The sequence below is a fragment of the Mytilus edulis genome, chromosome 4 (assembly GCF_963676685.1).
Source record: "Mytilus edulis chromosome 4, xbMytEdul2.2, whole genome shotgun sequence".
Classification (NCBI taxonomy): domain Eukaryota; kingdom Metazoa; phylum Mollusca; class Bivalvia; order Mytilida; family Mytilidae; genus Mytilus; species Mytilus edulis.
In genome coordinates this window covers 3,873,842-4,018,020 of record NC_092347.1, presented here as the reverse complement: position 1 = coordinate 4,018,020, position 144,179 = coordinate 3,873,842, and the positions used below count along the sequence as shown (strand labels likewise).

The 144,179-nt window shown below is 32.1% G+C and overlaps 5 protein-coding genes across 17 annotated transcripts in view; 2 read left to right on the top strand and 3 right to left on the bottom strand.

Annotated features, from left to right (window-relative positions):
• LOC139521660 (homer protein homolog 2-like) overlaps positions 1-31,740 on the bottom strand; it is a 52,327-nt gene extending 20,587 nt beyond the window's left edge. For 3 of the 7 annotated variants that reach the window (XM_071315157.1, XM_071315158.1, XM_071315162.1), the window contains exon 1: positions 31,625-31,740. In XM_071315157.1, coding sequence (XP_071171258.1) covers positions 31,625-31,635 — 11 coding nt within the window. In that variant the 5' untranslated portion in view covers positions 31,636-31,740. Of the gene's footprint in view, positions 1-5,476; positions 6,862-17,853; positions 17,910-20,482; positions 20,610-31,624 lie in introns of those variants that run through there. The other 4 variants (XM_071315154.1, XM_071315155.1, XM_071315156.1 and 1 more) reach the window with 3 other exon arrangements.
• A 12,506-nt stretch (positions 31,741-44,246) lies between these two features.
• Positions 44,247-82,474, top strand: LOC139521659 (aryl hydrocarbon receptor nuclear translocator homolog). Of its 5 annotated transcripts, none has more exons than XR_011664042.1 (16): positions 44,247-44,394; positions 60,344-60,395; positions 61,408-61,479; positions 62,207-62,367; positions 62,862-62,941; positions 64,699-64,791; positions 65,440-65,557; positions 71,410-71,439; positions 72,321-72,515; positions 72,866-73,049; positions 73,490-73,596; positions 75,312-75,462; positions 75,844-76,046; positions 76,719-77,155; positions 77,852-78,090; positions 78,697-79,379. XR_011664042.1 is itself a non-coding variant. In XM_071315153.1 (16 exons), exons 1-16 carry the CDS (start codon positions 44,355-44,357, stop codon positions 78,990-78,992), a joined length of 2,040 nt encoding a protein of 679 aa, XP_071171254.1. In that variant the 5' UTR covers positions 44,247-44,354; the 3' UTR covers positions 78,993-82,474. The 5 variants fall into 5 exon arrangements, 4 of the variants coding, with proteins under 4 accessions (XP_071171254.1, XP_071171253.1, XP_071171252.1 ...); XM_071315153.1 differs by having other exon boundaries at positions 62,210-62,367; positions 76,719-76,912; positions 78,024-78,090; positions 78,697-82,474; XM_071315152.1 differs by having other exon boundaries at positions 76,719-76,912; positions 78,024-78,090; positions 78,697-82,474.
• Positions 82,475-89,451: 6,977 nt separating this feature from the next.
• Positions 89,452-93,342, top strand: LOC139518767 (uncharacterized). 2 transcript variants are annotated; one of them, XM_071310323.1, is made up of 5 exons: positions 89,452-89,600; positions 90,092-90,328; positions 91,579-91,675; positions 92,014-92,198; positions 92,807-93,342. In XM_071310323.1, the coding sequence occupies exons 2-5, from the start codon at positions 90,098-90,100 to the stop codon at positions 92,954-92,956; spliced, it is 663 nt and encodes a 220-aa protein (XP_071166424.1). In that variant the 5' UTR covers positions 89,452-89,600; positions 90,092-90,097; the 3' UTR covers positions 92,957-93,342. The 2 variants fall into 2 exon arrangements, with proteins under 2 accessions (XP_071166424.1, XP_071166425.1); XM_071310324.1 differs by having other exon boundaries at positions 89,481-89,596; positions 90,089-90,328.
• A 9,390-nt stretch (positions 93,343-102,732) lies between these two features.
• On the bottom strand, positions 102,733-116,415 carry LOC139518766 (uncharacterized). The gene is made up of 6 exons (XM_071310322.1): positions 115,837-116,415; positions 112,366-112,797; positions 110,847-111,278; positions 110,098-110,271; positions 109,121-109,432; positions 102,733-107,533 (listed from the first exon to the last, which is right to left on the bottom strand). The coding sequence occupies exons 1-6, from the start codon at positions 116,365-116,367 to the stop codon at positions 105,395-105,397; spliced, it is 4,020 nt and encodes a 1,339-aa protein (XP_071166423.1). The 5' UTR covers positions 116,368-116,415; the 3' UTR covers positions 102,733-105,394.
• Positions 116,416-125,564: 9,149 nt separating this feature from the next.
• On the bottom strand, positions 125,565-134,072 carry LOC139518765 (mblk-1-related factor 1-like). 2 transcript variants are annotated; one of them, XM_071310320.1, is made up of 7 exons: positions 133,938-134,072; positions 130,832-131,055; positions 129,580-129,789; positions 128,898-129,167; positions 128,130-128,258; positions 127,140-127,232; positions 125,565-125,858 (listed from the first exon to the last, which is right to left on the bottom strand). In XM_071310320.1, exons 2-7 carry the CDS (start codon positions 131,048-131,050, stop codon positions 125,565-125,567), a joined length of 1,215 nt encoding a protein of 404 aa, XP_071166421.1. In that variant the 5' UTR covers positions 131,051-131,055; positions 133,938-134,072. The 2 variants fall into 2 exon arrangements, with proteins under 2 accessions (XP_071166421.1, XP_071166422.1); XM_071310321.1 differs by lacking the exon at positions 133,938-134,072 and adding an exon at positions 133,629-133,808.
• Positions 134,073-144,179: the final 10,107 nt, after the last annotated feature.

Here is a 144,179-nt window from a genome sequence, read left to right as displayed (position 1 = left end):
ACATTTATCTTCCTTAATTTAGCACACTAAAGTAAGTGTATCAGGATAGATGTAGAGGGCAATCAGTATACTGGCAGTTATCAGTAAACATATAAATTAATAAGAAAAAAATAAAAGAAAAGGAATTGTAGCAAGTCTAGGATAGATGTAACAGTTATCTCCCATCAATTTTACACACCAAAAGTGTACCAGAATAGATTTAACAGTTATCTCCCTGAATTTAGCACAAACAAAATAGAGTGAACCAGGATTGCTCTAACAGTTATCTCCTTTCATGCAAAAATGTAGGACAAACAAAACAAACTTCAAGTTAATGCATGTCTCTAAGTCACACAAGTGAGGGAATCAGGGTTGATTATTGCTCATTCCCCCCTCCCACGAGTGAGGGAATCAGAGTTGATTAGTGCTCATTCCCCCCTCCCACGAGTGAGGGAATCAGGGTTGATTAGTGCTCATTCCCCCCTCCCACGAGTGAGGGAATCAGGGTTGATTAGTGCTCATTCCCCCCTCCCACGAGTGAGGGAATCAGGGTTGATTAGTGCTCATTCCCCCCTCCCACGAGTGAGGGAATCAGGGTTGATTAGTGCTCATTCCCCCCTCCCACGAGTGAGGGAATCAGGGTTGATTAGTGCTCATTCCCCCCTCCCACAAGTGAGGGAATCAGGGTTGATTAGTGCTCATTCCCCCTCCCACAAGTCAGGGAATCAGGGTTGATTAGTGCTCATTCCCCCCTCCCACGAGTGAGGGAATCAGGGTTGATTAGTGCTCATTCCCCCCTCCCACAAGTGAGGGAATCAGGGTTGATTAGTGCTCATTCCCCCCTCCCACGAGTGAGGGAATCAGGGTTGATTAGTGCTCATTCCCCCCTCCCACGAGTGAGGGAATCAGGGTTGATTAGTGCTCATTCCCCCCTCCCACAAGTGAGGGAATCAGGGTTGATTAGTGCTCATTCCCCCTCCCACAAGTCAGGGAATCAGGGTTGATTAGTGCTCATTCCCTCCTCCCACGAGTGAGGGAATCAAGGTTGATTAGTGCTCATTCCCCCCTCCCACATCCAATCGCCTTAATGATGGCATGAATGACAATGCCTACTACCATTCTGGGATTTCTGGAACAATAAGTAATGCTGTCTGTATCACAAAACAAGATATTACACACTACACTGAGGCAAACAGGTGTCCAATGCACATCTTCATGTTTGTTTTACGATTTTCTTCAACATTAAATATATTCAAGGTGATATTTGGTTGCTTTTATAGAATATTATATAATTTATTTTTTGTACCTGCCTGTTCAAATGATTGGCATGAAACATGTGAAATGGTTTGAAATACATTAAAGTAAAGTAATTTGTGACTATTCATACATTAATACGTACTGACATTTAACCATAACAGCCCATGCAAAACTCTCTTGATGAAACAGATAAACAAACTTCCTTCAAACAATCATAAATCATTAAAATACACAACTTTTTTTGATCTGCAATCAGATGTAAACATTAGATACACCCATTATTTGTGATTCAGACCTGTAAAGCACAGCATGAGATTATTCTTTTACAAATTAATGCCAACATGTAACCATCGCCATCAGGGAGATCAAACACTACATGAATTATCAACAATATAAAACCTTAAAATATAGACTAATAAATTAAAACATACACATTTTCTGAACACTCCGCCATACTTCAACCAATTCCATAAAATTGATTCTCAGTTTTTGTTTTCAGATAAGACAAGATATTTTTATATCATTGATAAAAAGTCTAATAACTGAGGTTATTCTGGCACAGAAGAGAAATTGGCAGCAGCAACTTCTGATAGATATTAAATGTTAACATAGAAGGTTTAAATGACTGTTTTTATTAAGTTGTAAGATCTTGTCCTGTTAACAGCCAGAATACTATTGACTTTGATGTACTTCCTGTAACATACTATCTTTACTACAATAATTTTTTATTTTTTTCTGTGCAAGAATGAAGACTTTAACAGGATATTAAATGTAGATGGGATTGTAGGGATAAGTTATTTATAGGAAACTTTCCTGTGAGGAATGTGAAAAATATGTTTAATATATTATACTGTAAGCTAACTCAAGCATCAATCAATTTATAAATCATTTTATATACATGTAGTACAGTTCAAGACTAACAAATGAATGTTAAATATCTATTCCATGGGTACAGTTATCTTTTCATTGTTGCAATGATGAGAACATGCTGATGCAAAACTGATGTGAGGAAGCCGGAGTCCAAGAAGAAAACCACAGACCTTTGATAGGAGAACCTATAGTCAATTAAGATTGGAGTCTGGTCCAACCGCTCAAGCGGGGTTCAAACTCACAACTTAGGTGTTGACTGGCTAGTGATTACAGTAGTAATTACTTATACTTAAACCACTTGGCCACAGAGGACCATGTACTTTATCTATACACTGGCTGAGTTTTTAACTACAAAATGACAGTAAAGAAGAAAGTATATATAATAAACACCAAGGCTTTGAAATTAATCCTAAATATTGTGTGATGAAAAGAGAATCTGACCATACCTATTTATTTTGTTTGTTTGACAACATACATCAAAGCCATCATCTTCTACGATCAACAGATAATTAACAGCAGCCCATCAAACTACTTAGCAAAAATTGTTGGTTCTGTGACTGCTTGAGATCAGCACAATCTAGTCTGTTCAGGAGGCTTGCTTCCTAACAATGTTTGAAAAGTGGGTTAGTTTACCCTATTCTTGCAGTAATATCATGCAGGATTTGTATTGGTGGAAATTATATGCAAATTACAACATGTAATTCATTTGGTCTGTTGGATTTACACACACACTTTTGTCAGACAGCATATATATGGGTATTGTTTTGAAGTTGTCCTGGAATCATGATCTAGCTATCATTTATAACAAAAGTAGACATACATACAGCAACATCTACTACTGTAGTATTAATATCAATTAATATTCTCTGAAAAAACACATAAATGTTACTAAGAATATACAAATAAACTAATCATAGGTATACTAGGATTCAAATTTTGTATGCAAGATGCATGTTTCGTCTACAAAAGACCTATAAGTAACACTCAAATCAAAACAGTTAAAATGGCCACATAAAGCAAGAAGTTGAAGAGCAGTATTGAGGCTACTTAATTTCCAAAATGTTTTGCCAAATACAACTATGGTCAAACTTAATGGTGTAGCCCCTACATCATAGGAAAACAATATATTAAATCCTTTACAATTATATCAAAACATCCAAATATCTGATACCAACACTCAAGTCTACCGGTACATGGAAAATAGCAAAGCAATTTAATACATATATATTGTGTGGCAATCCTCCCTACTCTTTCATTTTATGTATGTGCAATGCATCATTATCACTCTGTAGGTTGGTAAATTATATAAGGGACCAATTTAGTGTTAAAATAGTCACCTTAGTTGACATTTGTCAGCAAAAAGGTCATGAATGAGGTCAGAGTCAGGTGAACCCTGTAAGATTGATATGTACAATTTATCACATTTCATTTATTCTTTAAACCAAACATAACTGACTTTAACTTATACCTCAGAAACTAATTAACCCAACACATTAACTTAATGTGCATCAATCAAAATAAGGTGAAGGTCAGTTCACCAATGACAAGGTACATGAATTCTTGATAAAATTGGAAATGGAAACTATAAAGGGCAATAACTCCTTAAGGGATAAACTGACAATTTTGGTCATGTTGACTTATTTGTAGATCTTACTTTGTTGAACATTATTGCTGTTTACAGTTTATCTCTATCTATTATAATATTAAAGATTATAACCAAAAACTGCAAAATTTCCTTAAAATTACTAACTGGGGCAGCAACCAAACAACAGATTGTCTGTTTTGTCTGAAAATTTTAGGGCAGATAGATCTTGACCTGATAAATAATTTTATCGGTCGTCCAATTGTCTATATCAATCTGCTCAACTCTTGATAAAACTCCATATCACGGCTTTGTGACGTCAAATACGTTGACCTGGCCTTAATAACTTTGACCCGGACATATCAGCGACGTCATAATGTTTGAACCGACGTTGATAAGTTTGACCCGAAATTATCAAGTCAACTTCCGGTTGCTGGTGAAACTAAGACAATACTTCCAAAAGACACAAATACAGCCCGATAAGTCGATTATCAGGTTATTGGCATATTAATATTGTAAAATATCAGCTGCTCGACATAATACGAAGGCTTTTTGATCTCGTTCGCTGCTCTTACTCGACAAAAAGCTTCATATTATGTCTCGCAGCTGATATTTTACGATATCAACATGCAGACAACCTGATAATCGGTACTTACCCCATGTCAGATTTGCTCTAATTAAATGCTTTGGTTTTTGAGTTACCCCTAAGCCAAAAACTGCATTTTACCCCTATGTTCTATTTTTAGCCATGGTGGCCATTTTAGATGGTTAGCCGGGTCACCGGACACATTTTTTAAACTAGATACCCCAATGATGATTGTGGCCAAGTTTGGTTTAATTTGGCCAAGTACTTTCAGAGGAGAAGATTTTTGTAAAAGTTAACGACGACGGACGCAGGACGCAAAGTGATGGGAAAAGCTCACTTGGCCCTTGGGGCAAGGTGAGCTCAAAAGTGTCAAACAGATTAAAACACAAAACAGGGTCTTTAACCTATAATATTACAAATCAGCATGTATGAAGGAGAGCTGCCAATACACAGTACTGACAGAAAATCTAATAAGTATTTTTGTATGGGGCATAACTGTTAAATAATAAAAATATGGAAAATAATACTTGCTACACTTATACAAAGTAAACTAGCATAAAGAATCCACAAATTTTAGCATTTTGAGACAATTAAAGCAGTTACTTTGAAAATTTGTTAATATAATTATATACAAAATTATTTAGCCATTAGTTATAAGTTAACTACATGCTTATTCTACTATATATACAAATGATATATATGCCATAGAAAACTGAAACCTTCAATTCTATTTATTTGAGACAACTGAAGGGAAATTCTTATTTTCAAATAATAATTTCACTAATGGTGAAAAGGGAGTATGGCAAACTGCTGCATGCAATGGTGGCCAGAATTATTGCAACCTCTTGAGTCTAAAAGGAAATAATGTTAAAGACATCATGTTGAAACTATTTATTTGGATAATCGGATATATCAAAAGAGAGATCACACAGCAAAGGCTCAATTTTTTCAGAGCATCAAATATGTTTGAATAGCCCTATATTTTTGGATAATAGAAGTAAGAAGTAGAAATGAGATAGATTAGCATGGTTGGACCATTTAGAAGTGGGGCCTTGGCAGGGAATACACAAATTAAGGCATATCATATGGAAAGATGTTTGCTATCAATGTATCTGAAATGGAGATGTCTCACAAACAATAAATACTATGTCAAGCCAAAGGTTATAAAACATGCTGTAGCACATGCCAAACAAATTTCTTGCCTTTCATTCCATATGATAAAATGTTGTAGCCATGACAAGTCCTGTACTACCGATTCATCTGGTGTGGGTGGTCTACCAGTACCTCTGCTAAGTTGTGGACTGTCCGGCATAACCTTGACCATACGTACAGTTCGTGGTGACGGAGGAACACTATGCATATGTGCTTGGTTTGGAACGGTTGGAATGGTTACAGGACTTGGGGCCCTGGCACGATCAGGTGTAGAAGATCTACCTCGGAATATACCAGCCCTATGACTTTTTGTTGGTGACCTTGGCATTGTCATTGTGCTGTTCTTTTTGGCCTCTATTTCCTGTTCATCAAAGTCTGAAGGTGAGACAGGAAATTCTGGAGTTGGAGGCCTCTTTCTGACATCTAATGGCGAAAAGGAAGATAACCATGACATCTTTACAACTTTTTGGGGGGCTAATCCTTAGTAAAGCGTGATATAAGTTCTCATCAACAGTGTGTTCATTTACAATAAGTATGCTGTCTTTCTCTCTCATTTGAATATTTCTTCAGAAAAGCAATTTTATATCATCACATTTGATTAATTCATTTACCTAGAACTTAAGAAATTTCATTGAAGACTTTCCTGCACAGCTGGTAAACTGTGTATATATTATCTGGTATCCATCTAAATCCCAAAAATATGTTATTAATTAATTCCCTTGATACACTGAATGTAAGAATGTACTGCACACACTACTGCACAACAAAGATATCTACACCATAAACAAATGAATGGATCTTAGAGTCATGATCATAGTCGTGTATAAATCCTTTCAAACACTTCCATATCTAATCAAAACAAAAGTATCCGCTAAGCAGCTTGATCAGGATTATACTAATTGTAACACAACATTGATCTCTGATCACCAAAAGATACTCATTAGCTCTCACAAACTCAGGCTAGTAATGAATTTATGGCCTTTATATAAGAATTTGTAGAATATAATGGTAGCTTGTAACTACTGTCTTAATCCTGAAAATCACAAAATAACAACTGCTGTTTAATTTATTCCTAAGCTTTTGTAATTTTTGCTTGGTTCACTATCTACATGAAATATTCAAATTCTTGTCATAGACTGATTAAAGTATAGGGTTAAACTGTCAACAATACAGCAAAAATCAATACAGTGTCCAATGGCATTCATCCATATGAATTAATACTAGGAGTAAAAAGTCATCAACTTCTACCAATCAGAGTCCTCCTAAAATACAGATTTTCTCATAGCTTCTGTACTATCCTCAATTACCAGAACAAAACCCTTCAAAAACCAATTTTGTTCTCCTTTTCTGTAATGGAACTTGTTTACAATCCAGACTTGAAGACCAATTATAACAAAGAGCACTTAAGATTTAACTGCATCATAAATTGGAATGCACTCATTCAGAATTATCAAGATAATGCGTTAAGAATTTGAGATTACGTAATACACTTTTACTATCACATCTGTATGGCACAAATATCAGGAGAATCTTCCATAGACTTTATAGAAACACAGGCGACCTCATCATAGAGAAATTATTCCTTGATCATGACATCAACATTATCATGATATTAAAATACCATCTGTTTTTGATATGTACATCTGATGTAAGTCTGAGTTAACAGGAACATCACACTACCATTGTATTAATAAGAAACATTCAGGTGATCAATATTAATGAAAAAAGTATTAAGTCAAATCTTGTAAACAATGTTTCAGACATACATTTATAAGATATTAGTAAAAACTTATCTGAGTGCAGCAATTTTTTTTTTCACTAGTCTAAGAGTTCTCAAAGAATCTCATACATTATTAGTCCTCAAATTATTGTACCTATACCATAAACATAAGCTATCCAAAACATCTATAAAACTGAACAATATCTTGTTATAACAAGCTATAGCTACTCTGGTTAGTAGTCTTAATACAAATTTATTTCAAGTCCTAACACTGAAATTTAGTTTATATTATAAGAAGGGTGTATTTAAACACTAGTTCTCTGTGGTTTTATAACAGGTGGGATTTTAATTATTAGGATGTATCTGATTCTGATAAACAATTTAACTACTGACTACTGAATGTATATATGAGGGTATGAATGGCCAGTATCAACTGTTAAATGCCCCTTTGTCGCTAGGGTTTGGCTAACAGTAATGTTAGCATCAAATCAACTAAAATAATTTACTGTTATTCATCACATTCATTAATATTGACATTGAATGTTTTTGAGTGCTGCTGTTGGCCTCAAACACAGAAAACAGTTAGCATTATTTTAAAACAGTTATAATTTCTAGTACAGCATATCTCATTTGCATTTTCAATTTTCCTTGTTCAGTGAACCAGGGAATCTAGGTCTATGCCCTAATTTGGCATATATTTCAAAAAGTTCACAACTTCAAGGTAAATTACTATGATCATGTGGCGAGCCCCATGACCACCCTCAATATGTGGCGAGCCCCATGACCACCCTCAATTATAACATTCCAATTTGTCTAATGTGATCTTCTTAGTTTTCTTACTTCAAGATAAATGAAGCTATCAGCTGATTAAAGCAATTCAATTTCAATCAGTTTCCTGTCAATCTTGTATGAATTCTCATTAAAGTGTAATAAGCTTTGAGTTAAAAATTGTTAGAAATGTAAATTTACAGAAAAGTCATCCAATTTTTTAAATTAGAAGCATAAAAAAATAATTCATTGGGGATTTTATGTTTAAAATAATAAGCATAAAAAGAGTTATTATTGTGAAAGTGTGACTCTAGCAGAAAATGTGATGTATATAAAAGTTTGCAAAAGAAAATACCAGGAGCTGTGGATTCAGTAATTATTGTGGATATCTATTTTTCACCGAGGAAACTTTGTAATTTTGTGAATATTTGATTTCGTGGTTTTACTTATAAAGGTTTTGATACAAGCCTACAGAAAATTTGTTCTTGTTTAACATTAAACTGTAATTATGAAATCAATGAGTCATTTATGACAATCATAATGAATCCACAGTACATAAAATCATTTCGTAGGTTGTTTTAGCATCACTGTCACACAATATTTTTTGAACTGGGATACTATAGAAACTAAAGAGATGCTATACAAATATGCAATAAATGTTTTAAACAAAATACTACACAAAGCACTTTTCCCTTTCATTGTAGATGTTGTGTAACAAAACAAACAAAGCCAAATTAAGATCTATGATCTGTAGTGAAATTAATCTGCTACATTCTTTTCTAATTTTATCACAAATCATTTTATAAATGAGTAAGAAGTATGTACATGTATTTGATAAGACAACTGATTTTAAACACTGATACAGAATTCTGCCAATATCTGATGTTAACTAACCCAGATTCTAATCAAACAATTATATAAACATATACAATTCTAATGTTTCTGCGTTTTGTGCACATGTCATGCTTCCATGGTAACCAATAATTTTTGATATTCCCCAAACTAATAATACAGTAAATGACTATGATGCTGACAACCATGTAATATTTCACCACTGTTTGATTATAGAGGCTATTAATGGAATGATATGTGGGAATATGTCAAGTACAGTGACAAACTACGGCGGGGGAATCTGGCAGTACCACAGGGGTATCTTGTCAGCTATCCCACTTCTCTATATTACTATACAGAATGAATGAATAATAAAACTCAATGTGACTAGTAGACAGATCATGCTTTCTAGTATTTTACAGAGGTCATTTAACTTTATCAATCATTGGGACATACCATAGCAGAAAATCTCACATTTAGTGTAAAATTGAGTAACAAGTGGTTTTGTTGTCATGCCAGTGATACTGCTTGTTTGCAATAGTAATTGGAGGGACCGATTTGGAAATATGATGTAGACACATTTTTGTCCCTTCTTAATAAGGATTTTTTACATTGAACAGTTCAAGCTTTATGTCCAGTGGCCAATATTACACAAGTTTAGAAGAATACTTTAAACTGACACTCTTGATCATTTAATTTAAGCACTTTAAACCTACTGGACCAAAGTTGGATTACAAATACATGACAATTCATGAAAGAATGGTATAAAAGATTTATAGATTGTCTATGATGTTTAATTTCTTTATTTATCATACAATATTAAAATTCAAATCAGTATTAATTTTGAAGGTCCAGTGAAATAAGCCCATTACAATGCTTATTTATCCTGAATAAGTCTGACATGAATATTTATATTTCATTTCATTAATACCAAATAATTCTATTGCTGCATTATAAAAGAATTTCTTAAAGAATATCATTTGTAATTCAATTATAGTTATGGCCCTGGGTCTCATAATTAAATCTCACAAACATGAAATTCATAATGCATAATGTGGCTCTGACCAATCTGAACACAAAATTAAGATGAATTTCAAATCATATTAATATTGTTGATAAATAATGAAGAAACATATTATGAAGCCATCACTTAAATCATCAATGTACCAATAAGAGGGGGGGGGGTCCAGGATTTGTAAATTTAAATCATGATTTAATAGGTAAATCAATAATTCAAGAAAGGTTATCCTATGATATATTAACCAAATATTAATCAAAATTATAAAATGCTGTGAACTATTGACTATTAATGAGAAAATACACTTAAACATTGTCCAAATTAAGAGGCAGGAAACAGTATGTTGATAAAAAATTAATCAAAAGAATACATCTAAATTGATAATTAAATAAATCATGTAACACATAAATAACGTTTTAAATGAGCACCTATTAACTGTTAATAATCAGGCGTGTGTTTAACGATGGATGTAAATAGTAATAGATTGACCTATCTTACACAGGTGACAACACACTGAAATAAGGTTTAAAATCTTTAACAGACATTTTATAGAAGTCTATTAGGCTTTACCTAATAAAGGTATTTCAGTCATGGGTTATTAAGTTATAATAAGTTTAGGACAAGTTGTTAAGTTCTATTTCAAGTTCAAAATCAGTACAAGCAGGCTTTAAATGCAGCAAATACATTGTAACATGCAAGCATAATTCCTAGTATAACGGCCGAGCTAAATACATTAATAATGCTATAGAAATATCGAAATATATCGAAAGATTGAACAAATAGTTCTATATGTATACAATGCCCTCAAAGGAACAGGGCCACATTCATGCAAAAAGATACTGTAATAAGCAAATAAATGTACAATACACTGAATTGGGATACAACTAAAACATCAACAAAGCCATCCAAAGATCCAGCCAAAACAATCAATCACCTAGCAAATACATTTACAAAGACCTCAAAGTCCTGCAAGGATCCAGCAAACAGATAAATAATACTCTGTAAGAATCCAGCAAATACATAAACAAAGCCCTGCAAGATTCCAGCAAATGCATAAACAGTACACTGCAAGGATCCAGCAAATACATAAACAGTACACTGCAAGGATCCAGCAAATACATAAACAGTACACTGAAAGGATCCAGCAAATACATAAACAGTACACTGCAAGGATCCAGCAAATACATAAACAGTACACTGCAGGGATCCAGCAAATACATAAACAGTACACTGCAAGGATCCAGCAAATTATTTTATACAAATACAGAGCCCTGCAAGGATTCAGCAAATAAAAACTTCAGAAGAAAAAAAAATATCAACATTTTAACAAATTTTTGACTGAATAATCTTTTAATTATGAACAATATCAAACTTATTTAATAAATAATAAAAAAGTAACAGAACATGATATATCAGTTTCTAATAATAAGGCTGGTTTTTAGTTTTTTGCATTCTAAGACACATGTCAGGCATGTATAGACATAGTTATAGAAGAGAATAGGTTTAACATATATGTTAAATGTCCTCTTTATAAAAAAAAAATGTATTTTAATTCAAGTTGTCTATAAATAATCAACACTAATTGGAACTTGAAAGACACTACTATAATTAATTGTTGAAATTTAAAAGACAATTGCAAACATAATATTTTTATAGTACAAAGATGTACAAAAATTCTGTGAACTTACGGAAGTTTTCTTGGTCCCATCTGAACCATCCTGAAGGCTTTAATACATCCCAATCAATACTATACAATAAGTATTTTATCGTTTCTTTGATCAGGTAAGTATCAAGTAACTTCAGTTCATTGAATCAAGGGATCAGTGAACCGAATACCAGTTTGACAATTATGATCCATGATAAAAGGTCCTGTCATCAATAGGTTGTTACATGCCTCTGTAGCTCATATATAAATGTGATTATGTCTATAATGGTCACCAAACTGACCAAACAGCTAACAAAATTTTATCCCAAGACAAAAAAAAATCTTACACAAAGCTAAATTAAATACTTGTGATAATAAAGAAAAGATTGTCACATTTTTATTGTATGAATGGAAAATGTTTGTTTTCTTTGTTCAGAATCAATTTGATATGAATTAGAAATGTAAACAGACTATTTACACCTGACCATGATATTGTCAGGATTAAGTCAGAGTTAAAATAAACATGATTATAGGCTATCCTTTCTTTGGACTAATAACACCATGTAAATGATTACAAACAATTATAGGTAAAAGTCAATGGCAAAACAAATGTTATAGGAGTAAAAGAGTAAATCAGAGGAAGTAACAGTATAATAGATCTAGGTCTATACAAATATTGTGTCATACTGTGAAAAGGTGTGCATAGAATGCATTGAAAGGGTCAAAACCATTATTTCAGAATCAAAAAGGGAGGGGGGAAGCCTTTTTTTTTTAAATGGCTGCATGGATCCCCATTTTAAAAAGGGGGGTCCCAACCCAGAGTAAAGGGGGGTTTCAACGATATGCTCCAATTCAAATGCATTGATCATCCAAAAAAAAGAGGGGGTTCCAACCCCCGGAAACCCCCCCCCCCCCCATAAATCTGCCCCTGAAAATCATACTTAACATGTGTATTTAACCACAAGGGAAGGACAGATAGAGACACAAATGCACAGATTGAAGAAAAAATACTTTTCTACAATAATAGGCTGGGGATAGAAATAACAGAATATATTAAATTCACAACAATGAAACAAAAAGTTCTTCTCCACAAGTTTAAATAAACACAACAGGAGGTACCCATATATAATTTAACAGCAAGAGTCCAAAGCAGATGTCAATAGCTGCTATAATACCTTTGAGAAAAAAAAAACCAAAAAGTTCGCAATTGCAAACCCCTTAATTAACTTAACTCCTGGTTCTTTATATAAGCATGCAATACATAGATTCTTTATATAAGCATGCAAAAAATAAACACATATAGACATGGATGACCACTATTATATAGCACTAACAAGGGACACAGGCCAGTAAATGCGGACAAATGTATAATTTGATAGTATTAATGCAGTATGTTATTTCTTTTCAACTTTTTGAAAACTGAGATAAAATTCATACAAATATCTTCAAATGACAATAAAACCTAGACTTATTCAGAGTAAATATGTATCAATTCTATGTAAGAATATCAATAGGCCAAGAGCTTAAAACATAATGGTGTATGAAGTAGACAAAATTAAGTGTATTCAAATAGATAACAAATAAAACAGGATGTGCATTAATAAAACGTAAGAAATATTCAATTAAGTGGGAATATGTTCAAATAATGAGAAAGCACTCAAACTTTTCAGTCTAAGTCCATTAAATTCACGAATACAAATAATGCACTATACCAGTGCTACCTTAGGATGTGTTTCCAAAATTAGACAAATTGTCAAAGTAATACAGACATGCATGGTCTATTGACTGTTGTGTTCACCCTAACACTGTTTAGTTTGATAAAGCATAAATAAAGCACCAATCCAGTTAATCTGCATATGAAAAGTTTCTTCATGATCTTCTCTATTGGGTAACCATGAGGACACTTGCAAGATAATTTTTCACAAGCTTTTAAAAAAATTTAAGACATTATTCCTATTTCTGGTTTTCAAACTCTGTTGAGATATTGTTTATACAAACTTTTCATACAAATTTTTAAAAAATATTATATAACATGAACTGGATTGTTAAAAGCAATATTTAAAAAGATCATTTCCACACACTTTACATTTCCAAGGGGCATAATTTCCATTGAAATTTATAACCAATATTGGTTTTCAAACATGCGGGTGTGGGAGTTTCTCCCTACATTGAAGACCCATTGGTGGCCTTCGGCTGTTGTCTGCTCTATGGTCGGGTTGTTGTCACTTTGTCACATTCCCCATTTCCTTTCTCAATTTTCTGATAAGTCCAATAACAACATGCACCTACATGTATTGATGCTTTTAACCTCTTCATTAAATTTTATCAAAGTCCTAAACAAACTTTTAGGGTGACCATGTTAAAAAGCAAATGCTTCAATGTCCACAATAAATACAACAACTCAACAAGAGTGCACACACTGAAATGTCTCGCCTTCTTTACTAATCATTGATATTATGTTGATTCTCCTAAATATAAAGCTTTATTACGACTGTCACATAAACTTAACATTAACCAAGAAAACTAAACATTGATCAATGAAACATGAAAATGAGGTCAAGGTCAAATGAACCATATGCCAGGCAGACATGTACAGCTAACAATGCTTCCATACAACAAATATAGTTGACCTATTGCTTATAGTTTAAGAAAATAGACCAAAACACAAAAACATAACACTGAGCAATGAACTTTGACAACCAGGTCAAGGTCAAATAAAACCTGCACGACTGACATATAGATCATAAAATATTTTCATACACCAAATATAGTTGACCTATGACATATAGTATTAGATAAAAAGACCAAAACTCAAAAACTTAACTTTGACCACTGAACCATGAAAATGAGGTCAAGGTCAGACGACATCTGCCCATTAGACATGTACACCTTACAATCATTCCATACAACAAATATAGTAAACCTATTGCATAAAGTATGAGAAAAACAGACCAAAACACAAAAACTTAACTATAACCACTGAACCAGGAAAATGAGGTCAAGGTAAGATGACACCTGCCAGTTGGACATGTACACCTTACAGTCCTTCCATACACCAAATATACTAGACCTATTGCTTATAGTATCTGAGATATGGACTTGACCACCAAAACTTAACCTTGTTCACTGATCCATGAAATGAGGTCAGGGTGAAGTGAAAACTGTCTGACAGGCATGAAGACCTTGCAAGGTATGCAAATACTAAATATAGTTATCCTATTACTTATAGTAAGAGAGAATTTACCATTACAATAAATTTTAACTTTTTTTCAAGTGGTCACTGAATCATGAAAATGAGGTCAAGGACAATGGACATACGACTGACGGAAACTTCGTAACATGAGGCATCTATATACAAAATATGAAGCATCCAGGTCTTCCACCTTCTAAAATACCGGTATATAGCTTTTAAGAAGTGAGCTAACACCGCCGCCGGATCACTATTCCTATGTCGAGCTTTCTGCAACAAAAGTTGCAGGCTCGACAAAAAGTAACAAAAAACAGACCAGTGATATAATTCATATAAAATAACGCTAACATCTTGGAATTAACCTCATTTACAATTTACTGTTAATAAGGAAAACCTCCTCACTTTGATCGTGGCTGTATTCAGCCAATTCAAATGTTATTGAATGTATAAATCATTAAGTACATGTATGTCTAAATAAGGCAATGTAGTTTGTACAACTGTATTTCTGTTATAGTCTTATACTTTTAGAAATTCAGAGTTTATATAAATATATTTAAGGGTATTGTTGGTTTTTTTTTTTAAAAGAACCAATAAAACAACTGATCTATTATTTAGCTTTCATGAAGATTGACCTCAAGTTTTTGGTTTGATTTAGATTTTAGCCAAATGCATTGCACTCATTGCTCTGAAAATGGCAAAACATTATTGCATCAACTAATAGCATTCCATATATTAATAACCTGTGAGATCTTATGAAACTATCAAATATAAAGATAAAACTATATATCAATACAACCGAAGAAGGTAAAGAACTACTACAAACCTTAAGTTCATCCCTTCATTGTAATTCATTTCCAAAAGGCTTACATTTCATTTCAATACGTATATAACATAACAATATATTTTTTTTTCAATATCAATGAAATATCAACTACACAATGAATTTTAAATTGCAGATTCTATTTCTATTTAAAAATAATCAGTTTAAAGGCACTTGAATTAAACAGTTGCTCTTTATACATTTTGTACCTACAATGTCATTAAAATTCAAAATTAGTATTTTATTACACTGAACAACAAATACTTCAATGTTTATTAGAACTTGAGCAAATTCAGGCTGGATTTATCTCCCTTACATTGAAATTCTAATTTAATATCAAGTTAAGCAGAGTTGTCTCAAGGGAATAACTTTTCATTGAGCATTTGTACCTAAAAACCGAAATAGTAATAATATAGAAAAAAAATATAGTAGAATTTTGAATGATTTTTACATTACTATAGAGTTTAAAAGTATTGGGCATATATATGGAAGTTCAAACTTTTAATAATGTGAGCCTAAATAAATGCATAGTGGCCCTGTATACATAAACCCTTTAATGAAAACCCAAATTATAGTCAATACTGTGGATTCATTAATATTCATTGGATACTGATTTTCCTGGATTTCATGGGTCCAGGGGAACCACAAATTCAAATGATCAATGAATTACAAATTGTCTACAGGAAAGTATGCAGATTTTGCCAAAACGACGAAATTATATTTCCACGAATATGCAAGTTTTACTCGATCCACGAAAATTGGAACCCACGAAAATAAATGAATCCACGGTAGTATAAAGTATGCAGAGCATGATTGGCTGAACATATTGCTACGATTGAATACCAGACTGTTATTCATATGCTGTTTCCACAACAAAATCACTGACTGAAATATTTGTCTGAATCTCTTTAACAGTTAATGTGAACACAGAAGTTTTCCCTGTCTGTCAAAGAGGAGTGACAGACAATTAGAGTAAAAATGTGTACATTTAATTTACCATAACTGATAATGCTGACAGCAAACAACAACATAACTTAATTTTAGAGCATAATTTAAGTAAATGGCCTTCTGCTGGCACATTAAGGTTTAGGATTGAAAATCTGAATTATATTAGTAAGAACACAATCAGCTAAAGTAAACAAGGCCATGCTATTAATCTATTTATTGAGAAGTTGTTATCAATTTCAAGTCAAATTTGTCCTCTTCAGTCCAACCTATTACTTAATTAGGTAAACATTTTAACTATGTACTTCAGAATTGTCCCATAAAACTAACAAATATTTTCTTCTTTAACCATCAGGCATCTTTCCTATTACCATAGCTTATATCATCCAGTTAAAACTACCCAAACAAGAGGATCAGGGTATTTTGACAAGTTAAAACTACCCAAACAAGAGGATGAGGGTATTTTGACAAGTTTAAAGTCATTCCTTGACAGTTGGGTAATATAGAGAAAACTGACAAGAGGAATAAGTTACTCTAAACACAACAGCTTCAACAGAACTTTCCTAAGTTAAAGTGTTTCAGCAGAAAATAATTAAATCAATTAAATGTAGATAATGTCAAAACACATTATAAGCAGAGCCCAGCAATGATTAAAAGCCTGATTGATTTCAGTTTTTCCCAGACCTTCTTTAGAGGACAGGATAGATTATTGATGGTATAAAAAAGAAGATGTGGTATGATTGCCAATGAGACAACTATCCACAAAAGACCAAAATGACACAGACATTAACAACTATAGGTCACTGTACGGCCTTCAACAATGAGCAAAGCCCATACCGCATAGTCAGCTATAATAGTCCCCGATAAGACAATGTAAAATAATTCAAATGAGAAAACTAACAGCCTTATTTATGTAAAAAAATGAACGAAAAACAAATATGTAACACATAAACAAACGACAACCACTGAATAAGAATTACAGGCTCCTGACAATTTATATATAGTGTCTGACAGCTATCAGTTACAGGATATTCATCCATAGGTGAAATATCATCAGTAATGGTAATCTTCATTCAAAAAACATTTCCTAATGAAGTCCTATTAACCAAATTTTTTTTCTCAATCTGAACAAATTATAAAAATTTAGTAAATATCAACAGTTGAAAATAAAAGTACAAATTAAATCATGCCTCTTGATTTTCAAGAATGGTAACTTTTACTGGGAATAAATTACAGTTTAAAATACATTAAACTATCTATCAACCAACCTCCAAAAAGGATAATAATACACAAAAGAAAATACAATTTAATAAATTCCAATTCCATTTAGTGAAGAACAAAGCCATTAATCCCATTAATTAAAGAACTTATACAACAAAATGGATATATATAGCTAAAAAAAATAACAAAAAATAAGATGCCAGTTAGAATGTTTAGCATAATTAAAAAAACAAAAGTTATTAAAATCCTACAAAAACAAATAAAAGTACCTCATTTGTTTGTCTACCTCTGCATTTTTATTGGATTTGATGAATTTTAACATTTCCTAAAACAATAAATAGCAATCAACGTCATTGGATTAAATACTAGAAAATTTATTTGTATTACCAAGTCTAGCTTGTCTCCTTATGAAATAAAGATCCCAAAATCCTAAGACTACAGGCAAGTTTTGGACACCTGTTCTAATAAAATGAGCTATATATATTCTAATATTACACGTCTGGATCTGAAAATTGGGGAAAAAAGTTTAATAAAACAGTGATGATTCATGTTTACAACTGATTCACATACATGCAACATGTTGGATCAATGAATTAAATTACTGCAACACATCACTTGCACATTATTATGCATTGTATTTCCTTATTTCCCTTTTCAACCATAAATAAGTACCTTAGGTATTCAAATTTGCTGAAGTTTCAAATCTAAAAAATAAAATGTGTCTCTTACTCTTCTCATGCCTAGGTTGACATTGCTTCACATTGAAGTATGATAAAGTAACTCATCACAGATTTCAACAAATATTCTGCTATCTATTAATTATTTTGACTAAAAGGTTTCATTTAAACGTTGGTAGAGCAATCAATGTGAGATTCGAAATTAACAATAGTAGGCAACAAGTTAACGAGTTTGAAACTAAATTAATTTTAGGGTGAATCCTGAACAGTCTGCGTATATATATATATTATTATAGTAATATAAGTTTTAGAGAGGAAAAAGACTAATATAGTCATTAGTGTTTGAATTTTATATAAATTATTGTCATAGTGAATTAATTAGATAATCCTTTCCACAGAAAACATGATAGACAGTTACACAGAATATTTTAACCAACAGGTATGTTACATCTCTGCTATGAAGCCAGCTTTTTAAAGCCTAAAACAAATGAAAAGTTCCCCAGGATCATTCTGTTTTTTGCTGACTTAAACACACTAGCTAGCTCATCATCCTCTTTATTTCAGGGAGGTTAAATAAGTGTGAATTTCAGAAGTAAAAAAAAACTGCTTGTTGGTCTGGAGTAACAAGTATGTAATTACCAGTATTAAAAAGGCATTTTTTTTGTGGACAATTATGAAATTCTCATTTTCAGCCCAGTACATACTTTTAAAAGTAGTAGTGCATATTCATTATATCTATTCCTGAATAAACATGAATTTTTTATCACTGAACAGTAAGAAGACACCAGTCTATATAAGATATTTTTTTGTACAAATGTTCATGTGTATTGAATTTAAAATAGAGAATTTGACTTATCGCAAAAGTGATGTAACTGTGAATCAATGGTTTTAAATTTGTACTGTAAACATGGTAAATGTGAATATTTTCTCAGATGATATAGTTTTGTAGATTTGTTCTCTAGGTTAAATAAGTCAGTGAGTGCATTGGGCGATAAGTGTGCCCTTTAATGTTATTGAATTGTTCAAAACTTTTATACCTCATGGATATTTTCTGACATTTTGAACACCAAATTAGCAAATAAATTAAACCCTCTTATAGTGAAACTTCCATGTTTAAAGCATGCATAAATATTATACATAACTTGCTGTGAATATTATAAAGAAGATAAAGTATGATTGCCAATGAGACAAATCTCCACAAAAAACAAAAGGACACAAACAATAACAACTATACATGATAGTTGTGTCTGGTACTATATATGCTCTCTGAGGTAGTATTGTTTTCATTTTTTTGCTAATGCATAATCCTCAATTAGGCATCAAAACACAATCTAAGAGATTAACATATATATATATGGCATATAAGTACAAGTAGAACATGCATGACTTATATGTTGATGTTTTAATAGACAATTTGTCTGAAGGAAAGAATGCAGAAGTAAATTAATAAATACACACAGAAAAATTTAAATCCTATCAGGATATTTGAATATGAATGCTCAGTTTTTAGGTATTTGGAATCCCTGTAGGCTCAGGTACAAATGAACATGGTGATACAACTTGAAAGATTTTTAGAATACACTGCATTGTATATATATACCAAATTTTGAGTTCACCAAATTAATTGAATGAGATAATCTTTTTTGGGGGTTTTTGATGAAGAAATCACCTGTAATAGCCTAATACAATGATTACATACCACTGGACATCGCTGTCCCAGCTCAAGCGAGAAAATCAATCTCGTTGAGATGATCAACGATAATCTATAAATATATGCTTGTGATTGAGTTTTATACAACTTGTTCTGTTCGAAAAATAAAGCATGCTGCACTAATATTCCACAGTTCTGAGCAATAGGAAAGATTGTTATTTGTATTATGATCATAGCACCATGCAACTAGTATCATTGTGTTACTAACAGGACCTTTAAAACACAGTAAGACAAGGCCAATCATATTACATGACATTCCAGATGCTCAAATGTTGGGTTCTCCCTCCCCCCCCCCAAAAAAAAACCCCTCACTTCAAGTAAAATGAACACTGCAATGTAATCATGCCTGTATTACTTGCTATTTCTTTTCCTTTAAACCATTACATCTATTATATCCTATTGCTCCTTTATTGTCTGAAATTCAAACTATAAATGGAAATTATCATAATATTGCCAGTAAACCCACAATATGCCTAGTTATATAAAAGAGAAGAGAAAGTTGTTATTTACCTGTGAATGATCACAGCAACAGGTGGTGTACTAAGTCCACTCACTTCTTTCATTTTTCACAAAGTCCTAATTAAATTTTCTTCTTCACAAATATAAAATGGCCAAGAATTTGAGTAAATATCTTTGGCAAACTAGTTAATAATTGATGTTTCTGTTTAAAACATCATTTCCACACCAGTAAGTATAGAAGCCTATTGGGTATGGATTGTGAATAGACAACAATAGGTGATGATCAAGATAGTCTATAGGCTAATATAACTTCATTTAAAAACAATTTATACTAAGGAACATTATATATTACAGTATCATACAGTGTCAGGTGATAGGGGAGATAACTCTGATGTCAAAATAGGACTGAAATCAATACAATAATTGGGTACATAGTATTTAAAAAATGCAATTATTTATTACATATATTTTAGTGTTCTTTTTCTTCATTTAAAGACCCTGGATTATCACAATTATGTAATTTGACAGTGAACTTTATTTAAATTATCAAATATGTTTTGAATATTAAGATGGAATGTTGTCTTGTGTTTATTTTAATAATACAATAAATACTTATCAAAGCAAGTCAAGACAGATTAGTAACACTTCTTAGTGACTCAATGGAATTCTATGCAAATATTGCAGCATTTTTAGCATTATACATTTTGTATTTTAGAGCTCCCAGGGACCTGTGTCAATCTTTAATATACAAATGTTTAAATACAATTTGAATACATTGTAATTGTAAATCATTTCTATTCATGAAATATAATAATTTGTTAAGGCAAACTTTCTTTTATCAGATAATTATATATATAATATATACATGTAAGTGCATGTACAATTTATGCTTTACTTTAAATAAATAGTCAGCATCAAAAAACATTTTTACTTTTAATGTTGATACAAAGTTTTAAAGCTTTTCAAAACATGCATATGCTTAAGCTTCAAACAATTTTATTCAACAGATCTTCATTAATAAAAATATTATTTCAGAAAATAGCCCTTTCATTCAAATATTAAATCTGTTGTCAATTGGTCTAGATTACAAAGTCTGTACCCAAAAAAACACTTAACAGTCATACTAATGTGTGTAACAATGTACTGTTATGGTAAAGTGCCGAATTGACCATGTAGTCCACCACTAGAGTAAGTTTACCTTTTATATTTGTGCTCATTTTTTATATCTTTGTGCATATTGTTGAATTTACGCATGACATGAAAAAATATTGCCGCTGTGAATTTACAGTACTGTTTGTATTTTTTATGTATGCATTTGCCCCTTAAATTCCATTCATTATTTGTCAATCCCACATATTAGGATTTATTTTTGTGTTTTATTGATGTAGACAAGGGTCACGTTCGAATTTTCTAGAAATACAGTACAGCAGTTTTAACGTGTGTAATATCGTGCACGATATGAAAAGTACAGTCAATGACAAATGCAACCTGTCATTTTTATTGCATATATAGATACTTGCATGTAACCTTTTTCTGATATATTGATGTTGTTTTTTCGAAGTTTAGTGTACAAGAGTTACTTGTATTGAACTATATAACCATTTTCTTTGTGAATGTACTACTTTTTGACATTTATTGTATAAGTGTTGACTTAATAGTATGCTTATGATTGTTATTTTGTACTTTCAGTTTTTCACCCTCTCCGGGGGTCTGTATACCAATAAACAGTTGATCTCTCAACGACTTATCAGTACAAACAACACTACAACAAGCAAATAAGTTATTCTCCTTTACACAAACCAGAACATATACATTGAGAGTCTGGGTTAGAAGCACTATATACTTTAAGACAAAAGAAGCATCAACAGGACCCATATGTACCTTCTCTTGAAACTATAGGTTTTAATTAAGAGGAAAACCATTAAATAGTATGGGGAGGAGAATTTTGAAATGAAAATTCTTGCCTTGCAAGAACTAAATATCCTTGCCCAAAACAATGAGAATGAATAATTTACCCAGCAAAATACATAAATTTTGAACAAAAGCGTAAAAAGATTTGCCCAAAATTAACAATATTCGCAAAATGTGAAAACAAACCTCTTGCACCTACCCTTGAAGCAAAATATAAAATGGTTATCTTCTTTACATACAATATGAACAAATAAACTTCTATACAAAACAAATAACACATAAAGTTTATATCAAACATATTACCTATAAATGTTGTGAATGTTTTGTTTTATAGACTTACATAAAATTCATAGATTTGAGCCTTATTTGACCGCAATCTGTCCTTAGTTAATCAATACTCAATTGATAGTGAGCCCTAGGGTGTTGCTTCCCCTACCCTTATCATATAATTTAATCTTAAAATTAGATGACCTTTTCATTTATTGTGAAGGTAAAAATGTAAACTTTTCCCATATTGGTTGGATTTCATGTAGTGTGTTGGAAAAGTGGAATATTTTAGGTTAATATTCCTAATTACATAATGTTAACTTACAGTGAGACTTTCTGATGTGGAAAAAAAATGATAGGGCTTTTCATATCAAAGGAAACTTTATCAACCTTACCATATATTTCTGATAGTTTTCCCCTATTCTCATATTTTCAAGCTAAAAAATGTGACTTGTTCTAGCCTCACATACTATCACCTTGCAGGGGCAGATACAACCATTTTCAAAATGGGGAGGGGGTCCACATTCAAGTGCATTGATCTTCAAAATAAAGGGGGGTTCCAACCCCCAGATCCCCTCTGAATCCACCACTGCCTATCATATATGAAATGGTCCCAACAGGAGTCACATTGTTTCATGAGTAAGGATTGGTGGAAGTGACACTGACATCCAACTTCAAGTGATATCAATCATGTCATTTTGCATGTATCAATGAACAATGAATTTTGTTTTTTCATGAAAAAAGTTTTAAATATTTTATAGAGCCCAATAGATATAGCCCATAATTATACATGATGTAAATACTGTAAAGACTGCCAAACAACCAATGACTATATGAATATTGGAATCTAAAACACATTTCTTCAAGTATTTCATACTGTGCAGTTTATAAAAAATGTTCATCAAAAAAGCATTCTTCTATTTCTAAGATGTTATAAGCTTAAGGAAACAATTGGCATATTACGGAAAATTTGTTACAAATAGATAATTGTTCAATCAAAAGTTGTTAGATAGTTATCAGTTATAGTACCTTGACAATTTAAAGTTAGCAGGTATTTGTCAATAAACAAAGGTATTTTAGATTTACAACATTTCATTAACTCTTGTTTTATATCAGTAGATAACAGGTTTATCTGACTTCTTTATTATTTCCTTTCTTTCCTTTAACATTTAGATCTATATGTGTCTCTTTTTCATAAATCGACTCTACTGCAGAACAAAATTCAATAATAAAAATTTAATACAAATTTTACAACCAAGTTTCATCAAACTGTTTATAATTTTACCCCCGCTTAACAAAGTGGAGGTCTTTAGAAATAAGGGTGTCTGTTTGAACGACCATCCCTTTGGTTCAATTTATTCAAAACCAAAAATTTCAATAACTTTTACATAATTAACTTGTCCATATTACTATTTTAATTTTTGATCCAAAAAAATTCGTGCATTTTCAATACTAAATGCTAAAATGTGGACAACTTTATTTTATATTATAGGGGTGTACACAGATCTTCTTAGACCAAGTAAAGGTTGAACAAATTGCTGTAGCATCAATTCAATTATGTCCCTCTATAATGTTATATGCAAGTTTGGGCATCATTTGTTAAAGAATTGAAACTAATTTGGGATGTATGGCTAAAGGACAAAGGTAACACTTAATGCCCCCTCTAGGCCTCTACTGCAGCGGGGGCATAACAAGGGTGACACTTTATGCCCACTCCAATGCGGCCAGGGCATAAAAACATTTATAGCAGACAGACACCTACAATTATCACTAGATTAAAGGCTCCTTGATTTGGAATAGACACAATAAGAATTAATGCATGAAATATGGCAGTGTCAAGATTATAAAGCATTATATTTACATGAACACCTCTTATTTTCTTTTTGAGCATTGAATAGACACTTGTCTATGGTTGAAGAACTAATATTGCCATTGTTGGCCTTAAGCATGTTAAATAGTGCTTTGGTTTTGTGTTGGGATACTGTCCCTTTTTATACACTACAAATCTCCTTCTATCAAACCAGTAAAATGTAGTCGTACTAACAACAAAATCAAGGGAGATAACAGGCTTATAACACTGTAATGGGTAATTCTGAATCAATAGAAACTACTGCACAAGAAGATTTCCAAAGTTTTGTTTCAATTGCAAATAGCACTCACTGCTCAGCAGTGTTCTCCCCAGGGCCTTTCAGCATCATGGTAATGTGATGGTTAATTTCTTGAATGTGGTGCTATCTGAATTAGTTTTCTTGTAGATTATGTCATGGATGTGATGCTATAATTTTTAAAAACAAGATGGTTTTTCAAATTTCTTTGATCAGGATGCTAAATGAAATGTCGGGGGAGAACACTAAGCAGAACATTAGTTTAACAGTGCATTTTAGTGCATGATTCAACCTTTTGAGCTAGACTCTATTCTTATTATTGATGGCACATGATTTAACATAGGCGGATCCATGGGGGGGGGGGGGGGCCTGGGGGGCCCGGGCCCCCCCTTTCGTGGGAAAAATTTGGTTGATTATATAGAGAATCACTGAAGCATGACTGGAGAGGGCCCCCCCTTAGGTCAGTCAGCGGGCCCCCCCTTAGGAAAAGTTCTGGATCCGCCACTGTTTAATACTACCAAATCATAATACCTCACAGGCGGATGCATATGAATTGTAAATACAAAAAAAAACAGCAGAAAAAATAATCCCTAGAATTTGACAGTTGTAGGAAATTTATCCTACATTGAATTGCAGTAAAAAAATATACGAGAAATTAACATGTATCTTGGGTGTTTCAAAGCACCATTCTTTTTTTATTTGGTGTTTCTATGCTAGAATATTTTGAATACTTGAAGAGTACAGTACTTTTGTTATCTTATTTTTTTAAATGTTTACTAAAGCTTGCACACATGAACATTTTATAGGTTAACTTCCAATAGTGATGGTTATTTTCTTATATGCAATGAAACTTCAAATGTTATGGGAAATTTTGTATGTTGTACTCCACAGGATAAATTTTTCCTCTGGCAAAGTGTTTCTTATTTCATTTTTTGAGACAAAGATAAATTCTGCACATTTTTTTCTTCAAATGGGAACAATGACTAATAGTGAAAAAACAATGGTGGTACAAAATGTATTTATCACCTACATTTATTATATATCAGTTTATATAATACATGTATCATTTTCTACAATGTACATGTATATAAATTAAGTACACAATACATGTATAATATTTTCATTATTTTTCAAATTGCAAGTGTTGAACTATTTGACAGGTCAATAGTTTCCAACTATTTGAAATTATTTGACTGCAATCGTCATAATATTTCACAAAATTTCAAATGCAGCTATGGTTTTGGAGGATTTTCAAAATACTGTGGGATTTATGACGTCCAGCTTTACCTATTTTATCCCAGGTTGATGCAGTGCAGGATGTAGCCTTAGCATTTCAGAATATTTATCAAGTAAACATTAAACAGTATGGTTGGGGTTCTGCTTTTTATATCACCATTGTTGATTTATCCCTGCCATTTATTGTCTGTTTATAAGATATTTATGGAATGTAACTTTATTTTATTGTCTCCTCAGATACAACTATTGCCCTTGGCTTTGCTTCGGGGCAATAGTTACACTTTGGGTGACAATAAACTTACTATTCCACTCACATCCAGTCAATATAATGTATACAATATGTATATATATAAGCTAGTTTGTCTGGCGAAATATTGCGTATTTCTAAATTCTATTTGAAATCTAATAGAACTTCTCAATTGCAGGGCTCACACTACTTCAGAATTATAGGGAGAAGTGACTTCTCTTTTTGAAACTGATAGGGAGAAGTGGTGAGATATGAAAGAGAAGTGCTCATTCGCGCAGTGCGCTACAATGTCTGGACTTTACTATAGTATAAAGGGTCATATGTAAATAATGTTCTTTTTATATTATTAAATTCATATCTGAGTATACAATTAAAGTAACATTTCAAATTAAAAGTTTTTTAAGTTTTACTAAGGTTCTTGTGAGAAACTACCAACTATGGATATTCAATATCTAGCACTAAAAAATGTTAAAAACTGTAAAGAAATTATAATATATCAGTTACAATTTAATTCAAATCTATCTTGTGTATGAAATTCAGTGTTTCTCATCAAAAAATATAAAAGTTATTAAGCTGGGCCATAATATAATTAATAGTCTCAGAGTTGAGCAACTTGTTGAAACAATCCATAAAAAATATAGGGAATTATATACACCAATCAGTTAGATGTAACCAAAAGTCTCTTAATGCGTGTGGAATACGTAATTTTCCCTTTGGGATCAGTATTCGTGTGTCAGCTGTTCCATACATGCGTCCGAAGTAGTTATTGTAAAAGTACGGATTTCGGTCATAGCTGGTCCGGTTCAGATCCGTGGTTTAAAAATCGGTCAATGGCGGACGAATGCAAGAAAATTTACAAAAATAAACGATGTTTGACAAGTTATTTGGAAAGGAACATGACGTTTTTAATGCAATAAATGGATTAAACATTTACTAGAGGCAACTTTTATCACGTTTAAATGAAGTAACAAAATTATTTTGCCGCCGAAATTTAGGTTGATGTACGTTTTGAAGTAACAAGCACCGGAACTTGCGGATGCACGAAGTGATAAAAAGTTGTATTTTTATCAAATAACCTGCAACACACTGCAAAGACAATGCTTCAACCTCTTTTCTTAAGATAATGAATCGTTTATGTCTAAATTTCTTTAAAGGGAAATTCCGCGATTTTTTACTTATCATCTAATTATGTTCATCTTAACATAAAAAACACATTTGCAAAGTTTTAAATTTATATTCCTTCTAATAACGGAGAAAATCAAGTATTTGAAACTTTTTTGGTTGAATTCTCGAGTGGGTCGTGACGTATTAGCCCGATTTATTGAATTCTGGGAAAAAATAAAATCTGTTTAACTCTTATAGCTTATCGACAATATACGTAATTAAAAGCGCACAGCTGACGAATGGTCGTAGTCATTAACCACAATACAAGAATGAACGAAAATGAATATGCATATACCGTTTTGTTTTGATGAATTAAACTCCTATTAAATTATCTCTAGTAAATGTTTTCGAATAAATTTCATTAATTATTGTTGAGAATTTTTTCATAAAATATTTATTGAACATTTTTACTGATATTGAACTGAAATTATTTCAGTTCTATTTACCGTTATTGTTTTGATAATCATTTCAATGCAACTAAAGTGTGAGCAGAGTGTGTATATTATTTTGTAAAGGTCACTGTATATTTCTCGGCTTGAGGTCAATTTGTTTACCTTGTAGCTATTTAGCCGCAGGTGTGAGTTCAAGCGTACATAGGTATAAATGTTGTTATTTGGAAAGGATAAACAGAAAGGGTTAGAAAGAGTATGCTGTCACGATTTTAATACACTAAGAGTTTAATACACGATGAGAATAAAGATACAATAATTAAATTGTGTAAATTAATTGAAAATAAAATTTCAGATTCGTAATTCAGAAAGTGTATAAAAATAAAAGGAAACAATTTTTGATTACTTTCTTGGCGGTAATTGGCGTAAATGAAGTAAAAAATGGTAGTTTTAATCTTTAATAAAAACTAAATGCAATATTACCCAATTTGTTATACCATTGCCAATCTGTTTGATATCATTGACTTTACTGGAATTTTTTAACTTGTATTCAAATCTGGCTGTGTTTAAATTCTTATAAAACTATAGCAATTTTAAAGTTTTTAATTGAAAAAAAAATACAACATACAAAATGCATGATTTTTTTGTTTTAGTTTCTTTTTAACATTTTATTCTTGCACAATTAAATTCATTTGACAATCATTTACACGAACTTTTTATGAAAAGAATACCAATTATCTAAGCTAAGGCATTATTTTTTTTGACAATTTTTTTTTTAAAATTCTATGATAATATTTTGTGCATGCAATGTTGAACATGATAGCCGTCATTAATCCAAATAAGTAATACAGTAGTTGTAATAAAACTTATATCTTAGTCATGCATAACTGATATTGACGAATTTAGAATAGTTTGTCCATACATCGTTGTTCTTGCAACAATCATTATTAGTATACATACATGTAAGTTTCCTGACGTATAAGCGCCACTGAGGATGAGATCCAGAGAAAGCAAAATAGTAGCGTTTCGTTCGTTTGTTTGTTGGGAAAGGAGAGGAAATGCAACCACTTGTACAGATAAACGACAGAATTACCATACAAGCATTTATAGTCAATACAAACAGAAAGAGTTCCCATCGTTGGACAGGGAATATGAAGGCTTCCAAGAATGAACTAGTGACATGTCTAACTCTGAACAGTTAGAAAACGGACTATCGACATCGACCGCTTGTTCTTGATATTTGAAACTGCATGCATATATACGTATACGTTTATGATTGTGATGAGTTCTTGCGACTGACAAAAACTAAATTCCTTCATGGTTATATCTTGCCATACTTTTATATTGGTTTGTAAGGTGATTACTCAAAATCATTATTTGAAAATCCTGTTTGTGAGATGTAGATTCATTTCAATACAGAAATTTCGTCTATGAATTAAGTTCCACAAGTGTATAACACGGAGAAGCTCTGAGGGTCCATTACTCCCATTTTGTTTGGGTGTGAACCATCGATGTTTACAGCAATATCAAAGAATAAGATGATGATGGTAGAAAGATCTATGGGCGTTATGTGGCAAATAGTACATGCATATCGGACCATGAGTTGTCAATTTGTATGAAAAGATTTCCGATACAACCATATTATTGAGAAGCAAGGTTTAAATGCTATACTCTCGTACTAGTATTACAGGGTTCTTGTCTTGTGGCGTTCACCTTAGACACACATCTTTTTAACGATGTTTAAAAAAACGACAGAACCAATTTAATGTCATATTTCCATATTTTTTTTAAATGTAACTAAAAGTCTTTTATCTGACAAGAATACCCCTATTTAGCGGACAAGTAATTTATTCTTTTTTCTGTTATTGAATACCAAGAGAGAAAATAAATCCCGAAATTAATTTGAAACTTTGATACTCAAAAGTTTGCCAGCAAAATATTCACATCCCTTGGGGATAATTAGTGTTCGTCCAGTGGCATATATTACAATTGTGATGACGAATTCCTTCCTTTGTTCGAGAACAATCTTATTGAAATATAAATCTGTGATTTTACTATTTCCCGTGACAACTTCAATGAACCAAAGCAAAAGTTATACATCGACCTGTATTTAAATCAAATTGGTTCTCTTCTTCTTCTGGTATACAATAGTCTATCGACATACGATGATTACCTTCTGTTGGCATACGTGGACTAGTCTATTTGCAAAACTTTTACCCCAATTTATTTAAAATATATGTTTTTTTTTCTTATGTTTAATGTATACATGTATATATTTTAAATTGCGCTTTAGTTCCATAACTTTCAACCCAGTCGTATAAACGAATCATCGGCAAGTGCGTACATTTTATAAATCAATATTTCTGGTATGTTCCAATCTGTCCTTCACCATTGACAATGAGTATATATTACATTTTCCCAAATTCACCCTTGGAAAAAATATTTAAATAGATTTTAATTCCATCAAATCTTATTTTTTGGGTATTATTTATATTTTTATGAATAATATTCTTTACACCAGAAATGTTATTTATAAACAAGCGTATGAGTTTAGTAATGACAAGTAAGACAGAGTTGTATATCATACATCTGATAGTTCAAAATGGAAAGTTATAAGTTATCAGCCGTGTACACTGATCAATACATGCAGAAGTGAAACGATGCATGAACTTGCAAGCCCGACAGGAAATCGCTTAAATACCTGGACGTGTCACCTCACACCCCTCCCAATACCTTTGAAAGTAATACCTGTAGCCATGCTGGTGATCAGATGAGGGAAGATTAAAAGTTATTTGAAAAAAGTTTATTACTTTAAAGAATTATGAACAAATTAGATTTTCGAAAACAATTTTCACGGATCACTTATTTATGATTTCAACTTTGACTTTTTACCTAATTCCAATATCAACAGTTTAAAGACCGTGGTAATTTAAAAATAATAAGAATATTTTCTGTATCAACTTGAAGTTAGTAAGTCGGATAAAACAACCGTACGATTGCCAAGATATCGACATGCAATTACGACTACATCGGTTACTGTAGTTTTGTTCCTTTTGGGTTTATAGACATATCGATTTTATTAACCGGGAACGAAGACAAAATGGCTGAACGGATGGAAATGATTCTCTAAATTTAAAATCGATGGTGATCGCTTGTCTAGCGGAATAAAACTATAATATCTATGAATTTGAGCATTTTTATGCCTAATGAACATAATATCAATTTTTGATTTTTTTGCGAAGTTTCCCTTTAATTATCAATAAAAAATTGATGTTTCATCAACTTGGTAATAAATTGAAAATGTCCGATGATTGAAGCGACTGAAAGCGAGTATCATCAAGAACAGGGCGACTTGTTTTCGCTTTTGGGGGTCGGGGAAAAGCGAAGTGACGGTCGGGAAAGCGACTTCTTCGCCCAAGTCGCCTGGTAGCGTGAGCCCTGAATTGACGTGTTTAAGTTGTATTCTTTAATTTTTTAGACATTTATAAATATATATATTTCGTCCAAATAACAGCCCTTTAATGTTAGGTTTGAGAAGCAAATGTTTGTTCTTCTCTTGCACGGATAATTAGAACTTGGGCTACCTGGCTACTGAGATGTTGTTGTAACAAAGTCCAAATTGCCTTGCATTATGCACAGTGGGCTAGACCACTCGACCACCAAGGTTGCATCTTCAATACCTACTCAAATATACTAACTTAGATTAGTGATTCATATATTTTATAGGACATCTTGTCTAGATCTCGTCCCTCATAGAATAAATTTATGAGTGATTCAGATAGATGACAATTCATGATTGCAAAATTCCACAAATTTTACAGAACTTTTAACGACCACCAATTAATTGAATTGAATGTTGCTTTAATCGGCTTACCCAAAACTCATTTTGCTCTTCGTATTAAAGCTACATTGTACATATCACTTCTTCTGTTCTGTTTACAATTTTTTTAACGTCCCAACTGTTAACCGGAAACGCACTAGGCAATCAAAGTGTTAAACAGTAGCTTGTCATCGTCTGCGTTTTGCCTGTAAAGAATCGGAGAAGCGTTCATATAATATTCGGCAAGCTCTTTTAAAAAATTGAACAGAATATAATACATTATATTCAGACCTTAAAGGTGTAACACTTAACAATTCAAGATATATAAAAAGTTTTCAAACTTTTTTTTTTTAAATTTGATCAAAGTTTTAAAATATCAACATTCTAAATTTTGGTGAAATCAAGCACATTTCACCAAATAATAAAAATTCTTAAATTTGTTTTAAAATCTTATAGTTTATATATTTATTCAAACTTTAAAAATTCTAAACGGCATAATGTGCAGTTTTTATCATTTCGTTCTTTGAACGTTTAATTTTTTCAAATTCAATTTTTAATTTAAATATAGGGAAAAGGAAAGGACCACTGTTTCAAGTGCAACACGGACTATTCTAATATGATATTGATCAGACAATATGCAGGAAAGAGAGAGAGAGTGTCACGCTCTCCCACGGTACGTTAACTTTAAGGCACTGGCTACGGTTACATGGAAATGTAACAATAATAAAAATATTATTGTTACATTGGAGACTAAATGCCGGAATGCATGGTTGGGTGAGGACCTGATTAATTACGAATGTAACAATAACTATTGAGGCTACGGTTACATAGCGTTATTGTTATATGAAAAACAGCAATGTACGATGGGGACTTGTAATATGTACTAAATAATAAAAGTTTAAGACATTTATTTTATATTTACAATACATACAATGTCTTTATTTTTTTTAATTTACAATGACATTTTATAAATATCCAGTAAGTGGTTTTTGGAGCATGTTTAAGTCCGACACATCATTTTGACGAATCCACTCCAAGCAGCCATCACACACCAGTAATAAGGGGGCAGGACCTTTTTCGGGATGCGGGATCGGGTGTTTTTTTAAGCTCGGGATATCGAGATTGATCTTTCGGGATGTCGGGATTTTTTTTTTTTAATTCGGGACCTCGGGACTTCATGTTTTTAAGCCCGGGATTTCGGGATCAGAACCCCTCCTACCCTCCGCTGTGAACGTCTGTATCGCATACCGTGCAATTCAATTCTGTGATATTCCTTTTAGAAGATAAGGAAATCTTTAATGTTACAAATGGAAGTTTTTAACGACCTTGACTGGCTTTACAGCCCTTGCACGGTCGGTCTTTAATGTTTGCCATGCTTTCGGTGAGAAATACTATTTTACTCTCGCAATGTTGATATTCTCATCCGATCTTTTGGTTGAAAGCATGTGGTGTAGTTTCATGTTGTCTTTCAATATGATTGCATTGCCGTCCATTACGGATGTTAGGTTTACCTCAGATTTCAGTATCCAACTTAGCAGTTAACAAACTTTGCTTCAGTTGATGTGTCAATTTTTTAGAGTTGCTTTTGTATAGAGCTATAGCTATAGAGCTGTATGAAATTTGTGTCTTGATATTGTTTCATTTTCGTTTCAAACGCATCCCAAGTTTTTCATCCAAAACTAAATTGGTAAAATAAATCTCTTCATCCATTGTTCAAAGTATATAATGACAGTAATAAGAGAAGGTGTGCAGTTAAATACTTCAAAAAGTGAACACTTTATCAGCCCCAGTTCTCAACAACAAACTATATTTTTCGCATTAATTTTGACATTGCTAATCTGAGGTATTTTTATTACCTTTAAGATTAATATGTAAAACTACTTAAACATCATTTGTATAATAATAATACTTATTAATTATCATTATTACAAGTATTAATTAGAACATATGAAAGATTAAGCAACACAGCTAAAGAAGATTTAAATTTAATAAATTTAGCGTACATTGCTGTTTTTCATGTAACAATAACACAATGTAACCGTAGCCTCAATAATTATTGTTACATTCGTAATTAATCGGTTCCTTGCCCAACTTTGCATTCCGGCAATTAGTCTCCGATGTAACAATAATATTTTTATTATTGTTACATTTCCATGTAACCGTAGCCAGTGCCTAACTTTAAAGGACAGGTCGGTTTTACAAAAAACATTTCAAGTCATGAACAATTTGAAGTATACTTAAGATCAATCTTGGTCGTAAGGTTTTTTTTTGTGAAACAGACTCCAGGTTATTCAAAACCAAGTTCTATCTTCCTTAGATATAACTTTAAAATCTACAGAAATGATAGAGGCACTCTTGGGGGCGGAGTATTCTTAGGAATACATGAAGATCTTATTTCAACTGAATTCATTGAACCCGTCACAGACCGCGAAATTGAATGGTCCGAAATTAAATTGAAAAACAGGCAAAGACCTTTTCATCGCATCATATTACATGTCTCATAGTCATAAAAAAATGAAACACATAACAAATCCCTCATAGAAACATGAAACACATTATAAATCTTAAACTATCACTAGAAAAAAACCTACATCAAAACCTTAACATATTTAATGAATGAATCTTTATTGCATTAGCAACAACATTGCTTTAGCATAATACATATATATACATATATGACAAATATGACAGAATACAGAGAACAATTAAACAAATTAAATAATGCAGAGATAACTTATAATAATATGAATAATATATTAACTGATAATTTGCAATCTTAGTTTCCATGCAGCTTTAAGATAATTACATAGGTTTTTAGTTAAGCTTTTTGACCCAGCTTGTAACAGAAAAATTAGCTTTCGTGTATTTGGCCATGAACAATAATACTTTGGCAAAAAATTACATCTAAGTGTTCTATATGCAGGACAAATCAACACAAAATGATATTCATCTTCAATATTATTCATTTTACAACATCTACAAATACGATTATCTCTAGGAATATTGTCATAGCGACCTGTTTCTAAATATAATTTCAAGCTTCCACTACGTAGTTTTGTAAGTATACTGGTATTAAAATCATATTGTAAATATTTCTCCAAACAAAAATCTAGTTTGAAACATTTATAGATAGACAGTTTTTCACAAGCATTAATATTAGCATACCAGCTTTGATAATATTGATCGTTGATACGTGATTTAATAAGGTCAAATGACACATTTATGTGATCCTGGTTAATCCATATATAATTCAAACCTAAACTAAACAAAAGGTCTCTTACATTGGATGCCCAATTTGTTATGCCATTATAGGCGAGTGATATGAAAGCCAAATTTACATTTTTAATGCACCTACCTAACACACGGCTAAATTATATATCATTGAAAAGCTAAGAATGTGTACTTTCTAAATATCCCGGTCGTCAAAAGAAATAATGGTGCATTTTTTTTTAAATCGAGGTCAAAGGTGATGGGTGCAATTTCAATTCACGGATACTTCCAGTCAAAACAAATGCAAAAACGAAACAATTTTACAGGAATGCTGTATTACTGTTGGGAAAATATATTTCTATCATAGTATTAATTATTTTTTGTTGATTTTAACGGTAACGCATGTTACGTAACGTTTTCTCTCGGAGTCTTTGAAAATCAACCATTAAGTCACACAAATGTATCTGTAGTCGCCCTTGCATTATCTAAATCTTATAATACCTCCATATCATTTGATTGCATGTATTTACAAACATATATCTGCAAATTTGATATAAATAATCCGAAACAAGGTATTTGAAGCAAGGGGGGAAACATAACATATGACGTAGTTTTAATTGTTTAGAAAAGTCCCATGATGAGCTGTACATTACAATTGAGGAATCGTATGGTCTCCTGTTAGTTTGAAAGCCTGCCAACCGCTTCAAGATCAGACAGTCATAGGACAGATTTTTTTTTATTATTGTAGTTCAATATGTTGAGTCTGGAGCATACCGCAATTTCATTTACATCACTAAATCAGATATGATAAGAGTACTTACTAAAATGAGTAGAGTGCTACTAGTATATTTATATCAACAATATTGTGACAATTTTAATATGAAACATCACTAGGAAAATATGATCACTCATTGTACGTCAAACTGTGTTTGATTTTACTTTAGTCGGCCGCCGTGTATCTTGAGATATCTAATTAATCAAACAACACTTGACAAAGAAGTTTGTACTTTTTTTAAATTACGCTAGTGATGACGTTCGGCTTCTTTGGCACTAAGTATTAATTTTTTATATCTTGTTTCACCGCTTCAAACGGAGGACAAGGTTATCCTAATATTGAACCTTTTATCTGGCTTTCTTATGTTAAAATCCCTTTAGCGTATAACCTAAATGATCGAAACGTCGGACCAATGGGATGTTGGACCATTTAGGTGTCGAAATATTGCGATATCAGAATACTTAGTATTATAGCTTCATTTTAACTTGTAATCTCATCATTCTTATCGGTCAACATATCCATACTAAGACAACTTCCTTGGCATGGGCATATATCAGTACAGCAGAGGTTTTGCTCAAAGCGGACACAAGATCTACCATATACAGATTGAATTAAAAATTGGGAATGGACATGAGGGATTTGTCAAAGAGACACCAACCCGTTCAAAAGCAGCAAGAAACTCCCAAACCCGGAGGCGTACTTCAGCTGGCCCCTAAACAAAAAAGTACTAGTTTGAAATGATAATGGACGTCATACTAAGCTTCGAAATATACTCAAGAAATTAAAATAAAAAATTATACAAAACTAAGAAAGGCCAGAGGCTCCTGATTTGGGACAGGCGCAAAATTGCGGCGGTGTTAAACACGTTTTTTGGAAATCTCAACCCTCCCCCTATACCTATACCTATACCAATGCGTGAACAGATCAAATCTTGTAGAAAGTTGGATGACATCATACCGGACCGATGTTGCCTTTTAGCAAACCGAAGTCATACGGAGAACTTTTATTGTTTCTGTAGTTAGGTCGACATTGTCCTGGATAAAATTTTGATCCCCAGAAAAAAAATAATGCCATGTAGAATGTATGCCCCATTTTCAATTTTTCTAATCTCTTGAGCAGTCAAACTTGTTAATAGTTATCAAAGGTGTGTCCATAAATACGGTGCATTTGTAATAATAAACCTAAATAAAAAAAAGAGTAAAAAAAAATATTTATAGATAATATAAATTCTACTAAAGCCATACATCTTAGACCTTTGTCAATAGGAATATCGTACGCTTTATAAACTGCCGCAGATGCGCCATCATCCAAAAGACAATACAGAAATGTTTATAAAGCAGGTGGCATAATTTCAATTGAATAATCTGGTGAAATGTTTTTAGATAATGGATATTCATCTGATTGGATTACAACTTTACCCTATATCTGCTTCCGTAAAATACTAGTGGCTGCATAAAGTGCTTGCAACCAGTTTCGCAGTCACTGCTCAGATCTTTAAATTTGACAGACTGTATATCACAATCATTTTAAACGAGTAAATTTCCGTCATTACGGCATAAGACAAAATTATAGAGCTACTGTATACAATATTGGATGTACCTTGGCCTTGTTGAATACATGTAACTATAAATTGACCATATATTTTTAGTTTTTGTTGAAGCTGATAATATGTTGTGTAGTTTTCTCGGCGGCGATCCTCGGGCAGAAATTAAGTTCGGTTAACGGATCAATTAATTAAAGTTGTTAACCAGGATACTTCCTTGTGTACAGGCACGTCATCTTTAATCGTCGAAATGTTAGTAAAAACTGTTTTATGTTCATAATTAAATAGCTCTTTACTATCTGATTTCAAATTTTGTAGCAAATATTTAGCGATGCAAGCTCGATGATATAAAGATTTAATAGTAAAATTATCATGAGTTATTTTGTAAAACAGATCATTGTAGGAGACATATGTATAGTAACACTTAATACAGCTTGAGTTTACTCCTTAGATGATACCTTATGAAGTTGTGTAACTTGCTTATAGGCTTTATACATTTGCAAAATATACAAACAGACAAATCAGAATGAGTTGTAGATTTACTGCCCTCGTTGATATATGAGAAGAGACTGGTCGGTAGAATTGGTACATGTAGTACAAAATCTTTGTACAGACAAAACAGAAGATGATACGTTGTGCTTACTTTTAAAATATTTATAGCAACTCTAATGATATTTTGTATTTTCAAATGGGATGTTTTCATTTTTTCATATTCATCGACCAGTCTTCTGTAAACTTCATCTTTTCGTTTTCCCACTGCGTCAATACAACTGTATCTTCTGTATCTGTATCTGTATCTGTATGGGTACGTCGTAGCTACCAATTCTGGCTTTTATACAACGGGAGTGAAGGCGCCGTCGATTTATTGACGTTTCGCGAGAGCAGATTTAAAGCTCTCTACACTAGTTGCGCGTACAATAGTGTCTTCTAGATGGTTCCAATTTACTATTGTGGACACAAAGAATGAATTTGAATGTTGCGGTGTTTTACTAGTAGGAATGTCAAAACACCTGGTATTGTTCCTCACTTGTTTTTCAACAATGTTTGTGGCTTGATAGTTGTCAAACTTTTTAGCTGTGATGTTTCGTCTTGGTCTCGCTGATTTGAGGAAGTCGTCTGGATCAATAGCAGGTACCAGCCCCTCAACCACCTTGTACATAAATATAAGCTTTTGGCTCGTGCGTCTCAATTGTAGTTCCTGTAGTTTTAATTTTGTAAGCATGTTTGTTATGCAGCCATCTTCTCTAGTTCTATAATCGCCTGTTATAAAGCGTGCTGCTTGTCTTTGTATTCTTTCTAGCTTGTTTGAGTCTGCAATACTGTAGGGGTCCCATATCTTCATTTAAGTGTTTAACTACATAGTTTCGATGTAGTAAATACATGACAGACTATGCATATCTGTGTCAATCAATGGATAGTGTTTGCTTTTTAGCATAGGAATGGTTTCATTGTGAACTGGACTGTGAAAATTTGACACGACTCGGAAGATTTTCTACAATTTTCCGATACGATTCCTTATTTAGAAAGGGGTGAATTCTACAGAGCTCAAAAACTATGTTTTACTTTGATTTTATCTTAATTTCGAACGATTTTATATCTATTTAAGCTACACTGAAGTTAAAGATAGAAATAGAACCGTTTAAATATGATTTATCGTACTCTAATAGCACTATTAAGTACACGGAAATCGACTAATATATTCAGTAAAAAAACGATAACGAAATAGACAAGGGATTCCGGAAACTATAGTGATTTTACCCAACATCATAAAATTACAGAAATTCGTGATTTTAAGAAATGTTGAGATAAAGTCTTGATCTTGAATGAAAAAATGATAACTGATGAGTAATTTGGTGTGTTATAAAACGGATAGAGTGCAAAAGCATTTAATAAAAAATTAATTGTAGATCCGAAAAGGTCAGGATTATGAAAAATTTCGTACAAAATGTCAAATATTTAGAAGGAATGCAAAAGCATGCGGACTCTCAGTTGTAAATATTGTTTTTCATTATTCTAAGAATCTAATTCACTTAATTATTCTGTCTAAAAGAAGAGATACGACTAATTTCCTTTGCTTGAAAAACATGTCGTAGTTTTATAATTTTCAACTAATTTCTGAAATAAACGTCAATTTTACAAAAACTGCACCGTACGATTTTGTGACGACCGGGCAAAAATCAAAGTTAAATCATTATTCTATCATTTAAAAAAAAAATTAGCCGTGTGTTAGGTGGGTGCATTAAAGTCCTTAACTAGACGTCTTTTTCAAATATTACACTCGCCTATTAGTATCATCAATACATAAAACTTTATATACATCATACACAATATTTGGTTGGTCCTTAATTAAATGCAACCAATATTTAACAATTCTATATTTTCTTGAAATACACATCGGAAAGTGTCCGAGTTCACCACATAAAAACAAAATTGGTACAGTTTTACCCAAGTTGAGTATATATCGACAAAAACGATTATGAACATATTCTACTTCGTTGGCCCGATGAAATCCCCACACTTCGGACGCATAGTTCAGAACGGATCCAACCATACTATTGAATAAAAAACACTGTTGACTTGGACCAATGAATACTCTTTTCATCGAGTTGATTAAAGATGATAGAGCTCTAGCTCCTTGTTGTGCCATTCTTTTTTGAGTTTGAACAAATTTACCATTGAAATGTAGCAGCATACCAAGATATATATATGATTTGACGATTTCAACTTCTTGGCCTTCGAAATAAAAATGGTCAGTTACGGGCTTCCAACCATTTCGAAATACGACAATTTTTGTTTTGTCCGTATTTACAGTTATATTCCATCTCCTACAGTAGAATGAAAGTTTATCTAATAAAATTTGCAATGCATCGGGAGACTTTGCTAGCAGAACTGTATCATCAGCAAATAAAATCAAATATATGAGATAACCATTAAGTTCGAATATGTCACCATTGTTATCAACTTGTATATCACTGATTATATCGTTAATGAAAAATAGGAACAAGAGAGGAGAGAGTGGTTCCCCTTGTTTCACTCCAAGAAAATTTATAAACGCATCAGATAAGCCGTCTTTCGTTCTAATTCGTAGACGCACGGTTTCATATACTGCTTTAATAATTGTTATAAATTTGCCACTGACACCATTTTGTAATAACTTGTACCAGAGAATTCTCCGAATTACCTTATCAAAGGCTTTGCGGGAATCGACAAAAGCACAATAAACTTTAGACTTCTGGTGTAATATGTGTGATATGATTCCATGTAAAATGAATATGACATCAACAGTTGACCGGCCTGGTCGAAATCCGAACTGATTGTCAATAAGCTTTTCTTCGTCATCGGCCCAATTGATCAATCTGTTAGTCAAAATAGATGTAAAAAATTTACACATCACACTTACTAGAATTATAGGACGGTAATTATTTGGGTCGGATAAGTCTCCACTTTTTGGAACTGTTATGAGTATTCCATCTGACCAAAAATCAGGAAAAATTCCCCTATTGAATATGAAATTAAAAATCATTTTCAAAATCGGAGCAAAAAAGTTCGGCCCGGCAATAAACATTTCATTAATAATATTGTCACTTCCCGCACTTTTTCCAGTTTTAAGTTTTGAGATAGACTGCAGAATTTCATTTTCGGAGATTTCATTATCCAGCGAATCTATAACAATGTCATTTAAAAACGAGTTAGATTCAATCAGATTTATAACTTCTTCGCAGATATCAGGAGGGTTTCCACCAAGTAACTGTTCGAAATGTTTAATAAGTTAGTCACTGTCAGCAAGACATTTATTTTTGTTCATTGGTTTAAATGCCGACCAAAATTTTCGAGGGTCAGATTTGGCAAATTCGCAGAGTTCCTGACCTTTAGATCGCTTATAGTTAGTCACCGCCAACCGTTTTGTTCGGTTGTACTTGCTTCGGGCTAAAATAAAATGCTGGCGATTAGCATTAGTTGGATGACGTTGGTAAAAATTTCTAGCAGAGTTAAAGTCTCGTCTCGCAGAAGAACAGTTTTGGTTAAACCAATCGTTATCATGGCGTTTCACATATGTTGCGCTACGTTTTCGTACAGTTTTACCAAAAACAGCAAAAGCACTGTCATATAAAATACGGTTTATCTCCCTTACTGCATTATTAACATCATCGGCACTATTCATGTTTCTGACCAACGAACTAAGTAACTCATTATGTTGTGATAGCAGTTGATATAGTCTTGGTTTTTACTAGAGTCCCATTTAAGGTATTTGTGATCACTTGGCAAACTGTTGCACTTGATATTGTTATTTAGACCTATCTCGTATGATAAAGGAGCATGATCAGAAAATTCATTAAAGTCTATTACACCAAAGTTCTTGATAATACCATAATTTTTCGCTGGAGATTTCAACAGCCCAGATATCGACTGGATAAATATGGAGATAAAAACAGGAGCATCAGACAAAGAAGTACTACAAGCACTTATCTCAAATTTATTTATTTGCAGACGACTGCCTACTCTATCGAGAAATTAACAACACAAAAGACCATCAAATTCTCCAAGAAGATCTAAAAGCTTTGGAAATATGGGCACTAAATTGGGGAATTAAATTAAATGCTATATAATGAGCTTTACACAAAAATCAACGCACCCAGTCTACCAACTAGACAGCCACATACTAGAACAAGTACAAAAAAATCCTTACCTAGGTACCTGATGACCTTAAATGGACCAGCCACATAGGGAATACAACAAGCAAGGCAAGCTGTACTCTAGGGTTCCTGAGAAGAAACTTACGCCAGTGCCTCCAAGAGTGCAAAAAGCTAGCCTACTTAGACATTGTAAGATCCGTACTAGAATACGGTGCTGTCATCTGGGACCCATTCGCCATCAGGGAAATAGAAAAAATAGAAAGCATACAGAAAAGAGAAGCACGTTTCATCGTGCATGATTGTAAATCCAGAGAAACCGGTGCGTCACAAATATGCTTTCTAAGCTGAAAATGCCACCTCTCCAAGAACAAAGAAAACAAAGTTACATCAGAGGCTGACTATGTTCTACAAATAGGTTGAGAGATTGGTGCCGGCTATTGATCCAACTGAATACTTACAAGAAATCAGAAACAAACGCCAAGTCAAGGCAAAAGACTTTAGTGACTTCCGATATTCAAATACAGTAGAAAGACAAGAAACCAGAAATAGCAGATCATACAAATTGATTGAAAGCAAAACAGTCATTCGAAAGAACTCTTTTTATTCCCAAAAATCAATAGTGCAGTGGAACCATTTGGAAGTGGATATTGCATGCCAAAAGACAGTTGAAGGTTTCACGGCTGCCCTCCAATGGTTGGACTAACCAACCAGCTCTCCTTACAGTGCGGATATATCTGCGATCGGATCATGCACTGTGTAACATACAGATACAGGTACAGAGAATTGATTTTTTCGATACATTTCAAGAATATTTCAAGAAATTCCTCGAATAGGAATACTAGTAGAACAACTGCTTAAAATTTCTATGTTCAAATTTGGAGAATTGAAGAAGGTTCTACACCTTGGATATTTGGCAAATGGCAAAGGTGTAGAATCTTCTTTATTTTCACGTTAATGATATTAAAAACTGGAATTCTTTGCCAGGTTATGTAATAAGTATTCTTATATGAATTCAAAATTGAAATGAAAGTTTAAATTTAAAAAAAAAAAACACAGAGTGAAATCAGGTCAATGTCAGATGGTATGCCGCGAGATATAAGTGTTTGTTTTAATTTTCCTATTACGAGTGTTTTAAGTTGTGATTCATAGGTAGGACTAAATGCTGCAAAATTGAATTTAGAATTATGTATTTTATTATCAATATACTATAAGAATCCCATTGGAAATAAGTACATCCCAGTTGGGTAATAGAACAGATTTTTACGTTTACTCCTTGAAAACTGTGGCCAGGATCTTGAAATTTTCATAAATAGGGGCCCACTGACTGCTGTGCAGGGAACCCACTCCAGTCATGCTTCAGCGATTCCCTTATTTATCAACAACTTTTTTCAACAACAAAAAAGAGTCCGGTCCACGGCAATGTCTCCCTAAATCCGTCCGTCGGTTTGTCGCCGATGTTTGGTTTCAACTGTTTTTTGTGTAAAGTAAAGTAAAGTAAAGTAATCTTTATTTAAAGTCGGGGTTTCATATATACATAATAACAAAGAACATGAGCTCTTAAGAGCTCTTTAACCGACTCTTGTTATAACCGAACTTATGTCTTATTATAAGTTCTATCGTTTAATTTGTCTTTTAAATTGGATTTCATTAGGGTAATTAATATGACATCATCAGAGACATATATGTCTCTGACATCATGTAATATTTACAACGTTACAGTCATGCAAATCTGAAACTACTATAATAGTAGTCTCAGTGCAAATTGAGAAAAGAAATAAAAGTGAGGCAAGGATGTTTTATGTTGACAGCGGCTAGAGAAAAGACCTTAGGCCAAAACGCAGAACTTATGTTATAATTAGCATCATAAATATGTCTGTCTTTAAAATTATGGATGTAAATCTAATTCGCTGTCTACTATCATTACTTGAATTTCAATTAATTAATTAAATAATCGGTGTTACCCAATCCCGAGAAAATGCTTTAGCTTTGGCAAGGACTTGTATAGTGAAATCAAAATCAAATCAAATCAAAACAAATCAAATATGTTTATTTCCTAATCAAAGGGCCCTTATAGGCATATAAATTACAAACAAATAAATCATAGACAAAAACATAAATACATGTTTAACAATAGTATGAAATTAAAATTATAATATGATACTATACAAATGAATTCTTGATTTTGCCTGGAACATGGTTAAATATACTATCCCCAAATTTTGATAAACACAATCTGAGAGTTTGGACTGGGGGTAGTCCTAGAATATAAATAAACGGGACAGAAATAGGCTCAAAATCGGGAGAATGCCGAAAATGTAAAATGCCAGATATGGCGAATAGAGATTTATGTGAAAAAAATACATATTGATCAGACAGAGAAAAAAAAAACAGATATTTAAAGAATACCCCCCCCCCCCCCCCCCCTAAAATAGAGCCTTAAATCGGGTGAGTCTATGAATGAAGATGGTAAACTATGTGGACGTCATAGTGATACTTTGCTGTCGAGTACTATTATCAAATACAAATCTCGCACTGAACGAGATATTTCGAGAGTCTTTGTTTCCTGTCAAGTCGTCAACAAATTTATATTAATATCCATTTTAAGCAGTAAACAGATTACGCATGGCCTCTTCAACAATATCTCCAGGACCATCAGGATCTGGTTAGTTCAGAAGTTAAAATTATAGCCAAGATAGCTTCAATTAGTGATGAACAATATTGATAATTTTCATATATCTGTTGTGGTGTCCCTAAAAAGTAAAATTATAAGACAATACATTCTTTCATCTAAACACGATACCAATAATCCCGTACGCCTCTGCTTGTTGGACGAATTAATCAGTTCTAATAGTTCAAACAATATAATTTAATAAATATGTATGTTTTGAGAGTTACTGATGAAAGAAAATAAAAAAAACATAAAATAAAAGCACTCCAGAGGAATCAATTCATAAATGTCATTATCTTTATTTGCTTTTGAGTGTTCCACATGTGTTTAACTGTTCATAGTGTGAATAACCCCTCTTATGAGGTGTAACTCCTCAATGTAACGACTATCCCTTTAATGAGCAGAGAGGGGTACATTTCAAGTGATAAATTTTTTTGTTGTTGTAAAAACCACTTCTTAGTACAAAAGGGCACACATTTATGGTATCAGGTTCGTTCGTGCCCAATACACTTTCTCACCCTACACGTTCGCACCTTGCACGTTCGCACCCAAGGTCCGTTCGCACTCAAGGTCCGTTCGCACTCAAGGTCCGTTCGCACTCTACACGTTCGCGCCCAATTTTAATTCAAATTCTAGTTGAATAATTGGAAAAGCACGATTGTTGTTATAAATTGCTTTGGCGTAAGTAAAACAGTCAAGATTTTAAATGAAAAACACAAAAGACAATTGTTTTTAACAGCTTGGTCCCTTTGATCTGAAACAATAAAATATAGCATATTAATACACTATTATAACCATAACATGATAAATTTATTCAACAATTGTTTTTAACAGCTTGGTCCCTTTGATCTGAAACAATAAAATATAGCATATTAATACACTATTATAACCATAACATGATAAATTTATTCAACACACAAAAAAAACTTGTCAGAACTTAGTCTCACTTTATTTTGAAACAAGTCAATGAAACAAAGTTATAGCAATACACTAACCAAAAATGATTAAGAGTTATTCAACACAAAATAAAACGTTGACAGAATCCAACTTTATCTAGAAAGGATTATTTTTTTTTAACAATACATCATCCAAAACATGATTAAGAAAAAAAATGCTGTCTCACTTTATTTTGAGACAATGACAACAAATATAAGAATACACTTGCCAAAACTTGATTGCAAAGCTATAGTTATTAAACACAAAACCAATTAAAATTGGGCGCGAACATGTAGGGTGCGAAAGTGGAAGGGGGCGAACATGAGTGGATGCGAACGTGAATTGGCGCGAACGGACCCGGATTCCACATATATCATTTATATATTATTTAAAGAATTTTTGTCCTAAGAACTATACATATATCTACTGTATCCATGATATCTGATGGATATATTATATGTCTTATTGTCCTGTATACATACATAAGTATCTAAGACATTTATACAGTGTATATACATGATATATATAGATAGTATATTACTGTCCTGGAATCCTTGCATACATTGTATTTCTTAACTTTTAAGTATTAATATAAAGATAAACATCTCTGCTTAATTAAACTCTTGAAACATGATTTTTTTCTAAAAATCCATATATGAACTTGTAGGAGTACATGATGAAAGGCAATTTGTTCAGTGCATCCTTAGCTTTTGATTAGAACTTCTTGGATTCAAAATTTCGGTTTACTGTAGACTATGGTAAATTTTAAAGTCCTCATACTCATGTTTCAAAGATAAAGTTTCACATACAAGTGTGACAGGATTGCTTCACTTCATTAGTAGATACTTAGTTAGTCGTAAGTGGTACATATGATGTCATGTACAGCTAACATGGCTATGGATAAACTTTTTTAGCTCTGAAAACAGCTCAGTCAGCTAACACGCTGCCTTGTAACACAGAAGTCCTGGGGTAGAGTCTCAAAGTCAAAGATGATTTTGTAAGTTTAATCATGCTCTTCAGTTACAGTGTACATTTAGCACCCAACTAAAACACCTACAGTGGTTAAAGAAGAATTATGTATGTGTGTGAGAGTCATGGTATGATGACTCATGAGGTGGTAGATGTATGATGCAGACTCCACAAAAACCTTTTCCAACTACTAGACCGAAGAGCAATATTCCAATATTTTTATGCCACATTTATACAAATGGGCATATTGTTTTTTTGTTGTTGCTTCCGTCTATCTGTTTAGGTTCAGGTTAAAGTGTTTGGTCAAGGTATTTTTGATGAAGTTGAAGTCCAGTCAACTTGAAACTTAGTACACATGCATGTTCCCTATGATATGTCATATCTTTCTAATTTAAACATGTTTGATGCCAAATTAAGAGATTGGACCCTAATTTCATGGTCCACTGGACATAGAAAATGATTTTGCGAATGAAGCATTTATTTACTATGGACACATTCTTGTTCTTCTGTGTCTAAACAAAGTGTTTATAAACTTACTAGTTTGTGTGAAATATTACTAGTCTTGAGCATCAGGCTTGTTGCTAAAGGTGCAGACTGATGACGGGATTGCTTCCCTTCATTAGTAGGTACTCAATCGGCCATAAGCTGTTAAGCTTATTATAACATGTATAAGGAAGTATAGGAATGTATAGAAATGGCAGATTTGATTATATACCTATTACTTCCCTCAGAATATATGATGTAAAAAAATGATGTATTTGTTTCAAAGAAAAGACATTTATAAAATCTGGATAATAACAAAAATGCAAGTCTGGCAGGTTTATGTTATTTGTAATGTAAGTTGATTTTATAATCATTAGGTATTGATTGAAACAGTGCATTTGCATTGCCCCTTTCTGGAAAATTTGCAATAAAAATCCAATGAAAGATCATAACACTTAACATGCTTTTAATATACAACATCCTTCAAAAACGCCTCTCTTCTTCTATGATTGAAATACAAAAATGTATTTTAAAAAAGCCTCAAAAATGAAAACTTCTTTATCTTAGGACACCAGATTGACCAGAATATGGCAGAATATAAATTTCATGATGATATTATCATTTATGGAAATGAAAATTCACCTAGGTAACCCTATAATATTACATGTATCTAAAATCAATAAGCAAGCCTTAATTATTAGAGGATTGAGAATTACCGTTATAGTATCCATACATGTACATGTATATGTTTGAACATAGAAATGAGGCCAAAACAGCCATTTACAGGTAAGTTTTAAGAGACAAATATCTAAGATTTTATTTGGTCATTTTATATTTTGGTTCCCAGAGTTATTTTTTGTTGTTATTTCTTTGGTTGATAAAATGTAAAGTTAAAGCTTGAAATTTGAAACTGTGAACATGATGAGTACAATATCAAATTGCAATATATTAGTAATTGTTTTGCCAATTTATTGACCGACATGTCTGTACATAGACAAATGTGTTGAGCTAATTTATTCTGCAGAAAATATTGCTATATATTTCTACTTTGTTCCCCACCATGTTTTAATGAATGGGACACCAACAGCTGATTTGAGATTATGAATGGGACACCAACAGCTGATTTTAGAATTATGAATACAACTCTTCTCATCTTTCCAACAGTGATTTGTTTCACTTTAATTTTTCTCAATTCCTTGCACATTTATGTCAGATCTGTTAATTTTTGTATCCCAACTTGGCCATTAGTTATCTTGATGTAATCAGGGGTGTACAAAATTTTACACCGTTGTTGAAAATTCATACACCCTGAGACGCAGCCTCACTTACTATTTTGATGTAAGGAGAGACTGATCATAATCTCTTACTAGTAAATTGATTAAAACATTTGCATGGTCTGAAATAAGATTTTGTACTATTCCTCCCTACTTAAACAAATTCTCATTCTTTTATAACTTATAACTTATAATAGCATTATAATATCTTATAATATATACATATATATAGATGTCCAATATCTATCTATATGTAAGTTACATATATATATAGATGTCCAATATCTATCTGTATGTAAGTTACATATATATATATAGATGTCCAATATCTACCTGTATGTAAGTTACATATATATATATATATATATATATAGAATTGGACATCTAATAGATGTCCAATATCTATCTGTATGTAAGTTACATATATATTTATAGATGTCCAATATCTATCTGTATGTAAGTTATATATATATATAGATGTCCAATATCTATCTGTATGTAAGTTACATATATATATATATAGATGTCCAATATCTACCTGTATGTAAGTTACATATATATAGATGTCCAATATCTACCTGTATGTAAGTTACATATATATAGATGTCCAACATCTATCTGTATGTAAGTTACATACATATATATAGATGTCCATTACCTACCATTAATTATCAATGTGTTTGTCGTGGATAGGTGTTATATAAATATGATAGATCATAAAGTATCACCAATGCCTACTAATCAATAATCTTGCTGAGTGTTATAAAAAACATATTATGTATTGTTTATAGTACACAGTTTTTTTTAATTAAAGATCATATCCCTAAGTCGCTGTTCCATAAATTTTCCAAAATTTATATAACAAAATGTATTGTGTTGATGTTGGTGTTGAGGCTTATTTTTGTTTGTTAGAAATATGAAATACTGTTGTTTTTACAGACAATTTGTTTCTATTTTTTAATCCTATCCAATAATTTGATGATTACCTATAAGTATTAATGTCATCTTGTAGTTCTTTGATTTTTGATATTTTTACAATTGTCAGTGACTTATTTCTTTAAACAACTTATTGACAGTCAAACAAACATCAAAAGTAATGAAGTAATCAATTTAATCTTGAAATTTTCAGGTAAAATTGATCGTATGTTAGTTTGTAATTGTAGTTCCTCTGAAATTACATGACAAAAATTAAGTAGAGAATACATAATTACTATGTAGGTTTGCATATTGACATGACATTATTTTTTTTCTAGGAGTTATACCCCTTTGAACTTATTTTTTTTTGTCTACATACTACTGCAACTTGTCATGGTATCTCCTTTGAAACCACACAACAGAATTTCATGAATCTTTGTGGAAAATAAAGAGATGCAATGTAGATGTGCCTATTGACGTGAAATTAGGATTGATTTTTTTCTCAAGATGTTATACTCCTTTGAACTTAGAAAGTGGGCTGAAATATACAACTGCAACAGTTTGTCTTCATCACTCCTCGACGTCCACACTTTGTAGTTAATGAGGACATTATATATAGGTGTGCATATTTACAATAAATCTTTTATCAGTTGACTTTTTTAGAAGTTACAAGTCTTGAACTTGGAAATGATTAATCTGATGAGATTTTGTTTGCCAGTGACAATGTGGGGAAAGTGTATATGAGCATGCTCACAAAAGCTCTTTAATTTAAAATATCCACATATTTTGTCCCAGGCTGTATTTATGCCTGCACTGTAGTGTAGGGACTTCAATTTTACCCTTGTCTGTTTGAACATCCCAGTATTGGTTTTCGTTCTCTCTCTATATATATATATAATATGACTTTAGTTTGCTGCTAGATTTTTGGGTTTCTGGAAACCTTTACAAATATTTGTTTGCATAAATAATGACCATACATTCTATTTCTTTGCTAAAAATATTAGAAAAAAAGTGTTCATGAAGAAAACTTCGACTAATTATTTACTTACCAATGTCTCTGTTGTCATAGTTAATTTGGAAATAGAGTAGTCAAAATTAACATGCTGATTTCATGCATTTCCTCCATTTAAAGTAATCTAAAGTTATTTTTCTTAGAAGCATTTGCACCAGCTAAAATGGCTTATCCAAATCTGCATTACTGTTTCAAATGTTGGCTATCAAATAATGCCATTGGTTGAATAATAAAAAAAAAAATCATTTACATTTCCAAGGTTATGTAATACAAATTAGATAAATTATATACATGTAACACGCTTTTGGAAATTGAATATGTTTGTTCTAATGAAATGAAGATTTAATTATTTCAATGAACTTGACCCATTAATTAAACATTTGACATGACATGAGTAAATTTCCCTGACATTTATGCCATTTACTGCACACGACAAGGTAAAAAAATCTTGTAGCAAAGTTAAATGTACATCATGAAATATGTTACAAACGTAAATTGTAAGGAGAAGTGCATACAGTTGTTAAAAATTCCTCCTTTTGGCATTATTATATTTGTAGTGTGTTCACATGTAGAAAGGATTATAAATGAATCTTAACACCTTAGTTTGAAATTTTGTGGATTTTCACATTTCAATTGGCAAAGATCATGATGTGTCTAATTCCAGAAAATCATTTCATTATAATTGTGTAGGCTGTACAGAAAGAGATTTTTTATATATTGACAGTCCCAGAGGGAATTAAAAAAATGTGTACATATATGAGAATGGAGCAAATATGATGTTTACATAATCAATACTTTCGATTTTATTCTTAATTTTTATATGATTAGTATTACATGAAATTATGTACAATTTAAGTTCAATTTGAAAATAATCTATGAAAGACAAAATATAGCAATAAATGACAACATGGAAGCTTAATTTAGATTATCTGTAACTCGATATTAATCTGATACAGATTATGTGTTTCAATCCTAAAAACACCTAAGCTTAATCCACATATTTATGCAAACGTCAAAAGACTTTGCGTTAGATTTTGCATTTAATTAGAAATAAAAATTGATGAAAACAAGATGGATTATTCAAGAGGAAGTTACCCAGGTTACGAACAGACATCTCAAAATTCTCAGATGTACTTGCCTCAGCAATATGGACCTCCTACCCATCCGTCTTATGGAAGAGTTTTTTATGGTTTGTAAAAGATTTTTTATATTGTCTTTTTCAATATTTTCTCTATAATGAGCCGTCAGAAAGATTGACATTAACAGCTTTGTTTTTATGGTTATAGACCGAGATGCTGGAATATATGTAAAATAAGGCGGTTAGTTTTCCTGTTTGTCTTGTTTTACATTGCCTTTTATAGCTGACTATCAGTTTGGCTTTGCTCATTGTTGAAGGCTTTACGGTGACCTATAAGTGTTAATTTCTGTGTCATTTTGTCTCTTGTGGAGAGTTGTCTCATTGGCAATCATACCACATCATCATTTTTTTTTAAATATATAAGAGTGATTCATAAGAAACTAGATGGCTTTTATTTTTCTTTTGTTCATGAATTTATGTTTCATTGAAATTTATTAAGAGTTAATTTTCCAATTCTTTTATTGAAAAAGAGCACCATGGAAAATTTAAAACTAAAGAAAGAATAGTTGTTGTGTATTGGAAAAGACTAGCATAATTGGTGACTAAAAAAAATAATTTCCTGCTCTAGCAGATATTTTATTATTACCTGTCATGAAATGAATCATGACTGGATTAATTCATTGTCATTAATACATGTACTAATTTTCGTGTATAAATCTATATTTTTATACAAACTCAAAAAGGGTATTACATTGGCGTCGTTGTTGTCGGCATCCGAAGACATTTGTTTTTAGCACTTTAGTATAAGTTAATATCAATCTATGAAATTTTAACACAAGGTTTATGACCACAAAAGGAAGGTTTGGATTGATTTTGAAAGTTTTGGTCCCAATGAATTAGGGGCCAAAAGGGTCCAAAATTAAACTTTGTTTGATTTCATCAAAAAATGAATTATTTGGGTTCTTTGATATGCTAAATCTATCTGTGTATTGAGATTCTTAATTTTTGGTACTGTTTTCAAATTGGTCTATATTAAGGTCCAAAGGGTCTAAGATTAAACTTAGTTTGATTTTAACAAAAATTGAATTCTTGGGGTTCTTTGATATGCTGAATCTAAACATGTTCTTAGATTTTTGATCAACTTTTTAATCACAATCCAAATTCAGAGCTGTATCAAGCATAAATGTTGTGTCCATACTTGCCCAAGGGTTTGACCTCTGCGGTCATATAAAGCTGCACCCTGCTGAGCATCTGGTTAAAATATATTACAGTGGTTATTCAGTGACCTTTGGGGTATCACAATAGCAACAAAAGTAATACTTACCATCAAGATCGAGTTAGTTGATATCTTTGCCATTCTTTTCAAACAAAAAAATGACTTACTATAGTATGAGTCACTGAATAAAAAGGTATAATTTTGAGATGAAAACTTCTAGCATATTAAATAGATTTCATAAATAAATAATTCAAACCATTGTTTTGTAGATATATATTTTATAGCTTTGTCTTCTAAGACAAAGTTATTGTGTAATTATGTTTCTTATAATATTTTCTATACAAATTACTGATCTGCTGGCATTAAAGGGAAATAATTTTTATTGAGTTATTGTTCACTAAAAAAATAATCAATGATACCAGGCTTATGCTTTTGCCTACAAAAAAATCCTCAATACGTCTTGAATAAAAAAAAATTGAAATGCCAAATTAGGAGGAAGTTGAAGGGCATTTCGGACATAAATTACAAAGGTTTTGCCAAATACTGCTTATAAGTTATCTTGTGCTCCATGGTAGAGAATCCTTAGTACTTTGAACAATGCAAAGTCTTGCAAAACAGCTGTTAATCTATAATTTTACCATATCATAAAAACTCATGTCAAAATTAAAGGAGTAGGGGCATTAAGGCCTGGTTTTGGCCCAAGAAAATAAAATGTTTGATAACTTTTTCAAACATAATCTTTAGAAATGCATAGGGTCAAGAAATATAAATGAAAAACATTAAGATTCTTATGTGATGACGTCACAATTACGTCATAATATATACTGTTTTCACAAAAACGATGAAAATTAAGAATTTATGCAGTTTTCTATCTTTATTTCTGTTGTGAAAACATCGTGCGCAGCCAAGAAACAACAAAATAATTTAACTGAAGCTTTATCATTACTATTGACAAAATCTCACCAAATATAAAGTTGTTTCTTGGGTGCGCACATACTTTTCCAATCGAAAATATACTTAACAATTTGATGAAAACAAGGAAAATCACAAAATTTTACAAAATATGCAAATTAAGGCATGATTTGTTGCCATGGTAACTTGTTTAATGTCCAAAATTATTTTGTTTTTCTGAATACCTTCTACCTGAGATACTTTTCAGTAATTTTAAAATATGTATGATAACTTTTAAATTTGCAGTAATTTTTGGGCCAAATAAGGGCCTTATTGCCCCTAATCCTTACTGACTACTAGACTGGTGATAATTTACGGGGGAATTTGTATGATTTATAGAATTTTGAATGTGTTCAATAATAGGTTTTTAACATTTTTTTTTTCAAAATTTTAATCATCTTAAAAATAAATTTCATTGTTCTTTTCAAAATAGAGGATAAATGTTTAATAATCATAAAAATAATGTTACAAACAAATTAAATGAGGAAAGTTGATATTTGTCAGACAAAAATTGTCACAAAATTTTGCTGATTTTCAGTAATGTAAATTATTTCCCTTTAATGGTAGCAGATAAGTAATTGCTTTAGAAAAAAAGATCCAAATTACAATTATGCACTAACTTGTTGTTGGAAAACGGAGCTATAAATTATAGACTTACAAAACAATGTTTTGAACTATTTATTTATAAAATCTATTTATGATAGAAGTTTCCTTGTCAACATTAGACCTTCTTATTCAGTGACTCGTACTATAGTAAGTCATTATTGTGTTTGAAAAGAATGACAAAGATATAAACTAATTGGATCTGGATGGTAAGTATTACTTTTGATTTTAAAGCACTTACTTCATACTCACTTGAGCAATCTGCTAAAATATTTTACCAGTTGATCTGTTAGTGGGAGAAGAAATCTAACTGCAATTTGGTAAACTGTTTGAGCCCTTGCTATTGTGATACCCAAAAGGTCACTGGATAAGCATGTAGTAAAACAATTGGAAATTAATTTTTTTTTAAATGATTGGAAATTATTTTTGTTTTTAAATGATTGGAGGCTTGTTTCAAATTTACCCATATTTAATGATTTATTTGTTCGAGAAACTTTCTTTTTCTGTCAATTGTTTTATTCCTTGTATGTAACAATATATACAACCGCAAAAATTGTGAAATTTTTTTGGTCATATATATTGGTATGACGTTGGCGTCGTCTTCGTTCGAAGTCATTTGGTTTTCGCACTATAACTTTAGTATAAGTAAATAGAAATCAAGGTTTTGCTGAATCTAAACATGTACTTAGATTTTTTATTATGGGCCCAGTTTTCAAGTTGGTCCAAATTTAGGTCCAAAATTAAACTTTGTTTAATTTCAACAAAAAATGAATATATGGGGTTCTTCAATATGCTGAATCTAACCATGTATTTAGATTTTTAATATTTGGGCCCGGTTATCAAATTGGTCCACATTGAGATCTAAAGGGTCTAAAATTGAACATTATAAAAAATATTTGATTTCATCAAAAAATGAATTCTTGGGGTTCTTTGATATGCTGAATCTAACCATGTATTTAGATTTTGGATATTGGACCATAATAGCTATATATAATTAAATGTCCAATTTAAAAATTTTAAGTTTTAGTTCTTAGACCACATTCATTCTGTGTCAGAAACCTATGTTGTGTCAACTATTTAATCACAATCCAAATTCAGAGCTGTATCAAGCTTAAATGTTGTGTCCATACATTTTACTTGCCCCAACTTTTCAGGGTTAGACCTCTGCGGTCATATAAAGCTGCACCCTGCAGAGCATCTGGGTTTTTTTAATTTGAATCAATACAATGCTATGTTGTTTTTTTCTCTTTCACAAAAATATCAAAATCTTATTTTGATTAAAAAAATGTTTTTCAGTTTGCCTCATTTGACAAAACTGTATGTAGTAACAAGTATTTACTTTGGAAATGGTCTTTTTGTCTTGATCTTTCACGTAAGATATAAATGTAGAACATGTTTAATTAGATGTTAATGACCATGTAAAATGAAATGACAATTTAATGTTATGTTATGACAAATAGCATCATGTTATATACTAAATATAATTGTCTGTAATCACACCTCCACTGGAGGACATTCAGTACACAACACTGAATAAATATCACAAACATCAGGCTTTTGGCATCTGAGTCAGTGGTACAATCAAGATACTGTATGTTAATGAGGGGGCAAATAAAAGACGTAGGAAATTTTTCAGTCAACTTATTTAAACATTAACCATAAGTTATGTAATTGCACTTAAACTATGGTTGCAACTCCCTTGGGCAAAAGTTACCCTAAAACAGTTTTGGATGTTCCATTTATAATTATATTTTTTCATTAATGTTTGGCTTTCTAAAGTATGGACTTGAGGAGACATGATAAAATATTATTCATAAATTTGTTTTTTCCATGTTTTAGCACCATTATTCTTACAGGGTTTGTTTTTGAATTTGTGAATTATTAACACTAAAAACCATATGACGAAATAAAACTTTATTAACGTGATTCAGAAAAACCTATTAATTTTCTGAAGGTTGCCTTAAAATACGAATAAAGGTTTTTTTTATGCAGTTAATCAGAAAGTTGTTTCTTCAAAATTCAACAACAAAAGCAGTTATTTTTTGTCTAAGTTGTCTTTCATGAAGATCAGGGATTATCTGTCAATGCTACTAGATTTCCTGAAAAATACCAATAAAGGTGTACTTATAGATATAGAATTCAACCTGGCATGGGGAAACAGTATATAGATAACACATAGCTGAGAGGGTGATAGAGCAGATTGTTACCCGAAGAAAACATTGTCAACTGCGACAAAGCCAAGGTTGACAATGCTTTTTGGAGCGGTACCAATCTGCTCTATCACCCTCTCAGCTATGTGTTATCTAATTTATTATACTGGATGTCCTATCATTATTGTCTTTTACAGTTTACTTTTATGTTAAAAGTAGTTTCTATGACGTTATGTACATAACAACGTTACAGGTATTAGAAAAAAACAGCAAGAGGTCGTATTATTTTTATTTTAACTGTCAAATAAGAAAATCTGAGCTAAAACGTAGAACTTAAGCATTGTATTTAATTACTTGATGTAAATTCAATTCATTGTCCTTTAAATTAGCGATATCTGATTGGTCTGGACGAGAGGGTAACATTGAAAAAAATTGTCACCCTCTCAGCCATGTGATAGAGTAAATAAACACCCTCGTATTAGCCAATCAAAATATGGCATTTTAAAGTGAAGAAAATAAAAACAAATATTATTTAAAATGAGCCATTAGGAAATTGCTAATTCGTGTGAAATTGAGAAATTTATTAGAGAAAATAATAGATTTTTCATGTTCTATTAAGTATGACATCATTTAATGTTTAATAGTAAAAACCTCACAATTACATGTATTTCTGACTTTACAATACTAAAAAACTTGAAATAACGGTGAAAATGAAACGGACGAATTATTCCTGCATGTGTGTAGTGTTGTAAACTATGTATTTACTCTCTGAAAGCAGAGCTGCTTCTGTTGGCTCTCTCTGACTTCAACATCAACAAAATTACTAAAAGTCTTGTATAAGTATTTAAAATGAGTGTTTCCTCAGCTAAAAAGCTAAGGTATGAATATGCTGAACATACAAAGTGCTAGATAACGTCATAGTTAAATTGCCGTTGGGTATTTATTCAAATGTATTGTGATAAAAATCGTGTCTGTGCATTTATAATTTAGTTTGCATCTTATCTATCATATAAATACTGCATAGGAAATGTGAATTTCAAATTACGTAATTATTTTTTTATGTTTTAACTTAATGTACACAATATATCATTGAACTTAATTTATTTAAAATTATTAAAAATAAAACTGTAAATAGAAACCTCCTGATTAGGTCCATACTTTTACTAATGGATTTGACCACAGTGACTTGTTCCCATTGTAATATTAATAGTAAAGGACATTGTCAAATATAAAAGGGCAGTGTATATACACCGTGGAATACCAAGCTAGTGATTGTTCAATCAGAACACGGCATCGTAATCTTGTAGTTCACGTTTGAAGTTGGCAGGTATTGTGGATTCATTAATATTTGTTGGACACCAATTTTCGTTGGAAGAGGTGAACCATGAAATTAAATGTTCAACGAACGACAAATTTTACATAGGCTTGTATAAAGCTTTTGGCAAAACCACCAAATCTAATATCCACGAATGTTAAAGTTTTCCTTAAACCACAAAAGAAGGTACCCATGAAATTAAATGAATCTACAGTATGACTTTATTGTCATAGAATAGCATTTCCTTCATAAAATTGAGAAAGGAAATGGGGAATGTGTCAAAGCGACAACAACCCAACCATAGAGCAGACAACAGCCAAAGGCCACCAGTGGGTCTTCAATGTAGCGAGAATTCCCGCACCCGAAGTGTCCTTCAGCTGGCCCCTAAAAATGTGTATACTAGTACAGTGATAATGGATGTCATACTCAACTCTGAATTATACACAAGAAACTAAAATTAAAATTTTTTTAGTGTCTCGCCTACTTTTGCTGTAAATTGCAGGCGCAACAAAATTGAGGGAAAAAATCAATAAAAATATTCCGCTTGATACTATCTTTTGATTGTAAGAAGCTTCTGTCCAAGTTTGGTAAAAATCCAGGATAGTTTATGAATCTAATAAATGTTGTAAAAACTTTTACTGCAGACTGGATGTAATGTTAATTGGAAGAAAAACTAAGTCCATTTATAAGTAAAATACAGATAGATACACAGGTACAAAATATTAACAAAATTTCCTTCTAGATACTAGCTTTTGATCATAAACAAGCTTCTGTCCAAGTTTGGTACAAATTAAAAATAGTATAAGAAAGTTATCAAAATTTTGAAAAATTTAACCACAGAGTGAATGTGTTGCTGGCAGAAAATCTAAGTCCTTTTAAAGTAGAATACGGAAAAAATGGATTTATCGTTTTACAAAATTTACTTCTGGATACTATCTTATGATCATAAACAAGCTTCTGTCCAAGTTTGGTACAAACCAAGGATAGTTTAAGAAAGTTATTAAAATTTTAAATACTTGAACCACAGAGTGAATGTAATGTTTTCCCGCAGAAAAACTAAGTCCATTTATAAGTAAAATACGGAAAAAATAGAATTTTATTTTTACAAAATTTACTTCTGGATACTATCTAATGATCATAAACAAGCTTCTGTCCAAGTTTGGTAGAAATCCAGGATAGTTTAAGAAAGTTATTAAAATTTAAAAAACTTTAACCACAGAGTGAATGTAATGTTTTCCCGAGAAAAACTAAGTTCATTTATAAGTAAAATACGGAAAAAATGGAATTTTATTTTTACAAAATTTACTTCTGGATACTATCTAATGATGATTAACAAGCTTCTGTCCAAGTTTGGTAGAAATCCAGGATAGTTTAAAAAAGTTATTAAAATTTTAAAAACTTTAACCACAGAGTGAATGTAATGTTTTCCCGCAGAAAAACTAAGTCCATTTATAAGTAAAATACGGAAAAAATGGAATTTTATTTTCACAAAATTTACTTCTGGATACTATCTTATAATCATAAACAAGCTTCTGTCCAAGTTTGGTAGAAATCCAGTATGGTTTAAGAAAGTTATTAAAATTTCGAAAACTTAACCACAGAGTGAATATTTGTGGACGCTGCCGACGACGACGGAATGTAGGATTGCTTAGTCTCGCTTTTTCGACTAAAGTCGAAGGCTCGACAAAACTCATACAATACTAACAAGGCCAGAGGCTCCTGACTTGGGACAGGCGCAAAATTGTGGCGGGGTTAAACATGTTTATGAGATCTCAACCCTCCCCCTATACCTCTAGCCAATGTAGAAAAGTAAACGCATAACAATACGCACATTAAAATTCAGTTCAAGAGAAGTCCGAGTCCGATGTCAAAAGATGTAACAAAAGAAAATAAATAAAATGACAATAATACATAAATAACAACAGACTACTAGCAGTTAACTGACTTGCCAGCTCCAGACCTCATTTAAACTGATTGAAAGATTATGTCTTCATCATATGAATATCAGGCACAATCCCTCCCGTTAGGGGTTTAGTATCATACTATCATAAAATATATGAGATGAACATAACCCGTGTCATGCCAATAACTGTTTTAAAAAAAAAAATAATAATAAATGTGTTAAGTTCCAATACAAAGACACTATAAGTGAATCAATATTAAAGCCAACATATGCAATCTTTAATGACCTGACAACAGCATCCTAACTATATCCCTTCTTAATAAGTCTATTTAAAGGTTTTGTTAGCTTCTGAGGTGAATACTGACATTTTTGTGCTTTATAAAGAATATTACCATAATACCTGAACGGATAAGATGTCTGCATGTTGAGTTATATTTACAAATTATTTCCTTATACCGGTGATAAAATTTAGTAAATGTTTTGACCAGTTTGTGATATTGAAAACCCTGGTGTAATGGTATACTTACCAAATGGATGCATTTATTCTTGGATAATACTTCCAATAGAAGAAATATAACAGTAATTGTTGCTGACAGAATAAAGAGTAAAAAATATTGTTCAAACAGGAACAGATATTATAGCATTGTCTATAAAGACGATCTTTCATAGATATATTGACTCCCTAATAATTTCTGATAACATAAAGTCATGATACAATCCACACGAATTTTGAATAATATGCATTTTAATTCAAATTTATTATTAATTATTACCATAAGCTATTGCCTTACATTGCATCAGTCTGTCAGTTTTTGCATCCATACTTAAGTCATTTAGATCTTCTTTGGAACCACTTGACAGAATGTAAACATCTTTGAAGAATACAGTTGTACACTATCAGTCACAACAGTTGATATGATTAAAAAGCTAGCATCCATTAGAGATTTCTGACCTACAGCTGGATCCAATACTATATGTCATAGGTCTTATAGGAAGCTTTCTTGTTCAGATGATACATAAATCACTCAGACGTAATACACAAGTAAAGGTAACCATTGATATCAAAAACAGAAAGGTTATTTCTGGAGAAAAGAACTCGATAAAAATATTAAATTAAATCTTGATTTTGTTTTTTCAGGAGATGGAGGCAAAGGGGGCAACAGAAAAAGAAAAGGCGTTAATCATAAAGAGTAAGATTTACTCACTAAGATAAGCATCTCAACATAAAAAACAGGTTTTACTCACTAAGATAAGCATCTCAACATAAAAAACAAGTTTTACTCACTAAGATAAGCATCTCAACATAAAAAACAGGTTTTACTCACTAAGATAAGCATCTCAACATAAAAAACAGGTTTTACTCACTAAGATAAGCATCTCAACATAAAAAACAGGTTTTCCTCACTAAGATAAGCATCTCAACATAAAAAACAGGTTTTCCTCACTAAGATAAGCATCTCAACATAAAAAACAAGTTTTACTTACTAAAATAAGCATCTCAACATAAAAAAAACTAGTTTTACTCACTAAGATAAGCATCTCAACATAAAGAGTAAGTTTTACTCACTAAGATAAGCATCTCAACATAAAAAACAAGTTTTACTCACTAAGATAAGCATCTCAATACAAAGAGTAAGTTAGCATCTCAACAAATAGAGTAAGTTTTACTCACTAAGATAAGCATCTCAACATAAAAAACAAGTTTTACTCACTAAGATAAGCATCTCAACATAAAAAACAAGTTTTACTCACTAAGATAAGCATCTTAACATAAAGAGTAAATTTTACTCAACTAGATTAGCATTTGATCATAAAAAGTAAGTTTTATATTTAAAGATAGGTATCTCACTGTGAACAGTAAGTTTTATGAAGGAAGCCAAGGGTAACATTTTTCTAAGTTCACATGAAGTTTTTTAGTTTGCCATACAAGAGGCTTTACCATTTCTGGTATCAATGTTCCAAATCTTGTTTGTAAGTTGCAGTTTGAATACCTTTCTCATATCTGATTCACTGTGGTCTGGTGCAAGAGAAAGATGTAATGAAAATATGCTTACCACCCATCTTATTCAAATGATTTGTTTTTTTTAATGTTTCATTTATAAGTTTGGGTAAATCATGCTCTTATTATCAGGCACTCTTAGTCTAGTATAAAAAATGAAAACTTCATAAATAATTATGCTAAAAGTTGAATTTGTTTTACAGTTCTGATGATGAAGATAGCCAGCAAAGCACACCATATAACCAGGAACAAATTGACAAAGAAAAGTTTGCTAGGTTTGTTATTTTCAAACACAAAAAGTTTTGGCATTATGTTTTACTAAACTGGAGATCTATTAAAACATTATACATTTCTTTTTAAGGAAAAGTTCATATTTTAGATAGAGAAATAGGGAACATTTAATATTTATGTGAGTTTTGCACATGCATAACAAATTGTCTTGCTCTCAAATATAAGCTAAGTGATATACAACATGTATATTCCATTTTGTTTATACATTAATTTTTTCACTTGTGAATTAAAAGTTTAAAAAAAATGGTATTTTTACAAATGGAATATATATATATCACTCTGCAATTTTCTTTGATATGTAAAAAATCTGACAGTAAGATTTTTTGATGTCTAAGGTTTACATTTAGTCTTTAATCATGAGCAGGTTCTTAAATCACAAAGTGTGGATTCATTTACCTTCCTTTTAGTGCCATTTTCATTGATGTTTGATGGTTTTGAGTAATTCTGCATACAAGCCTTTAGGAATTTGATATTCCATGAAATTAACACTTGAATTCCAGGTTCACATAATGCCACAAAACCAGTCAATAATTAGTACCCCATAAATGATAATGAATCTTTAGTAGTGCTCTAAATTGTCAATGAAAAAAAAAATGAAATGACTAAAGATTAGAATACCCTATAATAGCAATTTTATAATCGACAAAAAGAAAGTAGAAGTTTACAAGCACTAGTAAAACTATATATACAAGTGTAAATTCATGTTTTGAGTAGGGAGAGCCATTGTGAGATTGAGAGAAGAAGAAGAAACAAGATGACCTCCTACATTAATGAACTCTGTGATATGGTACCAACATGCAGTACCTTAGCTAGGAAACCAGACAAACTAACCATTCTTAGAATGGCTGTTTCTCACATGAAAACACTGAGAGGTAAGTCAGAAAACCATTCCTTACCAGTGACATGTATGTTAGACTTGGTCCTCTCTCCCAATTAGAGTTTGATCTGACATCACAGTCAAATAGAGGGTCTTGGGATTATATATTCTAATCAGAGTCCAAATTTGGCATTGTGTATCACCAGAACATAGTCAAGTCAGAGTCTCTACTATAATCAAAGCTAAATTGGACTTAGTTTATTTCCAGTATTGTACAGTACCCTTTATATTTTATTCTGCTTAGGTTAAATCCTATTTTAATGCATTCAATAAAAAGTAAATACCTATACATATCACTTTAGCCAAATATTCTCCAAGGTTATGATTTGTCCCAGACTTTTTTCATCAATTAAATTTGACAACAATTCAGTCGATTACATGATATGAAAATACACTTGGCGTAGCAGAGAATAATCACTATATAAATTGAGCTCTAAAAGTGTATGTTTATTTTATTATATGATAGATTATAGAAATATTTATTGACAGGTACTGGCAATACAGGAACAGATGGGTCGTACAAACCTTCCTTCCTCACAGACCAGGAGCTAAAACATCTTATTCTTGAGGTAATCACACTTAGTTTTCCAAAATTTTATTTATTATTGTTCCCTTTTCTTACCAAACTGACAAAGGAGTAGGTCCGGTAAGGGCTGATTTTGGCCTCAAATTTCAGGTTCATCTATCAAAAGATTGTAAACACTTTTTAAACACTTAAGTGTCTATTTCAATTGATTCGATTAGTTTATGTGACAGATTTTGACTGATTTAGTTATTAAAAACGCTCCGATTCAAGCTTAAATTTGAAAAATCTATCATATATGCCAAAAAACGTCACTTTTCAGATGGTTTTTGTCAAAAATGAAAGTGGCCGCATCTGTGTTCATCCTCAACCTTTATATATGTTATGTATTATTATCAAATACAAGTTACATTTCAAATATTATGAATGAACACGAATGCGGCCACTTTCATTTAAGAAGGAAACCGTCTAAAATCTAACTAAAATGCTAAAATTGAGATGATTTCAGTATTTTAGCATGACTTCATGATGCTAGTATCCAATATATGTGCATGGTATTGTCAAAAACAGTTTATATTTATGAAGCAGAAGCATTGTACTTTCCAATAAAGAGCTAAAAGATTACATTTTCACAATTTTGTAAAACTGCTATATTTTGGGGCCAAAAAGGGGTCTTACTGAACCCTCTCCTTTTGTTTATTTTCTTTTGATTATGAATTTAGGATAGTTTTAAAAATCATTTATACATGTTGATTTTAATGAAAGAAAAGCTGATTATTAAGTTAAAAGGGGAAAAAAACACCGCTTGCAAAGCTAAAGATTTAAAAAAAAAAAAAAAAAAAATTATAAATAAACAATATTGATGGCATAGTAAAGAATATTCTAGAAAGTTGACCTTTATTTGAAATGAAGAAGTTTTCTGAAATGACTTAGTATATGTACAATCAACGTGAAATTAAGCCTTACAAACTTGTGACGTGGAATTGTCAATGAACTTGAATAACAGTTTTGATTAATAAATGATATATCATGATTGTCTCAGTTTCTAGGTGATTATTTTCACGATTTTAACAATGGTATTTTATTACAAATGAGGATTATCCTAAATTTTCTGTAATATGACTTTATTAACTTCACACCTGGTTTTGTTATGGCATCACATTACTATTTTACTATATTACGGAAATAATTTCTATTAATTTATCTTTTATAACACTGCATATTCAGAAGTATTGCAAAGTTTTTATTAATGAGACTGGTTGAGTAATGCAATAATAGAAACTGGCATTCTGAAATCACTTTAATTAATTTCACATTTACACCCATTCTTTAAAATGCTCAAATTGATGTTGAAAAGACTAAATTCAACTGATATTCAGTCATAGAATTTAGAAAAAAAAAAAAACACAATAAACTTCACTTGTCAACCTTCCCCTTTCAACAAAAAATCATGAATAGAATCTAGATGAGTTAAATATTTTTTGCATAAAAAAAAAGTGGTTAATCATTACATCTGAAATCACCTTAAAGTTAAATAGTTATTCAAATACACACACAGTTAATAAGATAAAGGTGTAAAACAATGCCATGAAAATGTTATTTTAAAACTTAAAAGAAGATATCTAGAGGTACCTATGTATCTGCAATGGTTATGAGAATAAAGATATAGGTAATCATACTTCATACATCAATGATTGATAAAGAAGAACATCTGAATTTTCAACTATTTTTTTGTTGTTTGGTCTCTGTATATTATGATAGGATTGAGAAGGAGGAATTGTAACAATAATATTTCTACTTCAGGCAGCTGATGGATTCCTGTTTGTTGTACAATGTGATACTGGGAGAATAATATATGTGTCTGACTCAGTGACACCAGTTCTTCATCAGTCGATGGTAAGTTAGAGGTTATTAGTTTTCATATTAGAAAGCTGGCTTTTTATTTATTTCACCTAATAATAGATTTGATTTTATTGACTTGATTTGGCATTGAGAAACATTTCATTTAAAAAAAGTGTTTATATATCATGGATACTGTCATCAGATTTAGAGCATTATTATGCAGTGAAGGACAATTTTCTCAATCTCGCTGTCCTTTAACATCCATCATTAACAGCAGAGTTCAGCAATTCTTAGGTCACCTTCAGATACATTTTATACTTGATTGACTTAGGTAATTTTCAGCTATTTCTATGTGGTGACATAGATCAGTTCAAATTAGCTATTTCTATGTGGTGACATAGATCAGTTCAAATTATGTGTGTCCGTCATTAAAAACAATTTTACATTTCACTGTTGCTCTGATCGAAATGGCATTAACCAGTACAACCTCCAAGCAAGGTATTATATAATTGGGTGTAAATTGTAAATTTTAGTCATATTCATGATCACACAAATGAATATATGTGCTTCAATCATAGGACTTTATTGCTGGTTCAATTTACACATGGATTAAGTTTGTTGTACACATTTAATCTACTTTACCTCTATTTTTGGGGGAATTCTTTGGAATATAAACAACCATCATATATATTATTTGTTTAGAATGAATGGTTTGGAAACTGTGTCTATGAACTGATCCACCCAGATGATATAGACAAAGTAAGAGAACAGCTTTCCACAACAGAATCTCAAAACACAGGAAGAATTCTAGATTTGAAAAGTAGGTAGAAATTATTTCAGAGATAATTTCAAAATTCACACAAAAAGAGAGCCTTTAAATTTCATAATGTCATCATTTTTATACGACCGCAAAATTTGAAAATTTTTTTTGTCGTATATTGCTATCACGTTGGCGTCGGCGTCGTCGTCGGCGTCGGCGTCGTCGTCCGAATACTTTTAGTTTTCGCACTCTAACTTTAGTAAAAGTGAATGGAAATCTATGAAATTTTAACACAAGGTTTATGACCACAAAAGGAAGGTTGGTATTGATTTTGGGAGTTTTGGTCCCAACATTTTAGGAATTAGGGGCCAAAAAGGGCCCAAATAAGCATTTTCTTGGTTTTCGCACTATAACTTTAGTTTAAGTTAATAGAAATCTATGAAATTTTGACACAAGGTTTATGACCACAAAAGAACGGTTGGGATTGATTTTGGGAGTTTTGGTTTCAACAGTTTAGGAATTAGGGGCCAAAAAAGGGCCCAAATAAGCATTATTCTTGGTTTTCGCACAATAACTTTAGTTTAAGTAAATAGAAATCAATGAAATTTAAACACAATGTTAATGACTACAAAAGGAAGGTTGGTATTGATTTTGGGAGTTTAGGTCCCAACAGTTTAGGAATTAGGGGCCAAAAAGGGACCCAAATAAGCATTTTTCTTGGTTTTCGCACCATAACGTTAGTATAAGTAAATAGAAATCTATGAAATTTAAACACAAGGTTTATGACCATAAAAGGAAGGTTGGTATTGATTTTGGGAGTTAACAGAATAAGGGGCCCAAAGGGTCCAAAATTAAACTTTGTTTGATTTCATCAAAATTGAATAATTGGGGTTCTTTGATATGCCGAATCTAACTGTCATGACTGTGTATGTAGATTCTTAACTTTTGGTCCCGTTTTCAAATTGGTCTACATTAAGGTCCAAAGGGTCCAAAATTAAACTTAGTTTGATTTTGACAAAAAATGAATCAGTTAGGTTCTTTGATATGCTGAATCTAAAAATGTACTTAGATTCTTGATTATTGGCCCAGTTTTCAAGTTGGTCCAAATCGGGGTCCAAAATTAAACTTTGTTTGATTTCATCAAAAATTGAATAAATGGGGTTCTTTGATATACCAAATCTAACTGTGTATGTAGATTCTTCATTTTTGGTCCTGTTTTCAAATTGGTCTACACTAAAGTCCAAAGGGTCCAAAATTAAACTTAGTCTGATTTTAACAAAAATTGAAATCTTGGGGTTCTTTGATATGCTGAATCCAAAAATGTACTTAGATTTTTGGAAAATGACGCAGTCATTGTTCCATAACTGCCGACCTGATTTCTCTGCCTACCGCGCTTGGTTTCGTATTTACTAATTTCAATACAAACTGGAATGTGCTTGTGTTATCATTAGTATGCATGAGCATTGTGTAGTAATCAGCCAGGAACCAGTTTACAAACTAACTGGTTTCTGTTTGTATTACACTACAGTCGAACAAAGTGTTGTAGTTTGACAGGAACCAGTCCAGAATTTTGTAAACTACAAAACGTAATCGGTTATTATCATTCCGTTTTGGTGTTTCATACCGACTTATATGGTTTGAATAAGCTTAAGACCCTTCAAACATTAATGTGATAGGTATATTAAAGACTGTTTTACAAAAGGATGAAACTGTTTTGCTTTAAAAGTCGTACTATAGTGATATATGTTATGTACGGATTTCCACTCTCACCGGTTAATTTCTTCTTTTACACGTGCTTTTGAAACTTCCTGTTTAAACATCGCAAGTTTTAAAATTGTTTTTTGAGTGAATTAAACTTATTTTAACAATCACGAAGCGTTCGGGAATCATTTCAAGCAGTTTCTTCTTCTCTTTGATGATGGAAAATAGGTTTTCTCAAGAAAATACCGCAAACGATCGCAGAGGAATTGAAACGTACAAGTCAAGTCGGCACCTGGTTAAATTGGCATCTAGTCAAATCGGCACCTATTTGACGGCAATTCGGCTTCCAATAATATTTATTATAATATTTTCTATTCAATTAATTAATAACTGTTACCAAGTACATAGTGAATATTAGGTAAACAACGAAACCAAAGTGAATATGTTGTTGTGTATAAAAGTAAACAACGAAGCTATTGTTTTAACCATTAGACAATTATTAAAATTAAATGGAAAACTATGAGTCCCTTTCAATAAATCAAACTTTCATGCCAAATAATTAGCAAATTTAAGGTGGGTTTTTTTCAGTAATGTTCAAACAGCATTAAACAAACAATCCTGTAAAAGACTCAACTGGTTAAATAATGCATAAAAATATCCAATATCTCATGTATTAGTCCAAATAATAATGACTTCTGACAAGGCTATTTTATTTTTTTCTGGGACGCCTTCCTAAGACGTTCTTAAGGAGGCGTCCCAGAAAAAAATTAACATAGCCTTGTGGTCATAGGAAGGTGTCCCAGAATAAAATTTAAAAAGCCTTGCCAGACGTAATAATTATTTGAACTACTCATATATATCATTAAAAATACACCAAAAAATTCATGTAGTTGAGAAAAATAAATACATACAAAATGTACATGAACATCCAAAAAAGTGAAAGTTAGTATTAACTCTTTTTGCTTTAAAAATTTACAACTGCATTTAAGTATTGAATGCTTTTTTTTTTTGTAAATTCATTGAGGTGTAAAAGCGTTGACCGAAGTACTTTTTGTATGAAGCGCGTAAGCGTAAGCGCTTCATTCTAAAAATGTGCACACGGTCAACGCTTTTGCAACCCTATGAGGTTACAAAAAGTAACATTCAATACTTATAATTACTTTTTTTAGCTAGGATCATGAAAACACGAATTTTATAACTTTTTTATTCAATTCATCTGTGCACTTTATTGTGGGACCACGTGTTATCATGAATGAAAAGTTTTATTGAGTGATGCAATTGCTTGAGGAATAACATGTGATGTGCAGTTAGCCAATCAGAATAAAGTATTATAATGAAACATATATCAAATGTAATTATAACAAAATACATTACGTTGTAAGAGTTATCTCCCCAAACACTGTTTTTCTTGTGGCCACCTCTCCTTCGTAACCGTAAAAGATTTTATTTTACCAAATTACTCGTTACATATTTAGGATAAGAATATTCGTTTGAACCCTAGCTCTATGGGGACTCCATATGAGAGTTATTCCCCCTTTTTCATTTGATTCAAGCGATATGCATTTTCAACTGGTAAACCATAACTGATAGAGACCTAGGGTCTTCATGAGGTCATTGGTACTAAAAATGAAAATGAGGTCAATGTCAAAGGTCAAGGTCATATTATAAATTTTGATTTTGGCTTATTTTCACTTCTTTTCAAATACTGTATGACATTTTGACAAATAATTTTTCATAAATTATTAGTTGCGACATGTCCTTACTTGTATATTTTGGTTGAAAGGCTGCGCATACAATAAAAGGGAGTTTTTGTCCATCTTACATTTAAAATTACGCGTCAAGTGGTAGTACTCATTAACCAAACATATTAAAGACCTAGGATATTTTGATTCAAGGTCCATGGTTTGTGACCTTGAAATTGAGGTCAAGGTCATAGGTTAATAGGACGTCATAAAGCCATAGGAACTAACATTTTAAACTGATTTTTCATATTTCAATATAAAAATAGATCTTTTCTAGTGGAAAGACTTCAATTGTTCTCTGAACAATTTGTTTTTAATTTACTTCATATTTTGTGGGAGAAGGGGGTTCAGACTATGTGGTATCAGGTCTGTTTGCGCCCAATACACTTTCGCACCTCGCACGTTCACACCCAAGGTCTGTTCGCACTCTACTCATTCGCGCCCAATTTTAATTCAAATTCAAGTTGAATAATTGGAAAATCATGATTGTTGTTTTAAATTGCTTTGGTGTAAATACTGAATGTATTTATAGCTTGGTATGAGTAAAACATTGAAGATTTTAAAGGAAAAACACAAAAGATAATTGTTTTTAAGCCCTTTGATCTGAAACAACGAAACAATAAAATATAGGAACCAAAATATAGCAATCCACTATTATAACCAAAACATGATAAAATTTATTCAACACACAGAAAAAAAATTAGTCAGAATCTCACTTCATTATGAAAGAGGTCAATGAAACAAAGTATAGCAATACACTAACCAAAACATGATTAAGAGTTATTCAACGCTAAATAAAACGTTGACAAAATACCACTTTATTTAGAAAGGATTATTATTATCTTTAACAATACGCTATCCAAAACATGATTAAGATTTATTCAACACAAAAAAAAAATGCTGTCTCACTTTATTTTGAGACAATGACAACAATTATACTTATAAGAAAACACTTGCTTACAGAGTTATTAAACACAAAACCAATTAAGATTAGTTGCGAACATGTAGGGTGTGAAAGTGAAAGGGGGCGAACGTGAATGGGCACGAACGGACCCGGATTCAGCCTATGTATCAGTGAGAAATATAGAAGCCTTTCTACAGTATTTATTTGTACAATTCAGGTAGTCTTGACCTATTCATTTGTCTTAAAAAAAAACCAGCCAGTTGGCACCTTCACTTCACACACACTCATATACTAATATCAATTATATGCTTACGAGACATGTTGCATTGTTAAACTAATTACGGTATGTGAAAATCAAGACTTGCATAAAAACTATCCCAATATTAGAGACAGTGGCGTCATTTTTTTTCAGAGCTTTCAGCTCTTTGATTTATTATGGGCCCAGTTTTCAAGTTGGTCCAAATCAGGATCTAAAATTATTATATTAAGTATTGTGCAATAGCAAGTCTTTTCAATTGCACAGTATTGCGCAATGGCAAGAAATATCTAATTGCACAATGTTGTGAAATAGCAATTTTTTTTTAATTAGAGTTATCTTTCTTTGTCCAGAATAGTAAGCAAGAAATATCTAATTGCAAAATATTGTGCAATAGCAAGATTTTTTTTTAATTGGAGTTATCTTTCTTTGTCCAGAATAGTAAGCAAGAAATATCTAATTGCAAAATATTGTGCAATAGCAAGATTTTTTTTTAATTGGAGTTATCTTTCTTTGTCCAGAATCAACTTAAATCTTTGTAATATACAATATACAATGTATATTCACTTTTTACTACCAACTGATAAATTAAAATAATCTTTACCATTCAGTGATAACAAGCAGTTTTTTTACATCTTAATATTTTATGATGTATTTAAATGAGTAGTTATTGTTGCAAACTCCATTAGAAATTTTAATTGAGATTAGTTTTGGAATAAAAGGAAAGGGGGATGTGATTAAAAAAATTGGGTTCAATTTTTCTCATTTGAAATTTCATAAATAAAAAAGAAAATTTCTTCAAACATTTTTTTGAGAGGATTAATATTCAACAGCATAGTGAATTGCTCTAAGAGAAAACAAAAATTTTAAGTTCATTAGAACACATTCATTCTGTGTCAGAAACCTATGCTGTGTCAACTATTTAATCACAATCCAAATTTAGAGCTGAATCCAGCTTGAATGTTGTGTCCATACTTGCCCCAACCGTTCAGGGTTCAACCTCTGCGGTCGTATAAAGCTACGCCCTGCGGAGCATCTGGTTTGCATTTGAATAAAAAATAGTTTAAGCAATATATGCAAATTGCAGGTCGATAGAAAATAAAAAAAAACACAACAAAAGCATGAAAAGTATGGTATTCCTAACATATTTTAGATGTATATATATATTAGTTTATATCCCAAAAGCACAACCTATGTGAAATTACATCTAAGCAAAACAGTGTTTGCTTTTCTTTATATTCTAGAACTTGAACTTGAATGTAAGCTAATGATATAACTTTTATAAAACTTTATTATGTTTTTTTTTCAGCTGGAACAGTTAAAAAAGACAGTCATCAAAGTAAGTCCTTAGATATAGTAAATAGTTAATACAAAATACAGTCAGCAAAGTTTGTCTGTGTATATCTAATCTATAAAGAGAGTTGTACCTTGCCTTGCCATCATTTCAAGGATCAATTTTCACCATTCACATTTTGTGATAAGATCTGTTTCGTAGATACCATAAGCATTTGGTCAACTTTATTTAGTGCAGGAGTGATTTGAATGTGTGCATGTCCATCTGGAAAGGTTCATCTAGTCTTTATTTTCATGGTTTATTGGTCCGATTTTTTTTTGTCATTTCAGCACCCATTAATTGTATATGGAATTCATGTGTTCTCCCAACAAATTCTGTATAACATCCTGATTAACAATTGATTTTGAAATATCATCTTGTTTCCAGAAATTATGGCATCCCATTCATTGCACAGTCTACATGTATAAACAAATAATATTTCTTTGATGCTTAAAGACTGAGAGAGGTATGATTTGAAAATTAGGAATATTTAATATTTCAGCATCTATCAGACTGTGTATGGGATCCAGAAGAGATTTTTCTGTATAGTGTATTTATTATTTCAGCATCTATTAGATTATGTATGGGATCCAGGAGAGGTTTTACTGTATAGTGTACTTATTATTTCAGCATCTATCAGATTGTGTATGGGATCTAGGAGAGGTTTTACTGTATAGTGTATTTATTATTTCAGCATCTATTAGATTATGTATGGGATCAGGGAGAGGTTTTACTGTATAGTGTATTTATTATTTCAGCTTCTATCAGATTGTGTATGGGGTCCAGGAGAGGTTTTATATGTAGTATGTATTTATTATTCCAGCCTCTATCAGATTGTTTATGGCATCCAGGAGAGATTTTATTGTTAAGTGTATTTATTATTTCAGCCTCTATTAGACTATGTATGGGGTCCAGGAGAGGTTTTATATGTAGAATGAAGATGGGTAATGTCCAGGTTGATCCAATGACAGCCAATCATTCCTTACGTGTCCGTCAGCGTAACACCATTGGTCCGTCTAATGATGGGAATCATTATACGGTTGTACATGTCACTGGGTATATAAAGAACTGGCCACCTTCAGGTAATATATTGGGGAAGTTATTTGAAAATATTAATATAAATCTTTAAATGTCAATATTGGCATAAATATGCATAATTAAGATCATTATTATTTGTTTACTGATACATTACACAGTTCAATTTATATCCAAATTAAGACCTCCTGGCCCTACTTCTTTTTTAATTATAACAGATTAAAAATTCTCCAAATGTTTACGCAAAGAGAAGTGCCTTTCTTTAATAAATATATACAAACATAAGAGGAGTTGATAACACAAAATGAATATTTCCTTTGAGAATATTACTGACTAAAGGTTTATAAAGGTATTTTTTGCCAATGTTTAATATTGTTTTTTTCATTTTACTAAACAGGTGTACAGATTGATAGAGATCCTGATGAGAATTCTGGTCCCGGCAGCCATTGTTGTTTGGTTGCCATTGGTAGACTGCAGGTGACTAGTGCACCTAACTGTAATGATTTAATGGGAGCTAACAATGCCACAGAGTTCGTTTCCAGACACAGTATAGAGGGCAAATTTACTTTTGTCGACCAGAGGTGAGGATTTCAATAAGACATTTACTTTTCTTGATCAGAAGTGATAGTTTCTTTTAATAAAACACATATATTTTTGTTGATCAAAGTTAAGGGTTTCAATGAGATAAATTTACTTGTGAAGTATTAGTCACAAGTTTTAAAAATTGAAAGAATATTTTAGAAAATTATAAATCAAATCTTATTATGTAAAAATTCTTTGATGTGCAATTTAAAAAAATGAGTGAAAACAAATTTCAAGAAAGTAGGTTTTCAAATGTATAAACCATGTTTATTTTGTTTTCTTCTTCTCGGCCAGAAACTTTGAAAATGTATTTTCTCAACCTGTGATGATATAGACATTAGTTAATGGGGAGATAAACCACTTCAATTTTAAAGTAAAAAATTTAATGTTTAAAATCCTCTTCAAGTTTAACATATAGCAATGCTTTATCTTTTTTTAGGGTAACAGCTTTACTTGGTTATCAACCACAGGAATTACTAGGAAAATCTGCTTTTGATTTTTATCACCCTGAAGATAAAACACACATGAAGGATACTTTTGAACAAGGTATAGTAATCTGGTATTGTAAAAGAGTTCTAATTAACAAAGTATTTCATAAAGCAATAAAGAAATTCATTCTACATACACCTACCAGAAGAATCAATTCCACATGTCTACCAAAAAAAATTCATTCCACATAAGTGTACTAGAAATTCATTCCACTTATTAAGTCTACTAGAAATTCACTCCACATAAATAAACAGAATTCACTCACCATACAATTTTTTCTATAAATAAAACACATTCCAAGCTGTGTCATCTGTCAATATGTATACACCTGGAAAAAAGTATTGCAACACCAAATTGAAATTGAATTAAAAAAAACACTCATTATTTTTTTGTGATATAATTTGGTAAAATAGAACTAGTTAAACAATATTTAAGTATCACCTGAGTTTAATCAATAAATATCGACTCGATAAGTTTTTATCTGCAAATGCAGCTACTGTACCCGTAAACAGCAAAAAAGATGTTTTGATCCTCATTGTTTTCAGCACTTTAAATAACCAAGTTTTTAAAATTATGTGATTGACACCTTATAATGGGTCCTTGACAACTCTTAACTGCAGCAAGATGGCAGATTATTAGCATAAGAGAAGCAGGGCTGTCGCTGTAACAACTGCACGCATTGTTGGTCATCACCATGCCACTGAAGTCGTTTTGAGAATAAAAATCAGACAATAAACGCTGTAAAAGACCTTCTGAGATAATGAAGACCCCCCTATTCCATTTGCTAGAGAAAATCAAGCATAATGAAGGTTGGTCAGAAGGAAACCCATTGCATACAAGACAATCCTAAAATGAGAGTGGTGGCCATACAAGAGCCTTTTAACAAGAACTGTTAGAGATCAACTCATCGCTACTGGTTACAGTGCGATAATACCATTTCGGAGACCTTTGCTAGCGAGCAGACTTACAGTTTTCCGTATCCAATGTAGTGCAGAGCTCGCCAAAGTTGGAAATTAGCATCGTGGAGGAAGACCCAATGTTCAAATGGAATTTGGTTCATCTTCCTTGGCCCGATCGTAGCCCGGCTTTGAACCATATTGAGCTTATATGGGACACTATTGGGCGGAAAGTGAGCGAAAGGACACCCCAGTTCAAACACAACATGAAATAAACAATTCCCTTCATCAGAAATGGTTGCTGCTACCTTAGCAACAAATTAGTCGATTTATGGCAGGAATCAGAAGACATTAAGATGCGGTTATCCGTTTGATTGGAGGCTGCGCACAAAGTACTAATTCTTTGGCGTATAACGATCAACCATGATGTGAACAGTCATCTGAAGATTAATTTTGAAATGTCTGACATTGTAAAGTTCGACTACAGTGAAACTTGTCAAATGCGTTTTTTTGTACAAAAAACACTTCATTTTGTTATTGAAATTGTGGTTATATAAATCATTTTTTTTTAAACATTTTTTGTTCGTTTCAATGCCAATGTTATCGTGAACTATGTTTCAATAATATTATACACATATTTTATTATATTCCATAAAAAACAAGAGGCTGATTTTTCAAATTTTAAAAAATCAAGGTGTTGCAATACTTTTTTCCATGTGTATATATAAAACATAGATTCCTTTCATCCATCTCATAAATATTTTTGGAAAAAACCTGTTTCTTCAATTTGTAGAGATATTTTCTATGAAAACTGTTTATATTACTGTGTTAAAGTTGAAAAGTCAAGTAATGTCTGTAATGATATTTATATTTCAGTGTTAAAGTTGAAAGGTCAAGTGATGTCTATAATGTATAGATTTAGAGCTGCTAATAATGACTGGGTATGGCTAAGGACCAGTAGCTTTAGTTTCCAGAACCCTTACACTGATGAAGTAGAGTACATTGTTTGTACTAATACATCAGCAAAGTAGGTTTACTATAATGCATTCATTTATTAGTGCCAATCTTGACAACCCTTATCAATTTTATAAAAATAAATGCCATTTCTGTATAGGTTGAAAGTTTTTCTCAAAATTATACCCCTACTTTTAGAGAGGGGGCTATATTGCATTATAAGAAATTTATCAATGAAAAATATACTCAGATAGTCAAGCCACAAAACGTATGTGTATCACTCTGTTCTAAACTATCCATGGTGTTATTGTCAAAGTAACATAGAAAATTGGAGTTATCTTCCTTTGTCCATTTTTTTTCTGTTCACAATGCTAAGAAAAACAAATTTATTCATTTAGTGCTAACAACCCCTTTAAGTATATGTATTTACCAATTTTTTTTATTTGTTTAATAGAACAGCTCAACAAGGTTCAGCAGGCCCTCAGTCAGGAATACCAAATCCAGCTGATCAGGCACAAGATCCACAGATAAATACATTTAGTAATCCACCTCGGCCATTACCTACAGACAATCTGGGCATGACATCCTCATCAAAGGCTGACTATGCTAATCAATATAGTCATCCAGAGGCTGGGGGATATCCATCAGTTCTCACAAGTAAGTACACATTTATAGCTAAATGTTTATTTCAACAATGAGATAATACAAAATTCAGAACTTACAGTTTATGAAATCATTAATGTATGTGAGCACTGACAATATGGAAAACGGTCTTTTAGGCATTTTGGTGAATTTTCAAATAGCTTTTTGAAAAAAACAGATCTAAGAAACTAATGTACCATGATGTGTATTTATATGAAATTCAACTCTATACTTGCATTCTACTGGAGGTTAAGCCACCAACATCAACCGATGTAATACTAGCATCTACTCATTTTCTCTGAATCAACCTCAAATAGATATAAGAAGATGAGGTATGAGTGCCAATGAGACAACTCTCCATCCCATTCCCAGTTTTTGTAAAAGAAAAACCATTATAGGTCTAAGTTAGGTCTTAACCACGGAGCCTTGGCTCACACCGAACAGCAAGCTATAAAGGGCCCAAAAATGACTAGTGTAAAACAATTCAAAATTAAAGAAATGAGAAACACTTAAGAACCACATCAACAAACAACAACTACTGAACATTAAATGTCCAGTTAGTTTACCTTTACTTTTCCATTGATAAGCACTTGTTGTTAAGGGCTGATGGTGCAAATTCCAAGTCAATTAGTATTCTATTTTTACATTGAAAAGAAGATAATCATGAGACATAATAATCTTTCACAGGTACAAGACAGGTTGGGCAGGACATGTATGGGTTTAACTCCTCTGCACAGATGAAGTACCCCTCTCCAAATGTGTCTGCCTCCATGTCAATGCCACAATCTGCCTCAGGGAGAGGAGGAGGTATGTCACATCTCAGGAGAAGTCCAAACCCAGAGAGTAGATGGCAAAATCAGGCAGGATTCTCACAAAATCAGGTTTGTATACATACACAACTAGAAATTAATTCAAAATTTTGAGTCAGATTGGCCCTTTCTTGATTTATTCATTAATGAATCATCATTTGATATAAAAAATGATTAAAAAAATCTAAAAGTGTGAGTGTTCATACCAATGGACTATATTGATTTCAGCATGTTTTTTAGACAGTATGAGTCTGGTTTATTTGCAAGATTTTTAACCGGATTTTTGACAAAAATGTCGGTTATTGATTTGGGGATGTACGGCGGGCGGGCGGCCGAGTGGTCGGCAACCAAATGTTGTCCTTGCATTTACTCATGAACCATTCAACCAAAGCTTTTCAAATTTTAATATGTTGTTACAGACAACAAAATGAAGGTCAAGTTCAATAATGACGATTTTGACTTTTACTGTTCAGGAGTTATGGTTCTTGAAAGATTGAAAAATGGCATTTCCAGTCGTTTCCGTGCATTTACGCATGAACTGTTCAAACAAAGCTTCCCAAATTTTAATATGTTGTTACTGATGACAAAATGGAGGTCAAGTTCAATAATGACGATTTTGACATTTACCGTTCAGGAGTTATGGTTCTTGAAAGATTGAAAAATGGCTTTTCCAGTCGTGTCCGTGCATTTACTCATGAACTGTTCAACCAAAGCTTTTCAAATTTCAATATGTTGTTACTGATGACAAAATGGAGGTCAAGTTCAATAATGTCGATTTTGACTTTTACCGTTCAAGAGTTATTGTTCTTGAAAGATAAAAAAAATGGCGTTTCCATTCATGTTGTTGCATTTACTCATGAACCATTCAACCTTAGCTTTTCAAATTTTAATATGTTGATACCGATGACAAAATGGAGGTCAAATTTATTATTGACGATTTTCACTTTCACCGTTCATCAGTTATGGTTCTTGTGACATTGGCAGGACACAAATAAATGTTAATAAATCCAGTTAGGCAAATATGATCTTGAAAATGAATTCACTGTAAAACATGACATACTTTTGTTAATCATTTAAAAATATACACAATTTAGTTTAGTAACTATTCACTATGTATGATACAGACTTTTGTATGTTACATTTATGTATAATTTACTTATTGAAATTGTATATTTTATAACAGGCAGCAGATTATACCAACAATTCACAGTCAGGATTTTCTCAGATAAGTCCCAACAGTTCATCTCCAGGTAAATATCACATTTATTACACTGAAAGCTTTCATAATAATAAGGTATAATTTCTTAAATCATTACGTTAAAAATCACATAGATTTAAACAAAGTTAAACAGTTTGAAGTATTCCTAGAATTTATGTTGTTTCCAGGAAAACAAAACCATTACCGTGTCTGGAGCTGCATCACTTTATGTAATTGATTGGGGTAAGCAAGAAAACTGTGACAAACATTTTCATTGTACAGTGTTTCAAAAGATTAGCAAACAGGAAGCAAATGCCAATTTTTTTTTGCTGGCTTCAACTCAACATTCTCAAGCTCCAGACAAAATATAGAATTATTCACTAGAGTAGAAGCCAATAAAAGCTTGACAAAAAATTTCCATGTGTTTTACTGTGTAAAACTATTCGCAAACAAGTAGTAGCTGCATCACAGATCTAAAATTGACTTACACACTATAACTCAATGTATCCAACAGAAGACCTTAGATAAAATCAGTTGCTTTTGATAGAAGCCAAGAAAACTGTTATAAAAGTCTTCCACCTAAGGTTTTTTAAACAGACAAATATATTATATGTTAGATTTATTGTGTAAAAATAAACAGGCTATTTTGTTATTTCAGCAGGTGCCCCTACTTATACACAGCTAGGAAGTAATCAAACAGCACCAAATTCACAACCTAATTCGTTCTCTCATTCCTCTGCTGGTGGTTCTGGACCAGTTATATGGCCGCCTGCTTCTCATTGGCAGGGAGGTGGAGCAGATGTGTCACAGCAGCAGACACAACCTCAACAGCAGACGACACCACAACAGCAGCAGCAGCAGACAGAAGAATTCAGTGACATGTTACAAATGTTACAACAGCCTGGGGGACCAGAATTTAGTGACTTTACAATGTTTAATCCTCTAGGTGATTAAGATAATGATATTGGGTCTAAATGTTTGTGTATGTGCCATTGTTGAACCACGAAAATGCTTGCCTGAAAGTTTTAGGATATAGTTTCAATCACATTTCTATTAAACAAGCATTTATATTCAGTACAATGATAAGACAACACTGTATGAATTTATTTAATGTTTATGTTACAGGTTTTACATGTAACTAGAGAGAACATACAAATTATTGTGATATTGAAGAAATGTGTATTTTCTTTTACTTTTGAAAATATTAATTATGAAATACACTTAATAATAAATTATTAAAGTGTCCATAGCTTGCAGGACAGTACATGTTGTTTTCTGTTTTCACTCAAATCTCCTTTTTTTTTTTTTAAATAAAAACATATTCAAATCATCTTAAAAAAATATTTCGAAAAAATAGAAAGATATATATTTTTAATAATATCCAATGAAAACGGAACACAGGGTAAAACATTATACAGTAATGCTGATTTTTTTTCCTAATTGTTATTTATTTGTGTTATTGCCTATAAGATACTTAATTTTCCTGTCGAAAATACTGTCAAATTTTTAGCTCCTACAATATTGAGAACTTGGAACAGTTATGATTGGTGTTTTGGTCCTAATTTAAACAAACTGATCCAGAATATTTGGATCAGTGTTTTGTCCTTTGATTTTGCCATGTGATTATGGACTTTCCGATTAGATTTTCCTCCGAGTTCATTATTTTTGAGATTTACTTTTTACATTGTAAAAGGAGGTTAATTTGATAGCATTTAGTCACTGAAGAGATGAAACTCTTTAATAGCTTAACAGTAGTTTTCTCTGATATAAGAAGAAAAAGAAGAAAATTATATAAAAATGGTTGAACTTTAGTTTATCAACAGGGTCCATTCTATATGTAGGAGTAGATAAATCTTATAGCTGTTTATGTCTATTTATATCCAGGTTTATAATAAATGCTAAAATTGATGGGAGGGTTGGATGCCACATTATCTTTTTACTGTAGGTAACAGTGGTCTGTGCATTTGCAATTCTGTTACATATGAAATTAAAAATTAGGGTTGTGGGGTATGAAAAAAGTGTTGTCAAACCAAACCCCCTCTGACACTTTTTTGGGGGAATAGGGTTCAAAGCATGCAGTGGTTGATAATGTGAAGTATAAATGATAAGTATGCCCAGAGGTTCACTTACCACTAATCTTTTGTCCAATATGTCAACTATTTATATTGTTATTTATGCTTGTAAAATTCCATTGCCTCTTTTACTTCAGATAAGATTTATATTTTGCAATTTAAAACTCTAACATTTATCACTTCTCTCACACTTTGAGTTATATAATGACGCAAACTGTTTATATCTTGTTATTGTCTGAAAGTTAACATTGTTTGTTGATGGATGAATGTTTATCGTATTTTAAGAAACTTTAAGTCATAGTTTTAATCATTGAAATTATTATTTTAACTGTTTTATATCAGCTTTTTTAGATCATGTTTGTTATATGTAAATGTTTGTTGTAGTAATAAAAGTACATGTATGTGCAATTAGGTTTCATAATATTATTTTGTTGAATTACTAAATCATCATTGATGAAAATTAAACATGGTATGTACCTTGCTTATCTTATCACAAAAAAGGAAAAGTTTTATTTTTTTATTTTAGCAATGTTTTACTTATTTAACAAGAATATGTTTATATATTGTCTTGCATTCAACAAGTCCATTTCATATAAGACTTATAAAAATTAATGTACTTTTTCATACATGTATTTTTTTTATATCTCAAAACACCTAACTATGGTTTAGAATACAAGCCTACTTGTTACATTTAGGTTTTAAATTTTTGCATATTGCAACGTATAATTTTTCTAATAAATTGTTTTATTTAAACATTTGTAAAAACTCATTTACACATCTAAATGGCTAAATGTATTTTTGTGTGGTAAATGTGTCATCACAATAACTATATATCCATGATCTGTCCATGTATAAATTTCATTCATTTGATTAATTCCTAGAATTATGCACATTGCAATCTTTATTTTATATACAAGCAATTTAGTTATTCACATATTATATAAAACATTATAAGAACTAATCATATTTGATAATGTTTAGAAATTGTTCAGTGATGTTTATGACTTTTTTGATAAGGGCATTGGAAAAACACATTGCAATATTTTTATTGTAACTAACATGTTAAAATGAAAGCATATCAGTAAAACATTTATTGATTCAATGAAATATTTCAATGAATCATTTAAATACAAATAAAGAGATATGTGGGATAAGATACACCTTATCCCTATTTGTCTGCCATTACTGGATATCACACAGGTTCCCGTAAATTTTTGACGTCACAAAACAAAATATCTGATGCCACAATGGAAAAGTGATTGTTGTATGCGTCAAAAGTTCAAGCGGCCAGGTCAGCCGGGATTAGCGATAAGGTGTATTCATCTAAATATGTGTTCTTTACAAAGTTCAAGAAAGTGGAAACATAAGTAAGAGATATTTCCATTTGTACAAGTACAGAATGACCATGTTAAAATGTTTTAGTATAATTTGACTACATTATATGCCTTTATTAGTTTCCTAATATTATTGGTATGCTTATTATTAGATCTTTTAGATTATTTATTTGAATAGTAAAGATTTGTTTGAAACTTAACTTTTTCCAAATTAATGGTTCTTAAGATTTTTTATGTAAAAGAAATAAGTTACTGTCCTTTTTTTACTTTGTGTATGTAAACTATGTACATGTATGTAGAAAGTTCAATTTATAAAGAAAATTGCAGAAGAAACAAGCATTTATATGAAAGGTTGATTTCTTTAAATATTTAAATCATAACTATCTACCAAGGACTTTTATATGAAAGCTGTGCTCACATATTTTGAAATATTTTAACTCATTAACATTGAACCATTTCTTCACTGGAATTTTAGGCAATTTTCTGTTTTTTGACAAAAATGTATTTGAAGTATACATGAAATTAATATTGAATATTTAATATTGTTCTCTTTGAAATAAGAAAACATTGTGATTTTGAAGTCATTTAATGATCATCTGATTTGTATTGTTTTTACATATTTATGAGCAGATCTGAATATTTTATACATATTCATTAAAATACATTTATAGAAAATGAGAAAACTGTTTTAAAAAATCTTTTATAGTTATTTTTTGGCCAGATGGTTATGCATTTTATAAAACTGCAAAAAATCTGATTAATATGCTTCATATGTTGTTTTTTTTCTCAAACAATAAGTAAAGAAAATATTTCCTGTGGTTGTTGGTAACCCCTGGGACCAATTATGTCAAAACATAAATACAAAATACTATTTCTGTTACTTTTGATCATGTTTTAGACACTGCAGTAGTAGTAACATAGGTGTATGACGGTGCAATCATTTTATTGATAATTTATATAAGATTATGTTGATGTATATATATATTGATTGTCAAATGAATAAATCAAATCAACTCATATGAAGAACAAATTTGTTTTTATTTTCTGACTGATGAGGCATTGAAGGCAGAGGGGTCTAAGAATTTCATCTACAATACCCTTGTCAACATTGAGGCTATGAATTTTAAGTTTTCATGTGTCAGGTGTGTTAAACTCCAATCTTGATTGACTAGGATTGTTTTCCTGCCGATGGTCATGATTCTTTCCAGGCATTTGGGGCTTCCACCACCAATAAAATCTGACTGAATGACAGTTTTAGAATATTCTGAGAACAAATCTGGAGAGTTCAATTTATAAATGCATTGTTTCAGTTATGTATACAGTATATCAGTGTTTTTTTGCATGTGTTTAATTTAAGCTTTGTTCGCAGTAGCTATAAAAGAAATGTGAAGATTTCACCCAGCGTTAATTTTCCTACATATTCTCAGATTGATCAAAATTTGAAATTTTATATATTATACTGTTAAATATGGAGTCTTTTGTATTGTTCAACAGATCACAAGAATGTGAAAACTTAATTAAAATCTTCTTTTTTTTTCATAATAATTAAATTAGCTTTAAACATACATGGTTTAGTGGTAAATATTTGTGATTGATTACCAATCAGTTTTGTGCTACTTTCATCTATAACAATGCAATACAGTTATATTTTTGTGTGTATTTTCCCATTCAGCAAAAATTATACACAGTGAAAATTTAACATGCCCATTTTGTCAAGAAATTGTGAAAAAAAAGTCAATGCAAAAAAATTGATCAAGAATTACTAGTAGCTGGATTTCGATATTTTTTACATTTTTTGGTGCTATATATTCCATTACAAATTATTGAAATTTTCCTTGATATCCAGACTATAGCATCCTATGTCCCTTTATCCATAATGATTGTTAGCTTCTGAAAGCCAGTTTGTCTTATGAAACATGGATTGGAATGAAATTCATACAGAATAAAGATAGTGGGAAAGGGTAGGAGCTTTTTGATTTTGGGAGCAAAGATCAACTTCAATTTCTAAAAAATAAATAAATTTGAAAATGGTTTCCTGATGGCTTTATGAAGTTTGCTTGCTTGCTGGGAATGAAAACTTAACAGATGGAAGATTTATGGAAGGGAAAAAGCCCAATGATTTTAAGGTTAATAAATCAAAGGTCAAGGTCACTTTTACAAGAATAGAAAGAAAATTTTTGCAGATGGTAACTGGATTTTCTCTTCCTGGATTTAAATGACAATTATATATATAGGAGAAATTGGGAAGGGGAGGAGCCTTTTAATTTTGGATTCCGTATGTTAAAAGTCAAGGCTACTGATACTCAAGTAGACGTTTATTTACAGTTTGTTTTCCGGATTTTTACAAATATAAAGTGTATCACATTTATACAGGCAAATATAGCAATAAAAGAACATGATTATTTGTCAATACAAGCATACTTCATTTTAAGCCTTTGAATTTAAAACATTTCGAAATAAATGTTCAGTTCAGTGAGTATCTGAAAAGGAAATCTTTTGATAGGAATCACACACAGATCGATAAAAAAATTAGTGTGCTGATTTTTTTTTAATTAGGAATTTCTGTATTGTTGCAACTCTTCTTTAATACAAAAAGACATGAATATCAAATGATCTAACAATTCATACGAGACTGTTTCCACCATACTTTATCACTGATTCTTTGAAAGTTATGCACTTCAGGTGGCACGGTAGTATTTGCATTCCAGAATTTAGGTTGCTCTTTTGTGTACCCTACTTAGGTTAATGTATCTAAACAGTGTGATTGGACAAAAAATACAGTATCAACTGAACAAACTTTCCCAAACTGAGGGATGAATCAGGTGTAGAAAAATATGAAATAATTTTACATACAGATGAAAATGATTTTTTGAGAATTTTTGAGAATTTTGTATTCACTGCACCATAAAAGACCTAAAAACACTAGTGGCCTTAGGTATTTAAATATAGCAAAAAAAGTAAACGGTCATAATACATATTCAAATTCATTTCTAAATAGTAAAATGAAAGTACTTCAGTTAACTGTGAATGTAGAATTTTTTGCAGTGTTAGAAAGTGGTGAAAATTCTAAAAAGGCTATCATTATCCATATGGGCCAGGAAATACTACCGTGTCACCTTAAAAATCTGATATAATTTAGTCTATTCAAACTTGAAAACGTTTTACGAAAACTGCAGCATGATACACTGCAGAACAAATTCAGTGTAGGACCGAATAAGAGTAGTAACAAGTTTGGCTGTTTGATGTGTCTTGAGAGCTAAAGACAAGTTTGGCTGTTTGATGTGTCTTGAGAGCTAAAGACAAGTTTGGTTGTTTGATGTGTCTTGAGAGCTAAAGACAAGTTTGGTCGTTTGATGTGTCTTGAGAGCTAAAGACAAGTTTGGTCGTTTGATGTGTCTTGAGAGCTAAAGACAAGTTTGGTGTCTTGAGAGCTAAAGACAAGTTTGGTCGTTTGATGTGTCTTGAGAGCTAAAGACAAGTTTGGCTGTTTGATGTGTCTTGAGAGCTAAAGACAAGTTTGGTCGTTTGATGTGTCTTGAGAGCTAAAGACAAGTTTGGTCGTTTGATGTGTCTTGAGAGCTAAAGACAAGTTTGGTCGTTTGATGTGTCTTGAGAGCTAAAGACAAGTTTGGTTGTTTGATGTGTCTTGAGAGCTAAAGACAAGTTTGGTTGTTTGATGTGTTTGGTCGTTTGATGTGTCTTGAGAGCTAAAGACAAGTTTGGCTGTTTGATGTGTCTTGAGAGCTAAAGACAAGTTTGGTTGTTTGATGTGTCTTGAGAGCTAAAGACAAGTTTGGTCGTTTGATGTGTCTTGAGAGCTAAAGACAAGTTTGGTCGTTTGATGTGTCTTGAGAGCTAAAGACAAGTTTGGTTGTTTGATGTGTCTTGAGAGCTATGTGTCTTGAGAGCTAAAGACAAGTTTGGCTGTTTGATGTGTCTTGAGAGCTAAAGACAAGTTTGGTTGTTTGATGTGTCTTGAGAGCTAAAGACAAGTTTGGTTGTTTGATGTGTCTTGAGAGCTAAAGACAAGTTTGGCTGTTTGATGTGTCTTGAGAGCTAAAGACAAGTTTGGTCGTTTGATGTGTCTTGAGAGCTATAGACAAGTTTGGTCGTTTGATGTGTCTTGAGAGCTAAAGACAAGTTTGGTCGTTTGATGTGTCTTGAGAGCTAAAGACAAGTTTGGTCGTTTGATGTGTCTTGAAAGCTAAAGACTCAAAATCTGCAATAGATCATATCACGATACAGTATATAAACAATTAAAAAAGCACGACAAAGACTTTAAAAACCAGCAAACTGATTAAAAAACTTGAAGTTGATTGGGAAGTCCGTCGTTTGATAGCGTAATAGAAGTATTTCACTACAGAGGAGTATGTAATTTATAACCCCACATACACCATCTATTGATATGAATAAATGACCATACCTTTATAAGTATTAGATTGATTAAGCACCTATATTTGGACTATAATTGAAATAGGCTATTTTATGTTGATATCTTCGTGCTGTAATTTGCGTTGAAACAGGATATGTGGCTATGTAAATAAGATATGACAGTAACTAGATTTATTGAATGCATGTTGTTCAAATGGCGATTCAAAGATCCAATATTCTGACAAAGTACTGTAGACTACATTTTATATATATGTGTCCGCCAGTTTTAGAATGAAATTCAAAACAGTGTGGCTGTGGCCATTGATTGACACATTAAATTCATCCATTGACTGGGACAATTTACGTGAACGTTTGTCTGTAACGACCACTGTTCACGACGTACCTACGATAGACATTTAAACTGTGGGGTCACCAAAGGTTTCTTAACGCCTTTAATTATAAAATAATTCGAAAAATTAATTAGGAATAACCTTTATGTTTTGATTTATATAATTGATATAAATCAAAACATCGTGTTATTTCTGATTAATTTTTCGAATTACTTTATTAAGGTGTTGAGGACCTCTGGTGACCCCATAGTTTAAGTGTCTTTAAAAAGTATATAGTGAGCTATGGTCGTTACATACAAACGTTCACCTAAATTGTCCCAGTCAATAGATGAAGTTAATGTGTCAATCAATGGCCACAGCCACACTGTTTTGAATTTCATTCTATAAAATTTTGATATTTGCCGCGTTCATGTAATAGGTTAAGACTTTCAAATACAGTAACAACGATAGTAATATTTGCGCGTGACCACACTATGGTTGTGATCCAATTGAAATCTAAAAATATCTGTGATTTATAAACTACAATTACATGAAGTCACACTGATTTCAAGAAACAAAAAGTAATTAATAACTACAACCAAAATCATTTATTTTAAAAGAAAGACATATCCCAAAAGTCAATTACTGTTCTTTGCACAATTTAGTGCATTTAAGGGGCTTATCCGGCACGTTCTTTCTTTAATATATCAAACTACCATAGGGATCACAATAATGATTGAAGATGTATTTCATTAGTTTGCGAATAAACTGCATTGCCAATGTATGTACTATGGGCCACTAGACATACATTACAAAAATATGGCAAAACAAGAATGTGTCCATAGTACACAGATGCCCCACTTGCACTATAATTTCCATGTTCAGTGGACCATGAAATTGGGGTCAAAACTTTAATTTGGAATTAAAATTAGAAAGATCATAACATAGGAAACATGTGTACTAAGTTTCAAGTAGATGTGACTTTAACTTCATCAAAAACTACCTTGACCAAAAACTTTAACCTGAAGTGGGACGAACGGACGCACAGACGAACGAACGAACGGTCAGACGGACGGACGGACGGACGGACGGACAAACGAACAGAGGCACAGACCAGAAAACATAATGTCCCTCTACTATCGTAGGTGGGGCATAACAATCAACGGATACATTAGTTTGCTTGAAACGCAAAATTGAGAATTTATAACGTATTTACACCAAATTTACAGAAAAAAATAAATGAATATATATCTACAAGATTTATCGCAATTTTTACATGTAAACATTGCAGATTTATTTACATTTATAAACGATTTCAGTTGATTTTCTGTTCGATGTGATAGAAAAATCAATCTTTTATTCACAGTATATTTTTGTATCATTTGATAAATTGGAAGCTACTAAGATGATCCAACACAGCATACATTTGCATGTAGTATTGATCTTTCTATACAATATAACTATATTAAAACGTGTCTTATGTTAAACATTTCAAAATCGTTTTCCACGTTTTCCCCATTTGTAACAATAAGACATAGTACGTGTACATTACAACTCATCTTCACCAGATGGTACAGAGATTGATTGCCCTGGTCCTTTATAATATTTCACGTGGTCCTTAGAAAACATCACGAAATAAACAGCCACGTCAAAAATCAGTTATAACAAATAATAAAATATGGTTGTGAGGTCGACTAAAAAAAATAATTGAACCAATCTTGAAATACGTCCTATATTTTAAATCTGAGTGTTTTATTACTTTATATCTCCAATTTTCATAAAAGTTACTAGATACAGCCCAGAGTTTGAGATGTCATTGGTTTATTCGCTTTATGACCGTGGACAATGGTCTCTTTTTTCTGATGTACACTGTTACTTTTGTGTAGGTACTATTTCTGTACTAAAAATCTGTAGAACTTGAAATTTATTTTTAATATCACGTACTACAGATATTTAGTACAGAAATAGTACCGATGCAAAAGTATAGCTGTGTAAGACAGAAGTCACTATTTTCAAACATTTTTGTTCGTAATTAGTCCAGTCCAATTATGCTTCCGAAATGATAGTTAAGTCGATTGTCTCTTAGGCAAACTGATTTAATTAGAATAATCTTTTTTGCATGCAAACTTGTTGTATGTTCAACAAAAACAATCCTCTATTAGTTGGCAAATATCGAAGCCAGATTAACCATATTTTTTTTGTTGGATTTGAAATGAGTGGAATGTCCTTACTTGAACACGAGTCAACATAAAAGCCTGGTTTTACAAATCCTCACCCACTGTTTAAACTAAAACAACTTCTAAATCCTGAATCTGACTGACTTTTAACAGCAGTCGGTGACTTTATAAAGCAATCTTTATAGTTGCAAGCATATCAATCAAAAGATACATCCACATTACTAGGTTTTTGTTTTATGTTTATAGTTGTATTTTGTTAGATTTAGATTTATTTGCTTGATTTATTGGTGTAAATTGCAAATAGAATTATTATAATGTTAACCTAATGTCTGCCCTTACCATAGCAGGCCGAGTTGTCAATTGTCACACGACAACAGGAATTGTGTAACAAAGGGACACTTGTTTCCTCTAATTAATTGTTTTGCATTTCGTTATGCTGGGGCCTTTGTTTAAAGCTTAATATACTCAGTGGTGACGATAACCTATGGTTGTTCACACATCCTGCCTTTAGTCTCTATTGGCTTGTTGTTTCATTTACAACCATACCATACGTACTTACAATGGCAGTTGTAAGACTTGAACAAATCATTCTAGTAGTGTGTTAATCCCGAACATTAACTTTGTTGTACAATAAACATATCCATTTTGAAGTTGCCTCTGTAATTCTAATGTTAGTTTTGCAAACTATTTTATGCATATTAAAGAAGGATTATGAGAATCCAAAGAATACAGAATGTACATATAAATATATTGATAGTATAAATAATAGCCATTGAAATGAAATTGAGTGGATTCCAGAATATCAATTTGCGTCAATGAAAAACATATAAAGTCATTCTTGCTTCAAATGGGATTATAATACACAAATTTGTAATTGGGGATTACAGAAAATTTCTATGATTTGTAATATTGACAAACTTATAATGATTTCCGTTTAGTAGTCTTAGTCTCACTATATCTGTTCCTTCTGAGACTAAATAACTTCTGATATTACTGGTTCAAACTTAAAAGTATAATTTGACAAATGGCTGTGTTAAATGAACAGTTTGCCACGTTTATTCTTTGCCACATGCATCTTTGATTTAGTTCGGAACGTGTACCGATCGGATATGTTTTTATTGACTCCTCGTAACAGATGTTTGGACACTGATTCGTTGTGATGTAGTCGTTTTCGTGGCCGATTCTTTTCCTTATAAGAAGGAATCGAACATTGATGCGTTCACTTTGTCATTTAACTGTCATCTTATCTTGTCCTCAAGGATAGAAAGAAAAAAAACAGGTAGGCTTAATTTTTCTCTACGGTAATCAAATTTCAAAATGATAAAATTAATTTATTAGTAATTGGTATTCCTATTTAATTATTTTTTTACATATATGAACGAAATAAAATTAAATTAAAAAGATATCAATTTTAATTGACAATTTAGTATTAATATCGTCTTTTATATATTGGTAATTTTTTTATTCAATGAAATTTAAGTTAAATTTTCCAAGGTAAACTGTTACTTTCAATGTTAATGCTATTTAATTACAAAATTGCTACCGACAGCATTTTTTCTTTTCTTTTTCTCTGATATACTAGTACCAGTTTTTTAAATTTTGTTTATTTAATTTGCAACAGTATTGATATGTTCTTAAAAAAATAGTACTGCATATCTTTTTTTTTTCTCTAAAAATGTTACTTCTGTCTCTTTGAGTTCAAGTCTTATTGATAATATACCATAGGAAAAAGATGGTAGAAATACTAACCGTTTCCATGACTTTTTTCAGCCCGTCATGGCAGCTTGGTTAAATTTAGCATCAGTTATTGCAGTGCTCTTCTCACTTGCAAATGCTCACAAAAACTACACAGTAACAGAGGAAATCTGGTTTGACGTAGAAGTAAAGGACCATGATGGATTAGGAGAGGACTATAGAGGCAGATTTGTTGTGGCTGTATTCGGAGATAAATGTCCCATGACCTCAATGAACTTCCAGTCACTAGCTAAAGGTTACAAAAGAGGAACAGTAAGTTTGATATTATCTTATATTGGAATACTAAAAGCAGGACGCTTTCATATTCAAAATGCCTACCAGAAATATATCTATTGCTTTTCTAATGTAATATGCTTAATAATTCAAAACAATTCACCCAAAGTTGTTAAAAGCTAGTTAATTAATAAACAGACCACAGGTTTTGTCACTGCAAACGAAAGACTTGAAAATTGGACTTTTCTTCTACTCCGCTAAACATGTGGAATTAATTAATAAGAGCAAAGATTAGTCGTCTTGGAGTCAGTACATAGTGTTTGAGTAAGGTGACATTTCTTTCATCGAACCGTTACCTTGTGAAACAGAACATTTATTTTCCGTCTCGGTCTGTCTGGTTCATATTCTATCGCATTGACATGTTCTTGTCTTGAAAATGCATTTGGTTTAGTATTGGACGTTGAACGGTCAACTTTGATGCATAGGTATTGCCGATAATTTTTACTTTTTAATATCACTTTAGTAGTTATAGCTAATGCTATATATAATTCAAGGTTTATTTAAAGTAGAATATTACAAGTAAAAAAAGCGCTAATAACCAATCCAAATTGAAAAAAACCCGTCGTCTTGTAAATTAAAAAAAAAACTGTCTTGATTAAAATTCCAATACAATCGTTTTGCCCGATAAAATTCAATTAATCATGTTTAAATCTACAAAAAGCGTTGATGTATTGAAAAAAATTCAGATCTTTTCTCCAATAAAACAACATGTTGCGCATAGATCATATCTTGATAGACCAAATAATAAACATATTTTTAATCAATGGGTTTATAGAATTTATAGACTTGGGCTTCAATCCTTTGTTGTTAAGGCGTAGCAGATGTGTCAGTCAATATATAATTTGCACAGCCACGTAGCCAAACTGAAATACAACCTCTTAGTTGATGAAAAAGACATCAAAAATAAACTTAAGAAAATAAAGCATTAAAGATGTCTGCTATTTTTAGATGAAATCAAAATAGTTTTTAGAAGCTGTACATGTATAGAAATATATTTATAAAATTTTAGGCTAATTTTAGGAAGATAAAATGATATGAATATTATGACACCACACTCAGAAAATAAATTTACCAAGAAATAGTTTAAGAGCCCCCTGTATAACAATACTATGCTGGCCAATATTTGCTTACATCCATTTCATTCAACACTGCTGGATAGATGTCTCATTGGCAATGATACCACATATTACTATTTTTATATTTATTTGCATTTATTTTTCTTTTTACAGAAGAAACAATTGAGTTACAAAAGATCACCAATTCACAGAATTGTTCCCGACTTTATCATTCAAATGGGTGACATTACTATTGGAGATGGAACCGGAGGTTAGTATTTTTATTCTCCTGAAAAATATTGCATTTTGACTTCCTTCAAGGACTCTGGCAAGCAATACATTTATAAGCCATTACGTTGCTATCAAATGTCATATGAGCGTTACACTAAATAATAATAACTTTAAAAAATAAAATAAAATTGAAATATATAAAACTTTGTCTATTTCTTGAAAAATCAATATAGTGTCGACAGTTAACATTCCGTATACAGACCATTAACTTTTTTTCAAAATTTGATGCATACCCCACTTTGTTTAAAGGACGATTGATAATTTTGGAAGTAATATATAAAATGAAACACGTTTTGATATCTGCTGTATTTTTACCAGGTGAAAGTATCTATGGACCAACATTTGTTGATGAAAACTTCGATATCAGCCACAAAGCCGCCGGATACGTATCCATGGCTAACCACGGAACAGACACAAACGGCTCACAGTTCTTTATTCTCCTCAACAAAGCAAGATGGTTGGACGGAAAACATGTTGTATTCGGAAAAGTTATTAAAGGAATGGTAAGTCTCCATTATTCTCAAGATTTTAGATATGTAAATTGTTCTTTTTCAATGAATAATGAAAATAAACAGCTTAAACTGCGAATAACCTAAGATATGTACTGTATGTCGGGTGTACAAATGCCATATCATGTCCAGCCTGTTTATGTTAGATGTTTTTCTGCAACTTATCTGTATAGTATTAATGTATGTTGTTTTGTTACACAACTGTTTCGAGTTATTAAGAGAGGGTTTGCGCCTTTTTGATTATATGTGGTTCATCTAAAAAATTGAGCATTAAAATAAAAAAAGGATTATTTGCCAAGTTTTATGTCATTTAGTCTCTGGTAGAGAGTTGTCTCGGCATTAGCAATTCTACCACATCTCTTTGTATTTTGCGGTTATGACATCCGCGATTGCTTTTTCTATGCATAAAAATTATTATAGATAAAAATTGCTTAATATAAAAAAGAAGATGTGGTATGATTGCCAATGAGACAATTGTCCATTAACAACTATAGGTCACCGTACGGCCTTCAACAATGAGCAAAGCCCATAACGCATAGTCAGCTATATATTACTGATAATTACTTGAATAAAGTATTAATATGTGTTCGTTTGATTTGTAGGATGTGATCAGAACCATTGGTGAAGTACCAGCCGATTCCAGAACAGCTGTTCCAAAGAAAAGCGTAAAAATTATTGACTGTGGAATCGTAGGAATTGAAAAGAAATATGAATTAACAGAGGCTCAAGCTGCAAGTGACGAAGATTTATAAACATTTCCCACATTAGGAATCGTTAATAAATTAAATCATTCGCATGACTCAATTCCACATGATCATCAAAATGTTTTACAAGAATGTTTTCCATACGCGTGCTTGTGACTATTCTTATTTTTGTAGAATTGTAAACAAATATATGTTGTGATATCTATCTTTTTCTTCTTCTATCAAACTTCTTTACTTTATAGCATAGATAGCCACTTTATATAGCCAAATAGCAGCCTGCGGCTGTGTACTTAAACCTGTAAATGAATAATAATATTAAGGAGAAACGATAGAAACTGACTTCGATCTAGAACTGTCAAGTCTAGCCGTGCAGTGATAATCAGGGCCGGATGTGTGCAATAAAAGCAATCGAAATAAAATTGATTATTTATAAATCTGTCTTTTGTCCTTTGCTTTATGGAATATGAAAGGAGCCCCTCGTTATAACCATCCACAAAAACGGTCTCAATGATATAACCTTGCAATTTGGTATGGAGAATAACCTTGCAATTTGGTATGAAGAATAACCTTGCAATTTGGTATGAAGAATAACCTTGCAATTTGGTATGAAGAATAACCTTGCAATTTGGTATGAAGACACACACATCAAACTCATTGTTTAAGAGTTTTCAGCACCTGTCAGACAAATGGGTTTCGTTCAAATTCACTAGTTTTAGTTGGCCCGGGTTCACCGTCTGGTGGCTGTAGTATATGACACAGGAAAGTATAAATTTCACATTTGTTAATTTTTTACTAGTTTTAATTTCTAGTTAAAATTGCTGGTCTTTCTAGTTAATTTACAAGTTAGTTTTAGGCCCGCCCATTTGTATGGCAAAGACTGGCGTAAAGTAATTCGGCACGAGAAATCATTACATAAAAAAGAAACTTTCGGTTCCCAGTTTGTCTAACATACGTTTAAAAACTTCCGACTTGAAATGGTTTACTTTTACAAATTGTGACTTAGATGGAGAATTGACTCACTGGCACTGATACCACATCTTCTTATATCTAATTATTTATTTAGGAGAAAATAAAAGCGAACAAAAGGAGGGTCAACATAGCATACATTAGTAGTTCATTATCTTTGAAAACGTTTGCCACCAACGTTCAATTTGTCTTGAATTTCAATTTTGGATTCATGAAAGAAAGACTTGGCTAAGACTCACGGTATATATAGTTTAGCAGCACCCTGTGTTTTATTTGAGACTGCTGCGCTCAGTGTTAAGTGAGAAGAGTTATATTGACCACTAAAAACTGAGTACATTTATCAATGATACACGGTAAAACGAATACAAACAAAATCTAACTTTTGCAGGGGACCTATCTCTGCCATTTTGTTCAATCCCATGACTATTTGATTGATTGGTCGATTGTTGTTTGCTTTACGTTCAGTTGCAAATATTTCACGTGCATTTGTATGACGATCACTTGGTAGTCTTGGCTGCAATGGTTTGCACCTGTTCTAAGTCAGGATTCTGATGTTAAGAAGTTTTCGTTTACTGATTTGTTCATAAGTGTTTCTCGTTTCTTACATATAAAGTTTCTCAGTTTGAAATATTTTGACATGATTCATTTGACATCGTGCTATTATTGAATAAGGATATCTGTTATCCGAAATATCTAATATTTGTTCATTTTATAGTTATTTAATGGTGATGTTGTACCCTTTTTGACTTGTTATATATTATATTTTGTAGTGTACAGAATCATATTACATGATCCATCGCCCTGTAAGATTGATCGTTGACTATTTATTCAGTCATTATATATATATATATATATATATATATATAAAATGACTGAATAAATAGTCAACGATAATGACTGAATAAATAGTCAACGATCAATCTTACAGGGCGATGGATCATGTAATATGATTCTGTACACTACAAAATATAATATATAACAAGTCAAAAAGGATACAACATCACCATTAAATAACTATAAAATACACAAATATTAGATATTTCGGATAACAGATATCCTTCTTCGGTAATTGCACAATGACAAATGAATCATGTCAATTCAAATTGAGACTCTATCAAAATCTTGATTTATACAATTTAAGCGAACGCTGGAACAATTTTAAAATTTCCAAACACACCGCAAAGACTACAGAAATATGCCAAAAATAAAAATAGTTATTTACGATGTGAAATGGCACAACTCTAGATTTCCAAAGGTTGTGACAGTTGAGATGTTATAACTGCATTGAGGGCAGTCCTCAAACAAAAAAATCAAAAATGTCCTAACCGATCAAGGATGGTATAAATTAGACAACGGTAGGGCAATTACAACAGAAACTACATATTTAAGCCTCCCAAACGAATATCAGTATAATACTGATTGAAAAAATAAGTATTGTATAATGAGGTAAAATAATTGAACGTGGCAACGTACTTATACATCATCCCGAATCAATGAAAACCTGTAATTTAAACTGTTATTTTAAAAATAATTTCGAACTGTAAAGCCAGTACTAAATCCGGCGTTGTTTGAAACAGGTAGTCACAGGAAAATGAGGGACTCGTTCTATGTTTTTTCATTTATACCCTCTGGGGAGACTGTCCGTAACTTTCTTATCCAAAATCTTTCCCGAGCGACTCTGTCGACCTTCGACCAACCCTCGTTGTGGTCTATGATCGTGATGGTAAGGTTTTTGAGATCAGCTTGTGTGTGTCCAGGTGATCTCAAATGACGACTTACGGGTAGGTCGGGCTTGCAAGTGTAGTCACTTCGATGACCATTCATGCGTTTGTTAATTGGCTGCTCTGTCTCGCCAACATACTGCATGCCACATCGACATTGAAGGAGGTATACAACATTCTGGGTTTTGCAAGTTACATTGCAATATATAGTGTACACAGACCCAGTCGAGTGGCAAGTGAATGTTTGAGTATTCAGTATTTGTTGACAAGTCAGGCAACGTCTGTTACCACATGACTTGCACCATCCTGCAATTGAACAGCTTTTATTTGAGGAGACGTCAGCTCTAACAAATAAGTCTTTCAGACTTGCTGGTCTACGAAAAGCTAAGACAGGAGGATTGGGAAAGATCTTGGATAATTTAGGGTGTTTGGCAATAGTTTGCCAATTGGCACGGATCAAACGTGAAAGGTTATTAAAGGCTGGATTGTATGTAAGAACAAACGGGACTATTTTGCTGCGCCTCTTCCGTTTGTACTGTAAGAGGTCATTGCGGCTGTTATTGTTAGCGCGCGCAAATCCCTTATCTATGTCCAATTTCTTATAACCTCGTTTTGTCAAAAATCCGCGAAGTTCTTGTAACCGTTTCGTGACAGCCTCCTCAGAGGAGCAAATCCGCTTGACTCTGAGAGCTTGACTGTACGGGATACTTTTTGTACAGTGTTTGGGGTGACAGCTTTGGGGAGAAAGGTATTGATGTTTATCTGTGGGTTTACAGTAAAGGTCTGTTGATATGACACCGTCCTTTATAGATGTGGTTGTGTCTAAGAAAGATATCTTAGAGTCGGAAATTTCATACGTAAATTTAATTGAATGGTGGGCGTTGTTTGCATGTCTGATGAAATCATCCAGTTTTTGTTGAGATTCAATCCATTTCATGTCAACATCATCAATGAAACGGAACCAAGACAAAGGTTTGGATAAAGATGTTGCAATAATTTGTTTTTCTAATTTGCCCATGAAAATATTGGCGTAAGACGGTGCCATTTTCGTCCCCATCGCTGTCCCGTTAATTTAAAGGTAATGCTCACCATTAAAGGTGAAATTGTTGCATTTCAGGACCAGAGTAAGCAGCTGGACTAAACATTCAGTAGGTGGTTCTAAAATGTTGCGCGAGTCCCATATTTCCCTACAAGATTGTATGCCGTCATCATGAGGTATGTTGGTATACAATGAGGTGACATCCTGACGAGAAAAAAGCCATACAATCGCTAAGAAACCGAGATGATATTGTGATAAAACCAGCAGACAAGGGCAGTGCCGTTGTGATAATGGACAAAGCTAACTACATCGCGGAAGCAGTGCGTCAGCTCTCTGATGAGAGATTTTATAAAAAGCTAGACTATGACCCTACTTCCGAGTTTAGCTCCAAAATTATCACTGCGGTACAAACCATGTACAATGACGGTCACATAGATGAGGATACAATTGGTTATTTAAAGCCAGAGAATGCCAAGCCTGGTCGATTGTATCTTCTTCCCAAAATACACAAGGTTAACAACCCTGGTAGACCCATTGTATCCGCAAACGGCCATCCGACTGAGAAAATCTCGGAATTCGTCGATTTTCATTTAAGATCTCATGTAGAAAATCTTCCTTCCCACATTCAACACACTACAGATTATCTTCGTAAAATGGAATCCATGAACCCTCTTCCTCCGGAAACCCTCCTTGTCACTTTAGATGTCACCTCATTGTATACCAACATACCTCATGATGACGGCATACAATCTTGTAGGGAAATATGGTACTCGCGCAACATTTTAGAACCACCTACTGAATGTTTAGTCCAGCTGCTTACTCTGGTCCTGAAATGCAACAATTTCACCTTTAATGGTGAGCATTACCTTTAAATTAACGGGACAGCGATGGGGACGAAAATGGCACCGTCTTACGCCAATATTTTCATGGGCAAATTAGAAAAACAAATTATTGCAACATCTTTATCCAAACCTTTGTCTTGGTTCCGTTTCATTGATGATGTTGACATGAAATGGATTGAATCTCAACAAAAACTGGATGATTTCATCAGACATGCAAACAACGCCCACCATTCAATTAAATTTACGTATGAAATTTCCGACTCTAAGATATCTTTCTTAGACACAACCACATCTATAAAGGACGGTGTCATATCAACAGACCTTTACTGTAAACCCACAGATAAACATCAATACCTTTCTCCCCAAAGCTGTCACCCCAAACACTGTACAAAAAGTATCCCGTACAGTCAAGCTCTCAGAGTCAAGCGGATTTGCTCCTCTGAGGAGGCTGTCACGAAACGGTTACAGGAACTTCGCGGATTTTTGACAAAACGAGGTTATAAGAAATTGGACATAGATAAGGGATTTGCGCGCGCTAACAATAACAGCCGCAATGACCTCTTACAGTACAAACGGAAGAGGCGCAGCAAAATAGTCCCGTTTGTTCTTACATACAATCCAGCCTTTAATAACCTTTCACGTTTGATCCGTGCCAATTGGCAAACTATTGCCAAACACCCTAAATTATCCAAGATCTTTCCCAATCCTCCTGTCTTAGCTTTTCGTAGACCAGCAAGTCTGAAAGACTTATTTGTTAGAGCTGACGTCTCCTCAAATAAAAGCTGTTCAATTGCAGGATGGTGCAAGTCATGTGGTAACAGACGTTGCCTGACTTGTCAACAAATACTGAATACTCAAACATTCACTTGCCACTCGACTGGGTCTGTGTACACTATATATTGCAATGTAACTTGCAAAACCCAGAATGTTGTATACCTCCTTCAATGTCGATGTGGCATGCAGTATGTTGGCGAGACAGAGCAGCCAATTAACAAACGCATGAATGGTCATCGAAGTGACTACACTTGCAAGCCCGACCTACCCGTAAGTCGTCATTTGAGATCACCTGGACACACACAAGCTGATCTCAAAAACCTTACCATCACGATCATAGACCACAACGAGGGTTGGTCGAAGGTCGACAGAGTCGCTCGGGAAAGATTTTGGATAAGAAAGTTACGGACAGTCTCCCCAGAGGGTATAAATGAAAAAACATAGAACGAGTCCCTCATTTTCCTGTGACTACCTGTTTCAAACAACGCCGGATTTAGTACTGGCTTTACAGTTCGAAATTATTTTTAAAATAACAGTTTAAATTACAGGTTTTCATTGATTCGGGATGATGTATAAGTACGTTGCCACGTTCAATTATTTTACCTCATTATACAATACTTATTTTTTCAATCAGTATTATACTGACATTCGTTTGGGAGGCTTAAATATGTAGTTTCTGTTGTAATTGCCCTACCGTTGTCTAATTTATACCATCCTTGATCGGTTAGGACATTTTTGATTTTTTTGTTTGAGGACTGCCCTCAATGCAGTTATAACATCTCAACTGTCACAACCTTTGGAAATCTAGAGTTGTGCCATTTCACATCGTAAATAACTATTTTTATTTTTGGCATATTTCTGTAGTCTTTGCGGTGTGTTTGGAAATTTTAAAATTGTTCCAGCGTTCGCTTAAATTGTATAAATCAAGATTTTGATAGAGTCTCAATTTGAATGGACATGATTCATTTGTCATTGTGCAATTACCGAAGAAGGATATCTGTTATCCGAAATATCTAATATTTGTGTATTTTATAGTTATTTAATGGTGATGTTGTACCCTTTTTGACTTGTTATATATATATCTTAAACCGTTTGTTTTCCACTAATAATTTTTTCGGGCCCTCAGTTATAGATTGTTGTTCTGTGTGAGCCAAGGCTCCGTGTTCGAAGACCGTACTTTGACCTATAATGGTTTACTTTTATAAATGTCATTTTATACCACATTGCATTGTCTGACAGTGACTGGATTTAATCTTCATAATGATCACATCACTGCACTTTTATGTTTCAACTTTCTAAGGTAGTGGTAAACCTTGGAAGATATAGATATCAAGTCAGTACCACTGGGTTATGATTGCATTTCAGGCAATCTTTACCCAAAACTTGTTAAAATCACCCCTCTTGTGAACTTACTTCTTTTCTAAAAATTCGTTCCACTCTTAAAAACAATTTGTTGAAATTATTTGCAAGATGTGCTGGGTCCCTTGGGACTAGAAAACTTCAAGACATTTGGCTGTGGCTGTATTTGAAGGTATTTTGATCCAATCCTTGACGGTTTTCACTTACATCTTCTTAATGACTTTTATGTATTTACGAGAATGAACAAAAGTCAACTATAGTTGCATCGAATTTTCTTAATATCAGATGAAATTTTCTACGATGTCAGGATTTAAACTTTTACCAAGGTGGCTCATGTATTTTGCTAGCCCTGCTTTGATTTTTCCATTTTCCACAAGGTTTCTTCGTCAAATTAGTATAATGATGTTTTTATAATATTTTATGTCTATGTAAATGCAACAAAGGATTCTATGCTCTAAATATTAACTGTGTTCACATCAATGTTTCTAAGGTTTTAACCTTTTCTTTTTAATTCCCTATAATTTTACATTTGTGCAGTCATATAATCTTCATGTAAATAACATTTGTTAATGCTTTTACAATAACATCCAAATTAGTGGTTTCTCCTGCACTCTGAACCTTCAAACTACTAATATGATATTTTGAATTCTACAGACTGTCACTAAGGGAAGAGGACCAAATAATATCCATGAATTTAGCCAATGTTTGACCCACTGCAATCCGAGAATCGTCGACTAACCATTTGTATCAATTAGCATCTTAAACTATCAATATCACATACTTTGACTAACTGTCGATCACTACTAGAAACAGCATACCTTGGACTAGCCTCCACAACTTTTTAGAAGCAAAACAGAAATTTGTATCAATTAGCATATTAATGCCTTGAACCAGAGGAACTTTGTATCAATTAGCATACATATGTACTAATGCCTTGAACCAGAGGAACTTTTTAACAAATGAATGTTTGAATGATACAGCTGTTGTAAAATTAAGGGCAAATAGTGGAAAGAAAAATAGAAAATAATCAAAATGAATTTTAACCAGTTTAATGAAGCAATGAATGTTATGCTAAGATTTTCTGCAATTTGTTTAGGACAATACGTTTTATATGGACCTATTAATTATTTTGTTGTAAAGTAGCCAAGAATAAAGGTAATGAATGTAAACACAGATGTAAGAAGGTAATGAATGTAAACACAGATGAAAGAAGGTAATGAATGTAAACACAGATGTAAGAAGGTAATGAATGTAAACACAGATGCAAGAAGGTAAAACAGACAAAGCATAATATCCCACAACTATAAACAACAAAAGACGGCAAAAATATTTTAACCTAAAAGTTCCTCGTCACTAACTTAATATTATCTCAAATTGGATCTTGTAGAAGGGATGTTGAAACAGGAAATGAGATGTTATTGCAAAATCCTTAAACAAGCAGATTCAAATATCCTGGAAACACTGAAACAAGTGCAGTTTGAAATAACGAAATGATCTGTCAAATTGATTATTTTTTACTGTGCTCTCTGACTTGTTTGAACTACCATATTCTGTGCCTATTTTCTATTCCATCAAGAAACACAACTCTGAATGACTTAATTGAAAATCATCAAGGTCAAACTTTTAAATGTTCATAAGCATGGAAACGACAAGTGCCATCTTCTATTTAATCAAGAATCAAAGCTACTGAACCCTAAAGTTTAAATCTTCAACATTGAACATTTTAAATTGGAAAACATTGGATAAAATGGTTCATAAACTTTGGTTCAGCCAACAATCTGCCAAACTTTTCCATTTAAGACCCAGTTAACAGCAGAAAACTAGAGGCTCCAAAGAGCCTGTGTCGCTCACCTTGGTCTATGTGAATATTGAACAAAGGACGCATTTGAATTCATGACAAAATTGTGTTTTGGTGATGGTGATGTGTTTGTACATCTTACTTTACTGAACATTATTGCTGCTTACAATCATTCTATCTATATTGAACTTGGCCTAAGAGCTTCAGTGGAAAATGTTAGTTAAAATTTACAAATTTTATGAAAATTGTTAAAAATTGACTATAAAGGGCAATAACTCCATATGGGGTCAATTGACCATTTAGGTCATGTTGACTTATTTTTAGGTCTTACTTTGCTGTACATTGTTTCCCTTTACAGTTTATCTCTATCTATAATAATATTCAAGATAATAACAAAAAACAGCAAAATTTCCTTAAAATGACTAATTCAGGGGCAGCAACCTAACAGCAGGTTGTCCAATCCATCTGAAAATTTCATGGCAAATAGATCGTGACCTGATTAACAATTTTACTCCCTGTTAGATTTGCTCTAAATGCTTTGGTTTTTGAGTTATAAGCAAAAAACTGCATTTTACCCCTATGTTCTATTTTTAGCCGTGGCGGCCATCTTCGTTGGTTGGCCGGGTCACGCCACACAATTTTTAAACTAGATACCCCAATGATGATTGCGGCCAAGTTTGTTTAAATTTGGCCTGGTAGTTTCAGAAGAAGAATTTTTGTAAAAGATTACCAAGATTTACGAAAAAATGGTTAAAAATTGACTATAAAGGACAATAACTCCAAAAGTGGTCAACTGACCATTTTGGTTATGTTGACTTATTTGTAGATCTTACTTTGCTGAACATTATTGCTGTTTACAGTTTATCTCTATCTATAATAATATTCAAGATAATAACAAAAAACAGCAAAATTTCCCTAAAATTACCAATTCAGGGGCAGCAACCCAACAACAGGTTGTCCGATTCATCTGAAAATTTCAGGGCAGTTAGATCTTGACCTGATGAACATTTTCACCCCACGTCAGATTTGCTCTAAATGCTTTGGTTTTTGAGTTATAAGCCAAAAACTGCATTTTACCCCTATGTTCCATTTTTAGCCGTGGCGGCCATCTTGGTTGGTTGGCGGGGTCATGCCACACAATTTTTAAACTAGATACCCCAATGATGATTATGGCCAAGTTTGGATTAATTTGGCCCAGCAGTTTCAGAGGAGAAGATTTTTGTAAAAGTTAACGACGACGGACGACGCCGGACGCCGGACGCCAAGTGATGAGAAAAGCTCACTTGGCCCTTCGGGCCAGGTGAGCTAAAAAACCAAAAAAGAAATGTGTATGTAAATTTATTGCAAAAGATTTATAAAACATTGACACAACATCCTCAACATTATATAAAAGTCTGTAAATAATACTGTTTTATTAGAGGTCTAATCAGATCTTTCTACAAAGTGATTTTTAAGATTTTCCAAATAAATGTCACATGATTGAGGTCTTAAAGGAACTGAACATGTAACAAACACTACTTTAGATCAGCTGTGTATAAAATATTCCTTTGGTAGTGAGTAAATTTGAACATGCCCTTAAGGAGGCTCGTGGGTACAAAAATTTCAGCAACAAATTGAACATTTGTTTTTTGTTACAAATTTTATCTATTACACTATTAGTTATTACTTTATGATATGGTACAAAAATCACCACAAAAAATCAATTCAGTTTGACCCCAGATGACTTTTAAAATGTTTATATCATTGAAAAAGCTCCAATTATCTCCCTTTGATGCAAAAATGTCATTTTTTGGCATTAAAATTGAAAATTCTTTTGTAACTCATTGGTGACCTTTATTTTTTTATTATTTTTTCAAATAAGCTGTACAAAAGCTAAATAATAGTAAAATTTAAGCGATTTCTGTAATTCAGTTCTTTTTTATTTCGATATTACCTCTATTTCTGCTATTAGTTCAACAGAAAAAAAGGACATTAACAAAGATGTATGCTTCTTTCGGAGGCAGATTGTGAGTTAAAATGAACGGCGACCTCATTGTTTTATTTAATTTTTCTATAAAGTATATGATAAAATTCAAAAATATAGCGACATCCTATATTATAATTTTTTTTTTATTTATACCCACGATCCCCTTAACATATCAAATGCTGTACATACTAGTAGTTTAAATAAAGTTCAATGAAAGGATTGTGACATTTACAGGTGAAATTTTAATTTTTATTTTGTATCTTCAGATCTTTGTCAACATTATTAATTGCCATTATTCAAGATTTAGATTCAATTTCAAATAATGATTCAAAAGAGTCGAATATTATCATGATTTTGGTAAAATTTAATTCATCTATAACAAATCTATGACAAATACAACAAATTCATAGTAAAATTACTCAAAATACAACATCCAAAAGAAAGTTGCACTAAAAATATGTGACTATTGGTAAAAATGAACATTAATATTTATTGCACAAGCCCCATTGGCTTGATATACTCAATTTTCTTTGTTTACAATAATATGTGCTCTTCTACACATGTTGTGCTACATTGTCTATGTGCATACTGCATACATATGTTACTCAATTCATAAAAGTATGATGTCATAGGCGGATCCAGGGGTGGAGGGGGCGCCCCCTTTTGTGGGAAAAATTTGGATGATTATAAGTATTACATGTACTCTAAATCAGTTCATTGCTGATGATTATTGCCAAACATGGAATCTGCCATCTAACAAAAGAATTTTTATAAATAATTAGACTGCAGAACCCATCTTTTTAAATGTCAAAACAAATGTTATAATCAACTGTTAATCATGCAAATGGGACATATCCTCAACAAATAAAACATGGCAGCAAAGAGATTATTAACAAGACTGCACACACTGAAATGTCTCGCCTTCTTTACTTATCATTGATATTATGTTGATAGTCCAAAATATAAAGCTTTATTACAACTGTCACATAAACTTTACATTAACCAAGAAAAATAAACATTGACCAATAAACCATGAAAATGAGGTCAAGGACAGATGAACCATGCCAGGCAGACATGTACAGCTAATAATTCTTCCATACAACAAAAATAGTTCACCTTTTGCTTATAGTTTAAGAAAAACTGACCAAAACACAAAAAACTTAACACTGAGCAATGAACCGTGAAAATGAGGTCAAGGTTAAATAAAACCTGCCCAACTGACATATAGATCATTAAACATTTCCATACACCAAATATAGTTGACCTATTGCATATAGTATTAGAAAAATACCAACACACAAAAACTAAGCTTTGACAACTGGACCATGAAAATGAGGTCAAGGTCAGATGACACCTGCCAGCTAGACATGTTCACCTTACAATCATTCCATACACCAAATATAGTAGACATATTGCAAACAGTATAAGAAAAACAGACCAAAACACAAACCTTAACTATAACCACTGAACCATGAAAATGAGATGAAGGCCAGATGACACTTGCAGTTGGACATGTACACCTAACAGTCCTTCCATACACCAAATATACTAGACCTATTGCTTATAGTATCTGAGATATGGACTTAGCCACCAACAGTTAACCTTGTTCACTGATCCATGAAATGAGGTCGAGGTCAAGTGAAAACTGTCTGACGGCATGAGGACCTTGCAAGGTACCCACATACCAAATATAGTTATCCTATTACTTACAATAAGAGATTAACTTTTTTTTCAAGTAGTCACTGAAACATGAAAATGAGGTCAAGGACATTGGACATGTGACTGACGGAAACATCGTAACATGAGGAATCTATATACAAAGTATGAAGCATCAGGTCTTCCACCTTCTAAAATAAAAATCTTTTCTGAAGTTAGCTAACGCCGCTGCCGCCGGATCACTATCCCTTTGTCAAGCTTTTTGCGACAAAAGTCACAGGATCAACAAAAACATCGAAGACTAAAACTACAATATCAAAAGACTTTGGATTACTTTTCATTATCTTGATTGTCATATATCCATTTTATTCTCCCTTGTTCATCACTATTTGGAACTCTCCTATTTTCATTAAAGGTTCATCATGGTCCTCAACAACTTCACTTGATGCTTTTGCTTGTTCATGAAGTTTACGAACTTTTTCATCCAGTAATGATCCTAATTTACTGGCCTTTCTACATGTATCTGATTTTGATTTACTAAATATTTTGTTTGATTCTGGAGGTGGGTTTTCACCTGTATCATCTGATACTTGCTTATCAGTCACCTCGTTTTCAGGTTCATGTTCAGGTTCGTTGACAATCACTCTGTAACTTTTTCCTTTTCTTCTTGAACTTGAGGATGATTCACACTTACTTTTAGCTTGCACTACAACCTGTGAACTATTTGTTAAATCAGCATTTGATGCTGTCAGTGTGTTTGTATTTTGATTTTCAGCAGCCCCATTATTTGATGAGTTACAAGATTCACTTCCATTCTGATAAAGGTACATTTGTGGAACTACTTGGCAGTTTTGAGTATTTTGAGATTCATTTGAGGAGATGGAACTCTCTAATATGTACTGCTGCTGATTAAAACTATCCTGAATTTGTGGAGTACCAGTAACTTGTCCATAGTCAAAGTCCATCTGAGGCTCTGTTTTGATTGCAACACCATTCAGTATTTGAGGTTCTATCTGGGAACTATCTCTAACAGCTTGAACCATGAGGTGGTTGATTAGACCCTGATAAGATGTATTAAATGCTGCACTATCTTGACTATATCCTGAGCTTGTTTGATTATTGTCATTAATTGACCCTGTGGCACTATTATTGTGTTTTACATAGCGAGCATTGTTTTCCCCATGGCAATACAAGTTGTTACTTTCACTAGAATTAAATGAGGACTCTATTGCATTATTGACAGCTTGAGTACAACTGAAGTCACTCAATAACCACAGATTAGTTTCATAGTTAGGTATTGCCTGCAGATCATGAAGCTTCAGCTGAAATGATGCATCCAATCTACTCACATAATTCCTTGGGTTGAGAGGATAAATTCCATAGCTTTCAAAGCAAGAGGAAATATGTGCGTAAGTAAGTGATTTCCTATATGATTGTCCTAAAATGCCACAAATATCTGGCATTGAAACAGCCATGTAACCTTTCCGTTTGACAAATTGACTTCTCTCTTCCTCAACATCATCACTGTAGTTTAGAAAAATGCCATTAAGAATTTCCCTTGCTGATTCTTCTTCTTTCTCAATAGGATGAGGGAGGGGAAATAACAAAATATGCCATCGCTTGGCCCAATCTATATCAGACACATTGAGATTGGTCCTCCGACTGTCATAGAACACAAGAACAAATCGGTTTTGAGTATTTCTCCCTGACTGAGCAAATCGCATGAAATGATTCTGAAAATAATCTCGTAATGTACTACAGTCTTTGCGAACTGTATTAGCAAACATGGCTTGAGTACCTGGAGGTGATTGAGAAATGACATCTGTTACTATCTCGTCCGATTGTAAAAGATAATATGGAGGTAAAGTTGTACCCAAGGCATTAGAACAACCAACTACTGATGTTAGTTTTTGTTGAGCACTTTTGCACTGATTCGATCTACTAAATCTCTTCCGTGGAACTAATTTTAAAGGATTGTATTCCAAAGTTATATCAACTTCATCCATAACATATACAAGCTCAGGCCGTTCAAAAAACTTGTGCTTGTTGAAAATTTTATTCAATTCCATAAAGTATTTTTTGATATCCTGAGGTATAGGACTTCTTCCCTCTCTGTTGACCATTCCTAATGGGGGCCATCTTTTGACAAAATCAAGATACCATGAATCACTTAGAGTGATAGAGCCTTCAATTTCTTGTGAAGCACTGGCCAATTCTGATCCAAATTCAATGATTTCTCTTGTGGTCAATATAAACCCACATTTCTCCATCATCTTTATATATTCTATCAGTTTTCTTTCATCTCTATCATTAATTAATGAGGGTGTAGATGGCTGAGTTAAAAGTTCAGCGTCCTGAGGTAATTTATTACGAACATGGTCCTTGAGAGTAGAGGCTGGGACTCCAAACATTCGTGCAGCCTTCATTATTGGAGTATTAAACTTCATCACATAGTGAGCAGCAGTGGTCAGGGAATCTTTGGAGTATTGTCTATAGTTTGTTCGCTAAAAAAAGAAGTAAAAGTTTTGATATTATAACCTCTGAGTATATAAAATATAATTTTTTGGCCTTAATGGCTTTCCATAATTTAATAAGTCCACTGTATGATATGTATTTCAAATTTGATGCATGTACAAGGTTGGGCGGTAAATACCACCCCTGGTATTTACCACCCCAGACAATACTCCCCAAGTGGTCAATACTGGCAAATACTGGTCGATTGAAATTTTCATGGTTGTTTTTACTATTAATTGAAGTAAAAACTTGATAAAAAGTGAAATATACTTAGACTTTAATTTTTATGCATGGGTCAGCTTATAAATTTAATGAATTTGATATGTTTTATTCATTTATAACACTTATTCCTACTGATTTAAAATTAAGTTATAATGAATTATGATATTGCATACTTAAGATATATATAATAATTTACATATCTTTTCAACATTTATAAATCAGTATATTTTTTATTCAAAATTTATGTTTTACAGGTAATTAAAACCACTGGTAAAATGAAGTTACATGTGTCTTTTTACCTATCACCTGGCATTGCTAGGTGTGAAAATTTAATTACTAAAACAACAGCCTCCAATAAAAGTTGACAGTACATGGGTTGAAAGTAATAAAAGTGATATATGAAGACTCCCTTAAACAATAAATTATTTCCTGTCTTGTGGACAAAACCTTTTTCATGCTGGAAATAGAAATTTTGAAATAGGGAAAAAAAGTTTTTATCTTTTACTATAATATTATGTACACATTAATCAATATGGATCCCTGTTTGAATTTACTATAGAAATAGAATTGAAAGCATCAAAAATGATTTGAACACTTTCTATATTTAATCATTGATAGTAATTATCATTGACCAGGTAAAGAATGGTTTATATAGTAATGACCACTCAAAATTTCAATCAACCAGTATTTGCCAGTAATTCCCGTTAATTACCGGTATTTACCACTGGCATGGTCAATACTATACTAGTATTAGTATTGACCACTTTTTTGCCAACCTTGTGCATGTACCTTCAACTCAAGGCTACCTACATGTATTCTCATGATTTTAAGTTGCAGTTTGAATCCATATATGAACATCAAGAATTAATATTGGAAAACACTGTATTTTTCTAGAAGGGTGGGCTGCCTTCGTGTGTTTGGGACAAGCATAAGTCTAAAACTTATATGGCGTAAATCTAGTTATACTGTCCAAATCATAATTAATGACGATTATTGATGCATGACGACAACTTCTGGTTGAAGGTCATAAAGGTGGAAATAAAGCATTTGGAAATAATCTGATGTTATGAATATAGTGGTCAACAAATGTGTACACCCTTAGTTAAGCTCTAATTCATTCCAAGTCTACAATGTAAAATATCCATTTGTCCATACTGTAATATTGAAAGAAAGACCAATACACCTTAACTTCAATTTGAGGTTTATTAGAATCATTGGTGACTCATTTTTTTACCACACATGTTTTATTCGTGTCTTATCACATGATTTTTTACCACACATATTTTATTCGTGTCTATCACATGATTTTTTTACCACACATGTTTTATTCGTGTCTATCACATGATTTTACTTACATCATTAAGTTTGTCGGAATCTGACTTGTTGTCTGGTATCTCGGGAGAAAGAACCATAGTGGTGGACTCGGTAGAAGTTTTTGTTTCAGTACTTTCACTCCTTGCTTTTTTACTAGGAGGTTGACCTACATCAGCATTTAGTTTCTCTACAGCATGTAACTTGTCTCTCAGCGTTGATTGTGGGATACCAAACTTCTCCGAGACTTCCCTGTATGAGGCTTTGGTTTCCATGGAGTATTTACAAGCTTCCATCAGCTGTTCCTGAGTATACTTCCTGTACTGGTCTCGACATTTGTGCTTTTTGAAAATATTCTGAAATTGATAGAAATTATCTCCCCATTAAACATAATCTTTCAATAAGACAGTTGTCAAATTTGTATTTAAAGTTTATCATAAATAATGCATTGCAAAACACATCAAATTGATTATAATCATCCTTGTGAATAATTATTAAATGGATTAATTTTTATGACTTACAGGACTTTCGAGGGAAAAATTTATTCAGGTTTAACTGAATGTCATATAAAATGACATGACAAAATTCATCAAGCTGATGTTTGGCCTAGAAATTGCTGACAAACTGATGTACAGACAGAAATGAAACTTAACAGAACATATTGTAGTCTATTGTAAGTACTTGTCATTCCTATCAAACTAACTCTAGCAGAAATTTAACATTGCAAATTGTAATTAATTCAAATACCACTTGACTATGACCTAGGATGCAGGGCCTCAAAACAGAACATTATCAAAATGATATGCATTTTTCTTTTTAGTTTTTGTTTAGAATGATATCATATAATATGTAAAATCCTTTAAAATGAGTATTCCTGTTCTGTTTAACAAGAAAGGGTTTGATTGAATAGACAACTGTTGGTAGATGTGAAGTTGTGTTTCTTAAATTACAGTGTTTTCCCAGCTTTTACTTTGTTGTCTACTGAGGATTAATAAAAAGATCCATTGGTCATCCTATCTACCTGGAATTCTGGTCTTTGTTCAATGGCATCATATGCTTCCTTTGTCATCTGAGATACATCAGAGGAATCTCCTGCATCAGGAGTACCATCAGGTGTACCATCAGGGGTACCTGGCTCTTCTGATTCCTGGTCAGACTGGTTCTCTGATGGATTGGAGGAATCTTGTTCAGTACTCTGTTAATATATAAAATATATATCACCTGTGTTACCTTACACCACAAACCAAATGTGTCTTTAATTTCATATTGCATTTTACAGCAGTATTAAAGAAATTGTTTAATCATGATAGCTGGTCTAAGAATGTTAGCTTCCAGGTGATCAAAATATCAGTGCATATATATTAACTCAAATGATATTTTATTCCTGATCAAATTCTGCTATAAAAAACACAGGACTCAATATATTTATACAACATAAGCATTTAAATGACATTTATATTATGCTGTATGACAGTGGATCTTTTTATCAAGGGGTAATATAAGACAGTGGGTCTGGTCAGTGAAATTAATGTATGGACCTCAGAGCCCTGAAAGGGTTTTAAAACGTTATTTAAATAACATCTTATAAATAAAAATTTTAAGATGTACATTTCAGTTACAAACAATTTATCTTTATCACTTTGAAATATGAGAAAAGGTATTTAGTGAAAATGAATTGCTGGACTATATGATACAAGTTTACATGGTTCTTTAGGTCATTCTAGTGCATCAGAAATAATTGATACATAAACATGATTAATCAGGTCTTACATCATCATTAACTGAAGAATTAAATGTTTTTAGATTTCTAGATTTGAATCTGTCAACCCAGGAATGAGATCCTGCAAAATTTTCTATTCCTTTCTCTTTGGCAATTTCCTTTGCTTTATCCAGAAGCTGGGTGCTTTTTATTGCTGAGTTTTGTTTTTTAGTTTCTTCTACCCATTTCAGGAGGTCTTCTTCCACATTTTGGAATCTTGATCTACGGAATTTCTTGCGCCTTGGACCAAAACATTTACTATTATGTGCTTCCATTATCCTAACACGATTGACAATAATGCCACTTAAAGTACTAGGTGCAATGCCAAATTCTTCAGCAATTTGTCTTTTTGACCTTTCACCCTTTTCCACTTCTTCTAAAAGCTGAACTTTCCTTTCAAGTGTCAAAGTTGTTATTTTCCTGTCCTCTTTATACCCTTTATTCTGAAAAAACAACAGGTATAAAATTAAATTTTGACAAAACCTAAAGCTGTTATACACTACAGAAAGAAAAACATAGTATTAAATGCGTTTTTCATACTGCACTTCAGAAAAGATAAAAAAATATATAGTTATGAGTTAATATAAAACAGAAGATGTGGTACATTGTATGATTGCCAATGAGACAACTCTCCACAAGAGATGATTTGACACAGAAGTTAACAACTATAAACTGATTACCCGGTAAAAAAATTTTGCTGAAGCTTTCGATGATCCATTTCCTACTGCAGTAGATGCAAATTTTAATTCTAATACACATGTATAAGCTGATATACAATGGACATGATGAAGTTAACACAACTTAACTACCTTTTGCTCTATTACTTGCTTGAAACCCCCAAAATATAGGTACAATTTGATTCCAAAAACTATTCCTGATTACTTAAACATAAATGGAATATGACGTGAGATATATGCATCACATCTCAAGTACAATATTTGACAACTTAATAACCAATCAATAATATCAATATCATTGGTACAAGGCTTTTATTAATGTTTTATAGTACAAAACCAAGACAACCTCTAGATTTAAGCAGTACTACTGTCAGATCGTCACCACTAACTGTTATTTTGCTTTGAATTTTTTTTGCACACGTATCATTTATGTACATGTGCCAGTGCATGTGATCAATGAAATACATGCATGTTACAGTACAAACCAATGAAAGTATTCCCCCAAATTTAACCATTTCAGAATTAACCATCATTGTTACTGTTAATAATTTAATCATTTCAGAATTAACCATCATTGTTACTGTAAATAATTTAACCATTTCAGAATTAACCATTATTGTTACTGTTAATAATTTAATCATTTCAGAATTAACCACCATTGTAACTGTTAATAATTTATACATTTCAGAATTAACCATCATTGTTACTGTTAATAATTTAAACATTTCAGAATCAACCATCATTGTTACTGTTAATAAGTTTATCATTTCAGAAATCACCATCATTGTTACCATGGTAACTGTTAATATTTTAAGCATTTCAGAATTCACCATCGTTGTTACTGTTAACTTACCACTTCACATCCAGGTATAAATTTAATGTTATGTCGATTTTTAAATCTGTCAATCCAACCATTAGAACCAACAAAATCTGTGACCTCTAGGTCGTTAGCTATCTCTTTGGCCTTCTCCACCAACTTAGGTCCATTGAAAGGTTCATTTGCAGACTGCCACTTAAGTACACAAAGTAATAGCTCTTTTTCTATGTCTTCAAATGAAGACATTCTAAACTTCTTTCTTTCTGGTCTAAATGCCTGATTGTGGAAAGCTTCCATGATTTTGATTCTATTAACCATGATACCACTTAATGTACTGGGGGCTATGCCATATTCCTCAGCTAATTTACGCTTTGATCTACTGCTTTGATCAACAGCAGCAATCAGTTCAGCCTTCCTTTCTAATGTCAATGTGAAAACTTTTCTAACCTCTTTAAACTTGTCGTACACCTTAAATAATAATAATAATAGATGTTAAAATAATCTTTAAAATAATATTGCCCATTAATATACAGGTAATTACTTTTGAAGAACGAAAGAAACTCTTAGAAAATACCAATGTAGTTACATGTAGAAACAAGAATGTGTCCAAAGTACATGGATGCCTCACTTGCACTATCCTTTTCCATGTTCCATGGACTGTAAGTGTACTAAGTTTCAAGTTGATTGGACTTCAGCTTCATTAAAAACTACATTGACCAAAAACTTTAAGGTTTATGACCCCTTTTTTTTGTACGAATTTTTCAAACTTCGATTGTAACAAAACTACAGATATAATGAATAATAGAGATAGGCCATTTGGTACATATACCAAGGGTAAACTTGATGGAAAGCATAACTATTTACTGTTTCATAGCATTTACTAGAAAAAGAGTACTTTGTGGCAAATAAACCAAGATTTTTATAGAAAATCCACAGCCTTTAATACAGAGATTTTTGTTATAAAATTTGAAACATAGATTTCTCACTTGCTTTTCTATGATGTGCTAGTGTTTATTTTCTACAAAAAGTTTGAACCAACCTGTAAATACCAAAATACCTTGTGATGAGTCACTGAAGTCGAGCGCACCCTAAAAGGTGTACTTGATTTGGTCCATATTTTTATTTGTTTTAACCAATTACTACATTAATAAACTTGTTTTAAGGAAATAAATGCTAGCGCTGCATGCAATAATCCTATATCTATCAGTCATCAAATTGCCCAATATAAGAGTACAAGGATAAAGGCTGTGGATTTTCTATAAAATTTCCATATGTTTAGCATTGAATCAACAAAAGGGTACATAATCCTTCACCTGAAACTCCCACTTTCATTTTCTATGTTCCATGGACTGTAAAAATTGGGTAATAATCTAATTTGGCTTTAAAATTAGAAAGATCATATCATAAGCAACAAGTGTACTAAGTTTCAAGTTGATTGGACTTCAGCTTCATCAAAAACTACCTTGACCAAAAACTTCAACCTGAACAGACGGACGAACGGACAGACACACGAAGGGAGTAACAGACCAGAAAACATAATGCCCCTCTACTATCGTAGGTGGGCATAAAAATATGTAATAAAATTGATCAGGATTTGGCTGCCCAACAACTAGCAGTCAGTGGACTTACTTAAATGAGTGATCACTGATTTAAGTAACATTATTTCCATAAAGATTTGAAGTTGTCTTTCTTTAATAATCACCTATTTAAGTAGTACAAATTAATAACTAGAAGAAGTGATTTAATTCTATTATAGCTTTAAATATAGAATACTAATGATCCAGGGACTAATTATGTTTCTAAAATTATCAGAACCAACATGTGTTGTCTAGGATGACCAGGTCATTTCAGGTGATACCCTTGTACTGAATCTAGGATAATGACATTAAAATCACAATTTCCTTCCCAAAAATCACTTATTTTAAGTATCATTATTTTAATAACCCCCACTAAATTCAACACCCACGAACAGTGAAATTTTTATCACGAACAGTAGAATTTTATTACATAATCTGAAAGATGAAACCTTGAACTTTACAGGAAAAATACTCCCACTGCTGGGAAAAATCTGTTAAGGAAGTATCAGTTCATTATGTAAAGCCATTATTATAGCATTTTTTCAACTAAAATAGAATTTGCAGATAAAGATAGCACCAAAGGCATAAACCTTGCTACATGAAAGAAGCAAAAAGTTCATTTTTTTCAATTTCATTATTGAAAAGATATTTTACTTGGTAAAACTACAAAATCACAATTTGTGACATAACTTCAAATTTGCTACTCAAATAAGTGATTTAAAAATCTTTCAGTAAGTCCCCTGACTGACTAGGACTATACAATTATGTAATTTCTCCAGGTCAAAGTGGCACCAAAAATAACTTTATATTTTGTCAATAACATGGTTTACATGGTTTATATTTACATGGTTTATATTCATGTTACTTTGAGTAAATGTGTATACGTAATTCATTTGATTGTATAGCTCACATTTTGAGCATTATGATTGGTTAATTAAACTATCTTATCTTATCTGTGTAATATTTTTTTACCCAGATTACATTCTTAAATTTCTTTTCGTTGAGACTTGGGTTTTCCCCTGTGGTATAGTTATACTATTTATAAGTTCAAGACTGGTTAGTGAGAGTAGTTGTATAACAAGTTCTTGTTTTGGTTATAAATATAAATGGGTAGAATACATGTACATGTATGCACGTGAAATGCTTTGGCGGTTTAAAAGGTGGGATCCCGTTATATTATATAAAGAAAATTTGTGGGTGTCATTTATCGGAAGTGCTCACAGTAACTACGACAGTTTGCAGTTTATTGTGTCATAAGAATGTATATGATTATACTTTGTTTTATTTCAGTCCATTTAAATGTATTGGACAAATGTGTTTATATTTATAATATGTTGGTTTATAATATTATTAAACATTACTTACAAGAAAAGAAAAAGTTACTGCAAGCAACTAAACCTATATTTAGAGTTTTAATTATTATATCAAGGATTTAGTAAAGAAATGTTTTAAATTCGGACGAGCATGGCGAGGGAGAATTTAATGTATCAAATCTGTGATGAAACAACATCTATGAAAACAAATTTGAAGTGACAGACTACAAGTTGGATACACCGGTATCAGTTACATTGTATTACTTAAATAGTTTTAATGACATTTTATTAATATTATCAGATTAGTTATTACGATAATCATAATAATAGCAAATACGTTTTTTACACATGTCTATTTCCATATCGTATCATTTATATACTATGACCTGACGATGAAATCATCCAAAATTAATAGTGTCAAGTCCTATCAATTGTAATACACTATGTTTAAGAATATATACTATATGCATATATATGAGTGCCCTGTGTGCAAAAGTTGGTGTGCAAAAAAAGAAGTATGATGTAGAAGCAAAGCTCGATCCTGCTAGAAGAGGGATATAAAGACTAGGTAACAGGTACAATGTAGGTAATAGTATGTACACAAACGATGTACTTACCACTTCTTTATTTCTTGCTTTCAACCTTTCCACCCAAGTTGTTGATCTTTTAAAGGCAGCAATACCAAGATCTTCTGCAATCTCTCTAGCTTTCTTTTGAAGAACTTTTGCATTGAATGATTTCTTTCTTTTATTGGCATTTCTTACCCAATCTAAAATTCTTTTTTCCAAAATTTTGAAGAGAGGGCTCACATTTTTGTTTACTGTTTTACTCGAACTGCCCTTCGTATCATTCCGTTTGTTTAGAACTGAATTAAGAGAACTTCGTGAAAGTTTATATTGACATAGTATGTCATTTATATTTTTGTTAGAAGCTAAGTCATCAATCAAGCGAGTTTTTTCTTCGAGTGTAAGTTTTGTTTTGGTCGTAGAAGTCTCGCCCTTTTCTATCGTATTTAGGTCTTCTGCATCTTTTGGGGAAATAATTGAATGTTCATCATCATTCTTGCAACTACCTCCGTCTATATCAGATGGATTTGATTCCATTTTAACCCGCAGTCTATCATTTTCTTTTCTTTTCCTGGAAAGCATTTTTACGATAATTACCGGATATCCAGAATTCGTTGTAAGCAGCGGAATCGTATCGGAACGAACTATTTCGGCATATCCGTGGATTCTACACGGATAACTTTTAAAGACGTGTTAATCAAGATTCGTAATGATCCGTAATCCATCGTTTCGCGGTATACATATAATACAAAATCAATATCAAATTAGGATATTTCTCAAAAATATATTGTGAGGTTTTCTTATGTCGAATTTTCACTAATATCCCCCCAAAAATCAATTTTATACATGTTATAGTGCAAATTTTGATTGTAATTTTCCTTAGACAGTTACAGTGTCTACAATGAGTCAATATTAAAAAAAAAAGGTGAATTAAGTCTATAAATGAACAGGATTTTTTGCAGCAAAATATACACATTTCTTCAATCAAAATTGTGTTTTCTTAAGGCAGCAACCATTTGATTTTCTGGGGGGGGGCTATGGTTTTTTTTGGAAAAAAAAGTTTGTTTCCAGTTTTTGGAGAAAAAAATAATTTGTTTTTGATTCTGAGGAAAAAAAATTGTTTGTTTCACCCCCAGCTGCCACTATATGTAATGCTAAAATTGAAAGAAAAAAATTGTTTTCGACTTGTCGCAAAAAAAATAGATTGTTTTTCGCCGTAGGCGAAAAAAAAAGTTTGTACAGAAAAAAAACCATAGCCCCCCCCCAGAAAATCAAATGGTTGCTGCCTAAGTATGAAAGTCCATAGAATTTTGTTTGAAAATGATACAAAATATAGGGGTTAATTATCATTTTTGTTTTTGCTTGTTTCTAAAAACATTAAAACATATTATTTTTGCATCAAAATGGTTCTATAATGTTGTGATATATATATATTAGTCCCTTTGATCCTTTTTTTCACGTTTCTTGTTTAGATATATTTTTACTTGGGCAAAAACAGACAAAACAGAATTGATTATGCAATTTTATATAATTTCAAAAACAAAATTCTGCATATAGTTTTTGAGAAATGAAATCAAATTGAAAAAAAATGTATATATCCCCCTTCTATTTACATACGTTCTCTTATTTAATAATTATGGACTTGTTTTAACAATTTTTATTGACTGTAAAAAGCACTAGTAGAAGAATGATAGAAAAGGCTGTTTATATGATCTATCCAAATGAAATATATCAACTTCTCTTACTAAATCCAACAACTAGTTACAACTACCTTTTCAATGGCAGATCCAGAAATGTTCATAAGTCATGCTTCAGTTGTTCCTGAATAACCAACCAAATTTTTCCCACAAAAAGGGGGAGGAGGGCCTGTGCAAACCATTAAATCTGCCATTTCTTTTTATCTCACCTGGCCCGTAGGGTGAAGTGAACTTTTCTTATCATTTGGCATCCGTTGTTGTTGTCGTTAACTCTTACGAAAATCTTCTCCTCTGAAACTACTGGGTCAACTTTAACCAAACTTGGCCACAATTATCATTGAGGTATTTTGTTTCAAAAATGTGTCTGATGACCTGGCCAACCAACCAAGATGGCCGCCATGGCTTAAATTAGAACATAGGGGTAAAATGCAGATTTTGGCTTATATCTCTGAAACCAAAGCATTTAGAGCAAATCTGATGAGGGGTAAAATTTTTCATTAGGTCAAAATTTATCTGCCCTGAAATTTTCAGACAAATCTGACATCCCATTGTTGGGTTGCTGCCCCTGAATTTGCAATTTTAAGGAAATTTGGCAGTTTTTGGTTGTTATCTTGAATATCATAGATAGAGATATTAAAACTGTAAACAGTACTAATGTACAGCAAAGTAAGACCTACAAATTAATCAACATGACCGAAACGGTAAATTGACCCTGTAAGGAGTTATTGCTATTTATAGAATTTTTTTAACAATATTCGTAAATTTTATAAATTTTTGTAAATACAAAATATTTCCCTCTGAAACTACTGGGCCAAGTTCATTATAGATAGAGATAATTGTAAACAGTAAGAATGTTCAGTAAAGTAAGACCTATAAACACATCACCATCACCAAAACACAATTTTGTCATGAATTCTATTCCTATCTAACATGTGTGTGTCCTTAGTTTAATATACACATAGACCAAGGTGAGTGACACAGGCTCTTTCGAGCCTCTAGTTTATAATTAAAAATTTCTCATGGTATTCTTCATACCATCGTTTATGTCAATCTATTCAAATTTTTACTTTTGAATTCTTTCCATGATAATAAAGATGGTGGTTTTGTGTTAGGTCTTTCTTGTAGGATATACATCTTTTAGCTTGTTCAATATGCATGTATTTGGACTGAATGTATCATTGATTTCGTTTATAAACAGAATATTTTTTTTTTTTTTTTTTAGAAATAGTGATACATAAATATCATCAAATAAACAATTTTCTACTTAAATTTTATCAAAAACATAGAGATTGTGTTAAAGTGCATCCATCTGCAGGAATTTAATAACCAGAGGCTCCCAGGAGCCTGTAATTGCTCATCTGGTTCACAGTTGCCTAGAATAAAAGGAATGTATACAGATGATATGCCACCATCCTATATGTGCATCAGTTGAATTTAGAAAGTAGGCAGGATAATTATGTATGAAAGTGAATAAATAATGGCCCATTCTGCCAACTTATATACGAAAGTGAATAAATAATGGCCCATTCTGCCAACTTATACATACAGCAAAACCTGGAATATATGTTAAAATTGAGAATGGGGAATATATGAAAGAAAAAACAACCCCACCTGAGAATGGGGAATATGTCAAACAGAAAACAACCCCACCTGAGAATGGGGAATATGTCAAAGAGATAACAACCCCACCTGAAATGGGAATATGTCAAAGAGAAAACAACCCCACCAAAGAGCAGATTACAGCCAAAGGCCACCAATGGGTCTTCAAAGCAAAGAGAAAATCCTGAACCCAAAGGTAGGCCTCAGCTGTCCCCTAAATAAAAATGTGTACTAGTTAAGTGGAAATAAACGTCATACCAAACTAAACTACTCTTTCTCATGATTTGGTTAAAATCTGAGCCCACTATTAAAAAAAAGTGGTACGGTGACCTATAGTTGTTAATGTTTGTGTCATTTTGGTCTCTTGTGGACAGTTGTCTCATTGGCATCATACCACATCCCCTTTTTATAATAAATTCTGTAAAAGACTTTCCTAAATATATTGCTGCCAAATTTGATTCTACTTTGTTCAGTAGTTTCAAAAGAGAATAATGAAATGTATAAGTTAACAGAGTGACAGATGCTAAGTGTTGTCAAAATCTCATTCAGGCTTATTTTCATTGAAATATTTCCTATCATTGTTAAGCTATGATTCTGATATATCATTAAGTTTTCTATATGGATCAAAACAGAGGGTTTTTGTGTTAAACAAACCAGTGAGCTGTATGATCACACTTCATACATAACAGGTGGTGATCAGGTCTAAAATATGTTTTTTGCATAAAAATTTGTTTTTTCCCTTTTAAATTGTAAGAGCTTCCCCCTCCCCCCAATAACAACAAATCCCATGCTGGCTTATAAAACATCACAAAATATAGAATTATCTCCCTTTAATATATTTAAAAAAATATTTACATTTCTTTTTTAAATGTTCAGGGCCTACTTTCTTTCAATAGGTAATGCTTCCTCAGCTTTCCTGAATATAATCTGTCTGTTTAACAATATCTGTATACTAAAAACCAATCTTTCTTGAGTTGTATATTTTTAGATATACAGTGTACATCTGATTAGAGGATTACTTAAATAAACATGATTTCATTTTCAAACAATAATACTCTTTGCTGCAAAAAATTCAGAAGAAAACAAAACTGAATATTTTGATATAATTTTATTTCACATGTAAAACAATAATCAGTACACAAAATATGAAAATTGATGTCATGTCTGGTAAAGTTTTTCTAATTCCATGCATTTTATTGCAATAACATATAGTCAATAGACCAATAATACAAACAAAATAACCATGCAATATCAGTTTGTCAATGTTATATTTACCTACCTCAATTGAACTATCAACTTTTAAAACATTAGATATAATACTTCTTTTTCAAGCTTTATTTAAAGATACATTGTTATAGTACATGTTATTAATATGGTATCTTGCTTGAGGTAATAGGATAGGTTAAAAAGCTAAAAAAAAAAGTTAACCAATTACTGACCCACTGTCATACAAATAATTATTGTAGCTTATTAAGATATCACTGTATATTCAGAGAAATGATACTCCTAGAAATGTTTAACAGGCAAAAAGACATACTGACTGACAGAGAAAGATAAACCAGTATAAGTCCACCTTCCTAAAAAAACTAATTCTTACCCTATTAAGAAGTTTAGTTTCCATGTGTAGATTTGGTTTTGGTAGAATCTTTCTAGCTCCAGGTCTGTTCATTACAATTGATGTATCAATATAAACTAATTCTTACCCTATTAACAAGTTTAGTTTCCATGTGTAGATTTGGTTTAGGTAGAATGTTTCTAGCTCCAGGTCTGTTCATTACAATTGATGTATCAATATAAACTAATTCTTACCCTATTAAGAAGGTTAGTTTCCATGTGTAGATTTGGTTTAGGTAGAATGTTTCTAGCTCCAGGTCTGTTCATTACAATTGATGTATCAATATAAACTAATTCTTACCCTATTAACAAGTTTAGTTTCCATGTGTAGATTTGGTTTTGGTAGAATCTTTCTAGCTCCAGGTCTGTTCATTACAATAGATGTATCAATATAAACTAATTCTTACCCTATTAACAAGTTTAGTTTCCATGTGTAGATTTGGTTTTGGTAGAATCTTTCTAGCTCCAGGTCTGTTCATTACAATTGATGTATCAATATAAACTAATTCTTACCCTATTATTGCGAACCCTATCTTAGTTTTCCATAGATTCACCTGCAAGTTACCTGTCCATTTAAACTTTTGTAAGTCCTATTGTCCCATCTAACAAATACAACAGGTATTGTTCTCTGTGTAGTTTATTCACTGGGACCTTTAAATTTCTTCTAGGAGAAATATATCACTCATTGATTAATTTACCTGACCAAAAAATTATCTTCTTTTTTATTGAAATACTTCTAATAACTCACATAAACTGTATGCAATATTGTATTTATTCAATATTATCATTAATATATTTTCAATCTGTTCAATATAAAATCTGGTTTAATACTAAAAAGTTTATTTCAGACACATTTTTTAGTATTTTCCAATGAATTTACATGTTTTTGTTGTTGTTCATTTATAGACTTATGTTTATGAAGACCTTAATTTAAAAATAATAATATTCAATTTTTTATTTATCAAACACACAAAAATATTGAATATTTGATCAGAAATCAACTTTTAATTTTTGAATCAGTATTACAAATGTAATATTGAACACATTAAAAACGAGTTACTCCAGGTATCGAATAAATACAACACCACATGCAGTTTTGTGAGTCCTTACTTAGTATTGGTACTGGTATTTTTTCTTCATTGACAGTTCAATTTTTTACTCAGGTAGATTAATCAATGAGTGATATATTTCTCCTAGAAGAAATTTAAAGGTCTGAGTGAATAAACTACACAGAGAACAATACCTGTTGTATTTGTTAGATGGGACAATAGAACTGCCAAAAGTTTAAATGGACAGGTAACTTGCAGGTGAATCTATGGAAAACTACGATAGGGTTCGCAATAACAAGTTTAGTTTCCATGTGTAGATTTGGTTTAGGTAGAATCTTTCTAGCTCCAGGTCTGTTCATTACAATGGATGTATCAATATAAACTAATTCTTACCCTATTAACAAGTTTAGTTTCCATGTGTAGATTTGGTTTTGGTAGAATCTTTCTAGCTCCAGGTCTGTTCATTACAATGGATGTATCAATATAAACTAATTCTTACCCTATTATTGCGAACCCTATCTTAGTTTTCCATAGATTCACCTGCAAGTTACCTGTCGATTTAAACTTTTGGCAGTTCTATTGTCCCATCTAACAAATACAACAGGTATTGTTCTCTGTATAGTTTATTCACTGGGACCTTTAAATTTCTTCTAGGAGAAATATATCACTCATTGATTAATTTACCTGACCAAAAAATTATCTTCTTTTTTATTGAAATACTTCTAATAACTCACATAAACTGTATGCAATATTGTATTTATTCAATATTATCATTAATATATTTTCAATCTGTTCAATATAAAATCTGGTTTAATACTAAAAAGTTTATTTCAGACACATTTTTTAGTATTTTCCAATGAATTTACATGTTTTTGTTGTTGTTCATTTATAGACTTATGTTTATGAAGACCTTAATTTAAAGATAATAATATTCAAATCTTTATTTATCAAACACACAAAAATATTGAATATTTGATCAGAAATTAACTTTTAATTTTTGAATCAGTATTACAAATGTAATATTGAACACATTAAAAACGAGTTACTCCAGGTATCGAATAAATACAACACCACATGCAGTTTTGTGAGTCCTTACTTAGTATTGGTATAAGTATTTTTTCTTCATTGACAGTTAAATTTTTTACTCAGGTAAATTAATCAATGAGTGATATATTTCTCTTGGAAGAAATTTAAAGGTCCCAGTGAATAAACTACACAGAGAACAATACCTGTTGTATTTGTTATATGGGACAATAGAACTTACAAAAGTTTAAATGGACAGGTAACTTGCAGGTGAATCTATGGAAAACTATGATAGGGTTCGCAATAACAAGTTTAGTTTCCATGTGTAGATTTGGTTTAGGTAGAATCTTTCTAGCTCCAGGTTTGTTCATTACAATGGATGTATCAATATAAACTAATTCTTACCCTATTAACAAGTTTAGTTTCCATGTGTAGATTTGGTTTTGGTAGAATCTTTCTAGCTCCAGGTCTGTTCATTACAATGGATGTATCAATATAAACTAATTCTTACCCTATTAAGAAGTTTAGTTTCCATGTGTAGATTTGGTTTAGGTAGAATCTTTCTAGCTCCAGGTCTGTTCATTACAATGGATGTATCAATATAAACTAATTCTTACCCTATTAAGAAGTTTAGTTTCCACGTGTAGATTTGGTTTAGGTAGAATGTTTCTAGCTCCAGGTCTGTTCATTACAATGGATGTATCAATATAAACTAATTCTTACCCTATTAACAAGTTTAGTTTCCATGTGTAGATTTGGTTTAGGTAGAATCTTTCTAGCTCCAGGTCTGTTCATTACAATGGATGTATCAATATAAACTAATTCTTACCCTATTAACAAGTTTAGTTTCCATGTGTAGATTTGGTTTTGGTAGAATCTTTCTAGCTCCAGGTCTGTTCATTACAATGGATGTATCAATATAAACTAATTCTTACCCTATTAACAAGTTTAGTTTCCATGTGTAGATTTGGTTTAGGTAGAATGTTTCTAGCTCCAGGTCTGTTCATTACAATGGATGTATCAATATAAACTAATTCTTACCCTATTAACAAGTTTAGTTTCCATGTGTAGATTTGGTTTAGGTAGAATGTTTCTAGCTCCAGGTCTGTTCATTACAATGGATGTATCAATATAAACTAATTCTTACCCTATTAACAAGTTTAGTTTCCATGTGTAGATTTGGTTTTGGTAGAATCTTTCTAGCTCCAGGTCTGTTCATTAAAATGGATGTATCAATATAAACTAATTCTTACCCTATTATTGCGAACCCTATCTTAGTTTTCCATAGATTCACCTGCAAGTTACCTGTCCATTTAAACTTTTGTAAGTCCTATTGTCCCATCTAACAAATACAACAGGTATTGTTCTCTGTGTAGTTTATTCACTGGGACCTTTAAATTTCTTCTAGGAGAAATATATCACTCATTGATTAATTTACCTGACCAAAAAATTATCTTCTTTTTTATTGAAATACTTCTAATAACTCACATAAACTGTATGCAATATTGTATTTATTCAATATTATCATTAATATATTTTCAATCTGTTCAATATAAAATCTGGTTTAATACTAAAAAGTTTATTTCAGACACATTTTTTAGTATTTTCCAATGAATTTACATGTTTTTGTTGTTGTTCATTTATAGACTTATGTTTATGAAGACCTTAATTTAAAAATAATAATATTCAATTTTTTATTTATCAAACACACAAAAATATTGAATATTTGATCAGAAATCAACTTTTAATTTTTGAATCAGTATTACAAATGTAATATTGAACACATTAAAAACGAGTTACTCCAGGTATCGAATAAATACAACACCACATGCAGTTTTGTGAGTCCTTACTTAGTATTGGTATAAGTATTTTTTCTTCATTGACAGTTCAATTTTTTACTCAGGTAGATTAATCAATGAGTGATATATTTCTCTTGGAAGAAATTTAAAGGTCTGAGTGAATAAACTACACAGAGAACAATACCTGTTGTATTTGTTAGATGGGACAATAGAACTGCCAAAAGTTTAAATGGACAGGTAACTTGCAGGTGAATCTATGGAAAACTACGATAGGGTTCGCAATAACAAGTTTAGTTTCCATGTGTAGATTTGGTTTTGGTAGAATGTTTCAAGCTCCAGGTCTGTTCATTACAATGGATGTATCAATATAAACTAATTCTTACCCTATTAACAAGTTTAGTTTCCATGTGTAGATTTGGTTTAGGTAGAATGTTTCAAGCTCCAGGTCTGTTCATTACAATGGATGTATCAATATAAACTAATTCTTACCCTATTAACAAGTTTAGTTTCCATGTGTATATTTGGTTTAGGTAGAATCTTTCTAGCTCCAGGTCTGTTCATTACAATGGATGTATCAATATAAACTAATTCTTACCCTATTAACAAGTTTAGTTTCCATGTGTATATTTGGTTTAGGTAGAATCTTTCTAGCTCCAGGTCTGTTCATTACAATGGATGTATCAATATAAACTAATTCTTACCCTATTAACAAGTTTAGTTTCCATGTGTAGATTTGGTTTAGGTAGAATCTTTCTAGCTCCAGGTCTGTTCATTACAATGGATGTATCAATATAAACTAATTCTTACCCTATTAACAAGTTTAGTTTCCATGTGTAGATTTGGTTTAGGTAGAATCTTTCTAGCTCCAGGTCTGTTCATTACAATGGATGTATCAATATAAACTAATTCTTACCCTATTAACAAGTTTAGTTTCCATGTGTAGATTTGGTTTAGGTAGAATGTTTCTAGCTCCAGGTCTGTTCATTACAATGGATGTATCAATATAAACTAATTCTTACCCTATTAACAAGTTTAGTTTCCATGTGTAGATTTGGTTTAGGTAGAATGTTTCTAGCTCCAGGTCTGTTCATTACAATTGATGTATCAATATAAACCTTGCCCTGTACTCTGTCATTTAAGGTAGAAGGTGGTACTCCAAAGGCTCTGGCAGCAAACTTCACAGCTACCTTTTTCTCCTTAACATATAGATAGGCTGCCACTAGCTGCTCGTAGCTGTAGGTCTTGTAATTTCTCTTGTATGATCTTCTCCTTTGTTGCTGATTTCTGTATATCTAGAAAAGATGGAACAAAACTATTATAACCAGATTATTCACTTATGGCCAATATTCAGCATGAATAAAAGGAGATGTCAATGAGACAGCAACCACCAATAATAACTAACAAAAACCTTCCAGTTTTTTAGTTCTACAAAGGGACAAATTCATAAACTTGATTTTCTTATTGGGATACAGAAATTATGATTGACGGTATATATAAATATAAGTTTATATCTCATATTTTATATGAGATTGTCTTGTGTCTATCCATATTTTTTTTATCAATAAAGAAGAAAAGCTGACCTTTTTAATGTTTTGCACATTGTACAAAACACTCACATTATAAACAATATCTACATAGAGTGGGGCACCCATATTCGCTGGGGACACAAATTTGTTGTTTTATGGTTTTGAGGTGTAAAAACTTCTAAGGATGGCTGAAATGAAAGAAAAATGCCGGTAAATTATATTTTTATAACAAATATGATTATTTTTTAAACTAAGACAAAATTTCGGCACTTACCGCAAAGGACCGAAAAACGGACTAGGATTTTCGGCCAATTTCCTGAATGAAAAACATGATTTCAAAGAAATATTTCTTAGTAATTCTTTGACTGATTGCCCTACAAATTTCAGTTTTTTACACCCTTGAAATGTCTGCTAACCATCTATAATGAAATTGATTTGATAAATATTGTTTAAAGCTGCAGTTATTTGGATTTAAATAGATGTGTAAAAACGGTGAATATGTGTCCCCTTTGGCAAACTATAAGGGACTTTCATATAGCCTTTAATCTAACTTTTCAGATGATTTTTTTTAAATGAAACACGTTTTCAGGCTAAGAATAGTTTGATTTTGATGTTATGTTCATATAGAAATATCAGTATACTTCTAAAACATAAAGACCAGAACATTAAGTGCAGAAAACATGGCAAATTGTGGCGAAAATGAGCACCCCACTCTATACTTTTAATTTTAAGGGTGTATTCTCTGAATTATTTCATTTAGAAAAAATGTGGAGGGCGATATTGAGTTACTGTGGATTCATTTATTTTCGTGGGTACCAATATTCGTGGATTAAGTAAAACATGCATTTTCATGGATAATTAATTTAATTTCATGGTTTTTATAAAGTCTGCATATAATCATACAGCAAATTTGCAATTCATTGAACATTCAAATTTGTGGTTTCCCTGTTCCAACGAAATCCATGAAAATTGGTATCCAACGAATAATAATGAATCCACAGTAGATGTTTTACACATACAGTAATAATATAATGTCTATCACAGTACCTCATCACTAATATTATGAAGTGATGTATTATCCTCATCATCTTGCATTGATCCATCCAACTGGTATTCATATTCTGGATCTACAACTTCCTCCTACAAAATATCAACAAATGTGAAAGCTACTGAATTGTATGAAGATCATCAATATAAGCAAATTCTTACACAGAAATTATTAATTTGGTTCAAATGTCACTCAAGCAGTAAAAAAATTATGCATTTTTTTGTTTCATAACAGGTCTCTCTCAAAAAAATCCTTATAAATTTGTTAGATTTGGCCTAGAGGTTTCCAACAAGAAAACTTTGGAAATTGAGAAAAAATATGTAATGCCTCTGGCTTTTGAGGCTGTCTTTAAAAAGTGCATGACGTACAAGTATAAAATACTGTAAATTCAGAAATTATTGCATGCATTTATTATTGCGATTTTGTAATTTTATTTTAAAATGCAATTTTAATTTTTGCAATATTGAGGAAAATTCTGTTTAATTATATGAAATATTTCAAAATGCAAGTTTAAATTATGGCGATTATGACCCTGTCACATTTTTCGCAATAATTTCTTCATTTACAGTAGATTACATGTGGGCCATGTAGGGTCGATACTAACTTACATGTGGGCCATGTAGGGTCAATACTAACTTTACATGTGAGCCATGTAGGGTCAATACTAACTTACATGTGGGCCATGTAGGGTCGATACTAACTTACATGTGAGCCATGTAGGGTCAATACTAACTTACATGTGGGCCATGTAGGGTCAATACTAACTTACATGTGAGCCATGTAGGGTCAATACTAACTTACATGTGGGCCATGTAGGGTCAATACTAACTTACATGTGGGCCATGTAGGGTCAATACTAACTTACTTGTGGGCCATGTAGGGTCAATACTAACTTACATGTGGGCCATGTAGGGTCAATACTAACTTACATGTGGGCCATGTAGGGTCAATACTTACTTATGTGTGAGCCATGTAGGGTCAATACTAACTTTAATTGGTGTGTTCTCTTCACCAGCAGCAATCATTTTCTCCATGATACTTTCTGTAATATTATCATCATTAATGTCCTCTTCAACACTAGGGATCACACATTCTTGCCCTAAACTCCCTGAAGATTTCTGAAAGGGAGATAATTTAGGTTATATTCTCATATTTAACAACCTGACAGGAGTTGGTTTCACAAAAAATATTATGTCTAAGATTTATGGTAAGTATACTTAATTATTCATGACTTATGATCAATCTTAGTCGTAAGTTTTTTGTGAAACTGACTCCTTCTGTATAGTTGAAAGCTGAAGTTCTTCTAAATCTTAGCTATATATCTTTCCATTTATCAAAATTTCATTCATGTATTATCTTTTTGTTTGCATTTATGTTTTTGTTTTATCAATACTGTGTTTTTTTTGTATTTTTTGTTTTTTTATTAGAATAAAGTGTTTTTTTTGTTTTTTGATTGATTGAACAAAAGGTAAGTTTACTTAATTATGATACTTTTTGCTTAAAACAACATTTCCCACATACATTGAGTGCTAAAATTCTCATTTTAGATTTCAATATTGATCATGTACATCAATATATGACAAATTCATTTTGGTTGAAGGTTTTGGCCAATGTATTACAGAAAATAATGGACCTTAAAATTATTTACAAGTTTCAATTTTCAGTTTGAGGCCAAAATAGATCCTTATCGGACCTACTCCTTTAGGTCTTTGTGTCTTACTTCTTTCCTTAGCATACACAAGGACAATGATTTTTACCTCATAAGTTAAATCTGCAAAGGCTTCATCCAGTCCTTCCCCATTTTTGATTCTTTTGATAATTTTTGTAATGTCGTCTGAAGTGAGGATAGAATCGTCAATTTGTACTTGACCTTGAACTCTATTGTGTAATGTGGATGAAGGAACACCAAACATACGAGCTGCTGCTTTCACTGGCATCTTTAAATCTTTGACACATTTGTATGCTGCAACAAGCATTTCATGGCTGTAACTTTTGTAACGATGTGCACGCCTTGGACTTCTTGCCCGCTACAAAGTAATAACAGTCATTTACTTAAACAACATGCCTGAAACTTTAGACAGAATATATAGACTGTAATTTCAAAGTAATTAAATTTGACTATATGTTACTCTGCCGACACTCATTATGTTTTAGTAGTTTAGACTGATGATGACAATAATGGCAAAGAACTTATGATTTAGCCAGAGTCTCCTGCAATATGTATATATGAAATTCTTTTCATTTAAAAAAAAAAAAGGTTTTTGTGAATTCATGTAATTTAAAATCAACATATCTTTTTTATCTTAAGATCTATAAAATTAACTTAACAAATGGAGGAAATATTGTTGAAAAAGCCTATCATATATACCGATATATGTCTATAATTATAAATGTAGGATAGGTAAGCAAAAGGTTTGACACTATCAAAGATCAACATACATTTCTACTCCGATTTAAGACAGGAATGGATGGACTATTTTCTATCACATCTTCACTTGAAACTACAGGTTCAAAAGATTTTCTGTTTTTATAAGCCAAGGAAATATTTTGTGTTATTTTTTCGCATCTATCATCCTGTTTTTCAAAAGTGCTTCCTTCAGAACTATCATTTAAGAGATCTGTTGATTGTTCCTCTGGTTCTACATCCATCTATAAATAGAATCATTTATTGAATAAAAAGTGTAGCGATTGACTCATGTACGATTATCTAATTTAGACATATTTCAGTCTCTTTATAACAATGAGTAACAACTATATAATATTCATTGAAGATTCTGGTACCATATATTCTGATTCTGGTACCATATTATCCGATTCTGGTACCATAATATCTGATTCTGGTACCATATTATCTGATTCTGGTACCATATTATCCAATTCTGGTACCATATTATCCGATTCTAATACCATATTATCCGATTCTGGTACCATATTATCCGATTCTGGTACCATATTATCCGATTCTGGTACCATATTATCTGATTCTGGTACCATATTATCCGATTCTGGTACCATATTATCCGATTCTGGTACCATATTATCCGATTCTGGTACCATATTATCCGATTCTGGTACCATATTATCTGATTCTGGTACCATATTATCCGATGCTGGTACCATATTATCCCAAAAGTACTGTGGATTCATATATTTTCATTGGTATCGATTTTGAGGATTGATGAAAAATGCAATTTCCTTGATTATTGGACTCCATGGTTTTTCATAGTCTGCATACAAGCCAATATAAAATTTGTACTTTGTTAAATATATCTGAATTAATGGTTCACTTATATCAACAAAATCCACAAAAATTGGTAGCCAACAAATAATTATAACTCAACAGTATAGTTATAGGCATGATTATTAACACATTTTCTCTTGTCCAGAATGGAATGGATGAGAAAAATTAACCAGAATAAGACATAAAAATTATCTTTTTTTACATTGTCTGTTGAAAAATAAACCAAACTGGTATTTAATCACATAAATTAAAAGTTATTTTTTAAATATTTATAACTTCCTGTAATCTAGAGAAAATAAGCAGGCAAAAACTTTCTTTGTTTGTATTCACATTTTCTTTATTACTAAACAAGGGGGAATAAGCCAATATCCCCCATTAATTTTATGTAGGTTGAATAACATGTATACATTCTTTCTATCACCATGTATGTCCTATGGTATATAAACATACATGATTTTCATCATTCTCTTCTTCTCTGTTGTAATCAGTCTGTTCAGTACCATTTTCCACAGGAAGTTCAGACAGTTCAAGTTCCTCTGGAACATCTGTTTCTGTTGCTGCTTTGACCTTAGGTTGTGAACAACTCCTTGTCCTTGATCTTGTAGCCCTAGTTGATCTTTGGAAAATGTGAGTTCTTGAAGTCTTACCATGCTTTCGTTTACTTGGCATGATTCCTGAAATGTAGATACAACTCAAGTGAATACAACTTAAAAGGATTGCAGTCAACCATACAACTCAAGTGAATACAACTTAAAAGGATTGCAGTCAACCATACAACTCAAGTGAATACAACTTAAAAGGATTGCAGTCAACCATACAACTCAAGTGAATACAACTTAAAAGGATTGCAGTCAACCATTTCTATTACAATATTGTACATATATCATTTACAAAAACAAAAAAACAATTTCCCATTGAAAAATAAACCATTTATTCTAATCATATGCTAATACTAAATAAGGGATACTTGATAAGATCACATAAAACTCTTTTTCTCAGCAGTTAGACTCAACATATATTCCATTTTGCTGTTGGGTCAAAATGGGGACTTTAAATCCTTTAGTTGGTACACAGAGGCCCCCTCAATCTTTTGAAAGAATTCTCTTCTTACTTTCACTATGCTGTTTTTTTTTTTTTTACATATATATATATATTCATTTTTTTGTAGTGTAATTATATTTATAATATTTTATGTGTCATGCTATTAATTATTTATGCCAGACTACAATTGATTAAATAATAGTAATGAAATTCATTCAGACTGTTTTACATAATGTATTAATTTCTATATAGTGAACCACTAAAAGAGAGGCGGAATTTAAGATATCAAATACAATATTAATTTCAAACTCATAAATAGTTGGCTAAATGATAACACCATGGCAAAAACAGTATGGGAAACACTTAGCGTTGTTATATAGTTATGATAATAATATTTATTTTACAGAGACATTACATGTAAGGCAGCAACAATTTGATTTTCTGGGGGGGGGGGGGGGGGGGGGCTATGGATTTTTTTGGAAAAAAAAGTTTGTTTCCAGTTTTTGGAGAAATATTTGTCAATACTAACAACATCTTCGTATGATACTATCTTATATTAGTACCGTTGTACAAATTTTTAGACTTATATAACTTTTTCCTTATCTGCACAGTATCGTCTATTCTAGCTAGAATATCCGATACATAGTAAATTTGCTGGTTTATAGACTTCTAATATATATAGAGTGAGGTGCTCATTTTCGCCATAACTTTTCATGTTTTCTGCAGTTTATGTTCAGGTCTTTATGTTTTTGAAGTATAGTGATATTTCTATATGAAGATAACATCAAAAACAAAACATTCTAAGCGTAAAAATGTGTTTCTTTGAAAAAAAAATCATCTGAAAAGTTAGATTAAAGGCTCTTTGAAATACCCTGATGTTTTGTCAAAGGGGCACATATTCACCGTTTTTACACATCTATTTAAAACCACATAACTGCAGCTTTAAACAATATTTATCAAATCAATTTCATTATAGATGAATAGCAGACATTTCAAAGGTGTAAAGAACTGAAATTTAGGGCAATCAGTTAAAGAATTACATAGATTGAAATACTTCGTTGAAATAATTTTTTCATTCAGGAAATTGGCTGAAATGAGGTCCTATGCAGTAAGAGCTGAAATTTTGTCTAAGTTTAAAAAATAATCATATTTGTTATTATAATATAATGTACCGGCATAATTATTTTTCATATCACGCATCCTTTCAAGTTTTTACACCTCAAAATCATAAAACGGCGAAATTGTGTCCCCGGCGAATATGAGCGCCCCACTCTACATGTATATTTTACAATATATGTTATGTAAAATACTGTATGTAGTATCAATTGATTATGTTATGTGTATATGCCCCCCTGGGGACCTAATTTGGAAAATAAAATTTATCTTATCTTATCTGTATATCTATAAATAAAAAAAATACTATCATTGCAATCTACTGCAAAATATACTTGAGGGGCCTGATGGGTTATTTTTGTTCTTCGTGATCGGCGCATTTTCGCAAGCATGCAAATATATTTTCTGTGAATCCTGATTGATAAAAAAATCAACTCGAGAAACGTGATGAGACTACCATCAGGCCCCTCATACTTGTATATATAAAAAAAAATACTATCATTGCAATCTACAGCAATAATGCCAATCAAAATATATAATATATATCAATTTCAGCATGTTCAGAGTAAATGTTTTTTAATCAAATTTTCTGTTTTGTGTCCAAAATGTTCAAGAAATGTAATTTATAATAATACTTTGAAGCTTTTTAAAGGCATATACTGAATCCTTATGATCCTCAAGTTAAAATCTGTAACTGATTATCATACATTAAATTGGATAAACCCCCTTTAAAAAAGTTATGATTGAAAAAACACATGAACATCTATCTCAAGACAGATATTTAAAACAATGTCACTTCAAGCATGACAATTTATGACTTCAAAACTGTCCCTGTGACAAATTATGTCATTATCAGATGATGTTATTTTTTAAAGATAAATTTAATCTTAGTCATTCATGAAAGCTCATTATGTAAACAAATAAAAAGTCTTCATTTGACAAGATCTCTGACAAGACAATAAAAACAATTTTGCATAAATTTAATGTTTAAATGAATAAAATCAGAGACATATATACATCTCTGATAAAATTAAGATAGAATATTGTATGAAAAGTGTGTGCTCCGGGAACGTATCCGTGTTTTACTTAATACCTAATGTAATTCGATTCTTCTAATTCGGTCGGGATTGATTACAGATGCACGGTTCAATAATCGAAAATTTTCGACAATTTTAATGTTAATACATTCACTTCTACTTGACCTCCCAAAACACATTACAAATTCACCTAAATTATGTCAAATTTGATTGTAAATACATGTTTATTTCCTTGAATTTATAATTTCTTTGTGTGCGGCCAGGAAACAGAAAATCGATAATGAATCCGCATCACGAATTTATCGTTCTATAAATACCACTCGTTCAGCATTGTTCGTGTGTCAATACACAGTAGACAAACTTACCTTCGATAAACAAGTGTTGCAATTAATCTGTTTAATCCGTTTATAACGATTATTTGTCTAAATTTCGCTCATGACATATTTGGTAATTTGGGATGCAATTTCGTGAGTTCGAGGCTTTCGGCTGCAAAAATTATAACATTCAGTTAAAAGAAATCGGATGCGGACGGAACGAAAATGGGGACGGTCGAATATATTATAAGCGTACATTTAGTTCATTGGATACCAATTTTGACGGTCGAATGTATTATTTTCGCTCATTGTTTACCTCATAAAATCTCTATATTGATTTTAACATGATGTACAGTAATATAGTCTTGTGTATTTGTTATGATTTATCTATATAGCGGAGAAAGAGGAGGATGACGCCTGAGGATTACACACTTTCCTTTTGATAAGAAATGGGAGTAATTTGTAGATTTTTAGAGTACTGACTAATTTAACATGATTAAGGTTTCATTGGAACCACGTTCAATAATAGAATGTTTTGTTATATTCAAGTGTATTCAAAGCGAAAGATTTTGGCGTTTAATAGTAGTAAACAATGAATAGATGACCTGGCGGCATAGCGGGAAATACACTTTTTTCCCTATAAATATCATGATTTGTTTTGTGTTAGTTTTTAATTTTTTCAAGGAAATATTCCTTAATGGCATGCTGTTCTAACTTATTGTACCTATGACGCCCTTTTCTTATATTTACGATGGAAAAAGCATATGCTGTATTATATATGTCTCGACCGTGGAAAATAAGAAAAGAGGGGTTACATGTCAGTTTAAACTGCTGTTTATGTAAAATCGTAAGATTAATAACAAGAACACATTAAATTAATGAAAATAATTTGAAAACTCACTTTGGAATAATTACCAAAGAAAAAAATGTAAACATAAAAAGCCTTGAAATATATAGTAAAATTTATGTTTGAACATATTCCTATATCGCACCGAGCCAAACCTTAGGTGTGTTGAGATATGCGGTAAGAGGGAGATGTTGACTGACGCCACAAATCTGTCTAAGTCAAGCAGATCATACATAACACGAAAACTAATTGTCATAGGCGGATCCAAGGGGGGGGGGCTGAGGGGCCTGGGCCCCACCCTTTCATGGGAAAAATTTGGTTGATTATATAGGGAATCACTGAAGCATGACTGGAGCCCCCCCCCTTTAGGTCAGTCAGCGCCCCCCCCCCCCTTTAGGCAAAGTACTGGATCCGCCACTGATTGTAAAGTTATATTAAGGTTATGTATAAAATCTTGTACAAAATATAGAGTGTCTGTTGATTAATTGACCAATAGTGCTGATCTGAACGTTCCAACTATAAAGCTCATAGATCTAAAGTGGACGTGGCTATAAATCTCAATTTCGAGCTGTTGTGAACCCATACCATAAATTCCAGAAGTACTATTGCAGTGGCGGACCCAGGATAGTGCATAGAGGGCATACGCTCCCCTATTTGATCGCCATAAAACATTAAAAAAATCTCATGTTTTTTACAATTTTTATGATTGTTTTTGGATCACAATTAGGGACATATTCATTCAGTAGGATAATACTAAGCATGTAAATGGCATCAGATCTGCGTCAGTTTGAAATGGGCCTCTAGTCAGGTACCCCCATGAAAGACACAAGGTCGCATTTAAAGTTTGCCTTATCATGTTACCAGGTCTCTTATAAGCAGATATAGCCGGGTGAAGTGGCGTTCCGGCTAAATGTAAATCATGTAGGAATATTTCGCTCCTAAAACTTTTATTTTAGCAGTCCGGCAAGACCGAACAACAAACTCCAAACTAAATGTAAAGTAACATGGTTACGGTTATATGTTACGGTTATATGCATGTTTTTGGTGGACGACTTACCAACTGGTAATTGCTCCCTGGTAACTATATCTGGAATTAGTCCATTGTAGTAATATTTTACTTTAGAAAAAAATCTATTTAAATAAAAATTTAAGAAAATAAATATATTTTGAAGGCGACTATCTTTGTTTATAGGTGTTGCGCCTTATTAACCTATATACTAGTTTAAACTTATTTTGATAAATTTAGATAAAAATAAAATTAATAAAATAAATTAATGCTTTTAACTTCTATAAGGGATTAAGACTTTTGGTTTTGAGACTTCGGTTTTTCACCTATACTTTTACATATTTTAATAAAAGAAAAAATACTGAATATTTGTTTAATATGCTTTCCTTTTTTTTGTTTTTGTTTTTTTCTTCATCTGTGGTTGTAAGTGTTATGCAGTGGCGGATCCAGAGGGGGGGTTCCGGGGGTCCGCACCCCCCCTTTATTTTGGCCGATCAATGCATTTGAATCGGGACATATGTTTTGCACCCCCCCTGCACCCCCCCCCCCCCCCTTTGCCCTGGGCTAGCACCCCCCCTTTCGAAAATTCCTGCATCCGCCACTGTTATGTGTTAGAAATAACGTATTGTGTCACTTGTTTATGTTTGTTTTAAATATGATAGTCAGTTGCTCTGTCGTATTTCTTGAATACTATTAGTAGACTATGTTTTATACTGCACTCGTTCTATTTGAGCAGTCAAAATGCGTTGACTGTATATTTCTATGCCATATACAGTCACTGACCTGATATCACTTTTCCTCATGAATATTTAAATAGAAATTGTCGAAATTATATTTAATTATTCATACGACCTCTTCAACCTATTCTTGTTTCCAATGTAAACAACGATGCTTTTAACGACTCAAACTTGTTTCTTTTGCAATTTTTGGGAAAACATATTTCACATATTAATATTTTTTTGCTTGCAACCTATAAATCATTATGTTTTATGCTTATTGTTGATAGTAATGATGTACATTTCATTGTGTTTTATATTTCTCTGTCTGTGTGATATGATGCCTTTTTAAAGGGGGATTTTTCCCAATATTTAAATCAAATAAATAGCATTAACACAATAAACAACAATTGAAAATGTTTTTTTAGATTGCAGTATAAAGACAATAATAGTGCATTGACTTGACATATCAACGATATAAGGATTCGGCCCGAAACGGGGAAAATGCTCGGCACAGCCTCGCATTTCCCCGTTTTTAAGCCTCATCCTTATATCGTTGATATGTCAAGTCAATGCACTAGTATTGTCTATATAACAGTTGCCCCAGCCAGTGGTCCCGTGAGAATCGTGTATACGCACTATCATGCAAACCATGATAGTGTAGGTTAATTTGCAACTTGGAACAAGGCATCGTCGTGTGCTCTGACTGATGATCAGGCAGGCAGAAAACAAGCCCATGTCTAACTCCCGATATGCAATAACTATTTCATGATATACCCCCCCTGAAAATCCAAATTGTATAGATAGAATAAAAAAAAATAAAAAAATAATTAAATAAATGAAACTATTACTTATTATAAAAAACGGGACATTCTACTTCTAAATTAATTACAAGGGTTACAGTTTGAATTGTACGGGCTTTTTTTGTCATTTCAGTGCAATCGATGTACTTTGCGCCGACCGTCCACTGTTTTTTCAAGCTCCGTACATGTCAAGCTGGATTAAACTTTAACATAATTTCATGCCCTGTATGTCAGGCAGCAGTCCTTTTGCGCCAATTACTGTTTTTCAAGAGTATCATATACCTGTGACACATATCTATCATAAATATTAATGATTAATATCTACTATTATTTTTGTCTAAAATGTATCATATGTTCGGAGATATTTCACCATGAAGATAAGCATCTGGAGAGAAATGACTTGAAATGCATTAGACAGTCCATGCACAGAGACAGAAGAAAACCTATTGCTTTGCTGAATTTTTATTACAAGATATGTCAAAAGAGAAGAAAATATAAGTTTTTGCTGCATGATTATGTTTTAGCCCCATATGTTGATTACACAGTACTTTGTTCCCACAATCTGTATGAGTAGAAACTCTATTTACCACAAGACGTACCAGTAATGGAACAGAAGCATTCCACAGGAATTATTATGAACTGTTTTATGCATTTCATCCTTTGTTTGTCTTTATGGCAATACAGTGAGTGAGGTTACAAGCTACTACATACATTAAATAGGGAAATACCCATGCAACAGCAGTAAGAAGAAAGTAGTTTAGAAAAGGAAACATTTGCAGTGTAAACGGCCGGTTCCAAGTCCGAATAAAGGAGGCGGGAAGTAATTTTTCTCCTAAATGGCGCAATCGTATGTTTTATTTTTGGCGCAAATGATACCATGTAATTTTAAAACAGGTGGCGCAAACGTAGGATTGGAGAAAAAATGTTGTGGCGCAAAAGGACGCATTTATGGCGCAAACGGATCTCTCCCGTATGTCACGACTACCCTGTCTGGGGGCGACAACTGGTTGGCACCGCTAATCTACATGTCTACAAGTAATGCACACGACTTTTTAAATGAATTTGTTTGTAGTTAAATTTTAGATTAAGGTTTATGTACCCTTCTGTAGCCATTTTTGTACGAATTTTTCAAACCTCAATTGTATCAAAACTAAAGATATAATAAATAATAGAGATAGGCCATTTAGTACATGTTCCAAGGGGAAACTTGATGCAAAGCATTATTTTTTACTGTTTCATTGCATTTGATAGAAAAAGAGGACTTTGTGGCAAATAAATCAAGATTTTTATAGAAAATCCACAGCCTTTAACACAGAGATTTTTGTAATAAAATTTGAAACATAAATTACTCACTTGATTTTCTATGATGTGCTAGTGTTTATTTTTTATAAAAAGTTCTAAGTAACCTGTAAATTCCAAAACACCTCGTGCTGAGTCACTAAAGTCGAGCGCACCCTAAAAGGTGTACTTGATTTTGGCCATATTTATACTTGTCTTAACCAATAACTACATTTATAAACTTGTTTTAAGGAAATAAATGCTAGCACTGCATGCAATAATCCTATATCTATCAGTCATCAAATTGCCAAATATGAGAGTACAAGGATGAAGGCTGTGGATTTTCTATAAAAATCTTGATTTATTTGCCACAAAGTCCTCTGTTTCTATTAAATGCAATGGAACAGTAAGGGAGCTACCATTTGATTTTTATGGGGGGGCTAGGATGAAATTTGAAAAAAATAGGCAGGACAGGAGTTTTGAGTAAAAAAAAAGGCAGGATGAGCAACTTGGTAAAAAAAAAAGGCAGGATGACAATTTGTGTAAAAAAAAGTCAGGATAAACTAGTAAAAAAAAAGGCAGGACCGAATAGAGTAAAAAATAAAAAGGCAGGACAGGGATTACAAAAAAAAAAAAAAAGCAGGACAAAATTTTTCATCCTAGCCCCCCCATAAAAATCAAATGGTAGCTCCCTAAAAAATAATGCTTTACATCAAGTTTCCCCTTGGAATATGTACAAAATGGCCTATCTCTATTATTCATAATATCTGTAGTTTTGATACAATTGAAGTTTGAAAAGTTCGTACAAAAATGGCTACAGAAGGGTACATAAACCTTAAGAAGGAAAAAAAGGTTGTATCTTTAGCCTCTTAATTGAAAACTGAGTAGAGAAATTTCGTTTGTTGGTTTTTAATCTTAAATGCTAAAGGTACTATTCTAGTACTACCGATATGCTTAAAAAGTTTTATAAGGTCGTAAAGGCACTTATTCTTCTAACTATATGTTGGATGGTATTATTTGAGATTCCCACCCTGATTATTAGTACTTCAAGCTTTAGATTATATTATTTGTGCTGGATTAATTCCTAATGATGAAAGGCATGTATATGTGTGTAAAAAACCCAAAGACAGTATCTTCATGTATCGTATACCCTTTCGGTGTTTGTTTATTTCTCAGTTGAACTATTTAATTGACCTTGTAGTGTTGTTATTTACATATGTAATTAAACAAAGAAAATGTGGGTGTGTTTGATTTGGTGTTTGGTTCCGATAAATGACGTCCTTGTACCTGGGTGTGAATGTACTATTGTTGTAACACGTGTTTGTGGTGTGGTATTGGTGTTATTGAAGAAGTTGGGTAAGCTTTGTGTTTACATATGTACATTCTAACCAGTTTTTTTCTTCTTATTCTTATTTCTATTTCCATTTTTTTAAAATTTAATACGGATATGATCCTTTAAATATAAATATTTGTCTTTGCATTTCATAGCTTATGTGGACTGTCATTTACAGAAAATTGTCTGAACTTATGTATCCCTACCTAGTCCTGTTGTTTATTTGTTTGTTTTTCTTTCTTTTCAGAATTTAATTGCAATTTACGCATTGTTAAATACAAATGTCATATGTTTATATATCCCCTTTTGTAGCATGGATAAAATTAATAATGGGTAGGACTGATTGTGCTTTTTCACTAAGCAGACTTTGCATCGAAAAATTAGTAACTCCTTGTGCTATCAACTCTTGAAGCATAACATTTCTGTTATCGCTATATGTAGCGCACTCTAGCAAACAGTGTTTTGCTGTTTCAGGTGCTCTACCGCAATTTTCACACATCTCAGAATTTTTAACTCCTATTTTGAATAGATATTTATTTAGTTTTGCATATCTAGTTGTTAGTCTGTACATTATAGCTTCTTTGCGCCTAATCATTTTTGGTAAGGACACCTTAAATGATATTTTTTCCTTTATTTCATACAAGTGCTCCCTTTTTGTTGGAATCCCAGCTAGTTTGCCACATAGTTTTAAGAATATTTGTACATACAGTTTTAATATCTTCTTAAAGATTTATATAATGTGGTATTTGCATATATAAGTTCATAATTCAAAGCATGTTTTGCTTGTATATCAGCTAACTCATTTCACCAGATATCTACATGGCTAGGAACCCATTTAGGCACGACATTTATACCTGCTTTTACTAGTAAATTTTAGTAGCGTAGTTTTACTATAGTATATATCATAAATAATTAGATTATTGACCTTTGATAGAGGTCCCTGTATTGCCTGTAAGGCTGATAATGAATCAACGAATATTACAACATTTAATGGTAGGACATCTTGTACCCAGTTGAGTGCAAGGAATATTGCCATAAGTCCACATGTAAATACTGACAAATTGTTTTCAAGTCTATATCCTTTTTTATTTTGAATTCCGGTATTACATAAGCACAGCTACTTTTTCCACTATCTGGTTCTTTGGATCCGTCATGTGTTTAGTTCCGATGCAAAGACCCTATAAGTGAATCAATATTAACGCCAAAATATGCAATCTTTAATGACCTGACAACAGTATCGTAACTATATCCCTTCTTAATAAGTTTATTTAAAGGTTTTGTTAGCTTCTGAGGTGAATACTGAAATTTTTGTGCTTTATAAAGAATATTTCCCTAAAATATTGGATGTGAAATACCTGAACGTATAAGAAGTCTGTATGTTGAGCTATATTTACGAATGCTGTCCTTATACCGATGATGAAATTTAGTAAATGTTTTGACTAGTTTGTGATATCGAAAACCCTGGTGTAATAATTTTTCAGTAATACATAAATTTCTCTCGTTAAAATCTAAAACATTGTTACATACACGAGCGAATCGTACAAGTTGAGAAATATAAACACCGTAAGATGGTGACAAGGGAACGTCACCATCTAAAAATGGATAATTAACGATAGGAAATGAAAAATATATATTTCTGAAAATGTGTCATTGATTTTGACTTGTATAGTTCGATTAGTAAGATAATCGCTTACATAAGCAATCATGTTTCCTTTAATTCCTAGTTTAATCATTTTTTCAACAAACCATGTTTCCAGAGCATATCAAATGCTTTCTGGAAGTCAATAAATATACCTATAGTGACTAACTTTTTCAAAAAGCTCTTTTGGATGTCATTGTCTAATCTATAATCTAATACACTGTTCTAATGTGCTTCTGTTTTTTCTAAACCCACTTTGGGTGGGTGCATACAACTTATTTTTAAAGTAACATACAAACAATAACAATATATATAAGCACAATCAATTAAGGGATTAAGCAGATTAACAGAAGACAAATTAGAAGTTACAATGGATTGAAAGCCGACACGTATTTGTAAATTATAGTCCAAACTATCAGAGAATTAATAATGAGATAAATCATGAGAGTAAATGCATTTAAGACCTTTGTTCAAGATTATGACACATAATCCGTGTAAAACACTTATGCCTGAATTTACGACAAAGTATAGAATAATAAAATAAATGCAAAACCTAAATGTACATTAAAATAATTGAAATACTAAAATGTTGTTTAAAAACTAATTTCATTGCACTGTCCAAATAGTCCGGTCATACAAACTTAAAATTCTTGTCAGAAAGTAGTCGCTTTGAACATTTTAAGAGATGACAGGTCTTTAATAGTTCATTTTTAGCTCACCTGGCCCAAAGGGCCAAGTGAGCCTTTCCCATCACTTGGCGTCCGTCGTCCGTCGTCCGTCGTCTGTCGTCCGTCGTCGTCCGGCGTCGTTAACTTTTACAAAAATCTTCTCCTCTGAAACTACTGGGCGAAATTACACCAAACTTGGCCAAAATCATCATTGGGGAATCTAGTTTAAAAAATGTGTCCGGTGACCCGGCCAACCATCCAAGATGGCCGCCATGGCTAAAAATAGAACATAGGGGTAAAATGCAGTTTTTGGCTTATAACTCAAAAACCAAAGCATTTAGAGCAAATCTGATAAGGGGTAAACTTGTGTAACAGGTCAAGATCTATCTGCCCTGAAATTTTCAGATAAATCGGATAACCTGTTGTTGGGTTGATGCCCCTGAATTAGTAATTTTAAGGAAATTTTACTGTTTTTGGTTATTATCTTTAATATTATTATAGATAGAGATAAACTGTAAACAGCAATAATGTTAAGCAAAGTAATATTTACAAATAAGTCAACATGACCGAAATGGTCAGTTGACCCCTTTAGGAGTTATTGCCCTTTATAGTCAATTTTTAACCATTTTTCGTAAATCTTAGTAATCTTTTACAAAAATCTTCTCCTCTAAAACTACTTGGCCAAATCAATCCAAACTTGGCCGCAACCATCTTTGGGGTATGTAGTTTGAAAAATGTGTCCAGTGACCCAGCCATCCAATCAAGATGGCCGCCATGGCTAAAAATAGAACCTTGGGTAAAATGCAGTTTTTGGCTTATAACTCAAAAACCAAAGCATTTAGAGTAAATCTGACATGAGGTAAATTTGTTTATCAGGTCAAGATCTACCTGCCCTGAAATTTTCAGATGAATTGGACAACCCGGTTTAGGGTTGCTGCCCCAGAATAAGTAATTTTAATGAAATTTTGCTGTTTTTGGTTATTATCTTGAATATTATTATAGATAGAGATAAACTGTAAACAGCAATAATGTTCAGCAAAAAAAGATTTACAAATAAGTCATCATGACCGAAATGGTCAGTTGACCCCTTTAGGAGTTATTGCCCTTAATAGTCAATTTTTAACCATTTTTCGTAAATCTTAGTAATCTTTTACATCTTCTCCTCTGAAACTACTTGGCCAAATTACACAAAACTTGGCCAAAATCATCATTGGGGTATCTTGTTTAAAAAATGTGTCCGGTGACCCGGCCATCCATCCAAGATGGCCGCCATGGCTAAAAATAGAACATAGGGGTAAAATGCAGTTTTGGGCTTATAACTCAAAAACCAAAGCATTTAGAGCAAATCGGTCAAGGGGTAAAATTGTGTAACAGGTCAAGATCTATCTGCCTTGAAATTTTCAGATAAATCGGATAACCTGTTGTTGGGTTGCTGCCCCTGAATTAGTAATTTTAAGGAAATTTTGCTGTTTTTGGTTATTATCTTGAATATTGTTATAGATAGAGATAACTTATAAACAGCAATAATGTTCAGCTAAATAAGATCTAGAAATAAGTCACCATGACCAAAATCGTCAGTTGACCCCTTAAGGTGTTGTTGCCCATTTTATTCAATTTTTAACAATTTTCACTAATTTGGTAAATTTTTGTAAATTTTTACAAAATATTTTTCACTGTATCTAAAGGTCCAAGTTTATTATAGATAGAGAAAATTCTAAGTACCAAGAATGTTCAGTAAAGTAAGATCTACAAACACATCACTATCAGCAAAACACAATTTTGTCATGAATCCATCTGTGTCCTTTGTTTAATATGCACATAGACCAAGGTGAGCGACACAGGCTCTTTAGAGCCTCTAGTTTTATTTGCCGTCGGATCGCAAGGTCGCCCTCTACACCCCAACGTCGAAAGTCGGATTTGACCATGTTGGTCCACCTAAATACGAATAAGGATCCTTGAAAAACTGAAAACAAACACAGAATAAGTTCTTTTCACAAATGTGA

Bases quoted from the DNA above. Each gene is read 5' to 3' on its own strand.
- LOC139521659 (XM_071315150.1), top strand. From the start codon at position 51,061: ATGGATTATTCAAGAGGAAGTTACCCAGGTTACGAACAGACATCTCAA. The intron at 71,440-72,320 runs GTAAGTCCTTAG...TTATTATTTCAG, and splicing joins TAAAAAAGACAGTCATCAAA to CCTCTATTAGACTATGTATG. The intron at 76,913-78,023 runs GTTTGTATACAT...ATTTTATAACAG, and splicing joins CAGGATTCTCACAAAATCAG to GCAGCAGATTATACCAACAA.
- LOC139518767 (XM_071310323.1), top strand. From the start codon at position 90,098: ATGGCAGCTTGGTTAAATTTAGCATCAGTTATTGCAGTGCTCTTCTCA. The intron at 90,329-91,578 runs GTAAGTTTGATA...TTCTTTTTACAG, and splicing joins AAGGTTACAAAAGAGGAACA to AAGAAACAATTGAGTTACAA. The intron at 92,199-92,806 runs GTAAGTCTCCAT...TTTGATTTGTAG, and splicing joins GAAAAGTTATTAAAGGAATG to GATGTGATCAGAACCATTGG.
- LOC139518766 (XM_071310322.1), bottom strand. From the start codon at position 116,367: ATGCTTTCCAGGAAAAGAAAAGAAAATGATAGACTGCGGGTTAAAATG. The intron at 112,798-115,836 runs GTAAGTACATCG...TTATTATTTAAG, and splicing joins AAGCAAGAAATAAAGAAGTG to GTGTACGACAAGTTTAAAGA. The intron at 111,279-112,365 runs GTAAGTTAACAG...TTGTTTTTTCAG, and splicing joins TTATACCTGGATGTGAAGTG to AATAAAGGGTATAAAGAGGA.
- LOC139518765 (XM_071310320.1), bottom strand. From the start codon at position 131,050: ATGCCAAGTAAACGAAAGCATGGTAAGACTTCAAGAACTCACATTTTC. The intron at 129,790-130,831 runs GTATGTTTATAT...TTCTATTTATAG, and splicing joins AAGAGAATGATGAAAATCAT to ATGGATGTAGAACCAGAGGA. The intron at 129,168-129,579 runs GTATGTTGATCT...ATTACTTTGTAG, and splicing joins TCTTAAATCGGAGTAGAAAT to CGGGCAAGAAGTCCAAGGCG.